This window comes from Periplaneta americana, chromosome 6, assembly GCF_040183065.1.
Source record: "Periplaneta americana isolate PAMFEO1 chromosome 6, P.americana_PAMFEO1_priV1, whole genome shotgun sequence".
Classification (NCBI taxonomy): Eukaryota; Metazoa; Arthropoda; class Insecta; order Blattodea; family Blattidae; genus Periplaneta; species Periplaneta americana.
The window spans coordinates 173,354,182-173,470,581 of record NC_091122.1 but is presented as its reverse complement, the minus strand read 5'-3'; the positions used below and the strand labels follow the sequence as shown (position 1 = coordinate 173,470,581).

The following is a 116,400-nucleotide window of genomic DNA, read 5'->3' as shown; positions in this document are numbered from 1 at the left end:
AAAAACGTTTATGCCGGGCATAGACCTGCGTTTTTTCCATTGCTGCTTGAAGCATTCTTAAAGTCTCTGAAGGAGATTCATGCAAGAAACACAAAATTTAATATTTGCGCATTGCTCTGTATCTCACATTCTGAAATGTTACGAACAATTATCGCACAAACAACAACAGCCAGTTGCCATACAACAACAACAATGACTATGATCATGAAACTTCTACGGAAGTGACGTCATGAATGATGCCAACACCAGAAACAGAAATATACCACATAACATTATTCATTTTAGCAAAAAAATATATATTCCAGAAACTTTTTGAACCAAGTATGTATTTCTGTTTTGTTCAAAATATTTCACGTTTAGAAAATTTGTTCTTTGTAGTAAATTGCAATGTGAAATCCTGGCTAATAGACAAACGATAAGCTTTTAACTATGCCTGAAAATATTAACTTACAAAATTTAATAGGGAGAGGAAAAAATAATGATATTTAAATCCTAATATTCCTACTTGAAGAAGCATGGCACTATTATTTACAACTAAATGAAATTGATTTTACAGTTCTCTGGTTTAGTCTAGCAATATTACAGTATATGTTTTATTTATTTATATTTTTAGAAAGAAGCTGTTGTGTTGTTAAGGAATCTGGCAGAGAAGAAATAATTTTCAAATCAACTCGACTGTCCAGAAATTGGACCTCTGAAATTAATTTTAAAAAATGCTTGACTTTTAAACAATGAAAGCTAAGATTTTCGACATATCTAGCATCTTTGTTTTACTCACGAGTCAGGTTCTCAGAATAACACTCGACACTTTTGAAGTACAGAGCCCATTTCCTTATTCGGTTCGCAGATGACTCAGACGAGGTTCTGTTTGTCCTGTTACCTCAATCTGCCTATGTAATTGGTTCTCACGAGCTTTCGGGCAAGAATCGCGAGTTTGAGCATTTGCATTAAATGAGAAAAATGAAGTCTGGTCATAATGACAAAAGTTTCACTTTAAAGAGGTCATGTGCATGCATAAAATAAACAATCCTGCACCCTAACATTATTCCCTTCTCCCATACTTTCCTCGAAAGAGTGGTAGAAATATGTAAAAGCTTGGTGAAATCTACTTTGGATCAAACTAGGATCAGTTAAACAGGCGTTTATACTTCTAAAATAAGAAGCATTTCACTGTCGTCGTAAGATTATCTGACAACTGTCTGTTTCCAACTTCAATACAGTCCACTGCTGTGGAGTAACAACATGTCTGACTGTGACACGAATAGGCCTGATTTCAGATCCGGTTGAGACAGGTTACCTAGTTGAAATTATTTTCGAGAGTTTTCCCTCAGCCCATTAAGAATAAATTTAATGCAGGGTAACTATTGGTACTAGACCCTGGATTCATTTCACTGGCATTATCATCTTCATTTTATTCAAACACTAGATCAGTGTTCTGCAACGTTTTTCTACTCACGGCACACCCTAGACAGGCCTAGACTCAACACGGCACACCAAAATGTTAAGCCCCTCAAAAATATATGTGACTCTTCTAATATAATTACGTAATGTAATCAAATTTACTATTATTATTATTATTATTATTATTATTATTATTATTATAAAACAAAAATCCACTCTTGCATTTATTAAAAATTTCTGAATTTAATTTACTATAGAAAATATACGTTTATATTACTAATATTAAAGTAAATAACTCTCCTCATACTTTCAAAGCGATACTTGGGTCTGCTTAGCTGCACACAGATGGTTGATCCCGCAGTAGAATCATTGACAGTGCAAGCCTAATTTCTTCATCGATGGATTTGAGTCTCTCCCTCTTTAATGTTTTCATTTCAGTTAACGTCGAGAAGCCCAGTTCACACATATATTATGTAGTTGAAAATGGCAATAACACATTAACTGTCATGTTAGAGATAGCCGAGTATTCACTCCTTATTGACAACCAAAATTTTTACAAAGGCACTTCGACAAGTTCTACTTTGTGTTCTTATGTAGGAGGAGTGTAGTGTGCTCTGATCCCATTTCCTGACACAAAACAGAAAAAAGCAGCAAATTTATGGACTGCGATTTGATGAATTTCACGACTTTTACTACTTCATCCATCACAATGTTCAGAGGAGATGGCAAAACAATGGCTTCGTGGTGAATGAGACAATGGTTATGATAGGCCTACTTCAGTACTTCAGCCATGAATTCTTTCACTCGACCTGTCATAGAAGCGGCTCCATCTCTAAAACACTAACGCAATCCTCCTATGTTAATTCATATGGACCACATATTCATTAGTTGTACGAAATATTTCTTCACCGGTTGCTCGCTAGGGCAGTTTGCACAAAAAAAAATTGCAATTACATCCCCATCAATGTACCGAATGTAGGAAAAAAGTTGTGCATGACCGCTAATATCGGTGGACTCGTCGATCTTATCCTTCATAATGTCTTGGACGTCATTGGCCATGTCACTAACTGGGTGCTAATTGTGTCAGCAGAGAGAGGAATTTAATTTTAATTAATTTGATTAATTTCTTACAATAATAGGTAAAAGTTCGCGTCACACATTTCACCTTGTGGAGGCACACTGGTTGCAGAACACTGCACTAGATAACCATCGCAGTTGATAAAGCATCTTAAAATAAATAAATTAAAAAGTCTTCGACATCTTGTCTTCCTTCATTAGCATTTACAAATATCCCATTCATATCATCTTGAAACATTTATCCACAGTTTTAAACTGTAGTAGATTGTCAATACTGCTTCTTATATACATGGCAAAAGCCACCTCAGAGACAAATTCTTTGACATGTGAATTGTTGTATTAGTTATGGAGTCATCTTTAAGTGCAGAAGTAACCTCATGGAAGAAACGTAAGCAACGAAAGGAGAAGAAACAGGATATAATAAAGAAAAGAAGGTTAAAGGAGATGCACGCTTCAGCCACAACAGAGTATTTTTTCTTAAAACAACCATTGTCCACAGTTACCTACATTTACACATGTATTTCTATGAGGCAATTTAAGTTATAAATGTACTTCAGTTTTCCAAAGTTTCTACAACACCTTAAGAAATGGCAAGATGAATTTTATACTTGAAGTGTCAACAACTCATGCCAGATATTTTTTTGTTTCTCCTGAAAATTTATGTTTTTGGACTACGGTTGTCTTTAAAAAAAAAACCGATGTATATTTTGTGGCACAATAGGTACAACTTTTCTACAGGAGGAAATAACATTATCATAAGAGTCTATTGCATATTGATTCCCATATTTCTTGCATAGGAAATCGTGCAAAACACACGCACATTTAATGACAAACTATGGTTTCTTATTCTACGACAGCAAGGAGCCAAGAGAAACTGAAATTTTTTATTTTGCATAGGCCTACCAAATGTTCATTCTGTTTCTCCTTCATCGACTCAATCTGTAATCCAAAATTCTTTTAGTATTATCCAGATTTCTCTGAGTCTCATGACTTATGTTGTGAACTTAAAATTTTTTTAGGAGAAAAATTCGCTCTGGCGCCGGGGATCGAACCCGGGTCCTTGGTTCTACGTACCAAGCACTCTGTCCATTGAGCTACGCCGAATTCAATCCACAGCACCGGACCGAACTCTCCTCCTCCGATTTTTCCCTTTGTGGCCTGACTCCAAGTTAGGCATATATATGTTGACGTATATCCAATGTCAACTGCCATTATACTAGGAGCGCACTCAGCTGAGTGACTTGTTGGGCAGGAATCCCCAGTTATTATGCACTGCTAGCTGAGAGAATATTATAGATATATTTTAATTTGTCCTACAGAATTTATTTGTAATATTGACACTTAATATTTCGGGTTCGATCCCCGGCGCCGGAGCCAATTTTTCTCCTAAAAAAATATTAAGTGTCAATATTACAGATAAATTCTGGTGTTTGAGAATAAGGTGCTTAGGAAAATATTTGGGGCTAAGAGGGATGAAGTTACAGGAGAATGGAAAAAGTTACACAACGCAGAACTGCACTCATTGTATTCTTCACCTGACATAATTAGGAACATTAAATCCAGACGTTTGAGATGGGCAGGGCATGTAGTACGTATGGGCGATTCCAGAAATGCATATAGAGTGTTAGTTGGGAGGCCGGAGAGAAAAAGACCTTTAGGGAGGCCGAGACGTAGATGGGAAGATAATATTAAAATGGATTTAAGGGAGGTGGGATAGGATGATAGAGAATGGATTAATTTTGCTCAGGATAGGGACCAATGGCGGGCTTATGTGAGGGCGGCAATGAACCTCCGGGTTCCTTAAAAGCCAGTAAGTAAGTAAGGACAAATTAAAATATATCTATAATATTATGTTGTGAAGGTAACGAAATAATATGGAAACTCATTTCCAGTATCATAACGGGGCAACTGTGTTCTTGTAACAATATTATTTCCATCTCTCTCCAACTAACGGGCCACCAGCGTAGTTCAGTCGGGTGAGGCACTTGCTGCTGATTCGGAGTTGCTCTTGGGCGTGGATTCGATTCCCGCTTGGGCTGATCTCTTTAGTTTCAATAATTATATTTAATAATTTTCTAGGTCTATTTCACCTGGTTGGGTTTTTTCCTCAACCGTAAAGAGAATGTCAGGTAAACTATGGCGAATCCTCGGCCTATCTCACCAATCCCATCGACGCTAAAGAACCTAGTAGTTTATATGGCGTCGTTAAATAACGATACCGTCATCACTATTTCTTTCTGCAAAATCACATTCAATAGTTGTATACAAACCATGTGCATCACTGCAACCTAATAAAATGACGGAATGGAATCCTTTGCAGTAATTCTGTGATGTTTGGTCACAACACGATAACTCCAAAAATGCCCTTTTTACCTGAAAGCGCATCTCTATATAAAACAGTTCTCTGACGTTTGATATAGCCATGATACCTCCAGCTAATCTTTTGTTATTTTCATTCACATTTGTACGGGGACATCATTTTATTTTTACTAACATTTTCAATATCAACCTGGCTATACCTTTGGATTAAAGGTTTAGAACCGGAAACTCCGCTTGCTCCCCCTTCCAAGACTGGAGTTCGATGATACTGGTGTAAAATACAAATCACTTTACTAGGCATAGGAGGGAACAAAAGTAGTTCATCCATTTATGTAAACTAGGAAATATCGCAATTTTGAGTTTGATAATTTTCATTACGTTTTTGTTTAATCAAAATACAGTACTGTATTAATACTTAGTGTTTTTACTCACAAATTGAGCTATCCATTCGGACGTATTAATTATGCAGTGTATATTGTACTGTCTACAGTACATTAGCGTACAATATAGAGAATGAAGTTAAATTGAAAAATAATCATAATATGAATATTTAAACACATTTTTGAAAATGGTGGCCGTTCATTTCGATACAGGCTTCAGTTCTTTTGTGCATATTATCGCAATATAGACTAATTCCAATTACCAGTTTCGTCCTTCGTACGAGTAACTCATGTTGAAATAATTCTATACCTACTCTATAAAAGAGTACCTTATGTACTGTAAATTCAATCTTCACTTCTGCCCGATCCGAAAAGATAAAATTATTCAGAAATGCTATCTACTGTCCGTCCAAGTGGTTTTGTCGCAGGGTCGTAGCAAGGGGGGGATCACGTGACAGTTAATTACTTAACGAGGCCCTTTTATTTAAGTTATTTTAAATAATTGTATAATATTACTTAGACGTCCAATTCCTAACAGAAATTAATGTTCTCAGAAAAGAGCTAAGACAGCCCAGCCACTAGCTGGCGAATAAAAGCTGGTGGGGGAAACCGAGATACGACGTAGGCAAATGGACGACAGTACCTGTGCGAAAATGATTCAATATTGAAAGCTCTTTCGTCACTGGAAAACGCGAACATATTTTTGGAACGTACTGTTTATTATGACCGTATGGCTACTATGACTGTTTATTCGGTCTTGAATCTGTGTGGAAGACGGTTGAACTTCATTAGTAGAAGGGGTGGGAGTGAAGTACATTCAAAAACTCAGGTACAATAAAAATTGAAGTAAAAATAAAATGATGTCCCTGTATATTGGAATTATATTGTCAAACTCCAAAGCAGCTATTCTATCAATAGTCTCTAAACACACACCTTAATCTCAAACAGAAGAAATAACTAAAATGCTCTCTCAATTAATATCACTCAATAAAAGAATTTTATTCCAATGGATACCATCCCATTGTGGAATCCTGGGAAACGAGAATGCGGATGCTTTAGCAAAGAAGGGCAGCACTGCTACTTACAGACTTGTTACTAAATCTACGTATTACTCTGTGAAGAGATTTATTAAATCTACATACTTAGACTTCAACAAACAAAATTTGATAACACAATCCCAAGGGAAAAAATGGAACTCTCTGCATCAAAACACAGTTAATTCCCGATTTACCACGAAAATCGTCTGTAGCTGCATTTAGATTGGCAACAGGCCATGATTGTTTGGCCAAACACCTGCATAGAATTGGAATATATCAGTCCCCTAACTGCCCATTGTGCAACTCAAACCAAGAAATGGATTCGGAACACCTCAAAATCTGTGCTTCAGTGGCTGGCCATGATAATATCTTTGAAAAATATTGGAGTGCAAGACTTTATTGTCAAACGCCTGGCATTGAAAAAAAAAAACAACAACATTTGTATGTAAACTAGAATCATGATTTGTATAGGAAAAGTGAAAATAAAATGCTTGTATCTCAAAACAGGTTTTTTGAAGTTATGTTTTGACCAAAAACCACAGAATTGTATTTTGTAGAACCAGAATTAGGAAGCTTTTGACTTTGACGCGGTTGCAATCAATAACGTCTAAACAATTTGAAAGATTCCAAAGTTCGAAAAATCGATCTTCTTTGTTTTTCCACTCTTTACAACTAGGCACGCACCTAATTAAATGTTTATAATTTTCAAGGCATCTCATTTGCGTAGTTTCCTGTATAATCGATACAGTGCAGTCTCCTCTAGCCAAGTACAGCCCAAATGCTACGAAAGAACAACCAGTTGTTAAGCACCTAAAAAAAATACTTTTGTGTAGCCTACACGCTTCCTCAAGCAAATTCACACACCACGATCTGGTTTAGAACATACTGTAGATATATAATGTAGGTAGTTTTGTTGCAGTGCCTAATTGTAAGGAAAAGTGGAAAAACTTAGGAATGGATTCGTCTGCTGCACCGAGTGGGGTCTTAGTAAAAAAAGACATTATTTGAATGATGTTCTACAAATTATATTACCTTATACAGGGTGTTAAAAACATTCAGTATTTTGAGATGTGGTGGTAGTATTCATGAAAACTAGACAAAAAAGTTTAATAAACTTGTGTTCTAATTAGGGTTGCCAACTTTTTTTTTTTTTTTTTTTTAAGGAAATACGGGAGACTAAATGAAACGATAAAATTTCACATAGAAAATAGACAAATTATTCGGTTCAGTTACTAAAAGACAACTTTATTCTACATTTCGACAGCTAGGCTTAAATTAAGATTATTTTGAGACAGATTTTGTCTCGCGTAATAGTTGAAGTCGGCTACATTTTTCAGCTTTGATTTGATTAGATGTGTCGCACTCATGTTTGGAACATCAGTCCACTTACTGTTCATGAAATGAAATACCCTCTTTGTATGAGCATCACTAGTTGGTATGCTTAGAAAATAGTACATTACGCAACGAGCCTATAATGGTAGTAATTAAGACGCGAGGATGTTTATGAAACGAGCGCAAGCGAGTTTCATAATTTTCATACGAGCGTCTTAATTACCATTATAGGCAAGTTTCATACGACTTTTTATGCTCGACCATATTTCTAACTTGAAATTATTCGTAAGTATTCATGTTATTGTTATGTGAGTGAATGCAATAGCCTACCTCATGAATTGTGAGATGTGCGCAGACGCGAAAGTATTGATTTTTTCCGGAAAATGAATGTCGACGACCTTGATATAAATCTAGAGAGTAAGATAAACAGTCTTGACATAACCTTGAAATTGAATTCGACATTGAAAAACGAGATAACAAATTGAATTTATTTGAATATTATTTACAATTAACGCTAATTATTATAGTAATAGAACATAACCTTCTGCGACAGTATTGGATTTCCAGCCTCCGTGACCTTTCGATAGTTGTCTTTCGATTGCATATCCGAGAATAATCGAAAACCTAAACTTTAATGAATAGGTGTACTTTAATGGGGTCCATTAAAGGACTGCTACCAGGTGTATAATTACTACATTTCGGCATGGTCGAGCATAAAAACTATTCATAACATTAACACTATTTGGTTTTAAACGGGTAAGCACTAAAACCCATTCTTGGCAAGCATTTCGTTCTATAAAGACTGCACATTTTAATGCATCTCATGAACAATAAAATTTATCATATAAAATAAATATAATTCACGGCAAAATCAAATGTTCAGAATTACAATTTTTACATTATGCAAAAATAAGAGAGAAAAATGCTCGAAGAGAAGAAAAATACGGGAGACGAGAGACTGTTAAAAATTAGGGGCTAATACGGGAGATCCCGGGAATACGGGAAGGTTGGCAACCCTAGTTCTAATATTAATGTTTTCCGAGATATATTTGTTCAACATCATACGAGATGTTCAATATCTTTTCCAATCTTCTGCCCTTCGTCTTAAGGAATCACAGCTTGTTAAGCCTACCCATTTTGTTTACTGCATTTCCGACAAGATACTGTTTACCCAATAAGAAGCAAAGAGCTTATATTAGAAGATGTGCTGTTCTAACAATACCAATTCCAACGACCTTTTTTAGTATAAAATGTAATTTTTTTTTTTTCCAAAAAAGAAAAAGTACTTCCATTATACCTCAACTGTTCACCAGTACCACAGCATGAAGAAGTACGATATCTTGGACTCATCCTAGACAGTCGCTTGACCTGGAATAAACATCTCACTTACACCCTCCAGAGATTAAGATACAGACTTCATCGATTGAAAGCAATACTTTCCAGCTCTAGTCTTTCCCTTTCCAACAAAAGGTTAATATATGTAATGCTTCTCAAACCTATTTGGCTCTATGGATGTTCATTATGGGGATCGGCTTCTATAAGCCAAATCAAGCGTATTCAAACATTCCAAAATCGGGCACTAAGGATAATCACTGGAGCACCATGGTACATCAGAAATGAAACACTTCATTCTGATCTAGACCTAGCCAAAATAGAGACTGTAATTCATTCTTCCTCCACACGCTTATTTGCAACAATGTTAACACATTCTAACAACTTAATCAACCAGATTCCTCGGAACCTACCCCCTGCACGGCCTGGTCGTCGCCTCAAGAGGAAGAGGCACACTGATTTGTTGATGCTTTGAGGAACGTTAATGGACGTCATCCTCTCCACAAGTCTCATATTGTTGTAACGTTAATTATTTAAGCACAATTGATAGTACCAATGTACAAAAATTGTCAAATAAATTTAAAAAAAAATGTAATTTTAGGACCCATGTTAATCAGGCTCTTTTCTTTTTTTGATGAATATTGGATACTCTTTTTATATGGAACTCACATTAAGCATCTCCCAAGATGTTAATGAACAGGTACTCTTATCTCATGAGATATTAATTTTAAGGCCCATGTGTATGAGAGTTTTTTTCTTGCTTTTATGAATACTACCACCTCTCAAAATATTGAATGTTTCTTTAACGCTCTGTAGGAGACCCGTAACACATTTACAAGAATCAGGCGATCTCACGAAACATCTGAGGGAATAGCACAACGCAAGACGAAGACGAAATGGAGCAACAGTCGAACCCTGAACAACCAACACCGGAAGAGGAAACTGTAACAACTGGAAGAACTAAGTAAGAAGAAAGAAGAGTATACAGAATTTTCTTGACAATGCATTGGTAGGTCGTTTGCGCCAATCAGTCCAGATCGTAAGATGTTCCTAATTAGCCTTCTTCCAGTAGTCAACAAATTGATAGCAAGAATTGTGGCAGTTTAAGATAAAAGCTATATTGCTGCTTGATGAACTGTTAACACAACCGCAACATGAGGTTCTTGCAGAATATCAGTTGCCGGTTTACGATTTATAGTTTGTTTATGCAAAGACAACCATTTCTATTCTGACTATTTTTTCGTAAACTTATGACTTGCATATCAACATAAGCATCAACGTGGCCCGGGTTCGAATCCCGGTCGGGGCAAGTTACCTGGTTGAAGTTTTTTCCGGGGTTTTCCCTCAACCCAATACGAGCAAATGCTGGGTACTTTCGGTGCTGGACCCGAACTCATTTCACCGGCATTATCACCTTCATTTCATTCAGACGCTAAATAACCTAGATGTTGATACAGCGTCGTAAAATAACCCAATAAAATAAAAAAAAACATAATTTCAGTTGCTGGTAGTCTATATTATTTGTTATGTTCGGCTAAATAAAAGCAGCATTTTTTTTTTTACTATTTTCTTACCTTAATATTATTGAAATTCTTATTCGGGAGTAACATATTCCTGCATCCCTATCTCAAACGATTCCAAATGCTCTGTCCTACAACCCCACGAACATTTTTACAGTCATTTTTTAAACACTCTGTATATGTGTGTGCCCAAAGTACGTGACGAAAATTTAATTATAATCTCTGAAGAAAATCAAAATGTCATTTCATATACGAGTAATATACATTTGTATTTCCTGCAGTTTTCCATAACAATGTAATCTCATTTGTTGCAAAAATTTTCCTGTCATTAGCAAGAATGACCCAAGTCTCTTTCTGTGGGTACACAAATACATGAATACGTAAATACATACACATAGCGGTACATACAGGGTGGAAGTGAAATAATCCTGCAGATTGAAATGGATGATTAGGGTACACTTAAATGAACAGAAAATCTGTATTACGTTTTGTGATTAAATGCACGGTTAATTAGAAAATTAAGTTGAAAGTTTCAGCAGTCGGCAACATTTTATTGTGATGGTCGGAAGCATTGTTTCTTTCTTTTCTTTTTTTTTCACCAAACATCAGATAGGCACCGAGAATAAATCCTATCTCATCCAGAGCATGCATAATAATTAAATGTTGACCTGCGCACTATTAAAAAAAAAAAAAACAAATGCCGGATTGGAAATGTATATACCATGGTTCATCACTTCCTCATTTACCAATATCATAAACATAATCAAAATCTAAATCAGTCACATGACAAACCATCTACAATACACAATAGAAACAGGAACTCAACAATAATAAAAACGGCCTACTGATATACCTACTCAGTCCAGTAGCGGCTGGTGATCAAAATAATGAGTGTGCTACAATCTCAATATCGGCCTACTGTATACACTTATATGCATTTATCTTAATTTGAGACTCGCATAGTGACGAAATATGGAGTTCCTTCCTACTGCAGAAGTTGTCAATTACCCTGGTGTTAAACGTTAAATCCCTCCATCCTGGACATTTTACTCTTTTCTATTGACAGTATTGCAAGAGCAGTGAGGCGATCCTGGGACATAGTGTTTCTTAAAAACGTTTTTATGCGTTTCAAGCAAGAAAAACATCTTTCTGGCTCAGCAGTGGTCATTGGTGTTGTAACCAAAATATTTAACAACTTCGTTACTTCACAGAATGGATCCCGTGAATTGTTGGAGACTATGTTTTGTAACAATTGAACAGCCATCTATATTTCCGAAGTCGGATCTTGCGTATAGAACTCCAAGTTGTGTCTTTAACATTCTTTTGCTCAGTACAGTATAGCTGTTGACAGCAACTTCAAGTTCGCGTTCAGGAAAATTATGCAAAAAATTGTCAAAAAATTCGCTGTTTGACAATTTTGTTGCGTCTAGGTAGCTTAAAGATTGGAAACGATGAGTAGTTTCCTGAATTATACGGTTACATACCTCCTTGGCATCAATTTTCTGGGATTCAATTTTCCGTCGCTTGCTGATTGATTCAGGAGGTACCTCAAAAAACTGTTAGATGGCAGCAGCAGTCGAACATTTGAATTACCAAATACATTGCACATAGTTCCGAGTTCCTCCACAAACAAGCATTCTTTCCTTACGCTTTACTTTTGCAATCTCCAAGCTGTGTTGTGCTGAAGCTGACTACAGCACTTCCCCGCGTAAAAATAGCCAATCAGAGCAGTGATTTCAGCTTCGCACATGCGCATTAACTGTCTACATTCTCATGTAAGTTTTGAGTAGCACAACGAACCCCCTGAGGCACCAAAGAGCGAAGAGCGAAGGCTAAACATTCTATAACGCGTCATGAACATAACCACGGGAAATTGTCAAATGGCAGGTCAAATACCATGGTATTGCAAACACTTTATTTGAGCAAAAAATATCATTGTGCTGTAGCACTGTAGCACATAAGGACGGGCCGCCCCTGCTACTCACAAATCCTAAACACGCGATATGACCACAGACGTCGAAAGAGTGTGTATTAAATATACCTAAGAAAATAAAAATGGAACTCATCCTCCGCTACGCCATTTTGTCGTCCAACATTATTCACTGCTCTAACAATACATAAATGCAAACGGGTTGTTGCCAAAGACGTTATAATAGTATACTAGACTCACACAGAGCGCTGGTGTGCTGTCCAAAATTGAAACCAGTCTGCGCATGTTTACGCCGCCATGCTACTGGTAGAAATAGAGCGGTAAACACGGTTGTCATACTTGTCCTTTGTTTTGTCTGGGGTGTTTTTAGTGAATAGTGTGAAAGTAATGGCAATATAATTTTGAAAGATGATATATTATCGCCGCGGACTCATGCTTAACATGTCGGCATCATACAATAACGTGCGGTGTGGTTTAAAAAAAATAATTTTGCCGACCGATTGTTGCTCTGTAGGTTTCACTCTAAGCGTCACGTTGTCACGTCTACTTCCTCGATAAGAATAAGCACTAGTTTGTTATATTGTTAAATTACTATTATTAGTATAATAATAATAATTATTATTATTATTATTATTATTATTATTATTATTATTATTATTATTTCATATACGAGTACGTTGGCTTTCTTAACTCTTAATAATAACTCTTTAATAATAATTTTAATCACATACCTTAATGTTCGTCCTCAGCACAAGACATTGCAACCTCGGGTTTAGTCTACATGGATTAGACAAGTAAGTGTCATTTAATAATAATTGAAGCAGCTTATTGGTTGCATTATTGAAACTGAGGCGAGTGATTGGAGCGGCGACACAAGAAATTGAAAACAATAATACTGTGACAGCGACGTGAGATTCGAACTCACGACCAGCGTCCCGCGAGAGAGAGCATATCGCGCGGGCTTCATGAAGCATGAGGGACGGCGCGACGAGGGGAAAGGGAAAGGCCCACGCGACGAGGGGAGAGTGCACGCGCAACTGCTGCATGCGGAGTAAGGGGGAATGGACCTTCTCGACCCTTCCAGAAAATGCGTCGATGTAGAGATATTGAGATAATTCTCTACACACCTGTAGAAGGTTCTCGCAACTATGATTTTGCTATAAAAGAGCAGGCGCCAGCGAACTAGACAGAGTTTTCAGTTATTCCGTCAGTGAGTAAGCCAGAGCAAGCAAGCCAGAGTTCGACTCGAGTGTGCGTCCGCATCTGCGTCAGCATCCGAAGGCCTGAGTTCGAGTGCAGTGGACCGCAGTTGGAGGGACCTGAGTTCGAGTGCAGTGGACCGCAGTTGGAGGGACCCGAGTTCGAGTACAGTGAACTGTCTCTGAAGGTCTGTGGTTCGAGATACTGTGAACTCGAGTGACTGAGATAGAAGAACTGTGAACTGAGAACTGGTAGTTCTGATTTGTAAATAGTGCTTTGTAAATATTAGTTAAGATTAACAGTCATTGTTGTGCGTAATAGTCCAAGTAAATTATCATTGTCGTCGGTGGAGTGCTATAACGAATACTGTGTTGAGTGAGGATCCAATTGTTGACGAGAGCATTTAAGGTGAATTGTAGAAAGGAATTACTGTTGTGACGAATAAATCTCATTGTTGTTACTAATAAAATTCACATTGGTGTCAGAACCGGGATATTATCGACAATGGAGAACCTACAGCAAATCCTGCAAGCCATCGCGGAAATGAAAGCTGAAATGAAAAACGACATAAGTGCAGTAAAAGCAGAAATGAAGAACGATATCAGTGAAGTAAAAGATAACATGAACGACATGAACAGGCACATCAGTGAGGTTAAGAACGACATAAGTGATGTGAAAACGGAGATGAAAAGTGACATAAGCGGAGTGAAAGATGACGTCACTACGCAAATTGAAAGCGTTTCAGCCCACGTAGATGGAATTGTCGCCATCGTGAAAGACGAACTCAAAGCCGACCTTGACAACCTAAACAAGAATTTTACAACTATAAACGAGACAGTAACCGAATTGAGACAGGAGGTAGACCATTTCGACGGCAAAATCCGCGATCTCGAGCGTCGTCAAGAGCAGACGAGCGAGTTGCTGGACAAGACGAGTGAGGTGATGGAAAAACACGCCGAGGAAAACAAGCACATACTCACGTTGATGGACCGACATGCTGAAGAAAACAAGCACATCCTCGCGTTGGTGGATCGCCAGGCTAGAGAACAGAAGCAGATAGTTGCCGAGGAGGTTCGACGTGCCATGCAAGAAACGGCCACAGAGTTGAGGACTCCATATAGTGGCCCTGCGGAATCATCGCCTTCAGCCAGACATTACAACGTCAAGACGCCGAAGTTCGACGGTACGACGTCTTGGGCGATATTCCGTCGCCAGTTCGAGGCCACCGCAGCACATAATGGCTGGACCCCAGCGGAGAAGACTACACAGTTGCTGACCGCGCTTCAAGGACAGGCGTCGGAGATTCTTCACAGCGTTCCAGAAGATGGGACAGCCGCTGAGATAATGGCGGCCCTGGAGGGACGTTATGGTGACCATCAACTTGCTGCAGCATTTAGGACCCAACTAAAAACGAGGGTCCAACAGTCAGGCGAGTCCCTGCAAGAATTCGCGATGGCGGTGGAACAACTGGCCCATAAGGCGCTCAGGGGCCTACCTACTGACTTCATCGCTGGAGAGGCGGCCTACACCTTCGGCAGCGGAGTTCGAGACCCGGAAATAAAGCAACAGCTACTCTTGGCAGAGCATCGCACCATCAATGCAGCTCTGGCGGCGGCCCTCAGGATGGAGGCAGCCAAGTTGACGGCGAACGTCTCGGCATCGCACCGGATTAGGAGCGTCGCGGCGGCCGACGTCGAGGAACGTCAACCGAAATCACCCGAGCGACGAAGACGAGGAGTGCCCACCTGCTGGTCCTGCGGCGAGCCTGGACACCTGAGGAGGGACTGTGACCGATCTGGTCACAAACAGGAAAACTAAAAGGGGCCGATGCGATGAGGGGCACGTCGGCGCCGTCATCACCATCCCCTCGGCTGATCTTGAAGACGGTTAACAGAAGATGCGACGATGGGCTGATTGCTGACGGATGGATAAGAGGCCGCCCATGCAGAGTACTGGTAGACACCGGGGCGTCGCTCACTATCGCCAGACCGGAAGTCGTGCGTGGACTACCTGGGAGGACGCCGCTGCGCCGGTATGAGCTACGTACTGCCTCAGGCGAGAACCTGCCCATCCAAAAAGAGGTTTTCCTGGACTTGACCTTGGGAAAGAGGAGACTGGAGATGTGGGTGTTCGTCGCCAACATCACTGAAGACGTCATCCTGGGACTCGACGCCATGCGGATCTTCGATGCAACGGTGGACGTCCGGCGCCGTATCCTCCGTTTTGGTCAGGATGAAGTGTTCCTGAGGGACGTCGAAGACCAACCCATGGCCGGCAGACTCACCTTGGAGAATCAAGTGACAATCCCAGCAGGCTGCGAGATGGTGGTGACGGCAAGACTGGACGGACAACCTAAGAGAAACCTGCTCCTCGATTCGCAAACAACTCCGATAGATGGGGTTTATGTGGCCAGATCCCTACTCCCGAATCAGAAGGTGGTACCGGTGAGGGTCCTGAATGTCACCAATCGGCACAAGGAGGTGCCTAGTGGAACTGTACTAGGTAACGTCGAGCCGGTGGTGTCTGTGACGTCGCTGGCAGAAAACGAGGAGTGTCACCGACCACGTCCAGATCTAGACCCATCACTGAAAAAGCTGGCTCGAGATTTGCCGGCGAATTTAAGCAAAAGAGAAAGAAGACAAGTCCACGATCTACTGACAGAGTTTCAGGACGTGTTCAGTCTGTCTGAAAACGACTACGGGAGAACGGAGAAAGTTCAGCACCGCATTGACACCGGAAATGCTCGCCCAATCAGACAACCTCCTCGACGCGTCCCTCTAGCTAAACAGAGGGAGATTGACAGCCAACTGGAGGGCATGAAAGCAAGAGGGGTCATCGAGGAATCCGACAGCCCTTGGTCATCACCTGTAGTGCTGGTGAAGAAGAAGAATGGGGACCTGCGTTCCTGCGTGGACTACAGAAGACTGAATGACGTCACCAGGAAAGACTGCTTTCCCCTCCCACGAATTGACGACACCTTGGACACCCTGGCCGGAGCAGAGTGGTTCTCGACGTTGGATCTCAAGTCAGGATATTGGCAGGTGGCGCTACATCCTGAGGACAAGGAGAAAACGGCATTCTCTACAGGCCAGGGACTATGGCAGTTCACCGTTATGCCGTTCGGCCTCTGCAACGCCCCAGCTACATTCCAGAGACTAATGGAGTCCGTAATGAGAGGCCTGACATACGACACCTGTTTGCTGTACCTTGATGACGTCATCGTGGTGGGAAAGACTTTCGGCGAACAGCTGTTGAACCTGAGGAAAGTGTTCGAGAGACTGCGACAAGCCAGGCTGAAGTTGAACCCGAAGAAATGTCATCTATTCCAGAAGGTCAACTACTTGGGACACGTAGTAGGGACCAACGGAGTGGCCACGGACCCGGAGAAGCTACAAGCCGTCAGAGGATGGCCGAGACCGAGGGACAAGCAGGAGCTGCGCCGCTTTCTCGGCCTCTGCACTTATTACAGAAGGTTCGTACCTGGGTACGCCAACATCGCTAAGCCTCTAACCCAGCTGACCGAGGAGAAACGACAATTCCAGTGGACAGACGAGGCGGAGTCATCCTTCCAGTCGCTGAAAGAGGCGCTCTGCACTGCTCCTGTACTGGGATATCCCATCCCTGGAAGGAAGTTCACGCTCGACACGGACGCTAGCAACGCAGGCATCGGCGGAGTACTCTCTCAGGAACAGGACGGGCAAGAGAGGGTGATTGCCTACTTCAGCCGAACACTATCCAAGGCTGAGAGAAACTACTGTGTGACGCGTAGAGAACTTCTTGCCATTGTGGAAGCCCTGAAGCACTTCCACAAATATTTGTATGGCCAGGAATTCCATCTGAGGACAGACCATTCTGCACTCACCTGGCTATTGGGCTTCAAGAATCTGGAGGGGCAGACCGCCCGTTGGGTTCAACGTCTGCAGGAGTACAACTTCACCTCTGAACACCGACAAGGGAAGAAACATTCCAACGCTGATGCCCTGTCACGACGTCCGTGCCCGGATGGCTGCAAACACTGCCTGAAAGTAGAAGAGCGGGATGGCGCCCACGCAGTCCGAGCAATTGCTGCCCAGCCGAGCCCAGGATGGGATAACGCCGCCATAAGGAGGGAGCAGCTGGAGGACCCAAACATTGGACAGCTACTACGTGATGTGGAGTCCGGCCAGAGACCAGTATGGGCCGATATCGCCAACCGTAGCACCACTTACAAGAGCTACTGGGCCCAGTGGGAATCCTTCACTGTCAAGGACGGTATCCTGAAGAGGATTTGGGAGTCGGCCGATGGAAGGACCCACATAGAACAACTTGTCCTGCCCAGGAGTAAGGTGCAGGAAGTGCTGGAGGAGACTCATGCTGGAGTGACTGGAGGCCACCTGGGAGCCAACAGGACGCTGGACAAGTTAAGGCAGAGGTTCTATTGGTTGCATCAGAGAACCGACACGGAACAATGGTGCCGAAGATGCGACACCTGTGCAGCCAGTCGCGGACCAAGGACCCGCAGCAGGGGAGCCATGCAGCAGTACAACGTGGGAGCTCCTTTTGAGAGGATCGCCATTGACGTTGCTGGACCGTTCCCGGTCACGGATCGCGGGAACCGCTACCTGCTAGTCGCCATGGATTACTTCACAAAATGGCCAGAGGTGTACGCGATTCCCAACCAAGAGGCTTCGACGGTGGCCGACGCGCTGCTTGACAACTTCATCTGCCGATTCGGGGTGCCCCGGGAATTGCATAGCGATCAGGGGCGCAACTTCGAATCCAACCTGATGGGAGAATTGTTCGAGCGTCTGGGGGTGCATAAAACCAGGACCACTCCCCTCCACCCACAGTCCGACGGCATGGTGGAACGATACATCAAAACCGTGGAGGAGCACCTGCGGAAGGTGGTGTCCAACCATCAGCGAGACTGGGATGCCAGAGTTCCACTGTTCCTCTTGGCCTACAGAGCTTCGGTCCACGATACAACAGGGATGACACCGGCAAACATGGTCTTCGGGAGAGAGCTGCGCCTGCCCTGTGATCTGCTGTTTGGCACGCCACCCAGCGCCGACCAACCAGCGACTGACTATGTGGCAGAACTCACCGAGAAGTTGAATGGAGTTCACCAACTGGCCAGAGAGCACCACAAGATGGCCAGCGACAGGATGAAGGTGCGCTACGACAGATTAGCCAACTCTGCAGGATTCCAGGAGGGCGACCTGGTGTGGCTGTATCGACCTACCAGGACCAAAGGGAAATCACCAAAGCTGCAGCGTGCCTGGGATGGACCATACCGCGTGGTGACCCGGATCAACGACGTGGTGTACCGCATCCAGCGACAACCTCGAGGGAAGATGATGGTGGTGCATCTAGACCGATTAGCAGCCTACCAAGGGACTGCCCGGGACGAGCAGCCCTAAGGAGGGAGCAATGTGACAGCGACGTGAGATTCGAACTCACGACCAGCGTCCCGCGAGAGAGAGCATATCGCGCGGGCTTCATGAAGCATGGCGCGACGAGGGGAAAGGGAAAGGCCCACGCGACGAGGGGAGAGTGCACGCGCAACTGCTGCATGCGGAGTAAGGGGGAATGGACCTTCTCGACCCTTCCAGAAAATGCGTCGATGTAGAGATATTGAGATAATTCTCTACACACCTGTAGAAGGTTCTCGCAACTATGATTTTGCTATAAAAGAGCAGGCGCCAGCGAACTAGACAGAGTTTTCAGTTATTCCGTCAGTGAGTAAGCCAGAGCAAGCAAGCCAGAGTTCGACTCGAGTGTGCGTCCGCATCTGCGTCAGCATCCGAAGGCCTGAGTTCGAGTGCAGTGGACCGCAGTTGGAGGGACCTGAGTTCGAGTGCAGTGGACCGCAGTTGGAGGGACCCGAGTTCGAGTACAGTGAACTGTCTCTGAAGGTCTGTGGTTCGAGATACTGTGAACTCGAGTGACTGAGATAGAAGAACTGTGAACTGAGAACTGGTAGTTCTGATTTGTAAATAGTGCTTTGTAAATATTAGTTAAGATTAACAGTCATTGTTGTGCGTAATAGTCCAAGTAAATTATCATTGTCGTCGGTGGAGTGCTATAACGAATACTGTGTTGAGTGAGGATCCAATTGTTGACGAGAGCGTTTAAGGTGAATTGTAGAAAGGAATTACTGTTGTGACGAATAAATCTCGTTGTTACTAATAAAATTCACAATACAATTAAATTTCAAAGACCTGCCGAACGCATGAGGCCGCTCAAAGACCTGCCGAATGTTAACCATGAGAGCGCGGCGATAATACCATCCCTGTTTAATTTTCCAAGCTATTTGCAAAAGGTACATTATAATATTATTTCTGTTGTTACAATATCAATATCATTAAAAATCAATCAGTAGTTTACGACAATAAAGAATACTTAATTGTTAGTACAGGTATATCAGACTGTAGAGAAATCCCATTGAGTGAATTATTTAGACTTACACATCAGATGTTAAAACATTAGTGGAAAGATAACTTGTTTTTATTATGTAAATTAATTTATCTGCAAGATAATAAACTTTCATTCAAGATCTATATATTGATAAATAAATATACAGATAATAAATAAATAAATAGCTATAATAGCTAAGCCTCCTTTGTGAATTTATGATTCAGAGTTCACCTATAAATAACTCTTTTACATTTTGCCGGATATATTTTATTAACAAAAGCAAGGAATGGCATCTTATTGATATTGCATATGTGCATAAAAATTATGTACCATCACTCCGCAAGCAATGATAATATATCTATTTATTTAAAAAGTATGTGTTTTTTTTATCTTGCATAAAGTGATTGTTTAGTTTTTAGGTCTTCACGTTACCTATTGTTTGCAATGTATTAGGTACCGATACTTTTTATAATTGGTAGCATTCCCTTTATTAATTGAAGAATGAATTCAATGTAATTTGGCTACCTTCGCATATTATATTTTGCCAGATTACCTATGTCCTGTGGTCTAAAAGTACCGGTAATATAATTTATTTTTGATTCTCTAAAACTTAACAACAAGTCTATACTGATTATCGTATATTTATTTCACTTAGGAATTTGATTATAACAAGAACTTGTGTAATCAAGGTGCATATATTTATGTCTTGTGATCTAAGAGTTAATATGTTGATATAATTTTAGATTCTCTGAAACCTAACAATTTGCTGATTATCGTAAAATTATACAATCTATAATGGGTATTGTGTAGGCCTATTTATGGATGTATCAGTATGTTTTCTATAAATTGCTGCATACGTATTTTCTTTTCTTTAATGTTCTAACACATATCAATGAAACTTTGAATATGTTTATTTCGTCCTAATTTTACGTTAAACGTCGAAAATGGCCATAATATGTCAATTTTAGAACATCACAGCGTTAAATTGCGTGATTTACGCACTGCTATTATTTGTCTGCTCTCCAACAATATGGCGGCAAGCGCAGCGTTCAATTTGCCCCGGTTTCCTCGTTTCGCGCAGCCGAGACTGTAGGGGCTTTGTTGTTGCTAGGAAACGGTTCAGGCTGCGTAAATTAGCTATCGAAACGTAACATTTTCAACGGAAATTAAATTCGTACATGATATTATATACTGTATCTCTGGAACTGAAAGCAAACAAATCAAACTAGCCTATCTGACTTATATTATGATGTGTATGTGTAATGTCTTTTTCTATCATTCGCTGCAGTTTCAGTTTTCATTGGTCTAATCGCATTATTTCGCCGCAACTCTATTTCCGTAACCGAAAAACAAACGAGAATATGAAATTAATTCACATTTCAAAGAAATTCACTTATTAGAGATATTCGATTGAATGTTGAAGCACACTTGATGATCATGTGAAAGTAGGTATATTTTTATATCATGGACAAAATATGTTTTATGAAAATTTTAAAATCCTTTACTGTACAATTTCAAATCAAAGGATATGTAGAAACAGTAAGTACTGTCAGTTACTTTAATCTGAATTCCTTAAGTAGTTTCTTAAATCGTATAGACTAGCCTATATATGTAAATAATACAGTGTGTATAAACGATATAAACTGTCAAAATTATATAGGCAGTACATATCGCTCTACTGAATAAAATATCTAGTGAAATTTAATTATTTGTTACAATTATACTTTTAATTTGTAAAATATGTTTTTAAGATTGATAGTAGTTTAGTTATTTGTTTACATTTCGATTGAACGTAAATGTTATTGCCAATGACTTTGCACCAACACCAAAGAGAAAAACAATATGTGACTTTTTCTTCAGTTATTTACGCTCTCCTACCAGTATTTTTTGGGAGTTTATAGTGTTTACAACCTGTATAGATACTTTTGAAAGAAAGATACTAAGAACTATTTTTGTGGCTGTGAAAGAAGGTGATACTTGGAGAAGGAGAAATTGTGAATTGCATGAATTATATAAGGAACCTGACTTGGTGAAGTATATTAAAATTAATAGATTGGCCTGAACATTTGATACGCATGGACAATAATAAAACTGTTAAAAAGATCTCTACGACACAACCATTACAAACAAGAAAAGTTGGAAGACCGAAATTAAGATGGGAAGATGATGCCTTGCAGGATATTAGAATTAGTGAAATTAGAAATCGGGAATTTTTAACAGCAAATAGAGAAGTCTGGAAGGACATTCTGAAGAAGGCTAGGGCCCATAATGGACTGTCATGCCAAGTATGATGATGATGATGGTGGTGGTAGGTACATTTATTATTATTATTATTATTATTATTATTATTATTATTATTATTATTATTATTATTATCATTATTATTAAGGCATCTTTGTTTTAAATCAACTGATAATGCACGGCCAGCAATGGTAGTGTTAAAAAGTTTACAAATCTCTTGGAAAAAAAGGTATTTGTGCAATTCCTAATACCCCCATCCTGCAAGATTGCACAATCTCTTCGGTATACAGTAGAACCCCGATTATCCGACACCCTATTAACCGATTGACGGATTATCTGTCTACAGAAACATATGAAGTACTACTGTACGTTATATTAGTAAGTATTTTTTCTAGAGAGTGTTATTACAAGCCTTAACACTTATTCAGTTTGGTCTACTGTTCAAATTGCTGTACTGTACAATTTCTATATGAAATGTATTCCATGAGTGTCGAAAGGAAACGTTTTGTGATAAGTATTGAAAAAATGCAAATAATTGAGTGATTTGGGGAAAGAGAAACTGTGGCTCATCTCGCATCAGAATACGAGACTGATATTACAACTGTGCGCGATTTAATAAAGATCAAGGATAAAGTGTAGTCTATAGAGTATGTAAATCTACAACATGAGACCTCTACTATTCCTATCTTTCCGCTGACAGCCATCACAAGGAGTTTCCTTGCCCCTTAAAAGCACGTCGTTGAAAACCTAACTTAAATTAATGAGTTGCGGGTTCGATCCCGGGCCAGGTCGATGGCATTTAAGTGTGCTTAAAATGTGACAGGCTCATGTCAGTAGATTTACTGGCATGTAAAAGAACTCCTGCGGGACAAAATTCCGGCACATCCGGCGACGCTGATATAACCACTGCAGTTGCGAGCGTCGTTAAATAAAACATAACATTTATAACATTAAATTAGTGAACTTCTGATGCACTACCTAGCGTGCTAAACATAAGATCACGGAGGAAATTACGAAACTTCAGCTCTTATTCACTTAATTTACGAAAATATTTTATGGTACGGATTATCCGATTTTTTCAATTAACCGTCTAGTTCATCCCCTTCATTACCTCGGATAATAGAGGTTCTACTGTAGTTTTTTTTTTCAGAAGATATTTTATAAATATATTTGTAACTTTATACAGGGTGATTCACGAAGTTTTATCGTTACTTTGGAAGGACCTACCTGAGGTCAAATGGAGCAAAAAAAATGTAAATAAAAAAATAGAGTCCGACTTATAGTTAAATTGCTACAGGTTATTAGAGAGGCAACATTTAATAATGTCATTGTAGAAAATACAAAAAATGGATACAGTTCCAACTACTGTAGCTTCTTACTTGTTGTAAATTTAATTCTGCTCATCAACTCTTAGGTTTACAAGAGATTTTCAAACGTGTCTCCTTCTACCGCCATATAGCCTACTTGGTCGCACGTTTATGAATCGCGTGTGTCCTTAACTTATCAGAGTTGTTCCTGATGATTGCTGCGGCGTCCATAATGCACACAATTAATTCTTCACGTGAGTTTACCTTAATCTGGTACACAAGATCCTTCATTCACCCGCATAAACTAAAACCATATGTTGATATTTGAGAACTCTATTCACACCAACACGTTTAGAAAATTAGTGATTATTTCTGAATAATGTGAGGTAGAAAACAACTTTATTAGGAACATATGTTCCAAACCACTTCAGGAAAATGCTCCAATAATGACGATCAAACTTCGTAAATCACTCTGCATATGGCACTTTTTTTTTAGTTGTTGTTTTCGCATTTATATCGTATTTAGTACAAATTTCTCATTTTGAGTACATTTCGCATTTTATCGTGCATTAAAAATTCATTGAAAAGAGATACAGGCCTACAGGTCGTGAATAATAAAAAGACAAAAGTCTTTATAGTCATTTCGCATTTTATCTTGCGAAAAATCACCACCCCAATAAATGCAAATCAGACGAAGAGCATGGTCATGGGAAGAAAAATACAAAAGATGAACTTACGAATTCTAAATGAGGCAGTAGAGCAAGTGGGCAGCTTGAAATACTTGGGGTGTACTATAAGCAGTAACATGACCTGCTGCCAGGAAATCAAAAGAAGGATAGCAATGGCCAAGGAAGTTTTTAATAGAAAAAGGAGCATCTTCTGCGGATCTGGAAAAAGAACGAAAGAAGATACTAGTGAAGTGCTTTGTATAGAGTGTGGCATTGTATGGAGCAGAAACATGAACGTTACGACGAAGTGAAGAGAAGCGAATAGAAGCATTTGAAATGTGGATATGGAGAAGAATGGAATGTGTGAAGTGGACAGATAGAATAAGAAATGAAGCCGTGTTGGAAAGAGTGGGTGAAGAAAGAATTATGCTGAAACTGATCAGGAAGAGAAAAAGGAATTGGTTGGGTCACTGACTGAGAAGAAACTGAAGGATGTACTGGAAGGAATGGTGAACGGAAGAAGAGTTCGGGGCACAAGAAGGTATCAGATGATAGACGACATTAAGGTATATGGATCATATAAGGAGACAAAAAGGAAGGCAGAAAATAGGAAAGATTGGAGAAAGCTGGGTTTGCAGTGAAAGACCTGCCCTTGGGCAGAACACTAAATGAATGAATAAATACTTCGTTTCATAATATCTGATAGGAGACGTAAATATTGCCGGCCGAGGAGGGGAGAAGTATAATTGCTATTGAACCAATGGCAAAGGTCTCATTCCACGCTTGTTTTGCAGTTGGGCGGGGGTAGAGCGCTTCAGACCGCCCAAATTTAAGATAAACGTGGAATGAGGCCTCTGCCAGTAACAATTATCTTTCGCCCTCTCTCTCCCTCTCTCTCTCTCTCTCTCTCTCTCTCTACTAGCAATATTTACGTCTCCTGTCAGAGATTATGGAACGAAATATAGGTAGGGTAGAGTAGCATAAATCGCACCGCTTCCTAAATCGCATCACTGCTAGTTTAAAACAAATTACTATAGTAGTGTGGCATCTAGTGGTATTGTTACAATCTACCATATGAACTTCCACCATGTCACTCGATTTCTGCCACTTCTTTGTGTCAGCAGCGTGGTGATAGTGTATCTAATGTAATCGCTTATGTGGATGTACATTTAGCTAACATTTTGTAACTAAATAACGGATTTGTATGCAAAGGAATCCATAATCTTAAGATGTTATTCGTTTAAAGAGGTATTAAAGAACATTTAACTTAGTAGGATTTTCGAACATGTGGTGATTATAGGCTAGAATGAAGGAAATAATAACTTATGGCGTAGTTTCTCAATTCACACCACTTTGTAGGTGCCTAATTCGCACCGGTGCGATATGAGCAACTGTAGCAATTCTAACCGTACAAAAGAAGGCCCCAAACATTTTAACTGAACTAGGAATGCATCAGGTGGGTGCAATATCAAGCGGTGAAAAGGGCGTTAATACAACAAGTGTGTGTTGTACAAGCCACCTGTGATAATTTTTAAACGTCAAACAGTGCATCCTTCATTATCAGCTGGTGCTCCTCCAGGATCGTTATTTGTTTGCTCTGAGTCAGGTTACATAAACAGTGAACTATTTGTCGAATAGCTCAAACATTTTATTTGCCACTCAAACCTGCCATAGAAAAAAGTGCTGCTTCTGTATGTCCACCTATACGACCCATTCCAAAAATTTAGAAGCTAGATTATCTCGGGAAAATGGTGTGCTCCTGTTTCAGCTTCCTCGTCATAATACCCAGCCTTTAGATGTTTCTATCTTCAAACCATTTCAGACAGCTATATCATGAAGCAGTTCTTAGGTGGTTTCGAGATAATCGTGGAGAAAAGGTGACGCAGTTTACAGACTGAATGCCTGGTGAAGCACATGGCAAATGTATAACAATAAAAAACGCATTCAGAAAGTTTAAATGTTACGTAATTTACGCTCTATTTTTTTTAATTTCATTTGTAGATGAGTTACTCTCTCTCATTAATTTCAATAAACTTGTAATTTGCATTTATTACATTATTCATTCAAATACTCTTCAACTTACTTACTTACTTACTTACTTACAAATGGCTTTTAAGGAACCCGAAGGTTCATTGCCGCCCTCACATAAGCCCGCCAGCGGTCCCTATCCTGTGCAAGATTAATCCAGTCTCTATCATCATACCCCACCTCCCTCAAATCCATTTTAATATTATCCTCCCATCTACGTCTCGGCCTCCCTAAAGGTTTTTTTCCTTCCGGTCTCCCAACTAACACTCTATATGCATTTCTGGATTCGCCCATACGTGCTACATGCCCTGCCCATCTCAAACGTCTGGATTTAATGTTCCTAATTATGTCAGGTGAAAAATACAATGCGTGCAGTTCTGTGTTGTGTAACTTTCTCCATTCTCCTGTAACTTCATCCCGCTTAGCCCCAAATATTTTCCTAAGCACCTTATTCTCAAACACCCTGAACCTATGTTCCTCTCTCAGAGTGAGAGTCCAAGTTTCACAACCATACAGAAGAACCGGTAATATAACTGTTTTATAAATTCTAACTTTCAGATTTTTGGACAGCAGACTGGATGATAAGAGCTTCTCAACCGAATAATAACACGCATTTCCCATATTTATTCTGCGTTTAATTTCCTCCCGAGTGTCATTTATATTTGTTACTGTTGCTCCAAGATATTTGAATTTTTCCACCTCTTCGAAGGATAAATCTCCAATTTTTATATTTCCATTTCGTACAATATTCTGGTCACGAGACATAATCATATACTTTGTCTTTTCGGGATTTACTTCCAAACCGATCGCTCTACTTGCTTCAAGTAAAATTTCTGTGTTTTCCCTAGTCGTTTGTGTATTTTCTCCTAACATATTCACCAAATACTCTTCAATATGTTCAATATTAAAAGCTTTCCTTTATCCTGTTCCCTGCAGATAAAGAGGTGCGATTTAAGAAACCGCTGGTGCTATTTAGGAAACTAGTTGCCTAAATGGCACCACTGACATGTGAAGGGTACACGGGAAAAACGAACAATGTGACATTTCCATTAAGGTTGAGATATTGATCTATTTCGGTATATTACTGCTAAATTTATTGGTGTTTCTACTTGAAATGAAGGAAATGATGAATGTATCCGTGATTTTAATTCTCCTTTACCACTTTTGGTAAAAATAACACTAAAGTTTGTAGTAATGCAGTGAATTAGATAATGACATCACCCTTAACAGCACTGTGACATTGTTCGTTTTCCCGTGTACCCTTCATGTGTTTCGAAAATGTCATTTTAATTAAAAAATATTAAATAAAATTCAAGGATTCTTTTTTACATCAAAGGTAAATGTTCTGGGAATGTATCTCTATAAAGGGATTCAGAAAATAAAAACTGTATTGTTCAATAAAAATTATAAATGCTAAAGTGGTGCGATATAGGCAACCTTACCCTATAGTGCATAGACCCTAATTTGTAAAATATATTGTAAGTGAACAATGGAAGTTATGTTCAGGTAACTTGGACTTTTCTTGTTTTCATAGGGCAGAGTAAAAGCCACAGCCTCTGAATCTTGCGCGGAACTGACATTTACATATTAAATTTCTCTCCTAAATACGAGCTGTGAAACCATAAGCCTCTCAGCTGCCACACCTGTTCGACAAATGCACTAACATCCGTTCTAAGATTGACTTGGTCTAGAAAATCCATAACCTCGGAGTGACGTCACTATCGGCTGCCACTTGTACGCAATCTCCGAAAGGCAGTGGCAGCGGTATCGATGCGCTGTGTCTACGGCTGCCTTTTCAATGTCCTAACCGTGTGAAAATGAACGCTGGTCATCATTTATTGGGTAGCGAGCTACAATAAAAGGCAGACGACTGTCCCGAGAAGTCGAATCCAGGACTGACTGTATACTAAGATGACGTCCAGATGGCGATCACCGGGGAGAAGCACATTCCCGACAGCTGTTGCTGCCATTTATGTGGTAAGTCACACCTGACATTTACCTGAACCGATTCAATATTTAACCACTTTTAAATATTTTCTGTTCATTCTTCTACTTGTTTTAAAATAAGAATTAATTAAAATAATTTATTTTATTGTAAAATTACATTGAAAAGGTTAAAGTGCAGTTACAATTTAAAGGTATTGTTAATTGTCTCTAAACTATTATACATGCCTTTCATTTCAAAACTTTAGTCTATATAATTACTTACTTTAATTAAATTACATTTAAACAAAAAAGCACGTCAATTTAAATATGGAAAGGGAAGTTTAAAACCATAGTTAATTGCATTTTAGGTTTAACCCCCTTACCTCGTCACCCCCCGCTTTTGAAATTTCAAATCACACTTCTATTTTATAATATATTTGAAAGAGTACTCAATTGTTTATACGTATTATTAATTTTATTCACATCTTTTGTTTTCTATCGTCGCCTGGCAACCTGCATTGTTGTTATTGTTGATTAGAGCTGAAGAGAAACTACAAAGATTACAGGTTATTTCAGGTAGTAACACAAACTAATGTTAAGGAATATTACGTAAGGTTGTGTATTATAAATCTATTCTTAAAAAGTTTTAAACAGGATAGAACATAATAAAGCCGAAATTTAGATTTACGTTATTTATGTATTGTTTTGATACTATAGCAATACTATGAAGAGGAGTTCCGAAATAAGCTGTATTATTGTTTAGCCAACAATGGAGCACATTTTTAACATTTAATTTAGTAAATTTAATGAACTGAATTTAGGAAATTACCCAAAATAAACTGTGTTTTCATTCTACAATCAACTAACGATAACAAGAATCCAGGTTTCTAAGACACGTTAAAAAACGAAAGATGTGAGAGAAAATTAATGTGATATATAAACAATTTAATACTCTTTCAAATAGGTATCATAATATAGGGGTGCCATATGCAAGTGAGGACGTAGCTGCAATAAGGGCCCATAGCCCCATAAGGTCCTTTATCCGGAGAATGCATAAATCGATTCTCCGTAGTTTCTTTGTTATACCCACAAAGTTTCGTTGAGAAATTTTGAACAGTAATGCTGACAAACCTGTTTATTTTAATATATGTTATAGGCCCTGCACTGTTTAAAAAATTTCAACTCTGTATATCTCAGAACAGCATTTTGGGGTATGGGCCCTTATTGCAGCTACGTACGTAATTTCAAAGGGGTGGAGGTGAGCGGATAAAACCTAAAATGTAATTAACACTGGTTTTAAACTTCCCCCTCAATATTATAGATTTATTAATTTGTTCTACAGAATAATATCTGTAATATTGACAATTAATATTGGAGGAGAAAAATTCGCTGCGGCACCGGGGATCGAACCCGGGTCCTTGGTTCTACGTACCAAGCGCTCTGACCACTGAGCTACGCCGAATTCAATCCACAGTACCGGACCGAACCCTCCTCCTCTAATGTTCCCCTTTGTGGCCTGATTCCAAGTTAGGCATACATGTTGACGTATATGTCCAATGTCAACTGAATTTTTCTCCTCAAATATTAATTGTCAATATTACAGATATTCTGTAGGACAAATTAATAAACCTATAATATTCTCATAGCTGCAGTGCATCAATAACTGCGGAATCCCGGCAAACAAGTCACTCAGCTGAGTGTGCTCCTAGTATAATGGCAGTTGACATTGGACATAAACGTCAACATATATGCCTAACTTGGAGTCAGGCCACAAAGGGGAACATTGAAGGAGGAGGATTCGGTCCGGTGCTTTGGATTGAATTCGGCGTAGCTCAGTGGTCAGAGCGCTTGGTACGTAGAACCAAGGACCCGGGTTCGATCCCCGGTGCCGGAGTGAATTCTTCTCCTCAAATATTAATTCCCCCTCAGTATCGAAATTGACGTACTTTTTGTTTAAATTAAATTTAATTGAAATAGTTTATTAGACCGGGAAGTTTTAAAAAGCCTGGTATAGCAACGTTAGCTTTTTTTTTTTAAACAATTTATTGATCGATCAGCGCATTTAGCGCTATACAGATCATTTCTAAAAATTATAAATACAATATATGACACTGAATTGAGGGCAGCCTAGATTGGGCTCCTCAATGAACAAAAATAATTGTTAGTAAGTAATTGTTTACATAGGTTGGTGCGATGATAAATTTTGATTATAATATGAGGTCCATTGGAAGTCGGCTCTTGATTCTGGTGGGAAATGTGGACTTCCTTCCGAGAGAGTAATGGATGACGCCTGGAACATTTTCTAGGTTGTCATAGAACTTCTTAGCTTGTGAATGAATAAACTGTTTGATTGTGTCAATACCAGTTTCTCTGTGTAGTTGGCTGTTACGGACAAACCAAGGAGAATTGAGTGAAATTCGTAGGACTTTATTTTGAAATGACTGGATGTGTTTAATTTCACTTATTGCAGCTCCTCCCCAGACAGGACAGGCATAAAGCAGTAGAGGTCGTAATAGAGATGTGTAAAGTAGCATGCAATTTTGTAGCTTTAGAGATGATTTCTTGTTGAGGAGCGGATATAATTTAGCGAGTCTTGAGTAGGCCAATTTAAGTTTGTTGTTGATGTGATGTTTCCATGACAGACGGCGATCTAAGTGCACTCCAAGATATTTTACAGCTTCATCCTTTGGTTTCCACGGTATCACGTTGGTTGAAAGATTTATGCATGGAGGATTAGCAGGACGACACAAAGTAAATATCATTGCTTCGCATTTATTGTAGTTCAGTGCGATGCGCCAATTTTCAATCCAAGGGCATATGATGTTTAAGGCTTCCTGAAGGTGATTTGAGGCTGTGTTAATGTTGCGATGGGTTGCATAAATAGCTGTATCGTCTGCATACATAGCAATTTGTGCAGTTGGTGTTGCAGGAATGTCCGAGGTATATACATTGAATAATATCGGACCTAAGATAGAGCCTTGTGGAACGCCAGCACTAATGGGTCTAACAGAGGAGTGAGTACAATCCACTCATCGTTAGCTTAAAATATTTACACTTGATAGGAAGAGGAAAATGGTGGAACAGATCAGCTATGAATTTTAGAGAAATGTCTTAAAATCAGCGGACATGGACAGAACAAGCTACTATTTCAAAAGAAACCACCAATACATGTACACGAAACTTTATAACAAAACATTAGTTGACAGTAGATTGTCAGCATTGTCCTATACCCAGAAACTAAATGATTTTTTTATGGAGAAATCGGCTGCGGGTTAGGTTTCTTACAAGCATTTTAGTTTATACTGTTGCTTTCAGCCCACGTTTACTACATTATCGCTTTAAGTCAGCCGTGACAAAAACGTGATCGTGCGCCGAGCCACTGTGTAACCTGCAACGTGCATAGCACCTATGGAGGGAGGCGGACACGCGAAGGGGAAGTGAAGCAACTGTCTGACTTATTAACGGATTTCCATTTTCCTTACGTCAAGCACTTAAATATAATTGTATACAGTATAAGGCTGCAAACTAATGTTTAGTACGTGTAACGAAGAAAGAAATGAACAAGAAAACATTGGACACATTATCACAACCTAAAATTAACTGTCTTCAGAATGTCTCTGCGACAGAGTTTCAAAATCAGGAATTACGTCACTTACTGCCAGTCGTAGTTGATCACGAAGGTATTTGTCTGTCAGTCGTGATCTAAATTTGGTTTTTACTATTTTCATTGTTGAAAATAATGTTTCACGAACTTAAGTTGTAGCGAACATGGCTTCAAAAGAGCAAGCGAAAGAACGAAGCTTCGGATATTTATTTTTTGGCAAAGATTTGAAAAATTCAACATTTGTCAAGTCCTTACATCCAACTTTCATTTAACATCACATTGTAAATCTGCGAGTTTAAATTGAAGATCTAATCGCATTATTCGTACATCTGCTGAAAAAAGATCGAGGTACAGAGGTGATAATAATGATAATAATAATAATAATAATAATAATAATAATAATAATAACATAACTTTTTAATGTTTCATGAGTAACATGTAGTATAATGCCGTTTTATGTTATACAACCGTTTTCCTCGTAATACTTGTGAACAAATCATACATTTAATATTCTGATCACAGCCCTATTGGCAGCAAAAAAATGCGTCCTCCCATCCTACTCGAAACTTTCGTTTTTGTAGAGATACATGGTTTCGAGAGAGACATTGCGACGACACGCCACTCGCAGGTCCGAGACAAATACAAATAGAATGGAGTTTGACTCCAGTGAGTGAGAGGGTGGGGGTTGTGGGAGGTAGGAAACAAGAGAAATGTGAAGCTATCATTGCGAGTCACAATGTGCTCGCGAGTCACATTTTCGCCACGGCTGCTTTAAGTATATGTTGAATTATAGAATATAATAGAAAGGAATGTTAATTATTAAATAAACTAACACGAATCTTCTTGTCGAAAAACTAAGGAAATGTGCAGGACTAATTTTAACTCTGGAGACGAAGATTATGACGTAAACTTTGATGTCATCTTAGGAAAACAAAGGATTAAAGTCCCCCCCCCCCATTGTTTACAAGAACCTATAACCGTCATCTTGTTGAAGCACAATTTTCTAAGCTACACATAAACAAAAGGAAAACTGCCCGTTGAATACTTAATGTATCTGTTCTTCACGGCAGAGATTCGAGTACAAAAACCGGGGCAGACTTAGATCAAAGTTTCAGACTGCTGTTCTAGCAGGTTTTATTTCGACATACTTTTATGTCTTTCACAAACAAAAGAGCAACGATATCAAATTAGTAACGAATATGCCTTCTGCGATAGTCATTTTGTTTTAAATCTGGCGAAACCAAAATACAGGCTCCTTAATATATATGGCTGCCATAGCACTGGGACTGGCTCCCGGACTACAGGTCAAGTATCAGCTGGTAAAATGCTGCCTACAACGGCGGTAACTCTGATTGAGATTCTGGCTGATATGCACATCTATTATCAGGCAGTACATCTCACTTGGCGATGTGTGTCAGAGGAAGAACAATTGTTTGTATGCATCTGAAGTCTGATTAGTGGAATATGTAGCTAATCGGCGATGTATACATTGGAGGGGGAAAGAAACTGGCCACCCTACCCCATTATCTCCTGGCCTAGTTGCCTCATGAGTGATGCCTTATTGGTGTTACTTATGAGGTTCAAAACTGTCTTCGAACAGTTGACCAAACAACAACAGCGTAAACGGAAGTGGATTATGAAACCTACTTTATAGTAGATGTTGAAAATGTCGTCCTTCCGCTCGTATACAAGTTTGATATCACGAGAATATGTTATCACTAGACTTCGTGGAATTGCCACGAGAATCGTAAGGTTTACTACGCACGCGGTATAGACTGTATGAGAAGGGGGCGTGCAACGGAATGGAGTATGCCTCTGATGTAAACACTGAGCAGTATACTGCGGTTAAAATAAAACCTGCATCCTGCATTCAAAAAATATAATGAATGATCACTGAAGTAGGAAATGTCTAAACATGTAAATACACAATTATTTTATAGTGAGATATATCATCTCTTAAAATTTAATGATATACTCACATCATCCTTGAATATGTGCATTGCAGTGAAGAGTTACGTACATTTTGAGCGACTGTAAAGTAATCTCCTCCGATGGTCACTCAAACAGTTTTTATATTGGGAAAATGTACGTTCAACATCACACGATGTAATACGTGCATATTTGAAGAAGGGAAAGTCACTACTTTTTAGTACACCAACTTCAGATGTCTTGTCGTGACCTGATAGTACATCATTTATAATACGAAGTTGTGAATAGGCAGAATTTTTAGCAATAATGTTTCTCAACTTACATTTCACTTTTTCTGAAATTAGTGAATTGTTATTTTGGATAACGGTTTGTGATACTTTATCCGCTATATTAAGGGCGTCTGAGAGTTGTAGTTTAGACGATTCTAGCAGGATGGTGCTTTTGGACACGATTTTAAAATTAGAATCAATGAACAGAATATCTTCCAATAGCTGTTCAGAAGGCAATGATTTTCCAGCTGCAACAGCGGAACTGTCTATGCTATCCAATGCATAAATTACCTCCATTATTTTGCCGTAATGTTCTGCATAATAATTAACAGCATCCAACCACGTTTTCCAACGGGTCAATACTGGCTGCGGGGGTAAGGGTATTCCAGGGGCAATTGTTTGGAACAACAACACTCTCATTGTAGTATGTTTGATTGAATTATTTTCTGCACTGAACAAATGTTAAGCTTTGACTATTCCAACCACAGTAATGCAAAAACACGTGCTTACATAGGTATACATTAGTTGTAGCTGCTCTATCTATTTGGACCGGTCACAACTCTTAACATGAATTGCTGCTACTTTGAGACCGGGCGGTCGCTCACCTCCTCTATACTACCGTACATCGGCAACCTGATTGCCTGGTGCGTGTGGAAATTCAACGAAGTCTAATTATCACTTACTCTTCTAAGCTCATCAACTGAAATTCTTATTATTTCATGCCCAGTATGAGCCTGAAGTTTCTCAAATGTTTGCGGATTCGTGCAAAACACTATGTATTGCCTACATTATGCACAAATAAGTAATCCCTTCAGTACTATTAAACACTTGGAAAGAAATACAATAGCTTGCAGTAGGCCTACATTATGCACGAATGAGTAACCTCTTAAATGTTACCAATCAGAAAAAAAAAACAATACTTTTTACTACATTATGCACGAATGAGTAACCTCTTAAATGTTACCAATCAGAAAAAAAACAATACTTTTTACTACATTATGCACGAATGAGTAACCTCTTAAATTTTACCAATCAGAAAACAAACAATACTTTTTACTACATTATGCACGAATGAGTAACCTCTTAAATGTTACCAATCAGAAAAAAAAAACAATACTTTTTACTACATTATGCACGAATGAGTAACCTCTTAAATGTTACTAATCAGAAAAAAAACAATACTTTTTACTACATTATGCACGAATGAGTAACCTCTTAAATGTTATCAATCAGAAAAAAAAAACAATACTTTTTACTACATTATGCACGAATGAGTAACCTCTTAAATGTTACCAATCAGAAAAAAAAAACAATATTTTTTACTACATTATGCACGAATGAGTAACCTCTTAAATGTTACCAATCAGAAAAAAAAACAATACTTTTTACTACATTATGCACGAATGAGTAACCTCTTAAATGTTACCAATCAGAAAAAAAAAAAACAATACTTTTTACTACATTATGCACGAATGAGTAACCTCTTAAATTTTACCAATCAGAAAAAAAAACAATACTTTTTACTACATTATGCACGAATGAGTAACCTCTTAAATGTTACCAATCAGAAAAAAAACAATACTTTTTACTACATTATGCACGAATGAGTAACCTCTTAAATGTTACCAATCAGAAAAAAAACAATACTTTTTACTACATTATGCACGAATGAGTAACCTCTTAAATGTTACCAATCAGAAAAAAAAACAATACTTTTTACTACATTATGCACGAATGAGTAACCTCTTAAATGTTACCAATCAGAAAAAAAAAAACAATATTTTTTACTACATTATGCACGAATGAGTAACCTCTTAAATTTTACCAATCAGAAAAAAAAACAATACTTTTTACTACATTATGCACGAATGAGTAACCTCTTAAATGTTACCAATCAGAAAAAAAACAATACTTTTTACTACATTATGCACGAATGAGTAACCTCTTAAATTTTACCAATCAGAAAAAAAACAATACTTTTTACTACATTATGCACGAATGAGTAACCTCTTAAATGTTACCAATCAGAAAAAAAAACAATACTTTTTACTACATTATGCACGAATGAGTAACCTCTTAAATGTTACCAATCAGAAAAAAAAACAATATTTTTTACTACATTATGCACGAATGAGTAACCTCTTAAATTTTACCAATCAGAAAAAAAAACAATACTTTTTACTACATTATGCACGAATGAGTAACCTCTTAAATGTTACCAATCAGAAAAAAAAACAATACTTTTTACTACATTATGCACGAATGAGTAACCTCTTAAATGTTACCAATCAGAAAAAAAAAACAATACTTTTTACTACATTATGCACGAATGAGTAACCTCTTAAATGTTACTAATCAGAAAAAAAAACAATACTTTTTACTACATTATGCACGAATGAGTAACCTCTTAAATGTTACCAATCAGAAAAAAAAACAATACTTTTTACTACATTATGCACGAATGAGTAACCTCTTAAATGTTACCAATCAGAAAAAAAAACAATACTTTTTACTACATTATGCACGAATGAGTAACCTCTTAAATGTTACCAATCAGAAAAAAAAACAATACTTTTTACTACATTATGCACGAATGAGTAACCTCTTAAATGTTACCAATCAGAAAAAAAACAATACTTTTTACTACATTATGCACGAATGAGTAACCTCTTAAATGTTACCAATCAGAAAAAAAAACAATACTTTTTACTACATTATGCACGAATGAGTAACCTCTTAAATGTTACCAATCAGAAAAAAAAACAATACTTTTTACTACATTATGCACGAATGAGTAACCTCTTAAATGTTACCAATCAGAAAAAAACAATACTTTTTACTACATTATGCACGAATGAGTAACCTCTTAAATGTTACCAATCAGAAAAAAACAATACTTTTTACTACATTATGCACGAATGAGTAATCCCTTCAGTGTTCTCAATTAGAAAACACACTAGTTTACACTATATTATGCACGAACGAGTGATATGTTCAGTACTGTACAAAACATCAAGTTGCATAACCCATGGATAAGACGAGGTTCAAACCCAAGGCTCAGAAGCAAGAGCTGTGGCTTAACCGCCAAGTTAAGGGAGGGCAATAGCGATAATATTATATTTTTGAACAACAAATTTGTTTTTCTTTTTTTCTATAATAGCTCCTAATAGCCTACACTACTCTACATGTTTCCAAAGTTACAAGTGCGTGAAAGATTGGAAACCTTCCTAATGACGTCATAACCAAAGGTTCGCCGTGCTCCTGAAGTGTCAACTTTTAAAGTCATTTTTCTCCGCTTTTATATGTTGTGCATTTCTATTCATAGAACTCACTAACGCTTTTAAAATTTCTAGGCTAAAAATTTTTTTTTTCTGTATATTCACTTTACCATGCTTAACAATTTCGTGCATGATTTTCTTTTTCAAATTTTCACTCACTCACAGTTTTCTATCCAAGGACAGGTCTTTCACTGCACACCCAGTATTCTCAAATATTTCTTTATGTAACTATCCAACTTAAAAAAGAATAATAAAAGAAATGCTATGATCATTTCTAAAATTATTTTTTTTCTTTGTAATCTGGGACTACTGTATTTAAAAACAAATGAAATCACAGTTCCCTTCCTAACATAGCAGTGGTGCTGTACAAAAATATTCACAGTGACGTGGAGTAACGGTTAGCATGCCTAGCTGCGAAACCAGGTGGCCCGGGTTCGATTCCCGGTCGGGGCAAGTTACCTGGTTGAGGTTTTTTCCGGGGTTTTCCCTCAACCCCATATGAGCAAATGCTGGGTAACTTTCGGTGTTGGACTCCGGACTCATTTCACCGGCATTATCACCATCTCATTCAGACGCTAAATAACCTGAGCTGTTGATAAAGCGTCGTAAAATAACCTACTAAAATAAAAAAAATTCACAGTGACTGAATGAAATTTGCATTAAGAGTAGAATTTTGAAAATTTGCTCCCTCTTAAAAAAAATTGAATAGGCCCAACTCAAAAAAAAAAGTGTATGAAAAAGTCAAATTTTGTTAACTTTATTAGGTTGCTAAGCTACATGGAGTATGTGTACCAAAAATGAAAGCCGTATCTTAAAAAATATAAAACTTTTTATTTTCTGTACAGTACTTCTTTAATTTCATGTTTATATTATTAACCCTGGAGCGGACGCGTAGTCTTTTGTTACACGAGCTGTACAACGAAATTAAATATTACTCACTTGACCTGGCGCGCTGTGTACTTTTTACACGGCAGTGACAATGCTGTAGTTTAATTCAATTTTCTCCTCCTCGCTTGACGACCGAGCAACACAACTTCTCACTACGTAAGCTGAAGAAATACTGATGGAATAGCTAGAAGCTCGCAGAAATCAAAAGCAAACGGTTAAACGACATTAATTCGAACTGTGTGCTTTTACATAGACGCCCCCGCTCGAGGGTTAAGATAACATGAGTGAAATATGCGAAAGGTAACCTACTGTGCTCCACAGTAAATAATGCTGTCATGTCAGAAATGTCAGGCGAGCAAGCAGAACGACAATGTAAACACAAGTGTACGAAGCAGACACAGTGATCGAAGTAGTTCTCTTCAAAACATGGCTTAATTTATGCTGGAAATGTCTTATAGAGTTAATAAACAAAATCTTTTTTTCCTAATGTTTAGGAATAAGCTGTCAGACTATTCGACAGACGCCGATTTAATGTTAAATGAATAATAATAATAATAATAATAATAATAATAATAATAATAATAATAATAATAATAAGTCGGCCTAAGTGTGTAGTCGGTATAGCGCTGGCCTTCTGTGCTCGAGGTTGCGGGTTCGTTCCCGGTCCAGGTTGATGGCATTTAAGTATGTTTAAATGCGACAGGCTCATATCAGTAGATTTATTGGCATGTAAAGAACTCCTGCGGGACAAAATTCTGGCACACCGGCGATGGTCATATAACCTCTGTAGTTGCGAGCGTCGTTAAATAAGCTATAATAATAATAATAATAATAATAATAATAATAATAATAATAAGTCGGCCTAAGTGTGTAGTCGGTAGAGCGCTGGCCTTCTGTGCTCGAGGTTGCGGGTTCGTTCCCGGTCCAGGCTGATGGCATTTAAGTGTGTTTAAATGCGACAGGCTCAGATCAGTAGATATATTGGCATGTAAAAGAACTCTTGCGGGACAAAATTCTGGCACACCGGCGACGCTGATATAACCTCTGTAGTTGTGAGCGTCGTTAAATAAACTATAATAATAATAATAATAATAATAATAATAATAAGTCGGCCTAAGTGTGTAGTCGGTATAGCGCTGGCCTTCTGTGCTCGAGGTTGCGGGCTCGATCCCGGTCCAGGTTGATGGCATTTAAGTGTGTAAAAATGCGACAGGCTCAGATCAGTAATTTATTGGCATGTAAAAGAACTCTTGCGGGACAAAATTCTGGCACACCGGCGACGCTCATATAAACTCTGTAGTTGCTAGCGTCGTTAAATAAACTATAATAATGATAATAATAATAATAATAATAATAATAATAATAATAATAAGTCGGCCTAAGTGTGTAGTCGGTATAGCCCTGGCCTTCTGTGCTCGAGGTTGCGGGTTCGATCCCGGTCCAGGTTGATGGCATTTAAGTGTGTAAAAATGCGACAGGCTCAGATCAGTAGATTTATTGGCATGTAAAAGAACTCTTGCGGGACAAAATTCTGGCACACCGGCGACGCTCATATAACCTCTGTAGTTGCTAGCGTCGTTAAATAAACTATAATAATAATAATAATAATAATAATAATAATAATAATAATAATAATAAGTCGGCCTAAGTGTGTAGTCGGTATAGCGCTGGCCTTCTGTGCTCGAGGTTGCGGGTTCGATCCCGGTCCAGGTTGATGGCATTTAAGTGTGTAAAAATGCGACAGGCTCAGATCAGTAGATTTATTGGCATGTAAAAGAACTCTTGCGGGACAAAATTCTGGCACACCGGCGACGCTCATATAACCTCTGTAGTTGCGAGCGTCGTTAAATAAACTATAATAATAATAATAATAATAATAATAATAATAATAATAACAATAATAATAATAATAATAATTTATTGCTACAACAAAGATAAGTTACATATTTTTTACATATAACAATCACTCTAGCATTCCCAGAAAGTGTACATATTCGTGCTCAGGGGGCATTTCACAAAATTTTAAGACATTTTATTAATTAACACAATAAACAGTAAAAAGAAAAAAAGAAAAAAAAATACAGATATTACAGTAATTGGAACTACTGTATATTTTCTCCCTAAACAATAATTTTATTTGATTTTTTAAAATAAGGAGCATTAGAAAATTAAATGTTTGGTAATTTAACTGTTATCGTATTGTATAGAGCTTTGAACTGGAGTTGTTACTGTGATTATAAGCTACTGTTGTGGAATGAATGAATATTTTTTTAACTACGAAGAGGATTTCACTTGGTGGCAGTTACAGATATCAAAAAAGATAAATAAATGAATGAATAATAATAGGTTACAAATCTAAATTCTTACGAATACATAGGTCTATATACGGAGTAAATACTTTTGTGTACAGATCTAAATACTTGTTTAGTCAACTGTCCAAAGACAGGTTTTAAGCTCATGAAATCGATAAGGTATCACTCATGAGGCAACTAAGCCAGGAGATAAAGGGGTAGGTTGGATAGTTTCTTTCGTCCTCCATTGCATAGGTAACTTGTCCCAACAGGAGATGTGATCTTTTGGAGTACCTGGTATATTTCACGTAGGAATGCAGCGCTAATAGGAACAGGAAAATCTATTTTCTTTCTGGAATTGTTCTGGTTAACCTACATCGATGTAACCTGATATACCTATGCTCGAAGTCTAAAGGGTGATGAGAAATTAACAGGAGAAATATTGGAACGTCTTGCGGTTCTATGTACTATACTTGACGTATTACGCCAGATCTTTCGCACACGGCAGCATCTGTACTCCACGACACCTGCACAACACACACATCTGAATACACGTTCACTTGGCATTTACTTCTCGTATTCGCACAGTGAATACGCAGACATGCTTTTTCTTTATGGATTTTGTGATGGTAATGCATTGACTGCTGTTGAGGAATACAGACGACGTTTTCCCAATCGAAGGGTTTCATCTAGCTGTGTTTTCCCGTGTTTACCGGATGTTATCTGAAACTGACAAGCTAACAAATGTTTCATTAAGGTCGAAAAGAGAAACGATACCGGCATCTGATATGAATTTATAATTCATGAAATCCACAAGAAGGAGAAGCTTAGTAATTTGTCTTGTGTAATTATTTTATTTTCTTATTCAGTTTGCACTTAATTATGAAATAAACTTATTGTAACAACACAAGATGCAGCATTTTCAATAATGTATCATATCACAAAGTTCTAAAACGTAGAAATACGTCTAAACGCCTCTCTCCATTTAAAACTTCATCCATTGAATTGAATTGAAAGAGGAGAATTGGGAGGACAAATTTAAAAGGTATGCAAAACGCGTCCTTGCAAGGGTTTCGGGGGGAGGGGGCTGTAAGAAACTAAATATGTGAGCTCCAAGCCTTTTGGCCACTTGTCTCACTCCGGGTTACGCTGCTCCACTGAAGGATTCGATTGTTATAATGTCTATACCGCAGAAGACATAAAACTCTAGACAATTTTGAGGGGGAAAAACCGAAAATGGACGTAACCTCTTAGGTACCACATAAGTGAGAGGGCGGAAATGTGATCAAGGTGATCACGGGACGGGACGGGACGAGGAAGAAATGGCTGGTGTAAATCTGCACATTGAAAGGAACTGTGTCATTTCGCAGTGCAGGAGGAGTCGAGAAGACTCGTTTGTTTGCCGTTAGGATGGCAGGTGTAGTCTTGCACATTGAAAGAGGCTTTGCCATTTCGCAGTGCAAGTGGAGTCGAGAAGACTCTGTCGTCTGTAGTTCGATGACAAGGCAGGTGAAGGCCGTCAGAAGAAACGCCGTGAATTCTGAATCTGAGAGTCGAAAGGTTCCCTGTCTTTTCGCATTGCGACTAGATGAGTGACCTCGCACATGTAACAGACAATTTTATAGATTCTGAAATAGGGCATTACGTCGTTTGTTAGAAAAGGGGGAATTTATGGTGAAGAGCATATAGGTCCGTGGCCCATTTCTCTTAGGGCTCATCCCGACATTTGTCTTAACGCCTTAGGAAAACCACGGAATACCTTAGGCCGGATGAGTTGTCTCAGTATAAGAGACTAGCCAATTTGGCTTTTAGGTAAGAGGTAGATTGATTTATCCATCAATAACTTCTAGTGCTGCTAATGATTAGGTTTTCTCCGGAGCAGTTGTTTGCGCGCTTTCATTCGGAGTTCTCCGGTTACCTACGATTGATGCCGCGCAGGTTGTATATGTGCTGTGGCGCAGACATACACTTTCCGCTGAGCATTCCTTTAATCGGATCAGGTAGTGATTCGAGTCCGCTGACGTCTGTGTATCTTTTAAAATAAGTTGTAATTTGGTGTTTAATCTCTCTTTTATGTCAATCTCTCTCTCTCTTTCTTCGGCTCTTTTTTTCTTGTTTTGCTTGAAGTGCTACGTTAGATGACAGATATTTTTTTTTTAGTTTTTAAATTCATAGTATAGCCTATGTGGAAAAGTTATTAGTTTTATGTCATTGATCAAATTAATAACATTAAAACTAACTGCAAAAGTAACGCAGAAGTAAAGCTTTTCAGTAGATAATGTAAACATTTGTAGTTATCCTGTAAAACTCGTTTATTCGCAAACAGTTTTTGTCAATTATTATTCCAATCGGTTTAGTTTAACGTAAAATATATTAAGGGAGTTTAAGAATGGAACAAAAGAAACGTGTGCTATCAATGGGTTAAAGTTTACTGTCCAAAATAATTTATTCAGATTCTTCATCGGACAGGATTGTGATCATTGTGTTAAAGGATGTCAGTATTTCAACTGCCTATTCTAAAACGCGCCACTCTTTCCCTGTAATAAAAATATAAGCGGATGTCAACTTAAGGATATTGTAATTATATTATTACCACATGTTTCTTTAGTTTCATTCAGGAACTCAATATTTTAATCTAAACATAAAATATAACTCAAGTTGTCTTTTAAATATTTCGTATGTTTTTTATTGCTTCGAAATAACGTTTTAGAGAAATTTCAAGACTTTTTTTTTTCCTATACTGTGGGCTTTTGGGAACAATAGCACAAAACAATTTAAAAAGAAATCTTATCAAATGTTTTGCGTAATTGTTTTTGTCGGCGCTTTCGTCAAGTTCGCGATTGTGCGATCGCTTCAAATGGTCTAACAAATTCGAAGTTCCACCACCCTTAGGGTAAATTCGCCCACAAAGTTTACAGCGTGCGACTTTATTATTACCTTCAACTAAATTAAAGAATTTCCATGTGACGGATATCCGATTTGGTGCCATTTTATTCCACTCACAGCTACCATCAGTCCGTACGCGTCGGTCGTCCTTGAGTTAACTGTCGCCTCGCTCCGAACCACCGCATCCCTCCGTATGTCCCCTGTTCCACCTACGGTAGTACCGGAGATCACCGGTGGAGAGCTTTATTCGTAATCTCCGATTCCTCCGCGGTTGTAGTCACTCCGGTGAGCAGCACTAATAACTTCCCTACCGTTAAATTTTGTATATGAAGTTAAATCGATGTAGGTTAACCCAAGCTACGTATCCTGAAGTATTTTACATTCCTCCTGAGATACTCTGTACATAGAGACCCTTATCTTTGTCAATGTACTCTCTCGCCAATTTTCTCAACTCTCAAGATTCTAGATACTAGTCCTGAACAGTGACTATGAAGGTCTCATGTTGGTTCGTAAACGTCACAAGAGGGATGTCTGGTGTCGGAAGAGAACGGAGAGTATAATCCTTGAATGTATAAGAAAAAAAATATGATAAAATATTCATTAAACCCTGTATAATCTTTCATGAATAAGAGAATAAAATTTAATTAGCTAAAAGCTAAAGAGAAATCTTTTGAAAGATCGTGTGCGTGATTCCTTTATAAGAGGCCCTTAATTAAATTATGTACGCCCCTAGAGAAACAGTCACTTATCTCTTTATTTCATCGTCAAAAACAGGGACGAGGAAGAGGGTGAGGGGGGTAAAGAGATTACATTCAGGGTGTCGCTTCTCATACCCTGATAAATTATTATTATTCTGTGATATGAGGCCTAATACAACCAATTATATTGTAGATTAGGGCAACAAATTTAATTTTTTTTATGGAGAACTGAAGATTCTGTTTCGTTTTTGCAGGTTCTGGCTGCTTTGGCAACTGAGTCCAGGTGCGAGTCTGTGTCGGAACAAAGGCTCGACTTCAGGCATCACGACAATGACGAGATCCCGAGAATCCTGTCTTCGATTCACGGGAAGTGTCCCAACATCACGCGGATCTACACCCTGAGCGAGCGCTCGGTGCGGGGAGTTCCCCTCTATGTGATCGAATTCTCCACCACGCCCGGCTACCACCAGATCTGTGAGTTTCTTTCATTCCACATTTCAACTAACGATGCTTTCTGTTGCTCAGGTTCTTCGGCACCGAGTAGATTAGGTGTAATAATAGGAATAAGGCAATATGAACGTATTCTATGTCTGCTTTGAAAGAGCATTGTATAATCCTCTTTCCTGTAATTATTATGACACTGAAATTATTAAAATTTCAATTATATAGATAATAACAAGAATAATATGAAGTAATTAACGAGAAGGCTTCGCGTTGCTAATTTAAATGCGGGGAGTATGAAGGCAGAAAAGAAGGATTCAGAACCATAGTGGGCCAAGCGCCATTTATTAAGAACGGAGAAAGCAAGGGTTAAAGTTAAGTGAATACCATATAATTTAATGAAGATTGACATATCATTCAGTTTTAATGTGCTATTACTTGCTATATGGTTCAATCAATTATGATATTCATTTGATTTTAACCCTTGTTTTCTCTGTTTTTAATATATGGCGCTTGGCCCACTATGGCTCTGAACCCTTCAAATGAAAAGAGATATCAAGATTTTAATTCAAATCTCAAACATCTTTACAGTCCAATTATGCTCATAATAACAATCACGAACAGCATAAACTTTTCACACAATTATAAAAGGATTCAATGAATTCCCTGTTACTTTTTGTTATTCCTATGTACGTTCATGAAAATAAAAAATGATCAACTTAGAAATGTTTCATGGCGGCCATGCAGTACAGCTGTACCGAAGTTTTGCATCATAATTACTATCTTTACTTTGTTTATGAGTCCACTTACTTTTTTCCCCTCCCACACTTTTAGAACGAACCTAAACCTATTCTGCCGGTATCTGTTTCTAATCTAGATAATAACTTGGGAAACTTCCAAATACACGAATTTAACAACGAATAATTTTCCAGGTGCCCGCGGCATATATGTGAACAGATAAGGTAATGACTTGTTGTCGAAGTGTCTCGTAGCTTAATGGTATAATGTTTGTTACTTGCCGGTACGACAGAAAAGTTACCGTGTTCGAGATCCGTTCATTGCTTAATTTTATAAGTAAGGGCTCTAGACAAAATTTTCCTATGTTGAATTTCTACACTGAATAATCCCTGCAGTTGAATGCGTCGTTAAATTAACAACTACTACCACTACAACTACTAAAACTACAACTACTGCTGCTACTACTATTACGAGTAGGCCTATGGCCTCATCTCGCCAAATACCATCTCGCTATCACCAATCTCATCGACGCTAAATAACCTCGTAGATGATGCAGCGTCGTTAAATAACCAAAAAAAAAAAAGAATAGAATGCAGGAAGGAGCGTAAGTAAAGTGTGATCTGGGAAGTGAACTAACAGATGGTGGATCTTTAAGATCAGTAAGGAGAAATTGATTGTTTGGAGTTTTTTTTTTATTTACATGCTATTTTACAACCTGTGTTTTGCCATAGGCATATCACAAGATATTTACATTAGTGGTGACTACAATTTGATTGTTTAGCGTCTATTCTTGAAGTGTGCGGAAGATGTTGCTGATGAAGTTTGTGACGGCGACAGTGTTGATGTGGAACTTCAGTATCTGGGGCAGCGTTTGGGTTGTTAGAACACGAGGCCGCTCTCTTGAGTACAAGAAGCATTCTGTCAGAAGGTGTCTTGCTGTCTGAGGTGACTTTTCTGGGCAGTTACATAGGGGAGATGGTGCCTTGTTGATCCTGTGAAGATATGTACGGAAACAACCGTGGTTGGTCAGGAATTGGGTGATAATGTAATTAGGCCATAGGGATAGAGAGAGCCTGTGGTGGATAGAGGGTATGAACTGTTTGGTGTGATGTGCTACCTCGGAGTTGATGTAAGTTGCATTCCAAATGTTTATGTAGTAATTTTCCAGAAGTTGCTTAGCTCGAGACGTAGGGATGGAGTTGTAGGCTATAGTACTTTTATAACTGGCAGCTATCTTTGTTAAGTTAATAGCGAAATTACAGGAGTTATTATTTAAACAGATTGTCAGGATTTTATATTAACAGCAGGAAAATGTAGTAGAAAGTTGTGCTGGAACCCATGTCCAGAAATGTGGTGGTATACCGTAACAGATATAAATGTTGACGACAATAAATAAATAAATAAATAAATAAATAAATAAATAAATAAATAAATAAATAAATAAATAAATAAATAAATAAATAAATAAATATTCACTACTAAAAGCGCCGTTAAATGGACAACTACTTGGAGAGGCAGTTTTACTCCTCGGAGCTCATTAGTGTAGCGGCTCGTATCACTGACGTGGTTAAGGCAAACATTTGTCTGTCGATACGGGCGTGCATTATGCAACAACGAGATCTCGTGACTAACATCTGTCTATTTTATTGACGCCCCACGTACCGGTCCAAGTAACCAACTCCTTTCTTCGTCTGACACGAAAGCTTATGCAAAGTCGATCGACAGAGAAATGCTTCTCCCCCTTGCTCTTCATAACCCACCAATCGCGTGTTAATTTCATTCATCGTGGAAATAAGAGATCCACCCATTTATTCGATAGTATTCCTGTACTTATTTTTGTTACCAGTCTTTCATGCCACGATGTATAGTGTAGCGTAATTTAATCTGTTCTTCCAATATAATCGTTTCATTTCAAGCAAAGAAACTTTAACCGTTTAATAGTACCGTATGTATTTTTTTGGTCGGTTAGTTTTTTATTTTATTGGGCTATTTTACGACGCTGTATCAACATTTAGGTTATTTAGCGTCTGAATGATATGAAGGTGATAATGCCGGTGAAATGAGTCCGGGGTCCAGCACCGAAAGTTACCCAGCATTTGCTCGTATTGGGTTGAGGGAAAATCCCGGAAAAAACCTCAACCAGATAATTTGCCCCGACCGGGATTCGAACCCGGGCCACCTGGTTTCGCAGCCAGACGCGCTGACCGTTACTCCACAGGTGTGGACTCGGTTAGTTAACGACGCTAAAAGAGAGAGAACATGAAAAATTTAACAAGTTTATGAGTTATGAGGGAAAAGCTTCATCACTGCACAGTGAACTGCCACCATTATGAATTTCGAAAAAATATATATAAATAATTTTTTTAAATCGTAAATATATATATATATATATATATATATATATATATATATTTCATATAGCAGAAAGACAGTGTTTTACACAAACCAATTTTCATTAAGGTACAAGATACAGTAATGGAGGAAAAAAATGTTGAATATTTCCAAAATTTTACTTCTGTAAGCTGTATCTAACCCCTTAAATAGAGATGATTGTGACGATATTATTGTTATTATTATTATTATTATTATTATTATTATTATTATTATTATTATTATTATTCGTCGAAACTTATCAACTTTTTCAGTTCTTTCTTTTGTAAAAGTATGAACTAGATTAAACAGTAATACGACGGCACTCTTTACTTAAAATGACAATAATTAGACACATTTATCTGTATGATAACAAGAACTGTGTATTAAGGACTCAGGATAGTTGTCAGAGTTACACGGCAATCAACTTGTATTTGTAGACTACATAATTTATGTTTACTGGTAACAGTATTGTATAGTTACATGTTTGTATTCTATGAATGTCAAGTAATGAACACATTGTATCTCTATTATTCAAATAAACTAATTATTTGTAAGATGTAGGTCGCAGTATCGAAGGAAACTCCGCGTATTGAACTGTTTACGACGTCATAAGCTTTACTGTTGTAACGGATTCACCATTTTACTGAAGAAAGAGGTAACGCTTACGGTGTTGTCGAATGTATGGTTTCAAGCATACGAACGATAAATCCAATCTGCTGAGAAGTATAAAGGCTCATTCACAATAAAAATTAAACATAACGTAAGCATTAACTTAAGAATGTAAACGTTACGGTAAAATCAAGAAATCATACCATCATTCACGATGGGAACATAAAGATAACAGCAAACATACTTGGTAACCATGGAAACATAACAACGACGCCATTTCCTCATATTCTGTCGTATACTTCAGCGCTCCACGATTGTGTACTGTTTGCAAATCACTTAAGCATAAGCATGAAAGTTTGGAGTTTGCAAACTTTCATGTTAACGTCTTACGGTAATGTTTATGTCAATGTTTATGTGAATCATTGTGAATGATCCCATTTGGTAGCCTGGGCGCAAACTTCTGTGTTTATGTTACAGTTATGTTTAATTTTCATTGTGAATGGCCCTTTAAGCTGTGTAAAGGAATGGAGTAAATAGTAGTAGTAGTAGTAGTAGTAGTAGTAGTAGTAGTAGTAGTAGTAGTAGTAGTAGTAGTAGTAGTAGTAGTAGTAGTAGTAGTAGTAGTAATAATAATAATAATAATAATAATACTTCAACTGTTTTCAAGTATGATTTCTTCCTTCCGTCAGAAAAGAAAAGAAAAGAAAAAAAAGAAAAGAAAACAAAAATAAATTGAATAAAAAAATTAATGGTGTCTTGCAACGATCTTATCACCAAAATTCTAATCTCCAACGCAAATCGAAAAGGAACAAGGAGAAAGGGATGAATACTCGTCAGTATAGGTATGATGAAATTCAATATCTATACTACAACCAACGACGAAAAGCTATTAGTAAAGTAATTCAGAAAGATGATCGTTTCTGCAACATTAACGTTAAAAATATTACCACACATTTCCAAACTTGTCGACCTGGTTGGCGAGTTGATATAGTGCTGGCCTTCTATGCCCAAGGTTGCGGGTTCAATCCCGAGCCAGGTCGATGGTATTTAAGTATGCTTAAATGCGACAGGCTCATGTCAGTAGATTTACTGGCATGTAAAAGAACTCCTGCGGCACAAAATTCCGGCACATCCGGCGACGCTGATATAACCTCTGTAGTTGCGAGCGCCGTTAAATAAAACATAACATTTTCCAAACTTCCTTTTCTACTCCTAATGCATATATACTGGAAAATTACGACTCTCCACTTACTCACATCCAACAATTGGAATTAAATTAATGATACTTTCGATGACTCTACACAGTGTCATAACATTCTCCATACACAGGGAATGCCAGTTTAATGTGCTCAATGTGACAGTCTTAGAGGGTCAGATCAATGTTTTTTTTTTTTTTTTTTTAAATTTTTAGTAGGTTATTTTACGAAGCTGTATCAACATCTTAGGTTATTTAGCGTCTGAATGAGATGATGGTGATAATGCCGGTGAAATGAGTCCGGAGTCCAGCACCGAAAGTTACTCAGCATTTGCTCGTATTGGGTTGAGGGAAAACCCCGGAAAAACTCAACCAGATAACTTGCCCCGACCTAGAATCGAACCCGGGCCACCTGGTTTCGCGGCCAGACGGGCTAACCGATACTCCATAAGTGTGGACCAGATCAATGAAAGCGTTCTAATTATTTCCTATGCAAACGTTGCATCATGTCCGTCGTCACATGACAGGCGTCGACAATGCGGACTTGCAAATGTTGGTGAGTCCCAGATTTTCTTCTTGTAGACCTGCGACTTAAGGTGACCCTAGAGGTAAAAATCAAGGGCTGTGAGATCTGTGGAGTGGGTTGGTTATATTAAGCATATTATGTAACATTTTTAATATGAACCGATATTTCCAATGTATGGTGACTTTTGGGACACACTGTATACCCAATTCAGGCTATGAAAAAAATGGCAGTTAATACTGCTCCTGGTCCTGATCGAGTTATTTTTAGAGCTACAAATGATGATCTAGCCATCAATATCGTCTATTATTGCCACAAGAATGTTTCGCACCGGAATTGTTCCTACACTGTTTAAGAGGGCAAGAACAGTCCTTACCTACAAGAATGGTGACGACACCGAGAATAATTGAATGAGTGTTGGATAAAAACTTAAGATCATTTATAACATTCAATGAGAATCAAAGGGGATTTTCTAGCTCACCTGGCTGTGTAATAAACATGTACATTTTAAGTTCCATAATTCAATCTGCCAAAACAACACATAATGATGTAACTATTGTATTTCTGGATATCCCTACGGAAGGCGTTTAATAACATAGGCCACACTCACTTATGCAAAACCCTCTCTGCCACTGCCGCTCCTTCTAAACAAACTCATTAACTCAAATGGCTCTTCAGAAACTTGAGGAAATTGGTTTGGATGTCAATATACAAAAGTCTTTTGCTATTATTATAAGATAGGGTAAACTATCTGCTACACATCTTGATATTTTCACTGATCTTCATACCGAATCCATAAATTAGTGCATTAAATATTCAGACCTCACTTTTTCTGATGTTCTTGTCTTCGATTCCGGGAGAATCCCACTTCAGTTAAAAGACAAGTTGGATCTGCTCTCCTCCTCACCCTAGTTACATCCGCATCAGAAATTTAATATTCTAAAATCTTCAATATTTAATATACCACTTTTCCTCTATTCCCTCCGATAAAATTGCAAATAGATTTGATAATAATGTAGACAAAATGGTCAAAACGGCATTAAAAGAAATATTTGGTTTATCTACTGATACTCCCGACTCAGTGCTTTACATTGATAGACCTACTAGGTTCAAAGGTCTTGGCTTATTATAACATTAGGGCTAAGCATGTAATTAGATATTGGTATTATACACTCAGGGACAAAAAAACCGGACACTTCTATATTTGCTTGTATTTTGTTGCCAATTATTTCAAAATGAAACAAAACCCATTTAAACAAAATAATGTTTCATTTAGCACCTTATACGACAACATTTGAAAAAAAATCTCTGATGAGAACATTTTCAAAAAATTACAAAGGGCGTATAACTATGGCATCGTTTGGTCTAACTGTTTTTTCATTTTATGGTGCCTTAAACATTAAAAACTCTTTTTAGTAACGGGTATTACCCCCTCTGGCTTGAATAACTGCATCCATACGTCTTGGCATGCTCTCAATTTGGTTAGCAATGTCTTCTTGAGGAATAAATTCCCATTCTTCGCCAAGTGCTCGCCTCAACTCTTGTAACGATTCTGGTCTCGGTCGTCTATTCTTAACACACCGTCCCAGCATGTCCCACATGTGTTCAATTGGGTTCATGTCTGTACTCCTTGCTGGCCATGGAAGGACATGGATTCCCACTTCTTGGAGATAATCTCCGACCGCATGGGCAATATGCGGCCGTGCATTATCATGCATTAAAACAAAATTATCGCCTACAAATTGGCCTAATTGCACAACATGATCAGCCAAACATTCATTTATATACCTATCAGCTGTTAGTCTTCCATTTTCAACAAAAACCACTTCTTTACGAGCATCCGTACACACTCCTGCCCAAACCATCACTCCACCACCTCCATACGGCACATTTTCGGAAATGCAACACTGTGAAAATCGTTCTCCCCTCCTTCTCCAAACTCTTTCACGTCCATCAGGTGAGCACAGATTGAAACGGGACTCATCGGTGAACAGAACACAGCTCCACTGTCCATTTCTCCAATCCCTGTGATCATTTGCAAAACGCAGTCGTTCAACTCGATGCATCCTGAGAAGTCTGGGACCAGTTGCAGGTCTACTTGATATCAGTCCACTTGCTTTCAACCTCCTTCTAACTGTTTTGGCCGAAATTGGGCGTCCATGCATGTTAACAAATTGCTGGGCTACACTAGTAGCTGGCAGGTTGCGCTCCCTAAGAACTCTCAACACCATATACCTGTCTTCATTTGGATTTGTAGCTCTTGGACGACCCGAACCTGATCTTCTGGTATATTCTAGGGTCTCTCTATACCGTTTTATGGCATCATAGGTTGTGCTTCTAGCCATATTCATAACATTTTCAATGTAACGTACACTGCGTCCATCATCGTAAAGGGCTACAGCTCGAGCCACATCTTCAGTCGCATCTTGTTTTAAGACAAATGTTACAACCCCACTTAAACTCAGAAAATGTAAAAATAAAGAAATAACGAATGATAACGATAATGAAGCACAAAATGGTTGAGACAAAATTGTTATAGCTGAGACTCCGAAAGCAAAATCGGAATATTTGGTTGTAATGGCTTGTTTATAAAACAAAAAACAATCAACAATGTATACACGTCTCCATAACAACAGATGGCTACCATAATATTGTATGAGAAGATAATGTTTTGCAAAATACCAGCAAATATTAAAGTGTTCGGGTTTTTTTGTCCCTTAGTGTATGGTGTATATATATATATATATATATATATATATTACTAAAATGTGTTATATTTCATGTACATCATTTCCGGATAAATAGACTTGTACCTGTATATAAAGAATATGAAGAAAATCAATCTTAACAGTTTAAGAAAAAGAGCTCTACAATTCTGCACAGACAAATTATTTGATATCGACCATAGGAACATTTTTCCGGGATGCTGAAAATGCATAGGTACTTCAAATAAGCCTACAGGCAGTGTGAAAATAAAAGGCTATGCATTATTATTAGTATTATTATTATTATTAATGTCCCGCGCCGTGGCGTCGTGGTCTAAGGCATCCTGCCTAGGACTCGCGTTACGGAATACGCGCTGGTTCGAGTCCTCATGGGGGAAGAAATTTTCTCATGAAATTTCGGCCAGTATAAGGGACCGGTGCCCACCCAGCATCGTGATGCACTTGGGAAGCTACGATAGGTAGCGAAATCCGGTTGTGAATGCCAGCTAAAACGGCTGGGGGGGATCATCGTGCTAACCACACGATACCTCCATTCTGATTGTATGATCGTCCACCTCTGCTTCGGCATGTGGGCGTGAGGCCAGCAGCCGGCTGGTCGGTCTAGAACCTTCACAGGTTGTAGCGCCACGGATTATAATAATAATAATAATAATAATAATAATAATAATAATAATAATAATAATAATAATAATAATAATAATAATTGTCCCGCGCCATGGCGTCGTGGTCTAAGGCGTCCTGCATAGGACTCGCGTTCCGGAATACGCGCTAGTTCGAGTCCTCATGGGGGAAGAAATTTTCTCATGAAATTTCGGCCAGTGTAAGGGACCGGTGCCCACCCAGCATCGTGATGCACTTGGGAAGCTACGATAGGTAGCGAAATCCGGTTGTGAATGCCAGCTAAAACGGCTGGGGGGGATCATCGTGCTAACCACACGATACCTCCATTCTGATTGTATGATCGTCCACCTCTGCTTCGGCATGTGGGCGTGAGGCCAGCAGCCGGCTGGTCGGTCTAGAACCTTCACAGGTTGTAGCGCCACGGATTATAATAATAATAATAATAATAATAATAATAATAATAATAATAATAATTGTCCCGCGCCATGGCGTCGTGGTCTAAGGCGTCCTGCATAGGACTCGCGTTACGGAATACGCGCTAGTTCGAGTCCTCATGGGGGAAGAAATTTTCTCATGAAATTTCGGCCAGTGTATGGGACCGGTGCCCACCCAGCATCGCAAAGCTACGATAGGTAGCGAAATCCGGTTGTGAATGCCAGCTATAACGGCTGGGGGGGATCATCGTGCTAACCACGCGATACCTCCATTCTGGTTATATGATCGTCCACCTCTACTTCGGCATGTGGGCGGGAGGCCAGCAGCAAGCTGGTCGGTCTAGGCCCTTCATGGGCTGTAGCGCCACGGATAATTATTTATTATTATTATTATTATTATTATTATTATTATTATTACTACTACTTACTTACTGGCTTTTAAGGAACCCGGAGGTTCATTGCCGCCCTCACATAAGCCCGCCATTGGTCCCTATCCTGAGCAAGATTAATCCAGTCTCTATCATCATATCCCACCTCCCTCAAATCCATTTTAACATTATCTTCCCATCTACGTCTCGGCCTCTCCAAAGGTCTTTTTCCCTCTGGTCTCCCAACTAACACTCTATATGCATTTCTGGATTCGCCCATACGTGCTACATGCCCTGCCCATCTCAAACGTCTGGATTTAATGTTCCCAATTATGTCAGGTGAAGGATACAATGCGTGCAGTTCTGTGTTGTGTAACTTTCTCCATTCTCCTGTAACTTCATCCCTCTTAGCCCCAAATATTTTCCTAATTATTATTATTATTATTATTATTATTATTATTATTATTATTATTTACACAATGCATTTGAATGCTGCATGAAAGAAGACGTCATTAGAATCACTCATATCTCTTCACGTACTACCTTTGTGTGTGAGCGCTACGTCACAAGTTCACAACAGAAGCATAACGGTACGATTACATTATCAAGTTATCTTACGCCTCATAATCGTATTGTTTAATGAGACGTGTAATTTTCTTTCAGATTTACGGCAACATTAACGGTCATTAAGAATCAGAGCGAACGCAGTTAAGTACGAGTTACTAAAACCCCCACAACAGAGGGAAGAGAAAATATAATCCGCCCGTAACGCTTAACCTCATTGCATGTTGACTAACTTCAAGGAGTGTCGGAAAGATCGCACATTACTGAGAACAACGATCCCATGTGTACGAGCTTGACGTCACTACATTACTATGGTAACCGGCTGAACAAATAATATTGCTGTACCTCATATGTTCCACTTGATTAACTCTGATAAGAGGTATGCGGCCGAAAGTGTCTGACGTCACAGTACGATATCTGCGTCACAACTTTGGACCGATCGAGCCGTTATTAATTTTATTAATCTTCTTGTTTCTTTGAAGCTCGAAGATCACAGAGTTGTCACAGTTACGTCAGTGCTTTATTTCAGAAACCTTTTGAATTACGGAGATGGTGAGATGCTGTGATTGACTTTGATAATGTTAATTACAGTTTGATACTGGAGCTGGGCATTGGGCACCGCAAACCGACGTTCTTGGAGAATGCGTACCTCTCATTAGCTTTGTTAGTAAGGGACAGGATCTGTTGCTGAGGCAAAATATTACGCAGAAAATCGTTTGTCTTTTTACTGAATTGAATTGAAAGAGGAGGAGTGGGAGGACAAATTTAAAAGGTATGCAAAACGCGTCCTTGCAAGGGTTTCGGGGCTGTAAGAAACTAAATATGTGAGCTCCAAGCCTGTTGGCTACTTGTCTCACTCCAGGTTACGCTGCTCCACTGAAGGAGCTCTAGAAAATTTTGAAGGGGAAAAACCGAAAATGGACGTAACCTCTTAGGTACCACATACGCGAGGGGACGGAAATGTGACCAAATTGACCACGGGACGGGACGAGGAAAAATGAATGGTGTAAATCGGCACATTGAAATGAACTGTGTCATTTCGCAGTGCAGTAGGAGTCGAGAATACTCGTTTGTTTCCGCTAGGATGGCAAGATTAATCTTGCACATTGAAAGGAGCTTTGCCTTTTCGCAATGCAAGTGGAGTCGAGGAGACTCAGTCGTCTGTTGTTCGATGACAAGGCACGTGAAGGCCGTCAGAAGAGATCTGGTCGCAATGTGCTTTTTTATTTCAAATTCGCTTATTTGTCTATAATAGGCAGTACAAAATTACAGTCACTTATGTCATGAAGAAAAAATTACATATACAGGCTAAATTCAAGATGTAAATGTAAAAACAAAAATTAAAAAATAACAAATAGATATCAATATTATTTTATTTCGACTATCTTAAATATTTTAATAAAAAAAACGTTTATATATAATGTAAGAAAAGCTGAAATGTAAATCTCACATTTTACATATTTCATTGAATTTAGAATACATTCTTAATAGAGATGAACAACGATCGAGAAAGCAAGACTAACAGCGCCCGCAAAGCCGAAAACCCGCACAACAATGATACGTCGCGTCGTTGACGTAAAGACTGCTTGTGAATGTTTCGAGACGTCGAGATTGATCACTCCCGAAGTCTCGAACGTGAAGCAGCCTTGAATCGCCACAGTTGTTTATACCTGACTGAACTTTTATCTACTTTGGCAACTGTTATATATGTATAAACAATCAAGTAGCCTATTTGAAACATCATCTCTACCTTTCAGTGTATAATAATCCGTTCCCCAATCTTTATTTAATTACTAGGCTCTTATTAAAAGGCTAGGAATTTTGTTTTCATATGTTTGAGATCAAATTTGCAATCTCAAGTAAAAAGATAAGAACGTTATGTTTTACATTTCTTAGAAATGCAAATTTATTTGAGAATTGCTTTTGTTAGTGTATCTAATAATTAGTGATTTTTTTAATTTGATGTTCTAGCGTTAAGTTGGATTTGTGACAATATTTCGCTATTATCCAGTAGACTGTTGAATATTTTATACAATAAAAGTTACTCAGCAAGTAATCTGCGACTGGCAAGATACATTAAATTAAATTCAGTAAGTAGACTTACTTACTTACTGGCTTTTAAGGAACCCGGAGGTTCATTGCCGCCCTCACATAAGCCCGCCATTGGTCCCTATCCTGAGCAAGATTAATCCATTCTCTATCATCATATCCCACCTCCCTCAAATCCATTTTAATATTATCTTCCCATCTACGTCTCGGTCTCCCTAAAGGTTTTTTTCCCTCCGGCCTCCCAATTGGCACTCTATATGCATTTCTGGATTCGTCCATACGTTCACTAAGTAGACTGATGTACGAAATTTTGTGATATGTATTTTTAAAATAAAGATATCTTGAAAATCCTTTTTAATTTTTAAATTTGATTACTATATGATTAACAAATGGAATATCAAATTACTGAGGTACCGTGTATTCCAATTTAGAGCGTACATGACAATTAAGGGGTTTGAACCCGGAACTTCCCGAACGCTTGTCTCACTTATCATCTTGAAATTCTTACTATGTTTTCTTTATTTATGCCTCTACTTTGTAAATGTAATAATGTGCTTATATGTATTTCGTCAGGTACTGAAATAGTCCTTTCTCCTGTAATTATTTAAATTATTAATCTACATATTACACAAATAATTAATATTGTTTATTTGCTTATTATTCAATTTATTTTACTTTATATCCCTGTGTGTTTTTCATTTGTTTGTCACCCATCCATTTATTTATTTATTTATTATCTTTGTTGACTGGATGTCATGGTAACGAATTCAAGAGAAACGTATTTTATAATGAAACTGTCCCACACAGAACTGACACTAAATTTATTAAAGCAATTCCTACGTAGGATTATGAACAAGGACTCTCACTAATTGAATGGGACTGGAATGTTTGAATTTGAGACAATAAGAGAGTTTTCAACCCACACAGCGTTTCCAACTGCTGTATCTATTCCTCTAACGTAATTAGTAAATAGTATCACGAACAGGAGAATAAAATATCACAGATTATTAAATTCCACACCACCACACCGCCTCGCTGTCGAAGAGAATGGTTCTGTTTTGCAATATACCGAAGAACCAATTTGTCGGAACTGCTAGTGTTGTAAGCTACGACTGTGTTATTTAAGCCGTTTTACCATACATTTGATTCATAGCAAAATGCTAATCTTTGTTCCATTTGTATTCTATTTTTTGTCCAGGGAAAATACTCGTATTTTATTGACTGATTTATAGCTTAGCCAATTTGAAGAAGTAATCTGCAAGCAAGAATATATAACATAACGAAGCTGTGTTGGAAAGAGTGGGTGAAGAAAGAATGATGCTGAAACTGATCAGAAAGAGAAAAAGGAGTTGGTTGGGTCACTGGTTGATATGAAACTGCCTACTGAAGGATGCATTGGAAGGAATGGTGAACGGAATAAAGGTTTGGGGCAGAAGAATATATCAGATGATAGACAACATTAAGATACATGGATCATAGACCTATGTGAAGACTAAAAGGAAGGCAGAAAATAGAAATGATCGGCGAATACTCGATCTGCAGTGAAGGATCTGCCCTTGGGCAGAGAACTATGAACGAATGAATGAATAATTAGGCCTAAGATACGAATTTTTGCGAAATGCGTCGAACGTATGAAGAAAACATGTGTCATCTTCATGTCACAATTTTTCTAACTTCAAAATAAATTTTATTCGGTGCCTTATTTTATTCTACAGACATCTGAACCTTCTATACTACGTTGAACGTGTTACTAAGAGGGAATAAGTTTCTACAACTTGGACAATTTTAAATGCTGATTAAAAATGGCAAACTTATTCGGTGAAGTTTCACAGCATACATTTTATTCTTCATTACAGAAATCAATGAGAGACTTGGACTCTCACTTTGAGGGAGAATAAGGTGCTTAGAAAAATATTTGGGGCTAAGAGGAATGAAGTTACAGTCAAATTTTGCCAGCCACAAAACACATTGCACTTTTCTTTGGACATCCATCTTGTACAATTAATTGTAACAATGAAAATTATTGCATTTCTTCTGTTGTTGCCGTCTTTTGTTTCCTTCAATATCTCAGACTTACAGACAAAAAACTTTGAAAGTTTTATTTTCATCTGGCGCCAATATTACACTTCTATCTCTATTCATTTAAAAAATATAATCCTCTCAAACCTCACAATGACTTTTGGGACAGACTGTACTAGGAAAGTAAGTTATCTCATTTAATAATAATAATAATAATAATAATAATAATAATAATCATCATCATCATAATAATAGTCCACATCTGTGGAGTAACGGTCCAGAGATTTTCCCTCAACCCAATTTGAGGAAATGCTGGGTAACTTTCGGTGCTGGGCCCCGGACTCATTTCACTGGCGCTAAATAACCTAAGAAATTGATATAGCGTCGTAAAATAACCTACTTAAAAATAATAATAGTAATGGGAGGAAGTTAAACGCAGTATAGATATAGGGAATGCCTGCTATTATTCGGTTGAGAAGCTTTTGTCATCTAGTCTGCTGTCAAAAAATCTGAAAGAATTTATGAAGCAATTATATTACCGTTTGTTCTGTATAGTTGTGAAACTTGGACTCTCACTTTGAGAGAGGAACAGAGATTAAGAGTGTGTGAGAATAAGGTTCTTAAGAAAATATTTGGGGCTAAAAGGGCTGAAGTTACAGGAGAATGGAGAAAGTTACACAAGGCAGAACTGCACGCATTGTATTCTTCACGTCACATAATTAGGAACATTAAATCCAGACGTCTGAGATGGGCAGGACATGTAGCACGTATGGGCGAAACCAGAAATTCATATAGAGTGTTAGTTGGGAGGCCGGAGGGAATGAGACCTTTGGGGAGGTCGAGATGTAGATGGGAAGATAATATTAAAATGGATTTGAGGGAGGTGGGATATGATGATAGAGAATGGATTAATCTTGCTCAGGATAGGGACCAATGGCGGGCTTATGTGAGGGCGGCAATGAACCTCCGGGTTCCTTAAAAGCCAGTAAGTAAGTAATTAAGTAAGTAAGTAAGTAAGTACGTAAGTAATAATAATAATAATAATAATAATAATAATAATAATAATCATCTATACTAATAATAAATCTGTAGCCGAAATTTTTCTGGTAATTTTCGATTTTCCAAAAATAATTGGTCCTAACATATACAATTAACCACCCTGAAACCGAAAATCGCTTTTTTGAAATATTTGTTTGTATGTCTGTCTGTCTGTCTGTCTATGTTTGTTACCTTTTCACGCGATAATGGCTGAACGGATTTCGATGAAAATTGGAATATAAATTAAGTTCGTTGTAACTTAGATTTTAGGCTATGTGGCATTCAAAATACATTATTTAAAAGGGGATTATAAGGGGGCCTGAATTAAATAAATCGAAATATCTCGCTTATTATTGATTTTTGTGAAAAATGTTATATAACAGAAGTTTCTTTAAAAATAATTTGCGATAAGTTTTATTCCTTGAAAAATTTTGATAGGACTGATATTTAATGAGATAAATGAGTTTTAAAATTAAAATAACTGCCATCTAAGGCCGTGTAATGAATTTAAAAACAAATGACTTCGTCTATAAGGGGCCTTGGACAGCAACAATCGAAAGCTATGAAAGATAGCCTACAGATAATGTTTCTGTGTTTGTATGAAGTAATATCAGAAGCTAAATTAACCGATTTGTATAATTAATTATTATTTCACCATTGGAAAGTGTAGTTTCTCTAGATGGACATATTGTTATAATGTTATTACAGTAACTTCTGAGTGAATCGAGGACAGGTAAGATTAAAATAACTTCTTATGCACATAAAACTTGATAGGCTATTCTGTACATTCGTTTCCTGTATTTCCTAAAATAATTTTTATGACCAAATGAGTGGTCTGTGGATCAAAATGATCGCATTTTAATTATGCAAATACAATTTAAATTAAGTAACATAATAAACGATTTACCCTTTTATCAAACACGAATGTTCCCTGGATCAAATGTCCTATTTTAATTATGTAATTACTTTATATTTATTTCTAACGGGTGCAGCGGAGCGCACGGGTACGGCTAGTAATAATAATAATAATAATAATAATAATAATAATAATAATAATAATAATGACTTATTTTATTAAATATTTATTAATCTATTCCTAACTACAATTGCTCGGAAATGCATGGGTAAAATGAAACCTTTCGTGAAATTATATGTGGATATTTCAATGTACAGATTAAAAAACATGTCTATGGCAAGAGCAAAAGGAATTGAAAATAAATTCAAACACTAAATGCACTTCGTCTGCAAGCCGGCTCGTCCCTGACTATGGCATTTAATTTCTAGAATTACTAACAACATCGCGATGCTCTGACATTTCAATTTATGATATTTAATTAAATTCGACTCCGGCTTCTCGCTACGGAAAGGAAGTTGGAAATGCATTCAGAGAGGAGTTTGTGCTGTTTTAAACTTGTCGTCCGCTTCCAGCGCTGTATACAAACCAATTCCAGTAGTTTCAGTGATTCTGTACGTAAAGTAGAAACTTATTCCGCGTTAATAGAATTTTTTTCTCTTCGTCGTCCTCTCCAGTTCTAATTAACATCATTAACAGTACCGTCAGCCTTACTATCAAACACAAGGATGGGTCGTAAGTCTGTTGCTGTGTCACTAAATTGAAATATTCAAAATTATTCCAGACTTTATTTTTGGTCTGAAGATTTCCTTCTTTCGACAGATCCATTTATTTATCCTTTTTAATTCGTTTCAGCCATCTCTGGGCTACGATTACAGAACTTCCTTCACTTTCTCTGGTAGTAACGGGGCTATTTTGACTTTTCTGGTTACTTTGACAGATTTCGGAGCTCCTTTGACGCTACTTACTTACTTATTGGCTTTTAAGAAACCCGGAGGTTCATTGCCGCCCTCACATAAGTCCGCCATTGGTCCCTATCCTGAGCAAGATTAATCCAGTCTCTACCATCATATCCCACCTCCCTCAAATCCATTTTAATATTATCTTCCCATCTACGTCTCGGCCTCCCCAAAGGTCTTTTTCCCTCCGGCCTCCCAACTAACACTTTATATGCATTTCTGGATTCGCCCATACGTGCTACATGCCTTGCCCATCTCAAACGTCTGGATTTAATGTTCCTAATTATGTCAGGTGAAGAAAACAATGCGTTGTGTAACTTTCTCCATTCTCCTGTAATTTAATCCCTCTTAGCCCCAAATATTTTCCTATTCTCAAACACCCTTAATCTCTGTTCCTCTCTCAAAGTGAGAGTCCAAGTTTCACAACCATAGAGAACAACCGTTAATATAACTGTTTTATAAATTCTAACTTTCAGATTTTTTGACAGCAGACTGGATGATAAGAGCTTCTCAACTGAATAATAACAGGATTTCCCATATTTATTCTGTGTTTAATTTCCTCCCGAGTATCATTTATATTTGTTACTGTTGCTCCCATGTATTTGAATTTTTCCACCTCTTCAAAGGATAAATAAATTTCCAATTTTTATATTTCCATTTCGTACAATATTCTCGTCACGAGACACAATCATATACTTTGTCTTTTCGGGATTTACTTCCAAACCTATCTCTTTACTTGCTTCAAGTGAAATTTCCGTATTTTCCCTAATCGTTTGTGGATTTTCTCCTAACATATTCACGTCATCCGCATAGACAAGCAGCTGATGTAACCCGTTCAATTCCAAACCCTGTGTGTTATCCTGAACTTTCCTAATGGCATATTCTAGAGCAAAGTTAAAAAGTAAAGGTGATAGTGCATCTCCTTGCTTTAGCCCACAGTGAATTGGAAACGCATCTGACAGAAACTGACCTATACGGACTCTGCTGTACGTTTCACTGAGATACATTTTAATTAATCGAATTAGTTTCTTGGGAATACCAAATTCAATAAGAATATCACATAAAACTTCTCTCTTAACCGAGTCATATGCCTTTTTGAAATCTATAAATAACTGATGTACTGTATCCTTGTACTCGCATTTTTTCTCCAATATCTGTCGAATACAAAATATCTTATCAATAGTTGATCTATTACGCCTAAAACCGCACTGATGATCCCCAATAATTTCATCTATATATGGAGTTAATCTTCTCAAAAGAATATTGGACAAAATTTTGTACGATGTCAACAAAAGTGATATTCCTCGAAAGTTACTACAGTTATTCTTGTTCCCCGTCTTAAAGATAGGTACGATTATGGACTTCTTCAATACTTTGACGCTATACTTTTCAATAAATTGATTACTGATACATTGGAAACTGTTGCAGACTGAGGATTCCCCTTGACAAAACGTGATGAATGAAGCGTTGTGAGTAAATGTGTGAACAAGCAAGGTAGAAATGTTCTTCAATAGGAAAATAATATTCATGGTGAAGGTTTCATGGAAGCATTTGTTTCCAGAAATGGTTTATCCACAAGCTTAGCAAGGATTAGATTAGCTGCGAAGGATGCAAGTCCTAGGTATGTAGTGTATGCAACAAGGGCATTAAGAAATTCATAAAATGAAAGTTTATATTACCTGGATGTCTACGAAATCACTGTAGTTTATTTATGTATTTCTTTCTAGTAATAGTCCATCCACAAAGTGATAAGGGAACTGCACTGCTGTGAAACGTGTAAGAGTATAGTTAGAACGTATGTGTCAGCTTCATGGCACTCATTTTTAATTAGTTTGTCCAGCAATCAATTAAATAAAAACGGTCTTAAAATTAGTTTACTATAGTTATGTTTACAGATGTCAATTACAAAACTGACGTTCGGCTGTTGAACTGAAATGAAAACGTCTGCCACGAGCGCAAAGTATACAATGGCTGAAGACAGCTCTAGCTCTTATTAGAAAACTCTGAGCGACGCAACGCTCTCTCTCTCCTCGTCAGGTGTTACTTGCGAAGTACAAAGTATCATAATAGCAGATAAACACTGGTAATCAGAAACACACAGGCCTAATTCTGTCTTATCGACTTGTTCAGGCAATAAAACTTGTCGTTTCGCCGGTGAATGGACGTACGTTATCAACTCTTACTCTAATGGAGTTTCTGAGAGAAACGAGCTTAAGTTGTAATGTGCACGAACAGAGTTGCTGAAGTACAATTCACACGACAGGAATTCCTCCACCATTGTTTATTTCTTCATTTAGACAGTTTGACTTGTTCCGTTTCTAGAATCCTACATATTATCACTCGATCGTTTACTAGATAGTTGGAAATTTCTTATATCAATTACAAAGGCCTGCGATGAAATAGTAATATGCGTTACAAGAGCGGTAGGCCTATGTTGATGTTTTCATGTTTGAGGAAAATATTGAAAAAAGCGAAACGTAGTTGAGCTTTTTTAATTTCCGAGAACATGAAAACAAACATACCGCTCGTGTATCGTACATCATTTTGTGCGAAGATCGTTTATTACATACCTGAAAGAGGAATTTCTAATTAGTTGCAATGAAATCTCCATCTTGGTTTCTGTTCAATGACGGCAACTTTGGAAAACAAATATATCTATCTTCAACATTGTTGCTATAAAATGTTTTCTGTGTTTACTATACTCCAGCAGGCCGTGATATACGTCTGTCTTTTGTTTCCCCCAGTCTATAAATGCGAAATTAAAACAAACGGTAAGGTTATGTAATGATTATTTTTCATTTTAATATTTTAACAATATTATTTATATAACATATTGCAGTAATAACATCGGCATCTGGAATCTTGTTGATTTTTTCACGGCTTCCTTAATGTTACTTGCATCACGAATGCAATAACTTTAGTGGATTAGTAGAGTTTACTTAATTTTTGCAAATATTTAAAAACAATAATTAACAGTGCAATTTAGGTGAAATTGCAGTGGTAAGTTTCCAATTTATAATTATTACTATGTTAAACGTCTCTAAAAATAATGTTAAAAGCCTAAAGCAGTAAAATGAATATGGCGCTTAAGCTGTAAGAAGAGGGACATTGTTATGTGTGTTACGTTGGGAATACTGAATGTGGTATTTCACACTTACCGCGTATTGGTTTTGTGCGGAAAGCAAGCAAATACGCACGATCTCGCACAAAAACTTTTTAAAACTATTTAGCTGATCTTTATGTATTTTTGTGTACTGAACCAAGAAATGACATCAAAACATCACACACGATTTTTACACAAAACTATCTTTTATGTTTAGAAACAAACATATAGTATAGGTTTTTTCAGTCAAATCACTTATCATTAGCACATATGTTGAACCTTTATGTTAATACATGAAGTGGTATTTACAAGTTTTGACGAACGTTTTCACCATTAACTATGCATCTTCAGGTCACAATAAAAGAGTGTTGCTGCACCAATGGACTCACGTCAGCCTCTCTTCAACCATCTTGTTCGCCAGGTACATAGTTTTCTTCATTTGCTACACCTCACTGTAAAGCTCAGTCGTGTTGCTGCACCGATGGACTCATGTCAGCCTCTCTTCAACCATCTTGTTCGCCAGGTACATAGTTTTCTTCATTTGCTACATCTCACTGTAAAGCTCAGTCGTGTTGCTGCACCGATGGACTCATGTCAGCCTCTCTTCAACCATCTTGTTCGCCAGGTACATAGTTTTCTTCATTTGCTACATCTCACTGTAAAGCTCAGTCGTGTTGCTGCACCGATGGACTCACGTGAGCCTCTCTTCAACCATCTTGTTCGCCAGGTACATAGTTTTCTTCATTTGCTACATCTCACTGTAAAGCTCAGTCGTGTTGCTGCACCGATGGACTCACGTCAGCCTCTCTTCAACCATCCTGTTCTCCAGGTACATAGTTTTCTTCATTTGCTACATCTCACTGTAAAGCTCAGTCGTGTTGCTGCACCGATGGACTCACGTGAGCCTCTCTTCAACCATCCTGTTCTCCAGGTACATAGTTTTCTTCATTTGCTACATCTCACTGTAAAGCTCAGTCGTGTTGCTGCACCGATGGACTCACGTGAGCCTCTCTTCAACCATCCTGTTCGCCAGGTACATAGTTTTCTTCATTTGCTACATCTCACTGTAAAGCTCAGTCGTGTTGCTGCACCGATGGACTCACGTGAGCCTCTCTTCAACCATCCTGTTCGCCAGGTACATAGTTTTCTTCATTTGCTACATCTCACTGTAAAGCTCAGTCGTGTTGCTGCACCGATGGACTCACGTGAGCCTCTCTTCAACCATCTTGTTCGCCAGGTACATAGTTTTCTTCATTTGCTACATCTCACTGTAAAGCTCAGTCGTGTTGCTGCACCGATGGACTCACGTCAGCCTCTCTTCAACCATCTTGTTCGCCAGGTACATAGTTTTCTTCATTTGCTACATCTCACTGTAAAGCTCAGTCGTGTTGCTGCACCGATGGACTCACGTCAGCCTCTCTTCAACCATCTTGTTCGCCAGGTACATAGTTTTCTTCATTTGCTACACCTCACTGTAAAGCTCAGTCGTGTTGCTGCACCGATGGACTCACGTCAGCCTCTCTTCAACCATCTTGTTCGCCAGGTACATAGTTTTCTTCATTTGCTACATCTCACTGTAAAGCTCAGTCGTTTTGCTGCACCGATGGACTCACGTGAGCCTCTCTTCAACCATCTTGTTCGCCAGGTACATAGTTTTCTTCATTTGCTACATCTCACTGTAAAGCTCAGTCGTGTTGCTGCACCGATGGACTCATGTCAGCCTCTCTTCAACCATCTTGGTTATAATTTCAAACGCCCATAAACAGGAGCACGAGCGACCTACTACTGTAGCATGTTTTCATCATTTTGTGAACCGCACCTACATGTATCTCAAGAAAGTTATGCCTTCATCCTAATTTTTGTACACGCATCAGTTAGTATAGTGATTTTTGCTCATTCCTTGTCTTCATGATGTTTACTTTATGCTACATGTAATTCTAATGGCATATGTTTGATTGCCGACCAGACCTGTTTAAATTTTTTTTAATCTTTTTAACGATTGTGATCATCTGAATTTTAAGTGTTCATTATGTGCTTTTTATATTCTTTTATTGTGACCTGAAGATGCCATAGTTAATGGTGAAAACGTTCGTCAAAACTTGTAAATACCACTTCATGTATTAACATAAAGCTTCAACATATGTGCTAATGATAAGTGATTTGACTGAAAAAACCTATACTATTTGTTTGATACTACACTTATCGAACCCAACATGCCTTTAAAATTTCATGTTTTGTATTATTAATATACTAGTGATTTTTCTGCATCCATAATCCAGTGCTCTAATGTAGCCTACAATTTTGTACTAACCAGTTGATGAGGATCAGAAACATAATCTAGAAGGCTGTATGATGTAGAGCAGGCCTGCACAAACGGGAGAGTTGTCTAACAGCTCGCCGGAAAGGTACATCGGAATGAAGTAGATCTGTTATAGGTAGAGGATAGTCCACGCAGCTATCTGGTGTAATGTGTATTATCAGTAGCTATTTCACTTTGCCTATCTACGGCTACATAATGGAGTAATCTAAAAGATGGAAAAGTGATCATCAGGCAAATTCTTTCAATATTGCATGGGAAAATGCTTATTTTTTCACAGCAGCTAGCGTCAATACTCAGTGCCTTATCTTCCACAAAAGTTTGAAAGAAAGAGGAAAACATAATATAATGCGTCATTACTAGTCTACAACATACAGATACGATGGTTTGGTTCGTGAAGATCCCAGTAAAAAGATTCAGGAGTTGAAAGTTGCATTATTACATGAGGTAAGGTACGTTAGAATTTATTAATCTTCAACAATTTAAATATTTCTCTTCAGGGAAAAAAGCCAGCTCATTTTTAATATGTTGAATAAATTACGGGATTTCAGTCGTAAACTTACACTTTTCGTAAGTCAGTTTCGGGAAGATAATATGGCTCCCATTCCAACGATAGAAACTGCTCGTGATGAAGCCATGTTAAACGATTATGTGCAAATATTAATTGAAATTCAAAACGAATTTAATTCTAGGTTCCAAGATATTGTCTTAATTGGAAAAAAGTTTAAAGTTATCATAATAAATTCCTTCAACACCAGTTGAAACAGTGTCATACGATTTACAGGTCGGCTGGTTGGCGCATTTGGTACAGCGCTGGACTTCTATGCCCAAGGTTGCGGGTTCGATTCAGGGTCAAGTCGATGGCATTTAAGTGTGCTTAAATGCGACAGGCTCATGTCAGTAGATTTACTGGCATGTAAAAGAAATCCTGCGGGACAAAATTCCGGCACACCGGCGACGCTGATATAACCTCGGCAGTTGCGAGCGTCGTTAAATAAAACATAACATTTAACGATTTACAGCTTGAACTTATGTGACCTCAGGGCTAAAGACCGTTTGAATAATGTTACTAGCCTGGTTGAGTTTTACAAGACTAAACCTCAGCAATAAAATCCACAACTACACAGGCTGGCTGTGAAAATGATTGCTGTGTTTGGCTCAACATTTATATTTGAGAGCAACTGTTTTCTATAATCAACTTTAATAAAGGCAGTTTCATTACGATCAGTACTGTTCCTTTCAGCTGCCAAAAGTATAAAACCCCGTTTTGATGTACTGATAAATAAAAATATAACAAAATGATATTGTATATTTAAGTAGTTATAGAATTTCTATAATTTCTGTAAAATAAATATTTCTTTATTAATTCATAATAGTTCAAGATAGTTTTGTAAACACTGAACGGGAATTCGTTTCATGAACAATCGTACTAGTAGGCCTACTTCCCTTTTGTGTACATTTTGTACGAGATCACCCCTTCTTCCAGTCCACCCTTATACAGAGCGCAGCCAATATCTGAATTCTGCTCACGAGCTATGAGCCGGCTCGGAGAGCGCAAATCTTGTGCAGGCCTGATCTAGAGAGTGAAAATCCTGAAGAGTTTACCAGTTTGAACTCAATGATTTAACAAAAGCTGAGCTTCTACGCTCCAGATTAAAATAAATAAATTTTCTGCCACCAGAAATAACAAAAATTAGGAGACATTACTTTTCAAAACATCCTGGTATATAGGCCTACTCCTAATAATCACGATTCTTGATAAATTGAAAGAAACACAAATATTAATGTCTATCTCAGTTCTTAATAATTTCACTTCATCTCTGACTGTCGCGCATCTTGAAATTCTTGTTAATTCGCTCGAAGCTCTTTGCAACATCCTGTACATTCAGGGATCAATTAGTGTCTCTGCAGACCAGTCATTTTATTTCCATGACGACGCAACGTGGAGGCGGTTCAGGAAATTGTCTTGCAACGGAGATGAGCTTATTTTGCTCTTCCTGTCAGTTGCGATGGCAACAAAAATGAGACAACCCCGGCCGAGATCGTTAATTTGCGGTTTACAGAGTATTGGTTTCAGACGGTCCCAGAATACATACCAAAGCATAGCAGAAATCTCATCTAAAAACATGTTCATAAAGCTTAATGGTCTCAAAGTGGTACTACGCCGTGTTTTGTCATCTATATTTAGACGACAATTAAGTGAACAATGGCCCCATTTCGCTTTTAGAATAATGGAGTTCAATAACGAGATAAATGTGTAAAGTTAACTGGAACTCTGAATTGGATGGTCGTGCTTTCTGTTTCTATGACCATTTGGAGAATTGACTGAATTTGTGTTTTAATTTGAAGTGATGCTATCCTAAAGTTCCAGAATTACAAACTTGGGAAGCATTCCGCCCGTAGTTGATTCCGTTTATAGTCCATGCGCTTCAAAACCAAGCGGTCCGTGGTTTGATTCCTGGCATGTAATCGTGAAAACGTTGTAATTAATTCAACAATTCATAGCATAATTACGCGTCAAAAATGGCTTTCAAATTCCACCGGCAAGTCTATCGTGCTATAAAAAAAGGAGTACGTTATATGGCAGTAAATAGTCTCCCTATGGATATAAAAATATCAATAGGTTTATTTAGGATGAAATTAAAGTAGTAGGCCTACCTAATTTCTCATGCCTTCTATTCTGTATGTGAATTTATGACATTCAACAATGCTTCATGAATATTTCTGTCTTGTATTCAGTATGGATACTAAACCCTTGTGTTGTATTAGTAGAATGTAGCTATTGTAAAACTCTTCTGTATATATTTCAACTAGACTGTGACTATAATTAAGACTTTATAATACTATTAAGATTTTTTTACATGATCCATATTCTAGGTGTGAAGCGATGTACGAATACCAAGGAATGTAAATACAATACAATGAACAGAGATTTATCTCAATTCCTCGGGACTGGGTGTTCGACTCTAATCTTTTTATTGTCCTGTGACATCTTAGCAGTGTCTCTGTATCGTGCTGACAACACGGTGAAGGAGACCAGAAATGTAAAAGAGTCTAGTGTCAATCTAAAGTAGTTCTGGGTACGAAGGGGTAGTACAGGGAAAAGGAGAACCCTCCGAACCTGTCCTTCTTTGCTACACCTCCTTACAAACAAGGCATTCTGTCTACGTCACTGGTGGAACCGATCGTAGACTCAGAAGAAAAGGAAAGGAACAGAAAAATTTTGAAAGAAAAAATCAAGAATATTGTATCTAAAGGCGAGGTTAGTGACACAAGTGTGGTGAGTGTACGCGAGTCAAATGCAAACGTATCAAACTCAGCGAAAGTTTCCGGAAAGCAGGCAGTGACGTCAACTGAAGAAGAAACAGGAGTGACGCGAACTAGTATTCAGCAAGCTCAGCAGAACAAGACCTCAATGCAAGCGAATGGAAATAGTGGACATCAGATGGGAGCAATTCCGAAGTGGGTGAAGGAACTAAGATCTAAATCGAGGCTGACTAGAAGTAGAGTAACGCAAGTAGGAGATAGTTCAGGGAGAGTGATGAAGGAAGAGGGGAAAACAAGGTGAAAAAACAGTATGACTTAAGGAAATGGTGTGGAGGGGAAATAAATCGTGATAGAAGAAAACTAAGACCTAAACAGTAGCAATGTGGAAAAGGCAGTAGTGAAAAGTGCAAATAATTAGAGATGTAGAGTGAGGGGGGTTACAGTATTTTTGGTATAATGATGGGTTAGGAGTAAAGTAGAGGAAGAATTGATGAAATACAAGAAAAGACTAGTGGAAGAATTGCAATTATAAATTAAAAATAAGTAATGTCCCAATTGACTTGTACGAGAAGCGTGTAAAACGGTGAGACGACACTGTATACTAATAATGTGAAGTGCCGCCTCACCGAAAGGTATATTGCTTGAAGACAAATATATACATTCAATACGTCAGTGGTGGATTTCAGGCGGCCAGCGAGAGTCGAAAGTTTGTAAAAGCTATGATAATAGCAGCGTCATGCAATGATACTCGATATAATAATATTATATCCATATCCGTTTGCTGCTTTGCATCAGAAATAACACACACGTATAGCAGAGGAGGAAAAACTGATATATTCCGCAGTCATCGTGATTGGGGAAATCTATCATCTCTATATGATGATACATTTTTCTTGTAACTATCCTTGTTGGTTGGAAACAAGCGCTGGAGATATCAGCTATGAGTCATGGTAGCTGTCATCAACTCCTACACTCGACAGAATAAAGTTACAACGCCTACAGCAAATCGTTTCTTGCAATGGTCTAGTCTTAGTTACTGAAGTTGAGTCATTCTGCGATATAAACTGTTCAGAAGTGAATTATTACTGCTACTTTTAATTGTCATTTTTAGGTAGCTGGAAACTTGTAGTTATTTAGCCCTTCTCTAATGGACAGTGCAGATTTGTTAAAGGAAATAGAGAGAGCTCCGATAAAATCTTTCACAACGTCATCTTTTTCGCCACGAATTCCACATCGGACTTGAACCGGAATTTCAGGCGCTCATAAGGTTACATTCATGTGTTGCAGACCACCCCGAGTTCAAGTACATCGCCAACATGCACGGAAACGAGGTGCTGGGACGTGAGCTGCTGCTGCACCTGGCCCACTACCTGTGCGAGCACTATCTGGCGGGAGACGCCGACATACAGAAACTCGTCAACGTCACGCGCATCCATCTGCTGCCCTCTATGAACCCCGACGGCTGGCAGCTGGCCACTGATACGGTACGTACTGCCGTAACACCAAACAACCCATCTACCACGAATAGCCTACAAATAATCTAATCCCTATGCATTCGAATAATTGTCGCAAATGAAAAATTATATTTGTGTAAATTACGAAAAGCTTGTGCAACATTCTAAATAATTAATTGGAGCGGTTATACGCAAAAGGACCCAACTCGTCAATAAAAAATGTTACGGGAGGAACAAAAAACTGAATATCTTAGTATCAAATAGCGACACAAAATCAATTCTTTAACAACAGACAGAGTGAACCGTAAGTAATGTCTTTAATTTCAGGAGGTTATTCCTTGAGATATTTGAAATAAAAAAGTTTAATATAATTTTTCTCGTTTTTGCTTTCTTTCCGAGATAAAAATTATTCTATATGAAACATTTCATAGCGTGTTTTGGGAAAGCCATTGATTTAATTCTCAATATGCCCAGTCAGATTAAGAGAGTAGTTTGTTATGATAATGACTGAAACAATTTTAGCTTTGTCTTTTAAATAAGCAGAAATGTGATCCGAACAAATGTAACATTTCAACATTTCTTTTCAGAACGAAACATACTTCTTGCAAGAAAGCGTTTTCGCATATCTTTTAAATGTTTCTCCTCCCATTTCCTCATTCATTCATTCATTCATCCTGTCATTCATTAATTCATCCATCCATTCATCCTGTCATTCATCCATTCATCCTATCATTCATTTATCCATCCATTCATCCTGTCATTCATTCATTCATTCATCCATCTATTCATCCTGTCATTCATCAATTCATCCTATCATTCATTTATCCATCCATTCATCCTGTCATTCATTCATTCATCCATTCATCCTGTCATTCATTCATTCATCCATCCATCCATTCATCCTGTCATTCATCCATTCATCCATCCATTCATCCTGTCATTCATCCATTCATCCTTTCATTCATTTATCCATCCATTTATCCTGTCATTCATTCATTCCTCCATCCTGTCATTAATTCATTCATTCATCCTATCATTCATGTTCATCCAGTCATTCATTCATCCATCCATTCTTTCTTCTAGTCATTCAATAATTCATTCATCCATCCAGTCATTCATTCATCCATCCATTCATTCAATTCATTCATCCTGTCATTCATGTTCATCCATCCATACTCATTCATTCATCCAGTCATCCATTCATCCAATAATTCATTCATCTAGTCATTCATTCAATTAATTTATTTATTCATTCATCCATCCAGTCTTTCATTCATCTAGTCATACATTCATTCATCAATCCATCCAGTCTTTCATTCATTCGTTCGTTTATTCATTCATCCATTCATCCATCCATCCATCCAGTCATCCAGTCAATCAAATGGGCTGCCAAATGGCTGGTAACCACTGCTCTAAAATGTAATACAGAGGAGGGGCGGAGCTTTTGGAAGAAGAGTCGTCATTGGTTAGGCTTCAGAATCGTACACGGAGGGCTTTTAAGGGCAAGGAGAATAAGTAGAGAAGAAGAAGAAGAATTGCATTGTATATCAGTCAAAATATTTGATATTCCATCGAAACTAACCTAAAGAAATACATTGTTTTCTCATGAAATGAACTGAATTGAATTTTGATGTGTTTTCAGGGCGGTAAGGACTACCTGCTAGGACGCGGCAACAACAATAGCGTGGATCTGAATCGCAACTTCCCGGACCTGGACCGCATCATGTTCGGCAACGAGCAGGCGCACATGAACCACAACAATCATCTGTTGGAGCAGGTGGACCGCCTCAAGGAGCCGGCAAGTATCCTTGCAAGATCAGGGTTGGCTCAATGACTTCAAAACTGTTTTTCATCACGTAATCCGCCATGCTGGCTGGCTTGAGACATAATATTATGATGTTTCAACGAAAAAGTGCCCAACGTCTTCGGCAACTTTTCTGACAGATTTGTTAAGCGGGTGTTAATACTGTAATAAAATCAGGGTTGGCTCAATGACTTCAAAACTGTTTCTCATCACGTAATTCAGCATGCTGGCTAGCTTGAGGCATAATATTGTGCTTCACCGAAAACGCGCCCAACCTCTTCGGCAACTTCTCTGACACATTTGTTAAGCGGGTATTAAAATAGTAATCAAATCAGGATTGGTTCTATGACTTGAAAACTGTCTTCTAACACGTAATCAGTGACTAGCTCGACACATACCATTTTCCACAGAAAATACGCCCAGCTTCTTTGGCAACTTCTCTGACAGATTCGTTAAGAGGGTGTTGATATTATAATAAAATCAGAGTTCAAAGCACTCTTCTGTCACGTACTCCGTACTGGATGGCTTGAGATATAGTATTATCACCAAAAACGCGCCCGGCTTTTTCTGCAACTTCTCTAACAGATCTGTTTAGCGAGTATTAATACTATAATAAAATTAGGGTTGCTTCTATGACTTCAAAGCAATCTTCCAACACGTAATCCGTACTGTATGGCTTGAGACATAGTATTATCACAGTCTAGTATATACAGTCATGAAGCTCAAAACGTAGGGAATATGCATCCATAGATAGTTGCTAACCACTAGGGTCGCTACTATCGCCTCATCACAGACAATGCTAAATAGTACCGGCACAGTCTATTGTTCCTACTCAAGCTTCGTGACTGTATATATTAGACTGTGGTATTATGGTGATTCACCTAAAACGCGCCCAGCTTCTTCGGCAACATCTCTGACAGCCTTGTTTAGCGGGCAGTAATTCTGTAATAAAATCAGGGTTGGTTCTATGACTTAAAAGCAGTCTTCTATCACGTAATGCATGGCTGGCTTGAGACATAGTATGCGCCCAGCTTATTCGGCAACTTCTCCGACATATGTGTTTAGCGGGTATTAATTCTGTAATAAAATCAGGGTTGGTCATAGCATGCAATCCATGGCTGGCTTGACGCATAGTGTTAAGGATTATGGTGTTTCACTGAAAAACGCGCCCAGCTTCTTCGGCAACTTCTCTGACAGAGAAGTTCCGATTAATCTAATACAGAGGTCTACAAAAAGCGATTCGTCATTCGTGATCTCGATGCTGCCCGCCGAACACAGTGTGCTGTAAGGCTAGAGAAGGGGAAGAGACTCGTACCTCAACACAAGGGAGCGATCAGTGGGGGATCGCGGCAACGGTCTGCTTATGTTTACAAATAATATCAAAAGAATAAGAAATATCATACATTTGTATATTATTTTGACATACTATGAAGCTGGAGCCCCGTCTGTTGCTATTGACACAAGCCATTGCCATTCTGTTCTATGGTGCCTTTCAGTGTCTGGAAAAGATCCTCTCCAGTTGTATTTTGTAATTACATCTAGAAGACATTCAGGCACAGTAAAATGTTCATTAACTCCTCGGATGAAAATGGCTAGGTGAGCTTTGTCAATTCTATCTGTCCAATTCAAGTGAGTAAGCTACAAACTGGTTAATTGTGGTTTCGACTTCAGATTCAATTACATTTACAATCTTGAAATTCCTTCTCTGAACTGTAATTGGAAACAATTTAAGTTTCTTAAACTTTGACTTTGTTTTAGTAACGTCCTGTATGCACGATTTTACAAAAGATGCTTCTGTAAAGGGCTTAATTGATTTTCCAATATTCCAAGCTAGAACATAGGCAGCAAGAAGCTTCTTTGTTTAAGACTGAGGACATGTGTGTGATTTGTGTTTGTATTTTCTTGTTTTATATTTATCAAAATATTTGTAGGCTCACGCATTTCACCTAAAATTAAACGAAAAACTGTATGTTTGTCATGCGGAACTGAATGTAAACGCATTGTAATATATTGATTATTATGTATAACCAACAGTTACACAGATAGTCCCAAAATAAATTATTTTCACATGTCCAGCATGCCTGTAATTGTATGATATTCTTTGTGAAGAGTCGAGTATTGTCGTCGCATGTTGAATTTTAACACATCCTTAAGAATTTTCGAACGAATTAAACATTTCACATTCTCCCCACTAACACAAAAAATTTCTCTTCCTATTCATCCTTGAATGTACAACGTCCATGATTAGAAGACATTGTGAAACGGTGGAACACTCCGACCAACACAGTGATAATGGCAGTCCGCCACTGCTCTTCGTTTGCGCATAAACATTGAGTACAGTAAAGGTGGGATGGGTGAGGCGGAGAGCGCTCATTACGTACTGGCTTCGGTTCCGTTCAGGGACTTACTCGCGAGTACGCTTTTGGAGACGTCTGATCTAATATAAATTGGAAATGTTTTGTCGAATAATGAACATGAATATGATAGACAAACTTAAGTAAATAAATAACTAGATTACTGAACACGTAAAAAACAACTACTGTACCTAAATACCAGTGAGTAAAAGGAAATAAATACAATGTTATGCGTACAGTTCTGTTAAAAACGAATGATTAGGAACACCCATAGGAAAATAGGACAGTCTTATTGTTTTACTCAATTTCGAAAATAAAATTCCACTCAGCTAAAATTGTGATAATAATTGCAATCACATCAGCAATAGTGGACGATCATCATAAGACATAGTTTACCTTGGATAAAAGTGGTACATAGCGCTTTCTGATTTCGATTTAATTTTAATTGATTGGGATTCAAGTGAACAAATACTGGGTGTTCAGTTCAAAGTGTGTCATGGATCACTGTATGTCGTCACGTGGCTAGTCGATGAGCCTAGAGAATTCAATCTTCCTACACTTCCGCAGAGGTGTATTACTTATCTGCCAGAGAGGTTGCCTAGCAAGTACGGTGTTCATTCAGAAGAGTACTTACCGATACATACCGTAACGCCGGTAGTGGCTGGAATGTGAACTGTTTCGAAACATATACCGAGGTGAATTTTTTCTTACTGTCGGGATATGGGGAGAGGGTTAAGACGATTACTTACGTATTTGTTGACATTAACTTCGACGGTCAACATGGACACGGAGCATTTGATTTGTATTGTGGAATGTTGCCGTACGCAACCGATGATAACAAATACCCTGCGTACGACTTGGCCGTGCAAAACACAGTTCGAAAGAGGTTATGGTAGCACACAGACAGTACAGACCGCCGTCTGTTGCTACGACGTTCAAGTTATACCGTACACGTTCTGAAGTTCAGATTGAACGCCTTGATTAATAGGCAACTTCTATGACACAAAAGCTGAAACTCGCTTCAAATCGCTGACTCATCAACAGTGACGTCATGACACACTTTGAAATGAACACCCAATATATATGTGTTACAGATTCAACCCGAGACGAAAGCTGTGATGAGGTTAATAATGCAAGTGCCCTTCGTCCTGTCTGCAAACCTTCACGGGGGGGATCTCGTCGCCAATTACCCGTACGACGCCAGTCGCTCGGGGGCCACCACAGAGTACACAAAGAGCCCCGACGACCAGACATTCAGGTAACGCCAGTGTTCCAGATAGCCTCACTTTAGAAGCGCGACTATGGCTCTCCGGCCATCGACAGAGTATTCTTAAATCTAATCCTTAAAGAAGTTCAAGCTGTAAGTAAAAAGTTCGATATCAGAATCAGGATCATACAAAACACTGGAACAATATGCTCGTATAAATAAAGTCGTTGGTGACAATCTCTATAGCTAAAAGAAAGTGTATAAATATTACAAATGACTTTCGTGGGACCGCCACAAATCCTATGCTTAGGCCGGGATTACGATCGACGTTCGTTTGCGTTACGTTGCGTTGCGTTCATCTGTACGTTGAATTTCTACCGAACGTTCAGAGGCTGTGTATTATGATCGACGTTCGTGACAACTATCACGCTCTGCCGGCCATAATGAATACTGAAATGCACGTCAGTCAGTCAGTCAGTCAGCTGATTATGATAAACATTGAATTTTATGGCAACTTTGAGACAAATAAAATAGGCCTACCGGTATTACAAAAATATTTTACGACAGAATAATATAGAATGACAATAATAATAATAATAATAATAATAATAATAATAATAATAATAATAATAATAATAATAATAATAATAATAATAATAATAATGGAAAATAAGGAAGATAATATCGATATTTAAAAAAGGAGATAAAACAAACCCAGAAAATTATAGGGGAATAAGCTTACTATGTACAACATATAAAGTATACGCAAAAATAATAAGCCAAAGACTATCAAATATAGTCGACATAATAATATCAGAAGAGCAGACGGGTTTTAGGAAAGGGAGAAGCTGCATAGATAACGTTTTTACCTTAAAGCAAATAATTGAGAAAAGAAGGGAATTCAACTTAGAAACTCATATCCTTTTCATAGATTACAAGAAGGCTTTTGACAAAGTGTCTAGACCAAAATTGTGGAATATATTAAATGAAAAGGGAATCCCATTACATTTGATAGAAGTAATTAAAGATATGTACGGAAAAACAAAAATAAAAATAAACCAAAGAGAACCTATAAGAATAACAGGAGGAGTTAGACAAGGTTGTCCATTATCAACCACTCTTTTTAATATATATCTAGACGACATGATAAGATCATGGAAACAAATAACAACAGGAGGAATTAATTTAGGAAATATGATAATAAAAACGTTAGCCTTCGCAGATGATCAGATTTTAATTGCAAAAACAGAGGACGAAATGCAGAGAATGGTATATAAATTAAACGAAATATCAAAAAAATACAACATGGAAATATCATCAGGAAAAACAAAGACAATGGCTTTCAAGGGCTCTTATCCAGTTCGGACAAAGATAATTTTAGAAAATAAAGCAATAGAACAAGTCTCAAAATTCAATTTCCTAGGTTGCGAAATATCATACACAACAGAAACAGATATAAATAACAAGTTAAACAAGTTTAACTATATAACAGGGACACTAAAAAGAACCTTGAAAAATAAAGCCAGAAAAGACTCTCTAATGAAATTATATAAGACGATGGCAGTTCCTACAATTACTTATGGATCCGAAACATGGACAATGACGGCACAACATATAGCTAGAATACAAGCTGCTGAAATGAAATTCCTCAGGCCAATAGCAGGATATCAAAGAACAGACAAAAAACACAATACAGAAATAAGACAGCAACTAAACGTAGAGGAACTAAATACAACAATAGTGAAATACAGAAGAAGTTGGGAAAACCACTTAACGAGGATGACGGACAATAGAATACCAAAAGCAGCATACAATTACTCACCACGAGGAAAAAGGAACTTAGGAAGACCTAAGAAAAGATGGAGGCAGCAACAATTTGGAGCCGGAACAGGCTAATGAAAGGCCTAAACCGTGACGTAGAATAATAATAATAATAATAATAATAATAATAATAATAATAATAATAATAATAATAAACCATATACCGGTACTTGGGAAGACTGTTGTATCTTGAAACACTTTTCACCTTTTTTAATTTTGAGAAATGAAATATTTTAAATGAAAAATGCTTGAAATAATTACTGAAATTTCCTTTACAACTTTATTTTACAAGATTTTATTTCTTGGTTTTGTGTTAGAAAACATATATCAATAAACGAAATGTTTACTTCTGGTACTAAAAAAATTATTTCGTCCACAGAACTCACACTTTGCAATAAATCAAACCGAAATTACGACCAGGGCTACTGAGCGGCGTTCTCTACAATCTACTTCAGTTTGAGTCCTCTAGGCAGCAGCAAAAATTAAAAAAACAAACAATGTTCAAAGCTATACTATGCTGAAGGTACAACAGTCTTCCCTACTAAATAGCTGGACTAGTGCGAATTATGAATATATTATTTGTGAGGTAAAAGTCTCTTTATTTCGGGTTAAAATAAAATAATGTAAATAAATTATTAAAAAGATAAAAAATAGGTTTTCCCCAGGCTCGAACCAGGGCCCATCTACACCACGACCAGTCTCTTTACTATTACACTACGGGGATATACGAAATGCAAGTGTTGAATTAGGTGTTATGAAGGCTTTCATGTTTGCTGCCTATAATGTTTAATCTTAAACAAAATGTGTTTTATGCCATATAGAGGAAATATATTCATGTTATGTGACATATTCGATCAAAGATCGTTTCTCGTATTATGTAATTTTTAATTAGTATGATTTTCCCATCACCGTAAAAAACAGCTTGTTACGTATCCCTATAATAATCCTCGGAATAGGACTGATTCTCTGGCACGACCACAGCAAAGGAATAAGGTTTTGAGATTTGGCACTTGGAACGTAACTAGTCTCTATAGAACAGGAGGGGTAACATTAGTAGCAAAAGAACTAGCTAGATATAGAATAGACTTCGTGGGAGTACAAGAGGTTAGGCTAGATGGGAATGGCATATCACAAATAGGAGATTACTTGTTGTATTATGGGGAAGGAAACAATAATCACCAATTAGGAACAGGATACTTTGTTCATAAAAGAATAAAATCAGCAGTAAAAAAGGTCGAATTTATCAGTGACAGGTTATCATATTTAGTACTTAAGGGTAGATGGTGCGACATCATAGTTATAAATGCTCACGCCCCTACAGAAGAGAAAGACGACCATATAAAGAATAGCTTCTATGAGGAATTGGAACATACTTTTGATCAGTTCCCTAGATATCACATGAAAATTTTATTGGGGGATTTCAATGCTAAAGTAGGACGGGAGGATATTTTTAGACCAACTATTGGAAAAGACAGCCTACACGCAATCAGTAGTGACAATGGAGTTAGATTAGTCAACTTTGCCACATCGAAAAATTTAATTGTCAAAAGTACAACATTCCCCCATAAGGATATACATAAAAATACTTGGACTTCTCCAGATGGATTGACACACAACCAAATAGATCACATCTTGATAGATAAAAGACGTAGATGGGAGGATAATATTAAAATGGATTTGAGGGAGGTGGGGTATGATGATAGAGACTGGATTAATCTTGCACAGGATAGGGACCGCTGGCGGGCTTATGTGAGGGCGGCAATGAACCTTCGGGTTCCTTAAAAGCCATTTGTAAGTAAGTAAGTATGATTTTATTTAATATTTCAGTAGCAATGTGGCGCATCTACAACTAAAGAAGAGGTGAAAATATATGAAGGGCTTCTGTTTGGTGATTGGTTGACGTTCAGCTTACGTTTATTTGTGTTTGTGAAAGCTTGTCCTTGGCAATGTTGAATCAACGCCGTCATGCGTTCGTTCATTCTAACGTTGATCGTAATGAAATACACGGAGCTTGTATTTGTCGAACTTCAACGTACTTCACCGCAACGTAACGTAATGCAAACGAACGTCGATCGCAATCCCGGCCTTATAACAATAGCAACACATCCGTTGTTACTATAGCAACAGGTCTCCCGCGCTATGCGATAATTGTTTTTTCCGAACGCAGCGCTCTTATGTCCCAAGCCTTGAAAATAGGATTGCATATAATTTAAGAGTAAAGGCACTTAAGAGTAAATATAGTGTACTGATAATACGGTTTCTCCAAGTGTATAAAGTCTTCGTTCCCATTTTATGAACATATAACGATACACAACCATTGATAGGCCTACTAGAATTAGCAATGTCATTCACTTCTTCGCCTTAGGAGGTAGGTACTAAGTTTTTCAACTGTAACATATTCTATTAAGACCCATTCACAATGAAAATTAAACATAAACACAGAATTTATTTTACAATTTATATTAGAAACATCAGATAAGATCTGTGATTAATTATATATACAATTTATTTATTTGTCCGTTTCTAAAACTGACTACATCGATAAACATGTATAACGCATATCTGTAACGTAAGTTCATTCATGATTTTAATTTTTATTTTAACTTTAACTTTTTAAGCTTATTAACCTTGTAAACATATACCAATTAATTGAAGTCATGTGTTTTTCACACAAATTGTTTACTTTACATGAATGAAACTAATGATATCATATTTTATTCTTAGTATGTATTTTAACTATTTTAATTCTATTAACTGTATATCTTTAAAATGTTATATTGATGTACAATTGAGACATTGGTCACCATAATAATTGTTAATCTGGCGATGCCAAATAAGCAAAAACATTAACATTTATTAATGTAGTTACGTTATCATTATCATTTATCTGTTTGATAAGTTTAGAAACGAACACAATGAAAATTAAACTAACGTAAGTGTTAACTTAAAAAATGTAAACGTTACGGTAAAATCAAGAAGTCATACCATCATTCATGATGGGAACATAAACATAACCGCAAAGGTACTTGGTAACCATGGAAACATAACAACGACGTCATTTCCTCATATTCTGTCGTATACTTTACCGCCCCACGATTGTGTACTGTTTGCAAATCACGTAGGCATAAACATGAAAGTTTGGCGTTTGCAAACTTTCGTGTTAACGTCTAACGGTAATGTTAATGTCAGTGTTTATGTGAATCATTGCGAATGATCCCATTTGGCAGCCTGGCCGCAAATTTCTGTGTTTATGTTATGGTTATGTTTAATTTTCATTGCGAATGAACGTTTAGACTTCAAATTTTTATGTTTATGCTTATGTGATCTGGAAACAATACACAATCGTAGAGCGCTGAAGTATACAACAGAATATAATGAAATGACGTCATTGTTATGTTTCCATAGTTACCAAGTATCTTTGCGGTTATATTTACTGTACGTTCTCTTCGTGAATGATGGTATGAATTCTTGATTTTACGGTAACGTTTACGTTCTTAAGTTAACGCTTGCGTTATGTTTAATTTTCATTGTGAATGGACCTTAAAGGACGACAGCTATTCCAGTGTCATGGGATCCAAGCGGCTTCTCAGTATCTAGTAAAGTCTGAGAACGGAGTCACAGCTAAGTTCTGTTGCAGGCACCTGGCACTTGCATACTCCACGCATCACAAGAACATGGCGAGCCCGCAACGGCGCGGATGTGGGGACGACGGCTATAATTTCGGCAAGCAGGGCGGTATCACCAACGGCGCGGCTTGGTACAGTGTGCAAGGAGGTGCGTCTGCTCCAACATTTTGCTTATATTTAATTCCAGTACAGCTTAGAACTTGACCAATTTAAGGCATGCAATATATAACAGAGGTCTGAAATACTAACAGTAAGTAAAAGGTAATAAATAATTATAAGGAAGATTATATTACAAATATATCAAGCTGATGTTTTTTATTTTAAAAACGTTTCCGTCAATTACATGCCCAAATGCTCGACAGTTATACATTTTTCAGAAAAAATATTCTTTTATTAACCATATATTTTTAGCTTCTTTCTTTCTTTCTTTCTTTCTTTCTTTCTTTCTTTCTTTCTTTCTTTCTTTCTCTAAATTTTACAAATTATTGTACTAATTAATAAATGAATTGTCCTAGAATTTTTTTCTTCTTATTAATCAATTTTTAGCTTATTGATTTTGATAAGTTAATTTATTAATTAGTACAAGAAAGAAAGAAAGAAAGAAAGAAAGAAAGAAAGAAAGAAAGAAAGAAAGAAAGAAAGAAAGAAAGAAAGCTAAAAATATATTATCACCATTTAATTCGAGAAAAATTCGTTCCGGCACCGGGAATCGAACCCAGGACCTCACTGAGCTATGCCGGGACTCGATCCACGGTGCCGGCTGAACTCCTCTCGTTGTAATGTTTTACGGCCTTACTACCTGCACTTCAGACAATGTAAGTCATACATGCAGGAGCGCATATTTAAATGACCTTATGGTCATATTCAACAACAGTTTGTGACAACTGCTAACAGTTAATACATCACATATTCATTATATATGAGGTCTCGCCATCCTCATTGAATATTACAAGACTACTATGAAGTAGCCAATGTGTATTATCACGGCGCCGTGGATCGTGTCCCGGCATAGCTCAGTTGGAAAGAGTGCTCAGCGCGCAGAGCTGAGAGGTCCTGGGTTCGATTTCCGGTGTCGGAACGAATTTTTCTCGAATTAAATGGTGATAATACACATTGGCTACTTCATAGTAGTCTTGTAATATTCAATGAGGATGGCGAGACCTCATATATAATGAATATATGATGTACTAAAAATATATGCTTAATAAAGGAATATTTTTTCTGAAAAATGTATAACTATGTCGAGCATTTGGGCATGTAATTGACGGAAACGTTTTTAAAATAAAAAATCAGCTTGATATATTTGTAGCGTAATATAATCTTCCTGATTTCCTTGTATTGTTACGACCTATCTTAGGCCCAATAAGCTGATACGAAAAATAATATGGTACGAATTGTCCGAGGCAACTTAACTGGATCGAAATAAACATGATACAAATAATCATTGAGACCAATTTTTGACACAATTGCCGGGACCAAATTTCCATGACGAATTCCCATACTGTTTGGTGTATGTGATAGTTACTTTGTGCGAGATCGTGCGTATTTGCTTGGTTTCCGCACAAAACCAATCCGCGGAAAGTATAAAATTCCACATTCAGTATTCCCAACCTAACACACATAATAATTTCCCTCTTCTTACCGCTTAAGTGACATATTGATTTTACTGCTTTAGGCTTTTAACATATTATTTTTAGAGACGTTCAATATAGTAATAATTATAAATTGGAAACTTACCACTGTAATTTCACCTAAATTGCACTGTTAATTATTGTTTTTAAATATTTCCAAAAATTAAGTAAACTCTACAACTCCACTAAAGTTACTGCATTCGTGATGCAAGTAACATTAAGGAAGCTGTGAAAAAACAACAAGATTCCAGACTCATCATAGACTGGGGGGGAAAAAAGACAGACATATATCACGGCCTGCTGGAGTATAGTAAACACAAAAACATTTTAAAGCAACAATGTTGAAGATAGATATTTTTGTTTTGAAAATGTTCCGTCATTGAACAGAAACCAAGATGGAGATTTCATTGCAACTAATTAGAAATTCCTCTTTCAGGTATGTAATAAACGATCTTCGCACAAAATAATGTACGATACACGAGCGGTATGTTTTCTTTCAATTCTCGGAAATTAAAAAAGCTCAACTATGTTTCGCTTTTTCAAACTTTTCCTCGAATATGAAAACTTCAACATACTGCTCTTGTAACGCATATTACTATTACAGCAAGTATTGATGTTACTTCCCCATAAATTAAAATAGCATTAAATTATTTTTTTCAGGGATGCAAGACTTCAACTATCTGTCGTCAAATGATTTCGAGATAACCCTGGAGCTGGGATGTGACAAATATCCCTCGACATCATCTCTGCGAGAAGAATGGGACAACAACAAGGACGCTCTCATCCACTACATGTGGCAGGTCAGCTTTGTCTGATTCCTACAGCTTAACTGTAAACACGCAACGCATTGCAACTGCACTGTTCACTTCTCCGTTCGATTTCCCGGCAGGCCCACATAGGAATCAAGGGTCACGTCAAAGATGCTGTGACGGGACGGCCACTCTCTAACACGGTGATCCACGCCAAGAACATCACGGCGGGTCGAAATGACGACATCCAGCATGATGTTACGTCTGGTGAGTTGAGTTCTATGCATTACAATGAGCGGAGAGCGAAAAGGGAACCAAAAATAGAAACCAGAAATAAGTGATACCAGGGACCTGTTTTACGAAAGTGCAAGTTAAAAGTTTCGGGTGAATATATCGACAATTTGTAAAACTTATAATTTACAGGTATATTACGAAACTACTCTTATGCACTTGTAAGTGAAGGAGGGAAAGTGCAAGTTAAAAGTTTCAGGTGAATATATCGATAATTTTTAAAACTTATAATTTACAGGTATATTACGAAACTACTCTTATGCACTTGTAAGTGAAGGAGGGAAAGTGCAAGTTAAAAGTTTCAGGTGAATATATCGATAATTTTTAAAACTTATAATTTACAGGTATATTACGAAACTACTCTTATGCACTTGTAAGTGAAGGAGGGAAAGTGCAAGTTAAAAGTTTCAGGTGAATATATCGATAATTTTTAAAACTTATAATTTACAGGTATATTACGAAACTACTCTTATGCACTTGTAAGTGAAGGAGGGAAAGTGCAAGTTAAAAGTTTCAGGTGAATATATCGATAATTTTAAAACTTATAATTTACAAGTATATTACGAAACTACTCTTATGCACTTGTAAGTGAAGGAGGGGAAAGTGCAAGTTAAAAGTTTCAGGTGAATATATCGATAATTTTTAAAACTTATAATTTACAAGTATATTACGAAACTACTCTTATGCACTTGTAAGTGAAGGAGGGAAAGTACAAGTTACAGGTTAATTTCATGTATGTTTGTCAGTGGTCACCAATGTTTCTTTACAGTTGTGCAAGTCTTAGGCTAACAGTATAATGAAAATATTATACAAGTCCTACCCATCTCTGCCAGTGGACAGAATATAGAATATAGTTTATAGGTTATGTTAAATATAATTAATTAATGTGTCTTGTTTTGTAAGCTTTACAGAAAAGCTCCAAACAAAACATCCTTTATCTCCAGAATTTCTTTCACGATAACCATTTTAGAATCAATTTCTACGTTACAATTTACAACAATGGCAATTGTTCATAATAATTTGTAAATATCACCCAACGAGTTAGATACTAGATAGTATCTAACTCGTTGCTATCACCGCGTAAGGGTACGTACACGTTGGAGCGACGATAAACGATAAAAGAATCAGCGATGCTATATCAGAGAGAATTGAAGCATGCATTGTCATTGAGGTGTGCATATTGGAGTAACGATAAAAGCAAAAGTACGCGATAAAAGCGACGAAAAAGAAAAGTTCCATTTTCTTCGCTCTTGTCGTTCATATGATCTCTGATTAAGATAATATTAATCTGTATAATTACCGGTGGTTATCAATATATCCGAATATTAATCGATTTATTATTATTTCGGCATATTAAATTAATTATTGTAGATATTGGCAAATTGATCAGTTGTGTATTTATTCGTCATATGTTATGTGGTCACAAGAACCAATCACAACACAACGAATTTATACTATCTTTGGGATGAGAAACGGGTTTAATTTTGTACGTATTTAAGTTATATTAACCTTGAACTTAGCAGCTGATATTTCCTATATATCGTCTTTCATTAAGTAGATGCATAGAATATCTTCTACTGATAAATCAAAATGTTCGCTTCCCGCGTCCTCGTTGCTCCGATATGAACACTTGATTCTTTGATAATACCAAATCATCGCTAGATCGTTTCTTTCATCGTTTATCGTTGCTCCAACGTGCACGTACCCTTATTAAGGTAATCCAGAGGGCGGTGGTGTGAACAAAGAAGCATCGCCATGGCCTACATTGCAGAAGCCATGGCTTTCTTAAATAGCTTTTTTTTCCGCTAAACTGGAGAATTAGCACGGTAGCTTTGAACCGTGCCGTTACGGTTACGACCAAATTTAACTAAATACACAATGTTGCAAACATAAGAACATGACTTTGGTTTGTGGTGTCGTTAGAAGGAGAAATTTGTCTCTTTCTCTTTACCACCTTCGTTCTGAACATTACTGAGAGATAGCACCACTGTTAATCTCATCTATTTCAATGATTTTTTCCTGGACCACCAATTTGTTTGGACAACATTTCTACATAGAAGATTAAGACAGATCTTACAAGCAATCTCCAATTACTAACAGTATGGTCATCAAAACTGTATGTCCATTTTATATCGAACTAAAATCTCTCTCGCATTTTCTTTTGTTTCATCACGGCCGAATGGGTTTATCTCTTCGGTATCGATGTTTCTAGTTGGTCATGGCCTTTATGACAGTTTCTGTTTCGTAATATTAATAAACAATAATATAATTAAAGCGGTGAATAATTTCATGGTCCCTAAAAGTTTTTTTTTCCGTAAAAGGCTAGGTATTTTCTCTAGGCCAAAAATAAAACTGCAACGCGGTCATAATTACGTACTTAACGCTTTGGCGAACAATGATCGGAAATTTACTTTCCGCTATTTAAATGATATTCCATGAAACACACCGTTTCTTCCCTTTATTTCGGTATCATAACCTACTTTAACATCTTACTACATATGCATTTTCTTTTGGTGCATTCAAAACATCGTCGTTGTACTGCATAAACCTTGCACTTGACTAATGGAGTGATTTATTTAAGAATATAGTCGCGAATTTTACTACCACCATTTCGATCGTCTTTTGTTTGACACGGCTCGGTACGGCCAGGTGACTAGTGGCCAGCGAGTAACGTCGACTATCGACATTGCTCTGCCGTGCGTATTATCCAGTTGTTCCTTTTCTTCCTTTCAAGTCAAACAAGTCCTGTACTAAATTAAGAAACGCCTGTACCCTGTAACTTGCGCTTGACGGTACAGTTTCCTGTACAGTTGCAGACCTGTAACTTGTATTTTCGTAAAACAGGACCCAGGTTTTCGCGATACTTGAGCTATAGTGTAAGTTTTGACTGTATGAATCTTGGGGTAATATGTAAAGATTTTTAATAAGGGTTTCGGAAGATTTCATTCATGAAAACGTGATAGAGCGGATTGAGGAGGAGTAATGTTTTATTTAACTATGATTCAAAACCAAAGGTTATTCAGCTTCTAAATTCAACGTGGGCGAGAAATGACATGAATTTTACCTGGGGTCCTGTACCGGGTACAAGGTTGTTTTACATCTCATAAAAGGTTTCAAAGACTGACATAGTATCTATTAGACCACCATCGAAAAACTATAGCAGTGTGTTTAAATGCGACAGGCTCATGTCAGTAGATTTACTGGAATGTAAAAGAACTCCTGCGGGAAAAAATTTCGGCACACCGCCGACGCTGATATAACCTCTGCAGTTGCGAACTTCGTTAAATAAACCATAATTAAAAATTAAATTAAACTCAGTTCCAGGTTTCCCCTTTGCGACATCCATGGAGGTACGTAGTGCATACTTCACCCCTTCTCCGCTAACTTAGAGAGGGGTAGCAGTTCAGCCCATGAGGAAACAAACATGATTTCATTTGTCAATGTGGACGAAGGATGTGTTGTTGTTTTCTAATGCCAGGCGTTTGACAATAAAGTCATTTGACCTCTTGCACTCCAATATTTTTCAAAGATATTATCATGGTCAGCCACTGAAGCACAGATTTTGAGGTGTTCCGAATCCATTTCTCGGTTTGAGTTGCACAATGGGCAGTTAGGGGACTGATATATTCCAATTCTATGCAGGTGTTTGGCCAAACAATCATGGCCTGTTGCCAATCTAAATGCAGCTCAGACGATTTTCGTGGTAAATCGGGAATTAACTGTGGATTATGATGCAGAGAGTTCAATTTTTTCACTTGAGATTGTGTTATCAAATTTTGTTTGTTGAAGTCCAAGTACAGGATGTAACACTTTCATATTGTTCCAGTACATGACGGCGATTACTGGCGACTCCTGACGCCGGGCCAGTACGTCATCACGGCCTACCACGAGGGCTACAGCCCGCTTAGTCACCGAGTCAACGTCCGCGAGCGTCCGCACCAGGAGGCGCAGCGAGTTGACTTCCACCTGCAACCCTTGCCGCTGCTGGTAAGTTACAAGGGGTTCACGTAAAGTTAGTTCCTAAAAGCTAATATGGCAGTCTTTTCAAAGTTGCAAAGCGTTACCAGATATCACCAAAGCAGGTAAAATCATTATGCTATGTACTGAAATAATAATAATAATAATAATAATAATAATAATAATAATAATAATAATAATAATAATAATAATAATAATTTGAGAATAAGGTTCTTAGGAAAATATTTGGGGCTAAGAGGGATGAAGTTACAGGAGAATGGAGAAAGTTACACAACACAGAACTGCACGCATTGTATTCTTCACCTGACATAATTAGGAACATTAAATCTAGACGTTTGAGATGGGCAGAGCATGTGGCACGTATGGGCGAATCCAGAAATGCTTATAGAGTGTTAATTGGAAGGCCGGAAGAAAAAAGACTTTTAGGGAAGCCGAGACGTAGATGGGAGGATAATATTAAAATGGACTTGAGGGAGGTGGGATATGATGGAAGAGACTGGATTAATCTTGCACAGGACAGGGACCGATGGAGGGCTTATGTGAGGGCGGCAATGAACCTGCGGCTTCCTTAAAAGTCATTTGTAAGTAAGTGTTCTTATAGCTTTTTACTTAATTCCGATTATAAAATTATAGATTAACTGCAAATATTTTAATTGCTGTAATTTATTTGCCAGACGTCAAGATCTTGATTATTATTTTTTTCTAAAGTCATTAAGGGTGATATTGATTGTGAATCCTTCATAAGCAATATCAGTCTTCGTATTCCAGCTAAGGGTTAAAGATTTCATAATTTTTTTATAATAGAACTTCTAAATCTCTCTCTCCGGTCTCCAGATGTATAAAATATACTAATTTCCATGGATTGAACTTGGATCCATTTAATGCTATATACTTTTGGAGTTTTATTTCAGTTATTAATTTATGTCTTTTGTTTAGATATGTATTATAACATTATTCTAGTCATCTTTTACATAATTTGTATTATATTCATTTATATGATTCCATTCTTACATTTTCAATTACCATTATATTTAATTATCACTATTTCAATAATTATTCCGATGCACTTTTATTGTAATTTATATCATTGTTAATGTTTTTGTAATGAAATGTCATGTGCTGAACTGTAATTGGCCCCTGGTTATTGTACAGCACATTAAATATTAGTAAACAGATAAATAAAATTATTATTATTATTATTATTATTATTATTATTATTATTATTATTATTATTATTATTATTACAAGTTAGTTACGAGGTTCAATTTGACTACTCATATGTTGGCTAACTTGTTTTCAGGTAAACTTTCCTTATTTTATGGAATGGCTATGTTGTAATGTCACTGAGTACACATACTATGACTATTTTATATAATCATCCAACAGAGAAAATCTCGAAATCGATTTTGTATAACAACACAATCCAAGGTAATCTTTTTTTTTTCCTATACTTGTTCTAAATCATTAAAATGATCCTCTGACGTAACAGAACCTAAACTGAGTACACATGCACCAACAACGCAACGAACACGTCACACGCACACGTCATAATGACGTCTCACGTGACGTAAACGGGGAAGTGAGAGTAATGTAGAGAAATCAGCTGATACGAGAGACCACCCGTGTTAAATGTATCCGTCTGTGAGGACCACCCAGCTAGACCACACAGCGAGATTCCTACAACTGTCGCATCTTCACAGCGGGCCACCGGCGAGGCTAAACATCTCCGGGCCACACATTGCTATTTCACCCACGTGCCGTGCGTGACGTCATATACATAAGAAAACGAAATTATTGTCGTACCCGTGTAAGCCTACTACACCATTCTGTAACGTGACACGAAACACTGCTTACAAAAAGTTCACAAATCGACACGTGCGTTATTAACCACTTAAAATTAATTAACAAAATAACAACGTAATATGTTGTTGTTTGTTGTTTTCTAATGCCAGGCGTTTGACAATAAAGTCATTTGACCTCTTGCACTCCAATATTTTTCAAAGATATTATCATGACCAGCCAATGAAGCACAGATTTTGAGGTGTTCCGAATCCATTTCTTGGTTTGAGTTGCACAATGGACAGTTAGGGGACTGATATATTCCAATTCTATGCAGGTGTTTGGCCAAACAATCATGGCCTGTTGCCAATCTAAATGTAATATAACGTGTAATAAAAAGTTTGTTCTTACTGAATAATCATCGCCATTTTCGTTAAGTGGCTTCTTCTTCTTTTTCTCTCCTTCAATTTTATTTTATTTATTTCTGTGCTTCATATTCGTTTCCTTTTCTTCTATCTAATTTAATTTTTCTTTATTTCCATTTCTTTACGCTCTAGTTCACTTCCCATTTCCTTCGTTTCTATTTTCCTTCTAATATGGTTTGCAGCTGGCGCCAGCGTTTTTGGCTGTGTCCTAGATATATAGTGCCCAGATTGTGAGCATGTTGCTAGTGCAGATGAGAATGGTACCACTTTCTATACATGTCACATCAGCCATTTGCCAAACACAGTTGTCAGACCGACTGCGGCAAATGTAGAACACTCGCACTTAACGTTCCCATTACTTATTTCACACGCCAAAAACGGTGACGCGGACGCACCTGTAATTTTTCCCAGAGTATGTTTCAGTTTAGGTTGGAAGAGAAATCCTGTGCCAACTCAGTTCTGTTCACTACAAATCCCATTTGGTTTCACAAGAATACTGTAACACCGTTTGTCAAAAGCCGATGCATGGTACTAAGAATAAGCCATAAAGGTAAACTTCATGTAAATTATGTAAATATTGGGGAACAGAATTTTGAGTTGATCGAGTAGAGTCAACGCACAGGGACATCCAGAATTTGGGGTGTCGAAGAGGTATATGCATAAACAAACGGTAGGTCTATATTTAAAATAATCAAATACGAGTAAATAAAGAAAGAAACAAGCACAAAAAATACACAAATAAATAAAACTTAAACAGAAAAATTGACAGCAGATTTAAGGGACATCCAATGATTACATAAAACGTCCATACTAGAATTCAAGTAATAAAATACAATATTATGCACTTTTCTTTAAATTCTGTAGTGCATTTTATTTTATATGTATGTACAGAATGAACCGTAAGTAATGACGTTAATTTCAGGTGGTTATTTTTTAGGTATTTAAAACAAAAAAGTTCAATACAATTTTTCTCGTTTTTACTTCCTTTTCGAGATAAAAATTGCTTTATATGAAACAATTCATAGCGTGTTTTGGGAAAGCCATTGATTTAATTCCCAATATGCTCAGTCAATTTAGAAGAGCAGTATATTATGATAATAAATGATTGAAAGAAATTTAATTTTATCCCTTAAATATGCAGAAATTTTACCCGAACAAATGTAATATTTTAAAATTTATTTTAGAACGAAAACTTACATTTCTGGTATAAAATTTCTGCATATTTAAAGGACAAAACTAAAATTCTTTCAATCATTTATTATCATAATACACTGCTCTCTTAAATCGACTGAACATACTGGGAATTAAATCAATGGCTTTCCCAAAACACGCTATGAAATTTTTCATATAAAATAATTTGTATCTCGAAAAGGAAGCAAAAACTAGCAAAATTGTATTAAACTTTTTTGTTTGAAATATCTCAAAAAATAATCCTCTGAAATTAATGATATTACTTACGATTCACCTGTGTATACATAATCCACAAATCCGTATTTCCATTACTATTGTGTGGAAAACATCAATTAATGGCACTGAGAGAAGAGGAAAATGGGAGGAGAAACAATTAAAAGATATGCGATTGCGTTCCTTGCAAGGGAATATGGAGCTTAGAGGTATTATCTATGTGGGCTCCAACCTTTTTGGCCACTTGTCTCACTACACCTAGAAGCACATTAAATAGACATTGGAGAGAGACGGACCACTTAGAAAATCACGAGACACGAAGTTCTTTTTATACTTCTGTTTCCATGGTATTACGAGTGACATCAGAGTAAAACTTTCATGTCAAAACGTTACAATTTTTCTTTCTCGTAGCTCAAACATAGACGTTTCACGGGAGTATTTAAACAAATAAATAAGAACACGAATAAATAAATCAATAAACAAATGAAGGAACAAATATATTTTTGTCTACGTCATGCAAAAAAGTCACGAAATAATTTTTCGGCTTGTTTCACAGAAAATCGTTGCGTTTTTATTTCATATAAAGGCCAATTAATTTCTTTATTGAACATTATTATATTTTAACTTTATCTTCCTGGAAAAATTTACTCGTAAACGCTGGACGTGAAAGAATCTCCCATTAGGTTAGAAGAAGTCACTGTCAACAGACAACCTACAACCCACTTTTACGGCATTATGGCTCTGAAAACACATTTCAGCTAAAATGCAGAAAACCATTTTTTGCAGCATGGCAATGTTTTCTATTTCGTGTGATGATGAAGTAAAACAACGCAGTTTCCATTCGTCTTCATTAAGAAGTCCTAGGTTTCCAAGAACCGTAGCATTTCTATGAATCAGCCAATAGTATAACGATGTGCCGACCTACACCAAGAATCTGACGTCATTTCAATTACGTCACTGCATAGTTTCGATGTCAAAGCCTCTGAGGGATGAGATATTTCTGGACACTCTTCTACTATTGGTTATTGATGACAAAATACATCCTTGCACTTGGCTGCTCCGGTGGAGATACGGGTGGTCCCACACATTTCTGGCGAAGATGAGCCTCGAAAATGTGGACCACCCAGATAGAGCAAGGGGTGGGTAATCTTACAGACGAGTCCATTCCAAGTGTGATACACATCAGAAACATGAGGTTGCAACACCCCTCACTAAGACAATGGATTCATCCCAAGTGTTTCGTAACAGAACTGACCTGTCCTCATTTCTCAACTTCTTAATGAGAAAATTCAGCAGTAGGAGGAATTTGGAACATTTCACTAGGTCAAATCATATGGTGAGATCCAATATGTACCCTGTCTTCTTATTGTGGTCAATAGCAATTATATTATTATTATTATTATTATTATTATTATTATTACTATTATTATTATTATTATTATTATTATTATTACTTACTTACTTACTCGCTTTTAAGGAACCCGGAGGTTCATTGCCGCCCTCACATAAGCCCGCCATTGGTCCCTATCCTGTGCAAGATTAATCCATTCTCTATCATCTTATCCCACTTCCCTCAAATCCATTTTAATATTATCTTCCCATCTACATCTAGGCCTCCTTAAAGGTCTTTTTCCCTCCGGCCTCCCAACTAACACTCTATATGCATTTCTGGATTCGCCCATACGTGCTACATGCCCTGCCCATCTCAAACGTCTGGATTTAATGTTCCTAATTATGTCAGATGAAGAACGCAATGCGTGCAATTCTGTGTTGTGTAACTTTCTCCATTCTCCTGTAACTTCATCCCTCTTAGCCCCAAATATTTTCCTAAGCACCTTATTCTCAAACATCCTTAATCTCTGTTCCTCTCTCAAAGTGAGAGTCCAAGTTTTACAACCATACAGAACAACCGGTAATATAACTGTTTTATAAATTCTAACGTTCAGATTTTTCGACAGCAGACTGGATGATAAAAGTTTCTCAACCGAATAATAACAGGCATTTCCCATATTTATTCTGTGTTTAATTTCCTCCCGAGTATCATTTATATTTGTTACTGTTGCTCCCAGATATTTGAACTTCTTCACCTCTTCAAAAGATAAATTTCCAATTTTTATATTTCCATTTCGTGCAATATTCTCGTCACGAGACATAATCATATACTACTTTGTCTTTTCGGGATTTACTTCCAAATCTATCTCTTTACTTGCTTCAGATAAAATTCCCATCTTTTCCCTAATCGTTTGTGGATTTTCTCCTAACATATTCACGTCATCCGCATAGACAAGTAGCTGATGTAACCCGTTCAATTCCAAACCCTCTCTGTTATTCTGGACTTTCCTAATGGCATATTCTAGAGCAAAGTTAAAAAGTAAAGGTGATAGTGCATCTCCTTGCTTTAGCCTACAGTGAATTGGAAACGTAAGTATCTGACAGAAACTGACCTATACGAACTCTGCTGTACGTTCACTGAGACACATTTTAATTAATCGAACTAGTTTCTTGGGAATATCAAATTCAATAAGAATATCATATAAAACTTCTCTCTTAACCGAGTCATATGCCTTTTTGAAATCTATGAATAACTGATGCACTGTACCCTTATACTCCCATTTTTTTCTCCATTATCTGTCGAATACAAAATATCAGGTCAATAGTTGATCTATTACGCCTATTACTGATGATCCCCAATAATTTCATCTACATATGGAGTTAATCTTCTCAAAAGAATATTGGACAAAATTTTGTACGACGTCAACAAAAGTGATATTATTATTATTATTATTATTATTATTATTATTATTATTATTATTATTATTAGGGGCAGATGTTGATGACATAAAAATCTACTTAAAATTATCATTAAGATACCCTTAAACTAATGGAAAAATGACATACAATCCAAAGAAAATGACGTTTAAATATTATTCACCGTACTCGCACCACAACTTCTTAAAAATTAGTCACCTTGTTTCAATGACTGCCCTGCAAATCTCGGAGAGAGGAGGCAACTTCCTGGAGTCTGGCTAAGATAAATGAAAAGAACATGCAACAAAATGAAGGTTTCAAGGGAAAACTATAAATTTTAATTAAGGTTTACAATGTGTTTCAATCAGGGGTGATCCATTTCAGTGCCTTCATTCTCCGTCTCCTTCCGCTCTTCACTTTTGTTACCAGATCTTCCAGACGAGGGAGCGTGAATGACAAAACAAATTATGGGCGCAGCGTGTATTCTTGCAATCTTTGTGTTAAAAATACTGTCTACTACAGTAGACATCCCTTCCGAACCATGTTCGGGACACAACGTCCTGTCCAGGACAAGTGAAAGTTCCCCCCTTCCAAATATAAATTCTAAAGACACCCTCGCACCGACAAAAGAACAGTAGTGGTCAAAGTCCCCACTTAAACTAAGCTGCTGTCAAACATTTTATATTACTTCCGTTGTGTGAAGTGAAGCCTTCAGTGGAATGAGGAATGGACTTTAAGAGTTTTCTTTTTTTTCCAAACTATAAAATTCAATCTTCACTGTTATTCACTTATACGCTACTTACTTACTGGCTTTTAAGGAACCCGGAGGTTCATTGCCGCCCTCACATAAGCCCGCCATCGGTCCCTATCCTGAGCAAGATTAATCCATTCTCTATCATCATATCCCACCTCCCTCAAATCCATTTTAATATTATCTTCCCATTTACGTCTCGGCCTCCCTAAAGGTCTTTTTCCTTCCGGCCTCCCAACTAACACTCTATATGCATTTCTGGATTCGCCCATACGTACTACATGCCCTGCCCATCTCAAACGTCTGGATTTAATGTTCCTAATTATGTCAGGTGAAGAATACAATGCGTGCAGTTCTGTGGTGTGTAACTTTCTCCATTCTCCTGTAACTTCATCCCTCTTAGCCCCAAATATTTTCCTAAGCACCTTATTCTCAAACACCCTTAACCTATGTTCCTCTCTCAAAGTGAGAGTCCAAGTTTCACAACCATAAAGAACAACCGGTAATATAACTGTTTTATAAATTCTAACTTTCAGATTTTTTGACAGTAGACTGGATGATAAAGGCTTTTTAACCGAAAAATAACAGGCATTTCCCATATTTATTCTGTGTTTAATTTCCTCCCGAGTATCATTTATATTTGTTATTGTTGCTCCAAGATATTTGAACTTCTCCGCCTCTTCAAAGGATCAATTTTCAATTTTTATATTTCCATTTCGTACAATATTCTGGTCACGAGACATAATCATATACTTTGTCTTTTCGGGATTTACTTCCAAACTACTGACCTATTTGCTTAGAAAATGATTTAACAGACCTATCGGTAAAGAAGTAAAATTCATTCCAAATGATCTAAAAGTTCTTCAAAGTATTAAAAATGACCAAAAATGCCCAAAAAATATCAAAATGACCTATTAGTTCAAAAACGTAAAAAAATATATTATTTTTTTGCGTTATTAACATAGAAAGATTTCTATATTAATAGGCATCATCCTAATGTAAAAAAATAACAAGATGACTTTTCATCAAGATCTGCCCCCTAATTATTACTATTACTATTACAGGTACAGCCAACAAATGGTGGTGACAGAGGACCCGAAGCAGAGTATGAGGAGTCTTATGACGAAGTTCTGAGGGACCGGTTAGTGAACAATCTGCGGAAGAAGTGGCTGTTCAACGCCTACAAGCGGGCCATGTCAACCAACTAGTACCTGATCGAACAACACCCCTCCACACCATCACATATTGCCAAGCATTTATTTATTTTAACGACTTCAAAAATTAAATTAAATCTAATACTTTTTTGTCTGGTGTCTTTTATACCTCACTCTCTATACAGAAAATTTATACAAGGCTAATTCTGAAATAAGCAGCAATATAAGGGAATCTAATCTATGAACTCGAAATGCATGCAGTTAGCATGAATAGCTTCCAGGACTGCTAAGTTTCTCCTGGATATGAAAGGATAAAAACATTACAAGAAGGAATAAGATTATAATGTTCAATACAAATGCTAAAAGGCTGTCCATCTCTATGGCAACGAGACATGGGAAGTCACATCAGCGAATAGGGATTATAAAGAATGGACACTTCGCGTCGGTACCTTTGATGTAGCCGGACTGATTTCAATGACCTTCAAGCCAGCTAGAGCGTGAGATTTCTCCCTAGAGTTGGCGCTGACATCACACCAGCTAGCAGTCGACACAGCGGAAATATAACACATATAATTAATATATCTAGGCACATTATGTTCTCAAATAAAATAAATTGGATCCATAAAATAATAAATCCGTCATTAACTGTAATGTCTAGACTCTAGAGTTCCTTTATAATGAGAGTTGAGACGTTGAACCCAACAACAATTAAAATATGTAATGATTTGATAGCGCTGAAAATGGAAAAACAAAACTCTTACGAGAAGTAAAACCATATACCTATATTATATTATATAAAAATATTAAACGATACTTAATTTTATAATGTATTATATTATTTTATAATATAATTTATGATATCTGAAATATCAAATATTATTATTACAACTAGTTCGACACTGAGAAATAAGGAAAAGCTGTTAACTTGAATTTATTTGAAGCAAAGCGTTACTAGATTATGCAATAAGGTAGGCGATGTTTGGATCCCGGGTCTCAACTCTATTCTCAATTATTATCTTAGCGTATGCTCGATTACACTAACCTCTAGCGCTTGAAAGTGGAACTATACGATGGCGCACAGAGAAACAAAACACAGGAAAATTCGCTCAGTGTCCATTCTTTATAATCCCTATTCGCTAGTCACATCATGTATTACAAACATTCTATAATCGATGTCTTCTACAGCTCATAAACATAAGATGGCCAGAGTTACAAGTAATCAACAAAGAGACCAATCAACGACCAAACGAAGATCAAATTAAAAAGAGGAAATGACAATGTATCGGGCAGTCTTCAAACGGAAGTTGGAGCTGTGGAAAGGGTAGTCCTAAATTGGAATCCTCCAGTGGCGGTCCGTCAGGGGAAGCAAAGGAGGCACTGCTGGGGTAACAAAAATTAAAATTAATATTAGAGGAGAAAAATTCGCTCCGGCGCCCGGGATCGAACCCGGGTCCTTGGTTCTACGTACCAAGCGCTCTCACCATTGAGCCACGCCGAAGTCCAATCCACAGCACACGGATCGAACTCCCCTCCTCCAGTGTTTTTCCCTTTGTGGCCTGATTCCAAGTTGGGCATGTATGTTGACATTTTATTAACCCGGAGCGATTTTTCTCCTCTAATATCAATTGTTACCATAACAGATATATTCTGGACTACCAAAAAAATAATAATCTTTAGTAAATTCTTCTAGCAACAGTGCATTTTTCTGTACAGATTACTGTGGAATCCCGGCCACAAAGTCACTCAACTGAGTGCGCTCCTTGTATAATGGCAGTTGACTTAATAAAATGTCAACATACATGCCCAACTTGGAGTCTGGCCACAAAGGGAAAAACACTGAAGGAGGGGAGTTCGATCTGGTGCTGTGGATTGGACTTCGGCGTAGCTCAATGGTGAGAGCGCTTGGTACGTCGAACCAAGGACCCGGGTTCGATCCCGTGCACCGGAGCTAATTTTTCTCCTCTAATATTAATTGTTACCATAACAGATATATTCTGTACGACCAAAAAAATAATAATCTTTAGTAAAAATTAAAATGTACACTTAAGTCTATTCGTTTTCCTCTCCAGATGGTTTGTCTCATCAGAATGTATATTTAAAAGTTCCGCATTGATTCTCGATGTCTGAATGACTTACTTATAAACCGTTAAGATCGTAAACTAACAGAAGCTAGCTGAGATTTCGCTATTTTTCTAGAGCTCTTTCTACCCTTGTTGTTCGCTATACGTATTCATCTACCCTTAATTTTTAATTTTCCTTAAAAAATATTTTTATGTCATCTAAAGACTTGAACTTTCTAGTTTTCAAAAATATATCAGTTCTGTCTCTATTATGGTTGGTTGATTAATTAGCTGAGTTTTTATTGGCCAGAACCTACCTTTCTTTAAACCGGAAGTGCAGTTCTGCAAGTATTAATCCATCCGTCACATTCTGTCACTGTTATATGTTTTTCGTGTAACAACAACTCGAATTTGGCGGTAGAGTTTGTATTATTTTTCATACAGTCAAGAAGCTGTGCGTTTGGTTTTACAATTCTTCATACTCTCAGAATGGAGATGATTTTTCTCCATGCACTTAGAATTGAGATATTTTCATCATTCTTGCACCAAAATGTAGCTGATTAAAGTAGCTAAGTGCAAAACTACAAACATTGTTCTAATGCATAAGAAACTTAATTTAAAACTGAAAGATCTTAAATTTTTTTTATGTTTGAAATTTTCAAAAAATAAAATGATATTATTCCTTAATGGGATAAGATAGGGAAAAACTGTTCTCACAGCTTATTCTGTGTTCTCTTAGGAGTAGGAGAGTGAAAAAAATTGTGGGCCAAGGACTAAAACAAATTTCAGTTTTCGCTTTAAATAACTGTCTTCCTGCCCTCCCAAAAATATTTGAGGGTTTATTTTGTGTGAAAATCCTTAATTACGTGTAAAGTAATCAGGAAAAAAAAGGGTTTTTAAAATTTGGATTAAAGCTGTAAATATTTCTTCCTAGGGTAGAGAAGTAGCATACCTTATAAATTAAGGTTTCCATACTTTTTCACAATTTCAATGGACAAATATAGAGGCATGAAAAACTACTTTTAAAATTTCTGTTAGTTTGCAATTTCTTATATTGTTTTCACACACTTTTAAAGAATTTAAATATACTTATTCCATTTATACACTAAAAATTGTCATTCTATTTGATTACAATTAAACCACAGGTATTTTCAGAAGAGCGAATTTTTAAGCAGTTCTCTGCATTCTCAATTCTGTAGCAAATTCGTGACAGGCCATATTGAACATGGCCCAAATTCATTCTGGATTTTTGGGATGCCCACATCATTTTCGCCGCAGAAAAAAAAATCTCTCAGCTGAAGCATTACTTCCAGGAAGACATAGTTCAATCTATTTCTGGAGTTGTGCACAGGGAATAATTTTCTCACAGAAAACTTTTTAAGATTTAACTCCATTTTGAGCAAAGATCGGCATTTTCTTCATTTCACTTTAGTACTTTCTCTGAAGTCACACATTTCTTCAAGCAAGAAATGTCATCAAATAAATTATTTCAACCAGGTCTAATCAATCTACTTTTGAACAAAAATAGTGGGCTGTGCCTTCAAATATTTCTCTTTCTAGAGGATATTTCAGCAATATACATTCCATAGATATCTTTTCTTGTGACTCTCGCGGACCGAGATATTCAATTTTCATAAAATTATAATAATATAACACTGTAAATCTCAGGATATCTGGGGACAAATTAAATTCGGGGACATTCCGGGGACGAATTTTGTTCGGGACAAGAAGTAAAATTCGGGGACTGTCCTAGGGAAATGGGGACGACTTGTAACTTTACTTAATCCTAGACAGGTAATGTTCGTTAAATGCAGGATTTTATTTTTGTCCATTGTCGGTGATTGTTTCAATGAATACTTCCCGTTTTTCGTGTACCTTCTTCTTGTGTGTTGAACTCTCCGATAAAGTGTTTTCAGCTGTCAAAGCGTATCATATGTTATAATCTCAGGGATACCATCGTAATATTTACGATCGTTCATCTTTAGTGAGAGTCTGCTCAGGAAAACCGGTGCTATATAATAAAGCAAGGTTTGTATTTGTACGAATCTGCCTTCCGGGTTTAGCTTCCTATAAAGTTGATAAGATATATCTTTGTTTGGCGGTGTGTAGGCCTACTTCAATTTCCCTCTGTCATTCCACCTTACTCTCATTTCATCTACATCTGGAATAGTAAAAATAAGCTGGAGTGAAACCTTGGGGGTAGTACGGGTTTTCCGATGCTGATATAGGATTCCGGGTCCCTGGGGTTTATCAGGTTATTCGTGTTCTGGTGAGACCTGACTCTATCATACCGAAGCGTGCCAAAGTGTATGGACCCGTCCTGGGTTCAGCACTCGTAAAGCCAAACCTAGGCAAAGCACCAACCTAGGATTCGAGTTACGAAATACGCTCTGGTTCCAATCCTCAGGGAGAATGAATTTTCTCACGAAATTTCGGCCAGTGTATGGGACCGGTGCCCATATAGCAGTGTGATGAATTTGGGAGCTATAATAGGTAGCGAAAACCAGCATAACGGCTAGGAGGATCAAACGATACCTCTGTTCTGGTTGGATGATCGTTTACCTCTGCCGAGAAATGTGAACGTGAGATCAGCCGGTTGGTCGGCCTGGGCCCTTTATGGGCTGTTCGTGCTACGAATTTATTATCTTTATTTTGTTCTAATTTTACTATAATCAACCAGGAGAGAAAGAAACACATCGGGCGAAATGTGTCTCACCTTTCTCTTAAGAGTTAGTGAATTGCAGTTCTTTACGGTATTCTAAACGTCGCTGGTATCAATTCCTGGAATATACAATGTGATTTGGAAGAATGAAATGTAATGTCGAGAAAATTGAGTGAGGAATTGTTAACATCGTTGGAACGAAGTTTGAGGCTACAGGAATTGCATTGTTAATTCTAATGAGAAGACCAACGGGATGTGTACACATTGGGCCAAATGTGCCATCCCCTTTCTTTTAAGAGAAAGGAAATTGCAGTTTTTACAACATTCCTGGACTATACGTACAGAAGATACGACTCGGAAAAATAAAATGTGATGTCGAGAAAATTTATTCTTTCCCAACTATGTGAGGAATCGCTAAACCGTAGTTTAAACTAGACTCGGAATTGCATTGTTAACTCTAAAGGAAAATTCAGAAAAATTTTGGCACTGAAGAAAAAGAAAAGAAGAAGAAGAAGAGCAGTGTCCAGTACCTCAGTAATACGGATAATCGGCTGTGTCCCCAATATACCCGCAAAGAAGAAGGAAATAACTTAGCTCTATTGAAAACGCTATAGAAAACAATTTTTTTAAATAGGGTTTTACTGTAAGAATGGCAAAAGATGACCTGATATTAATAATATACTCATATAACATTAAATTCAGTATAAAATAATCGTTCAGTGAACAGAATTTCTTGGTTTTTTTAAGATGTGAAAACAGATAGTAAAAATTACGACCGTTTAGCATTTGTGTATATTACATTGACCATTGCCTGTCTAGGGTTAAATGACCATGACTGAAGGAGAGTGGGAAGTAGAAGCTAGCAGGGTGAGCTCTCTCTCTGTCTAGAACTCTTCCTCTCTGTCTTCTATTGCATGTGAATGGTGGGGAAGTGTAGGGAATGCTTGGTTTGTGCTTACTTTTTCTAAAGCTCGTCCTATCTTTGTTTTCCAAGGTTTGGGTTAAAGGAAGAAATCGTTCTTTTTCCTTCTCCTTCCTACGCATTTTAATTTCTCACCCTCGTGATGTACGGTAGTATTGTTTGCAGTGGTGCGAAAGAAGAAACTGGACAGTGCTGTATTACAAAGATAAGCTACTGATTTATTTTTAGTTTGTAGTGCATCAATAATGACTCATATGTGATTGTACACTTGTTAGAAAGACCGTTTGCACGTCGCGATTTTCAAGGATAGAAGAAAATTGTGGATAATGGAAGAGCGACACAAAAATTGACCCGTTTAACACAAAGCGCCAAAAAATTTATGAGGTATTTTCAAGAAGCAAACTACGATAAATACGAGCGGTTGACTGGCAGTTATGAATTGAATGCTATCTTCTGTTGAAACTGTTTGCTTTTCGGTCAAGATCGGTATACAAGTTGGGCAAAAACAGAATTTACTCATTTTGGAAACTTGAATAAGGCAGCTACAACGCATGAATTAACAACATGCCACATAAATCTACTCTAGCGCTTATTTCATTTGGCACAACTAGAATTAATATGCAGCTGATGAACAATATCTCTGCACAATCAGAGAATTAAGCAGAATAGAGAAATCATGAAACGTTTCATAAACGTTGTCTGCTTTTTAGGAAAGCAGGAACTGTCGTTTAGAGGACATGATTAATCGAGGAAACTATGTAGAAATTTTTAATTTATGATCCACTTAAAAAAAACTCACGTGTAAACATCTACAATCCAACAAAGATAGAGAAAGACTTGCAAAAGGCTTCTTATCTACCATAGACGATTTTACGTTATGTTTTCTTCTGATAATATTTAACAAAATGTATGCATTCACAGACGTTCTCTACAGCATTCTGCAGAACAGAACATTTGGTATCCTTTACTGCAGAAACAAAATTACAGAAACTCATCAAAATATTGCTGCAATGAGAGAACATTTTGAAAATGTTTATGCAGAAACTGTAAGGAATATTGGGAACCTTCCAAGAGAATATCTATAAACTACCGGCGTGTATACTGCGAGATACTTTATAATGTGGACAGCCAACTTGACATGAGATTTCAAGATTTTGGGAATTTACCGTTTTTATCGCTATACTAGCGTGTGATAAAAACACAACATAGAAAAATAATTTTCCTTAACAAACATTTTCGAAACTGCTGCACTCTTTATGGTAGCAGGTTTGAAAATGTAGGGCTGAAAAATGAGCTCGCTATACTTTATGGCAGCAAGTAGTTTGAAAACAAAACCTCACATGAATTATTACAAATACACTCATCATCAAACATGTCCTCAGGTTTTCCACAGCTATCTTGCCTTGTATCATTCCTGTGTCCACTGCCTCAGTTGGTCTTTCTCAGCATTAAAGAGAATAAAGACGTATTCGAGGAATACGACAGCAGAAAAGAAGCTTTCCAATCTCTATTGAATCGGCACTATTTGAAGAAATTATGAGACGTGATACGTTTTTCGAAAGAACTGTACTTACACTACAAGTAATTAGCAACAAGGCGAAGAAGAATACGTCCATATGTAAATATGCACTTTTAAGCTCTATATTTTATTGCAGAGGTCTCCAAAAAGCGTATCGTCATTCGTGCTCTCGATGCTGCCCGCCGAACACAGTGTGCTGTAAGGCTAGAGAAGGGGAAGAGACTCGTACCTCAACAGATAGGAGCGATCAGTGGGGGATCGCGGCAACGGTCTGCTTATGTTTACAAATATCATCAAAAGAATAAGAAATATCATACGTTTGTATATTAGTTTGACATACTATTAAGCTGGAGCCCCATCTGTTGCTATTGACACAAGCCATTGCAAATTCAACCTCTTCTGTTCTATGGTGCCTTTCAGTGCCTGGATAAGATCTTCTCCAGCTGTATTTTGTAATTACATCTAGAAGACATTCAGACACAGTAAAATGTTCATTAACTCCTCGGAGGAAAATGGCTAGGTGAGCTCTGTCATTTCTATCTGTGCTTTCGTCCAATGCAAGTGAGTAAGCTACAAACTGCTTAGTTGTGGTTTCGACTTCAGATTCAATTACATTTACAATCTTGAAATTCCTTCTCTGAACTGTAATTGGAAACAATTTAATTTTCTTAAACTTTGACTTTGTTCTGGACATAGTATTTTAGTAACGTCCTGTATGCACGATTTTACAAATGATGCTTCTGTAGAGGGCTTAATTGATTTTCCAATATTCCAAGCTGGAACATAGCTAGCAAAAAGCTTTTTTTTTTTTTTTTGTTTAAGACTGAGGACACGTGTGTGATTCGTGTTTGTATTTTCTTGTTTTATATTTATCAAAATATTTGTAGGCCTATGCATTTCACCTAAAATTAAACGAAAAACTATATGTTTGTCATGCGGGTCTGAGTAATATACTGATTATTATGTACAACCAACAGTTATACAGATAGCCCCAAAATAAATTATTTTCACATGTCCAACATGCCTGTAATTGTATGATATATCCCTTGTGAAGAGTCGAGTATTGTCGTCGCATGTTGAAATTTAACATACGCTTAAGAATTTTCGAACAAATTAAGCATTTCATATTCTCCCCACTAACACAAAAAAAAAAATTATCTTCCAATTTATCCTTGATTGTGCTAAATCCATGATTAGAAGACATTGTGAAACGGTGGAACACTCCGACCAACACAGTGATAATGGCAGTCCGCCACTGCTCTTCGTTTGCGCATAAACATTGAGTACAGTACAGGTGGGGATGGGTGAGGCGGATCGCGCTCATTACGTACTGGCTTCGGTTTCGTTCAGGGGCTTACTCGCGAGTAGGCTTTTGGAGATGTCTGTTTTATTGTGTATTTGGATATTTGTAGTGCACTTTATTGTGATGTCTGGAAATAATCTGTCAAAAGATATAGCCTACCTATTACATTTAAGAAAATTCGCTGCTTCCCCTGGCTGGGCATCCATCGCACGCCACTGGAAATCCTCAGGGCTTTATAATGCGTGGCCAACCCAGGAAAACATGAAAAGAGTATTCCAGAAAAAAGAACGAGTACTGGGAAAACCCGGAGAGAAATAAAGGCCATGTCAGGGAACAGTCAAGAATGAAATTCTCAAATGCCCTATCTTTCATAAGGAGCAGAATGAGTGAGTGAGTGAGGAAAACGGAAGAAGGAACATTTAAAATTTTAAAGGTACGCAAAAACGCGTCCTTGCAAGGGAAACTGGGGCTAAGAGGAAGTGCCTATGTGAGCTCCAAGCCTGTAGTTCACTTGTCTCACTCCGATTTTAGCCATTTCATATGAGGACGTAACGAAACACCTGAGCAGTAAGTGAGGAAAGTGGGCGCCACGGTCCTTGCAAGAGAAGAGATCCAAGCCCTTGCGCTGTAGGATTGGCACTTGAGTAAGCTCGCCTTGGAATACCGACTGCGATATACGAAAACTAAGGCTCCAATTTTCAGAAAGCTTTAATTTGAGAAAAGCCGAAATTTGTGTAGTAGGGGGGGGGGGTGGAGATATAGATCGTGGCCCATTTCTTTTAAGGTTCATTATCGATTATGATGATAAATCCGCACTCCCTATATTCAATATTACAAGCCGCCACTGGTATATTTTAATTCTGGCTACATGATGTATCACAAAACTTCCTTCTATGATGCTGGATGAAAGGTAATACCACAGTCTAGTACAGCGGTGGCGAAAATGCTATCGTGCGCCGAGCCACTGTGTAAGCTGCAACGTGCATAGCACCTATGGAGGGAGGCGGTCACCCGAAGGGGAATTGAAGCAACTGTCTGACATTAACGGTTTTTCATTTTCCTTACGTCAAGCACTTAAATAAAACTATATACAGTACAAGGTTACAAACTAATGTTTAGTACGTGTAACGAAGAAAGAAATGAACAAAAAAAACATAGGACACATTATCACAACCTAAAATTAATTGTCTTCAGAATGTCTCTGCGGCAGAGTTTCAAAATCAGGAATTATGTCACTTACTGCCAGTCGTAGTTGATCACGAAGGTATTTGTCTGTCAGTCGTGATCTAATTTGATTTTTACTATTTTCATTGTTGAAAATAATTTTTCACAAACGTAAGTTGTAGCGAACATGGCTTCAACAGAGCAAGCGAAAGAACGAAGCTTCAAATATTTATTTTTTGCCAAAGATTTGAAAAGTTCAACATTTGTCAAGTCCTTACATCTAGCTTTCATTTAACATCACACTGTAAATAGAGTATGCGAATTTAAATTGAAGATCTAACCGCATTATTCGTACATCTGCTGAAAAAGGATCGACGTACATCGATGATGATGATGATGATGATGATGATGATGATAATAATAATAATAATAACAACAACACAACCTTTTAATGTTTTTCTTCAGTAACATGTAGTAACTTATAATGTCGTTTTATGTTATACAACCGTTTTCCTAGTAATACTTGTGAATAAATCATACATTTAATATTCTCATCATATTGTCAGCAAAAAATGAATCCTCCCAGCCTACTTGAAACTTTCGTTTTTATAGAGGTACATGGTTTCGAAAGAGACATTGCGACGATACGCCACTCGCAGGTCAGAGACAAATATACATGGAACGGAGTTTGACGCCAGTGAGTGAGAGGGTGGGGGTTGTAGGTAGGAAGCAAGGGAAATGCACTGCGAGCCACAATGTGCTCGTGAGTCGCATTTTCGCCGCGAGTATATACAGTCGCGAACCTCAATACGTAGTAAATATGCAAACATTAGATAGTTGCTCACCACTAGGATCGCTAATATCGCCTCATTACAGGCAATGCAAAATAGAACCGTCTCAGTCTATTGTTTCTAGCACCCTCAAAACTCAAGCTTCGTGACTATATAGTAGACTGTGGTAATACTGAAATAATTTTTTGTGCAGTTAAATTTTCATGATTATCGTCCGTTCTTTATTCAGTTGTCAAATTGACAGCTTTGATGATGATGATGATGATGATGATGATGATGATGATGATGATGATAAGGAGGAGTGGGAGGAGGACGAGTAGAAGGACTATTTATGGGGCAATAAGAATATCCAGAGAAAACAAGCACTAATATTTCATTGGAACTTCCAGGATTTTTAACATGTGTTTCTGACATAGAAAGCAAAATTCAATGAACTAGCCTACGAGCCATTTCTTGTATGCTACTTATTTCAGAATAATTCTATATAAATGTCGGATGACAGTGTTATCACAGTAAGTGCAGTAAAGTAACTACATACGTGTAACCCTATAGTAACATAAAATAATCGAAACTGGTTACAATTAAGTCTCCACTTAAGGTGTCATAAGTTGGGGCATGTTTGACATGTTTACAATTTTGACTTCAACATTTAGGGAAAAAATGTTCTGTTTAAACATAAAATAATATATGTATGTACAAAACGAAAAAAATCTCTTTTCATTTCTGAGAAATAAGAACAGATGCAATCTGTTAATTCATTTTATGGATCAGAAAGAGTTATCCATGCTACTTAAGAGTACCCATGAGTGAAATTACGAAATTCTGAACTATAAAAGCTATTTGTTAACATATCTCCCAATGGTCATACCATGGGATCAATTTTTGTATCCTTGTGTCGTGAAAGTCAGTCGCCTGGGATCTGAACCAGCGTTTGACAGCCGTCTGCACCTCTCTGTTGATCCCATATGACAAATGTCTCAATTCCGGTGGGGAATATGTTGAAAATTAGCTCAACAATTGCTGTTTTATACAAATCTGGCTTTCAGGTATCGGTAGTAGCTCCCTGTAAAGCAGGGTTGAATAATTTCAAGGAAAAATTGTTCTGTGGCCAGCCCCGGAACAATTTTTCCTTGAAGTTATTCAATTGCTATGTTTGTTTCAATAATTTTTTCCAGTGAAATTGTGTTTTCTTTCTATTAACGACCTCTGGCGAACTTATTTTTTTACGACCCTCGTAATTGCGGTCGAATGGCCAAAATTTGTGTAAGCACTTCTTTTGACATTATTAACATGGTGAAAGAAAAAAAAATAACTTTATCTGTCCCCATCAGAATGTTTGCTTGTAAGTGCATTCCCCTCTGTCGAGAGTTAAGAGAGGTATCTACTGATAAGTGGAAACCCTCCCCACCCCGAAAAAAGTCTCTATAAAACATATAACATGTACAGTATATGAAGAGTACGTAGACGAAAAAAAAATGTGTTCGCTGTAGTAGTTCCAGAGTTCCGCCGCACAGATGGCATCGCAATTATAGTTGTGTGGTCACGTACTCACATAATATTAAATGGAGCATTAGTACGAATATGCGAAATAACATCGTAACAAAAATAAATCTCACCCTCATATACAACATATTACATTGCTAGGCTGTGAGTTTTAAAATAAAGTTACACCAATACAATGCCATTTATACTTTACACAATATTATGTAGAATATAAATATGGATTTTACACTACTTTTCCGTAAAAAAAAAGGGGGGGGGCTAACTTGACTGCAAAATGTTCCATGTATACCAATTATGTTGCTCTACAAAACAGATATAAACTACTCACCAATTATGAAGTCAGCAGTCAGTCACTTTTGACAATTTCCGTGATGTTTTAGCAGCCTCTGAAGATTGTAGTTCCTTTCTCATTTCCTTGGTAAATGAAAAAGACTCGGCACTTCATGTAGTTTAGAATAGGCTTCGGGACAAGATGGAGAACATGTTCTTCACAATACCCGATTTCAGAATTAACGCTGATTTGATTGTGTCACAACAATAAAAAAATAATTATCTCTTCATAAGTTATTTGCAGTCTAATTGTCGTTAACCTAAAATGGATTGGGAATCTGTAGTCTTTCACGAAGCAGATTGGCATATTTTTTAGTGTGTCAGCTTTGCATTATTGCGCACTATTATACACATACACAACCAAGTCATATAACAGACCATTATGTGAATCACACGTAACTATTTTAAGAAACACACATCCTTTCTTGATATAGCCCTCTCCCACTTGAAAACAATTTATCTCTTTAGCCTAAAGAAAATGTTTACCTTTGGATTTTCCGTATCCGAATCTGACGCGGTAACAAGGTATACAGGCAGGTTGTTTGTTTCTAAAAACTAAATGGTTTACACGGAAACATTCTATAATTCTTTTCAACTGAAATTCGTCACACTATATCGCAACCAGATTATAACACAAGCACAATAATATACCCAATACAACAAATCGGATTTCGCACAGAAACAGCTGTACGCGGTACAAAAGACCCACTCTAAAGATGGTGCTGCCATCTGCTGCACGGAGCGGGTAACTCTCATAAAAATATTAAGGAAGAGCGATTGAGTGGTTACACTTTTCCCACAGTCTGTACTTTTCTTTCTACTCACTATGCTATGTATAAAAACAATAAAGAAATAACTTAAATCAGTGGGCCATGTGTAGAAATTAGCACACTTTGACGATGTCATTTTCAGTTTTCCATGTACTGACCTCTGACAAACGAATAATTATATTACATATTTTGTAAAACAAGAGAACATCGTATTATATGGTTTCTTTAATTTATTTTATGATGGTTATAGAACAGAATAAGGTCAATCATCATGTCATATTCACAAGCAAAACTTTTATTTTAAAAAATCTATTCTCTCTCTCTTCCACAAAATAAATTCTTTGTTGTAAAGTATGGAAATATATCGAATGTGACCTATATAGATGAGGCATTTCAAATAAGTATTGACCATATACAGCAATGGTCATCAGCACTCACTGAAATGTGCAAAGGGTAAGCGGAGCCTCTCGCTTGCCCCGTTGTGCAGCAGGAAGAGGTAGAGAGCATACCCGCTAGCAGCTATGAATGAACCATCATGCAGTGTGTTCTCCGCAGGTAAGAGACACTAGCCCCAGGGTGCTCCATGCTGATGACTGCTGATATAAAGTATAATCAAAGTGAGAGTCAACAATATTTTACCAAAACTCTAAACATGATTTATACATGTTAATGTTTATCTCAAATACAGTACATCAAATGTGCAGGGCACTTTTAAGTAATAGGTGTTAATTACAAAGAAGAATGAAAGATCTATTTGAATTTTATAAACTGTGTAATTTATATTTTTTTAGAAAGTAGATACTTCAATGTCAAATTTATTTTATGTGCTCATAAAAAGAATAGTTGTGTATTTATTTTGAATGTAAATGCAGTAATGAATAGACAAAAAATAACAGGTACCGGTAAAGTTTCAGTCTATACTGATTGTAAGAAAAATAAATTTTAAATTAAATCATTTGTCATATTAATTTATTAAGCCAAAATCAAATTATATGTAAATACTATACCACCTTGAGTGATTATACATCATTGTCACCTCCCCCCTCCATTAGAATATGTAATACTAATTAACTGTCTCAGATGTTGTGAACCAATGGATATATTTCCTGGAAAATTTTTATTTCAGTACAGTGTGATTTGTAACATGTAATGTACAGAATCAAGATAGAGGAGAACAAACCATATCAAACATAAATATTGTCTTCTTTACATGTGTGCGAGGCTGCGTGAATGTGTGGAGAGGTTCTTCCAAATTTCCAATATGTTGTATGTTGTTCTGGATACATGCCTCAAGGGAAGGAGGCACATTCTACTAATAAGAGCTACAATAAAAATCTCTCTCTCTTGATTATGGTGTGACTTGCAGGAGAAGTTATTTCGGTACCAAATTAAGAAACTACATCACCTGTTCAAAACCCAGCAGTTTAATGCAATCTGTAGCTAACCTTTTGCTTTCCAGAGTTCTCTTAAGAGATTTTGTTACACACGAGCGCCCTAATTTCCTCTCCATCTCTCAAAATAACAATGAACTAATAAAATCAAAGATTATATACCCTAAGTTCGTTTGTACTTCTAACATTCAAATGATGTACTTTTGGATATGTAATGCTCAGGACTTCACAATAAAATAATTTTCGTTCTTGCTTCTCAATATCTGGAGGTAAAGTCTGTGAAAGTCTTGAGAAATTCACAGTTTGCCAACTAATTTTTTTTTTAACAAAAAAAGCCGCCCTAAATAAGGGTTCGAATAGATCGGCCTACTAATCAATTCATAAAGAATAATCATTCAAAACAATTGTGTGACAATTTGAAAGGAAAAAAAAAACATTAAGATAAATGATACGAAAACATAGGAAATCATTTACAATAAAAATTTGTTGGGTACAAATGATTACTAATTATAGCTAAGGATGATTTTAACACATGAGATCCTATGGCATCAATCGTTACATCAGATATTTTAAATTGTTTAATTCCGTATCATTTTCTTTTATGCATAACAAACAATTTGGAGAAATTAATAAAACCAATTCTATGAAGATGCTCGAAGGCAATCATGACCAGTAAACGATATGAACAGAGTTCCAGAAAATATTTTTAGGTAGATCAGGAATTAATTTTGAACCTTTCAAGAAGTAACAAAACAACTCAAAGAAAACTTAAGGATTTTATTAAAAAAAAAGACCACAAATTAAACAGAAATATAAATTCAATCTTAAACCTGAAATTCTTCCACTACAGCAATGTCCACTAAATTACATAAATATATCAGCAGAAACTAACTTTATCAAAAATATAAACAAGAAAGACTCCTTGCTCTAGAAACAATACATTTCAGATATCCATAATCAGAATGGCTATACATATACAGGGTGGAAGTGAAATAACTCTGCAGACTGAAAGGGACAATAGGGTACACTTAAATAAATAGTAAACCTACATTATGTTTTGTGATTAAATGTACGGTTAGGTAATTAGAAAATTAAGTTGGAAGTTTCAGCAGTCTGGCAAACATCAACACTAACACACTCCTCTTTTTTCTCGTAATACAGATGTAAGAGGTCAACGAACTCAGGTGTGTCTCCATACATGAACTACCTTACGTCTCCGGCTACAACATTGCAATCTGCTCACATCATTCAGTGGCTTGAAATTAGTGGTTTTTAAATTAAATTTACATGAAAACCATTCATGCTATTGAAATATGCCAGACGAAAAATGATTCTTTATTACATTTTCTATCTTTACGGAAAACAATCACAATTCTACTCACAATAGTTACCGAAAAATCAAATTATGATTTATTTGACGATGCTCGCAACTGCAGAGGTTATATCAGCATTGCCGATGTGCTGGAATTTTGTCCCGCAGGAGTTCTTTTACATGCCAGTAAATCTACTGACATGAGCCTGTCGCATTTAAACACACTTAAATGCCATCGACCTCGGCCAGGATCGAACGTGCAACCTCGAGCATAGAAGGCCAACGCTATACCAACTACGCTACCGAGGGCGACTAGTTACCGAATAAGAGGGTGTTAAACATTTGGAGAGAAAAAAAAACTTCCCCCCCCCCCCCTGAGAAAACTATGAACTTTATACCAATATGGTATTACACATTTTTGTTACATATTACATAGAACTAAGAATGTGATGTCACACCATACCCTGTCTTTTCGTTAGCTACAGCGAATGAGTGATGTCATACTATAACAGTCATTGGACGAGTCCAATAAGGCAAGGGGAGTTTGGAAATAAATTGAACAATCTTTTTTTGTACTAATAAAGTGAAATAGCCTCTATAATGATCGAACCCATTATGTTGCAAATGTAACAGTTTTGATGATAGATGCACCTACTGTCCGTTACTCAGGAGAAGACGAGCGGAAAGAATGTGACCTTCTTGACTATCGCTGTTGATTGTTATAAACATCGCTCAGATAAGCATCCCAGTAGCCAGGTTATTACTCGTGCAGGAAACATGAGTAACAATGCGTATGGAAATTAAAGCTAAGTTGAACAGAAGGAGACCTAATGTTTCCGCTTACTGCAGTACAAATATTGGACCTGTTGTCGTACGTTATCTGTTCACATCCCTTCCTCCTCAGTCTGCTCTCGTCTTCTTCTGAGTCACCGACAGTACAAACTCATTACAACAGAAATCTGAGATAAATGTTTCATGCAATTATAGAGATTCTATGAACCTTCCGTTCACTTTTTATTTTGAGAAGGCGTCATGACTGAACTGTAGCTAGGCCTGAAAGAGAACAAAGAAAAGGCAGGCTGGGAAGAAGGCAGAGATTTAAAGAATGCAAAATATGAAGACTGTTCAATAATGAATATTCATTTTTTTGGACACACATTACTTTATCCCCTAAATATTTATGGTATATTGCACTAATCCCAGCATTTCTGTGAGTCTACAAAGACGTACTAGAAACCTCTTTTTGATAGGTTCTTCAGAATCACCTTTGCAGCCTTCACTACTTATTCTGAAGACTGGAAGTGTATTCCACAAAGGTGTTTCTTCAGCTTTGGAAACAGAAAAAGAAAAATATATATACATTGCCAAGTCAGGAATGTAGGCAAAATGAGAGACACAATTCGTGTTTATTTTAGTAAAATACTCCATGAATGCTTTTTGCATTTGTCACAATTGTGTGTATTGGTAAAACATGTTAACAAACCATTCCTTGAATGTCAAAAAATGAGACCATGACCTTTCCAGTTTTTTTTTTTGTGTTGGTAATAATGGAGATTTCCGCACAGCTTTGTTACTTGCCAAGCGAGTCTCATTTGCAGTTATGATCTTCGAAAAAAATCGCTCACCCTCTAACGCTCTTCCAAGCTCTACAAATGCGTCTATGCAAATCTTCAGCTTTTTGGAAGTAAGCAATTTTGGAACCTACTGCCCTAGGACTAGAGTCTTTTGATAATGACTATCTTCCATCTTTAAATATTTTGTACTGTAGGGTGTAACATTTCATACGACTTAAGGGGACATTTATGTGAGTTTTAAATCTTTTACAATTTACATCCAAAATTTATGATTTTTAAACTATATAAATATGCCTACAATACTATCTGTAAAAATTTGGTGCCATTAGGGCTAATAGTTTTGAAATGATATTTTATGCTCGACCATGCCGAAATGTAGTAATTATACACCTGGTAGCAGACCTTTAATGCATGTCATTAAAGTACACCTATTCATTAAAGGTCAGGTCTTTCAGCCAATGACGACTCAGGCTACAACTGTTCAGCCAATGATAGGTCAGCTTTCTACCGTTATAAAACCGCAAGTATCGATTATTCTCGGATATGCAATCGAAAGAGAATTAGCAAAAAGTCACGGAGGCTGGAAATCCAATACTGTTGCAGAAGGTTATGTTCTGTTACTATAATAATTAGCGTTAATTGTAAATAATATTCAAATAAATTCAATTTGTCATCTCGTTTTTCAATGTCTAATTTTATTTCAATGTTATCTCTGTAGGTTCTTATGGCCTAGCAAGGTCAATGTGGACATCTGTTCCTCGGAAAAAATCAATACTTTCGCGTCTGCGCACATCTCACAACATACGGGACATTGCTCCAGGTCAGATACAATAAAATTAATAATATCAAGTTAGAAATATGGTCGAGCATAAAAAGTCATATGAAACTCGCCTATAATGGTAATTAAGAAGCTCGTATGAAAATTATGAAACTCGCTTGCGCTCGTTTCATAAATATCCATACTCACTTCTTAATTACCTTCATTATAGGCTCGTTGCATAATGTACTATTTAAATGTATTTTATATTGACATCACTACAAAGGCTCCTTGCATCACAATTTTCACAATTTTTAGGTCAGATTAACTCAAAAGATTCAAAATAGTCATGGGAACATAAATTAATTAGCTTTTTGAGCTCTGTCTAAATAGAGTCACAATAAATTTTTAGTGGATTTTCTTAATTTTTCACCATTAATTCACCATAGTGTCCCCTTAATACATAAGCAAAATTTCAGAGCAGCAAGTTCTCTACGTATCAACTCCATTGTGTCATAGGCAAAATTTAATGTCCCAACTTGACTGTCTGTCACAGATTAAAACCGAAAATAAACTGAACAATATTAGGGTAATTTCATACACCAATTTCAGCAGAGGGAAAAAGACCTCTGTGGAGGCCAAGACGTAGATGTGAGGATAATATATTAAAATGGATTTGAGAGAGGTGGAATATGACGGTAGTGACTCGATTAATCTTGCTCACAATAGGGATCAATAGTGGGCTTATGTGAGGGCGGCAATGAACCTCCGTAAGTAGGAATAGAACAATGCTATATTACACTACCTAGAGTAAACTGTACTCTTCCAAAGACTCAAGTCAAATGACTTAACCCCCACCCGAATCTGACAAGTAGTAGCACTTGCTTTCTGTGCACTTTGAAACGTTTGTTGCCTGGATAAATGTGATATGTGAGGTGTTATGTTAACTATACAGTAAAATCCCTTGTAACCGGCAATACCAAAATAGCAGCACATTTGGCAGGGGGAGGGTAAAAAAAATAGTTTAAATCT

The 116,400-nt window shown here is 37.3% G+C and overlaps 1 protein-coding gene across 1 annotated transcript; it reads left to right on the top strand.

Annotated features, from left to right (window-relative positions):
• The first annotated feature begins 27,902 nt into the window (after positions 1 to 27,902).
• On the top strand, positions 27,903 to 97,457 carry LOC138702055 (carboxypeptidase E-like). The gene is made up of 10 exons (XM_069829575.1): positions 27,903 to 28,145; positions 44,192 to 44,411; positions 71,422 to 71,618; positions 73,231 to 73,386; positions 76,841 to 77,004; positions 82,412 to 82,548; positions 84,692 to 84,831; positions 84,921 to 85,047; positions 88,898 to 89,058; positions 97,221 to 97,457. The coding sequence occupies exons 1-10, from the start codon at positions 28,080 to 28,082 to the stop codon at positions 97,362 to 97,364; spliced, it is 1,512 nt and encodes a 503-aa protein (XP_069685676.1). The 5' UTR covers positions 27,903 to 28,079; the 3' UTR covers positions 97,365 to 97,457.
• Positions 97,458 to 116,400: the final 18,943 nt, after the last annotated feature.

Bases quoted from the DNA above. Each gene is read 5' to 3' on its own strand.
- LOC138702055 (XM_069829575.1), top strand. From the start codon at position 28,080: ATGACGTCCAGATGGCGATCACCGGGGAGAAGCACATTCCCGACAGCT. The intron at 77,005-82,411 runs GTAACGCCAGTG...GTTCTGTTGCAG, and splicing joins CCCGACGACCAGACATTCAG to GCACCTGGCACTTGCATACT. The intron at 84,832-84,920 runs GTCAGCTTTGTC...ATTTCCCGGCAG, and splicing joins TCATCCACTACATGTGGCAG to GCCCACATAGGAATCAAGGG.